This window comes from Pelobates fuscus, chromosome 1 (assembly GCF_036172605.1).
Source record: "Pelobates fuscus isolate aPelFus1 chromosome 1, aPelFus1.pri, whole genome shotgun sequence".
Classification (NCBI taxonomy): Eukaryota; Metazoa; Chordata; class Amphibia; order Anura; family Pelobatidae; genus Pelobates; species Pelobates fuscus.
In genome coordinates this window covers 320638413-320782591 of record NC_086317.1, presented here as the reverse complement: position 1 = coordinate 320782591, position 144179 = coordinate 320638413, and the positions used below count along the sequence as shown (strand labels likewise).

At 39.5% G+C, this 144179-nt stretch overlaps 1 protein-coding gene across 2 annotated transcripts in view; it reads right to left on the bottom strand.

Moving 5' to 3' along the window:
* LOC134615104 (short stature homeobox protein) overlaps positions 1–8362 on the bottom strand; it is a 23416-nt gene extending 15054 nt beyond the window's left edge. For both annotated transcript variants that reach the window (XM_063459519.1, XM_063459527.1), the window contains exons 1-2: positions 7922–8362; positions 4406–4614 (exon numbers count right to left, since the gene is read on the bottom strand). In XM_063459519.1, coding sequence (XP_063315589.1) covers positions 4406–4614; positions 7922–8189 — 477 coding nt within the window. In that variant the 5' untranslated portion in view covers positions 8190–8362. The remainder of the gene's footprint in view (positions 1–4405; positions 4615–7921) is intronic.
* Positions 8363–144179: the final 135817 nt, after the last annotated feature.

The window sequence follows — 144179 nt, the reverse complement described above, 5'->3', positions numbered from 1 at the left end:
CTTGGAGTCCATCTCAGTAAGGCAGTCAGATTTCCATATCCTTTTTATAAGCAGTTAATACAAACAACTCCAGCTCCTCCCATCTTTTATGAATATTTATACATTAATACCAAACCAATAGAGGCTGGCTCCTTAATAGAAGGATCTGCAATTATTCAAAGCTACTGGCTTATTTCATTTACATCTAATACCTGCATATTTCATTTATTTTTAGCACTGGCTTTTGTATACTGTTAGCAATTCAATATTTTAAGGATTTCAATATTTTAATAGCCTCTCTTGTAAATAAAGCCCACAATCAATGAATCGATAATGGTAAATAAGCTTCCCTTGTATTGAAGGTGTCTTGTGCTTGTTAAGTGATCACATGGTTAATTAATGCTGGATGTGCTTTATGCATTGCCTTATTCAATTGCCTTAATGATGGCCATTTACAAGCCAGTAATTAGTGCAAAACAAGTCAGCTCGGGCATTTATAATCCAGCCCAGGACTGCACTGAGCTCACTGCATGTAACATCACGTCCTAAGCTCCGCATCGCACTCTTTGTGAATAGCTTTATACTGATAGGGGCTCAATTAAAGCAATGTGAATGAGGCCAGGGCAGTTTACAGACCCCAAGCACACTTCTAGGTAACCCACATGCTCCCACACGTGACCTACCAGTCACAGGAGATTTGTGATGGGGATGGACAAAAAGATAGAGGACGAATTAAGCTCAGGTGTAGCTAGGGCTTGCACTGCAAACGTGCATGAACTGCACTTCTCACGATGCTCAGCCATAAAAAAAAAAAAATAAGTTTGAAAAGCGTCTGACCTGGTAAAGCTAATCTTACTGGATTAGTATTTGCAAAATTGGATCTGTAGTGGGTAATGAATCTGTGTGCAAGACCTGACCCTGCCTGTCACATTCATACAAAGCTTTGGGGGACCCCATCGCAACATGGCATGATATTGGGGTCTCTGGCACATCCTCAAAATACATTTAACGGCGGTCATTCAATAAACTCAGAATTGAAGCGAATTAAAATGGTAATCTAATTAGTCTACAAATATTCCCCTACTCCGTCATAGCTTGGCTATTCTAACCGAAATTTTTCAATTTTTCAATTCACAAAATTTCTGAGCTGAGTGAATCTTCAACAGTACCAACTGAGCATACTGCCCCTTTAATTAGTGAGGGTTCTATCAGCTTTGGAATGGACACATTTTGGAACCCTGCACAATGTATCTGCAATGTGTATCCCATCACAGCACAGCAGAGCTGTGTACACCAAAAAAAAAAATGTATATATATATTCCTGCGATATAAAGCGGGTTATCTCTCAGTAATGTTTAGTAATTAAGTTATGAGAAATAAAGGTGATGAATTAGCTAGCGAGTTAAGCAATAATAAATCAGGCTTGGGCGATATTCGCGATCAATTCCAATTAGGCAGGGATATGCTAAGTAAAGCACAGTACACTGTTTAAGATAGTTATTTCTTCATTACGGATCACTCAGTGATTTCTTTCACAAATACCCCTAATCTGATTTCCTTTTGATTTCCATTAGAGACAGTGAATAATGACATTTAATTTAGCTCTGCGCCATAAACCAAGAGATATTCCTTGTAATTGAATTACTGCAGGGCTGCTCTTCACTCTGCTCTCATAACTTTCAATTATAACCCTGACAGCTGGCTGGTATGAGGTTCCAGGACACGCTAAAAATAAAAGGTTAATAAGGACCAGGCAGCAAAGAAGCATCAATTTATTTACAGCAAATTTCCACTCTAAATTGAAACTGTATCCTTTAACAACAAGGACAGTGTGTGCTGATAGGAGTTTTGTTAAAGCCACCATCCAAGTAGTACATGTGTCTCTCTCTGGCTTCAACAAGTGTGCCTGTAAATATATATATATATATATATATATATATATATATATATATATATATATATATATTAAAAAAGACAGTTGGGATTTGTATTTATTTTTTACAAAAGAAAAAACAATAATTGGAAAAAAAAAAAAAAAATTTTTTTTTATTTTTTCCCCTTATTTTGTAAAGAAAGAAAAAAAAAATCCAAACTGCTTTTAATACAAACAAATGTTTTTTTTTTAGCTCCCACGACTTTTCTACTTTTCTGCTTTTTTTTTTTTTTTTGCAAGCCCCACCTGAATCAATATAGAGTTTCTTTCTTTCTTTTTTTTTTTTTTTTTGGCTGAGATTTTCATGATCTGAAAGCAGTTTAAGAAGCAATTTTCTGCAACTTCCAACATCCTGTGAAGGTGCTACTCTGCAATAATGAGGGGGATGCAGAATTAAGTTACAAGTAATTTGTTTTTTTATAGAAACACTACATCAATGCACTGGAAGATATTATAGAGCTAGACCATCAAAAATGGAAATGACATAAAAGTTGATGTCCCCTTCAGCAAAAAGTTTATTTATATTTTTCCCCCTCTTTTCGTTAATTTGGGTGGCGCGGTTAGATCAATCTTACTTGTTAACTGTGTTTAGTACATCCAGCCAATACCAACATCTGGACTGTGCAACCTTTCACATAGAGGAAAGATATATATAAATATATATTCACGCCATATTGGGAGTGAGTGAGATCCTTTGACACCCAAAGAGTTAAATATTGTAATCAAATATCAATATTTAATTTATACAGATATACAACTTATAGAAATATGCATATCTCTTAAATAATATTATTCTATAAATATATTAGCACTCGTGCACTTCACCTATATCATTAAAATGAATATAAATATGCACACGTTTATATGTATGCATACATGTATATATAATATATAGACATATAGACATACACACACACACACGATTACGAACTATATTTAAATGGTTATTTTTTTGATTTAGTTAAACACACACACATATCCAAACATTTACACTCGCAAATATATGTGTATATATATACACATATATACACATATATATATATATATATATATATACACACACACACACACAAACATGTATATGCACACACAAATATATATATATATATATACACACACACACACACACACACACACACACAAAAACACATATATATATATATATATATATATAATATATACACACACACACACATATATATATATGCACACACACACATGCAAAAATATATACACACACATATATATATACATACATACAAACACACACAAACATATATATGTGTATATATAAATATTACACAGTTGGTCAGGTTAGTTCAGATAAATGATGTTGTCATACAGGTTTTTGATATATTGTATATGAAATGTTCTTTGATTATTTGATTATTAAATGAATAGAATTTCCCCTCCCATTCGGATACGTTTCTGGTTATTTGCCTTAATTCTGCCATCCTGGAATTGTTGATGTAATCGATTAATATTTAGACAGGAAAAGTTCAGTCTAATAGAGATTTAATTCAATGTGTCCTGTCATAAAGGTTGACCGTTCAGCTAAAAGCTCGTAAATACGTTTTACTGACTAAATAATCATTTTCAGGATTGTGTTTCTAGCACTTTGAGAGCAGTAAGGGAGCAGATGGGGTAGACTTGGATGTCATAAATCCATATGGCTGTCAAGCAGGTCATCTGGGGCACCTTTACCCCCGGCTCATGATAATCCAGCCCCAAAGCAGCCAAATAACCTTTAAAGAGGCCTATTTTATTCTGTGGTGGCAACGACATAAGGTGGGATATTGTGCTGCAAACTAATAGGATAACATGTGCATTTGCTGCCAGAATGTTTTTTGGGGGCTGGTAGCATAATTCTCCCTTTATTATGGATGTATGACTGAAAACATTAATAATTAAGTAGAGAAAAATATGCCATGTATTATGTATTTATGTATATATTTCAGATGTTTTTCTGGTCCTAAATATGTGTTTTTATATCATAAATGGGTGTATTGAGTACATTTTTATATATGAATAATTAATATATTTTTCACATGTATCTATCCATTTACATTTTTATGTATATATATATATATATATATATATATATATATATATATATATATATAAATCTATACATAAAAAATAAAAATAGATACATGTGAAAAAAATTATATACACACACACACACACAAACATATATAAATATATATAATCATTTATTTTTTTTTAAGAACAAAACATATATGTTTCCAAAATAATACTGTGTAGCAGAGATCCCCAAATTCTAGCAAATCTAATTTCTTTGTTTTCTTATAAAGCAGGACATGTGCCATTGATTGTTATTATTACAGACAAAAATATTGCTTTGCCCCCAGGTACCAGCTCTGATTATACCGATTGCTAGTGTGTTCCAAGCCCTAAGTAACCAACCCCCTATCCACATGCTCCAGACCCAGATCGAGATCTAGAGAGTGGCAATCACAGCACTAGTCTTACCTGGACCCTGGCTTCAGACAGCCCAAGCCTCTGACTCAACTCTTCCCTCATAAAGGCGTCAGGATAGTGAGTCTCATCAAACAGTCTTTCAAGCTCGTTTAACTGTTCTAATGTAAAATTAGTTCTGCTTCTCCTCTGCTTTAGCTTGGTTTGTCCGTCTTCATCCTCAGACTTCACATCTTCCCTCTTCTCTTTGCACTCATAGATCCCTGCCAAGGGGGAGAAGACAGGCTCATTAATTCCATGGCTTGGTAGGGACCAGTTATCAAAAGCTCCCGCAATAGTTTTATGAAATAAATCCCCCATTGCTTCAAACTGGGGTATTTCTTTGATAAATGTGGCTTTTTTATTCCCTCTTCGTGCAATAAGTGTAGAAACCCTTTGATAAATGACCCAACATATGAACTTCAATTAACAAGGTGTATTTGCCATATATTTCCCTGTGACTCTAGAGAAATGATCGATGTCACTTGATTCTGCTTCAGTGGGAAGATGCCAGTGATCTTAATAACTACTTTTTATCCTCCATGTATTTCATGAACTAACAGATATGTAATAATGTATTCCCAATCGATTTCTGGGACTCCAGCAGCGTTCTATAGAAGCCAGGATACAGTGATCAATGGCACAGCCACTGAATGCAGATATACAGAGCTTCTCCTGTGTGAATCTGCTTTAATAACATTTAATAAAGATAATCAGCTCAGTCAATGGAGCAGCAAACTCCCCTACAATGCTTTATCGTGCAAGATAAATGGATTAGCAGCAAAATAATACCGCACTCGTTCACTTAACTTGTGATTGTGGCTTTTTCCAATATATTAAAAACGGTACATTTACATTCATCAGCTTATTGCCTAGTCACAGTGCATCCAGTGTACAGCGCTGTGTACCATGCTGGCGCGTTATTAGAATTGAAATAACAATGCTCTTTATATAACGTGTGAGATAAAACATGCTACACACATATATATTAAGCAAATAAAGGAAATGGAAATTAAGCAACTGTTTACATGCAGAACAATTAAATGCATAGTAATACTTGTTCTTAGAGGAGTGTGAACCTATGTAAATCATAATTGTGTGTGTGTATGTATATATTATATAGATATACATATAATTATAAGGGAGATTTATATAAATGTACACAAACATTAAATACAAATGTATATGTATATATATATATATATGTATATATATATATATACACACACAAACACACACATTTACATATATATATATACACACATGCATTTACATACACTCACACACACACACTATTTTATTTACCTTATCAAAACAATAGCCATACAAAACAGATATAGATTTTGTTTTTCAATAGAGCTTTAGTAAAATTAATTAAAGAGTATCGTGGTATGAAAAATTATTTTAAATAAATAAATAAATAAATGCCCAACACGCCTATTAAAAGCACAATTAATTTTAACACTTTTTCATAAATAGTCAGCTAATCTGTGAATGTGATATATTGATCTGCAGCCACAATTACGTTTAAAAATGACAATTACCATGCGTGTTGTTGTTTTCTTTTTATTATTATTAGAAACGCAGGGAGGGAGGGAGGGGGAGCACTCACGTTGGTGTAATCCATTATATAAAATTAACTTTGCAAAGGTTGTAAAGAGAATGGATGTATAATCGTTTCCATGTGTTTATAGAGGACTTCTATGAAGTTTTAATCATGAAATAATCCTTTTGTTCCTCTAGTACACTTAAACTTTATTACATTTGCAGTTAGGCTGAAAAGTATGCATGCAAGTGGCTACACTAACAAAGATGAGAAAATCCTAGAAGAATTGGACTTGGGAGACAAATCTTGACAATTCATTATTCAATGAGGCTGCAATGCACAGTTTTATTTGTTTAGAGCATTCACATGTTGAAAATAAAGCCTCGTGGTATTTGTAGACTGAGAAAAACAAAATACAATGTTGCATACTGTAACAATTATTTTGTAACATTATATTTATTAAAAACACGTGTGTTCAGTTTGTTTTATTCCATTGCACTGTCCCAATGAAAATATGCAGATTTCTTTTTTTTTTTATTCCTACTTTGAAAATTGACCCTTCATCGTGCATTTAATCTCTGCTTAATATGATAGGGCAGCAAGATGTTATGACTTGATTCCTACAGTATGTTCTAGTAAATAAATGGAAACTTTGTGATTTCTAGGGATGGGATTATTTTACATGTGTAATATAATCCGGAATATGTCAAATATTACTCTGAACTCAGAGCTATGCCCTTCATTATAACATAGGGATGTAAAAATCAGAAATGAAATATTCAAATAAATGAATCGATATAGATAGATAGATAGAAGTGGTTCCAAACATTCAGTGTTCTCACAATAATTAACATTCCATTTCCAGCTCATTCGTGGACAATCCATTCATCTCTCAAACGTTTTGTTTTTAATTTAGTTTCACCTTGAGTCACACCAGATGAAAACGTTTTGTGCCCCCCCTTCCTCAGCCATATGTTATTCAGAGTGCTCGCTGTATGTTTCCCTGATAGAAAGCAATAGTCAGAACTGCAATTTGAAAAATCAGACACCTGTTTGGCCTGCTCAAAAAAAAAAAAATACTTTCTGGGCCTTTCCCATTTATCTGCCCCCCTCCCCTTCCATGCAGACACACAGACACACAGACTGTAGCAGTTACATGGGGCTGTGTCACCCTGCTTGACTGGGGCTGGGTAACATTGGGCCCTGCAATACCCTCTGACATTCACACACATTGCTTGTTCTACATTCACCTCCTATTAATGCCAGCCTTACAGCACGTTGAGTTTGGTTATTTATTTATCAATCACTGTTTAAAACAAAAGAGAAACACACATTGTCTCAAACACATTCCCTGACTACTCCTGCATTTGAGAACCCAAGTAAAGAGGGAAAGAATGGTACAGTTTATCTAATGTATCTCCCCTATTTTAAAAAACAATATTTTTAATCTACATTCTGACCGTTTCCTGTTTTCAATTCACAAATTAATGCGATGAAATCGTCCACAGTGTGTGCATGCATCAGGGCCACGATATCTCACATAAGATTAACCCTTTTAGCACATAGTTAATAAAAAATATATATAGAGAAATGGACGCCCAAGTTTCGCTTTCTAATTTTTCTGCAATTAATAAAACATCTGAACAACAATCTTCCAAGATTACTATTAAAATAAAAAAAACATGCATGTTTCCCTAAACCATCTGTGTGTGTGTGTGTGTGTGTGTGTGTGTGTGTGTGTGTGTCTGCGTGTCTGTCTGTGTGTATCCATCGAAAGAGCTACAAAGCATCAGGATAAATGTGTTTTCCTAGGTGGAATAAAAAGTCAGCGAAACACTGCTTTAATCGCTGGATAGCCCTAGAATTATGCTTGCTTTGCTCGCCTGGTCTGAGGACCTACACTGTGAATGCAAAACAATAAAGCGACATTGTGAAAAAGGCATGCTAGTGGTCATCCATGTGATGGGGATCTACTGTTTATTTACCTTCGGAGACCCTTCCAGTGCTGTAATCTTTCAGTTTGTCCTTGTCACTGTCCCCATGCTCTTTGAACAGATGAAGAGGGCAGTGGTTGCTGTTCTCTGTAATGTCCTGGAGGTTAGAATCAGAGTTCCCCAGCTCCCTTGCCCTAGCCAAGCCAGTCTCCAAAACTTCCCTGTACGTGATTGACTCCTTTTTGTTGCTACCACTGCCACAGCTCTCCTTGCTTTTTTGATCAAACGATTTGGATACAAAAGCTGTAAGTTCTTCCATGGTTGCCTGGTGATCTTACAGTATCTATCCACAGAGAGATCCACTTGGTGTTCACTAGGAGATCTACACTTCCCCCCTGGAAGCGTTTTTGTTTTTTTTCTTTCTCTCTCTCCTTTTTTTTTTTCCTCTCTCTCTCTCTTTTTTTACGTTGAGGATAAACTGCATAGGGTTAGATCACTCCTGCTGTTATTTATGCCTTTCAATTTGAGATCACACTATTTATACAAGGATACCTCAGCCCAACCCCCAGCTCTCCCTGTCTCTAGCAATTACTGAGTGCTCCACAGTTGCAGGCGGATTCATAGCAGCTATCCCCCACCTCAGCCCAGCAATTGGCTTTCTTCTTATTTCATCACTATTTGGCATCCTTGTACCTTGATTTAGGGAAATAAGCTAGCAAAAAATAGCATTAACAAAGCAAATAAAGCTATGATAGAAAAGGGGGGTGGGAGGGGGGGGAAAGGGGACAACAATGGCCAGGTATCTGCATTCTTTAACTCTACACTGCAGTAAACAAATAAACCTAACAAAGTCAAGGAATGCTGGTCTCATTGTCCAGAGAGTCTTAGGAGCAATGTGAGTAACACATACCAGAGCTAATAGCGATTGTCTTGTGTCATTTGTTTTGTAATGGCTCTAGTGAAGTGGCTATCAGGGGGAGGCAATCGAAACAGATAATTGATCATAATATTTATTTACTATGTCTGATTTGCATGTTGACCTATTGTGGGTAAAATGTTAAAAAAAAAAAAAAAAGACAAAAAGGAGTTTAGCTGATTAGTCCCCACTGATGTATGTTTATCTGAGACATATTTTTTTACACAGTGACTGTGGTCTGCTGAGATTTTTTACAATTATGCTTTAATGGTTTTTACATGTAATTGAAATTCTTTGCAAAAATCATCTGCTTTTGTGCTGGAACTTATAAGGGGACACTTGGAGTGTGAAATGTTTATACATTTAAAATAAATACTTGTATCAATAAATCATGACTCAATGGTCATCATATCTTAAATTGATTTATTATTGTTTAATTATTTTCTACTTCACCTGCAGGTTATTGGGAAAGTTGTGTTTGAATCAATATTGTTTTTGTGTGGTTTTATTTTTAGATGTTATAATAAGCGTACAAACGTCTTTGGAGGAAGTTGAGATATAATGTACACATTGTTTTTTTTATTATTATTTTGGGGGTGGAAAAAAAAATCCCTGATTTCTTTATCATAGTTTCATGGTAGAGTGCATTCCCATATTGCTGCACGATTTCATCCTTACCATGATTATTTAATCAAATCCCTTAATTAAGTCCACCCTATGCTTTATGAATTCAGTCCAAAATGGATGCCTGTGCGGGAACAAGATGCAATTGTTTAATTTCCTGGGAAGTGTACAACTGGCTGAAAAATGAACAAAATTACACACAAAGTGCAGACAAAACAATTAAATAATAAAAAAGAGGAGTTAAATAAAAAAATCCCCAAAACACGTTACACACAATTAACAGGAACACCAAGTACATGTAATTGAATAATTTTAAATAGCCATTTTCCCACTGTTCACAACTATGTGGAAAGTCAGCAGTATATAATTATATATCGCTTCTATATTATACAAGTCTTAATGAAGCTACAATTATTCAAATTATTATATTACTATTATCATAGCATAGCAGTGAGCGTTTTGATAAGTGCTATGGTGATCTTCGTAGATTAATAACTATAGTTATTATATTCACTAATTGATTCTTTATATAGGAATCCCACGGTCAGCATAAGATTTTCTTGTAATTAAATCTTATAAGATGCAAGCCATAAAAACATCCCACCCTCCCTTTTCCTATTTTCATTAGCAGTAAATATTAAAGTCCATTAGAATTCCTTCACACACTCAGAAAAAGAAAGAATTAGAGGGACACATTAACTCTATAAATAGGCTGTGCTTTAACATTGTGTTGATGGATACCTGAAATGGCATCTAATGAGCCTGGGGGGTGTTCCATATCATACTTTAAATGTTACAATGAGTTAAATGCATTGTCAAGGACACAACAGGTCCCTTGTATATTTACACACAATAAGAAGATTTGGGAATAGGCAATTGAACTGCTAGTCTTATCATTGATCTGCTGTGTTCAGTCAATTTCTCCATTCCATCAAGCAGTGGTTACATTTTATGTTCGCTAGAATATGTAATGGTGAAGTTCATGTGTCAAAGTCATGTGTCAAGGTCATCCCTGAGCAAAAGGTACAACCCCCCTAAGCTTGGGATGCGCTGGTCTACTGGATACAGTACAGTGTGTACACACTTTCCCTTTATGGCAATGGTAGCTCTCTGTGTACACTCATCAAAGAAGGAGACTCTTAGAACAAATCATCATCTAAACACAACAGCAGCTTCTGTTTCCAGTCTGTAAACTTTAGATGTACTGCAGATTTTCAAGGCAATACTAGAATTAACTACAATGCAGCTTTCACACCAGCAAACACGTTGATTGTCCCCTACATGATAAAATCATTATTATAGTCAGAATTGAGAATAGAATGATGTATCGTTTAATTTGCATGTATATAATGTATATGGTTATTTTAATTTACATATATATAAATAATCCTATACATTGCAAATAATCGACGTCTGTATATATTCTGCAGATAGTTAAAATTAAAAATAAATATAATAGTACCTTTTTGCATAGGTTAGCAGTTTGACACTGTATTCTTTAAGGTGACTCATTTTTAGACACCCTTGTGGGGCATAAATTGCACATGGCTACATTAAACATGACTGCCCTGCAAGATGCATTTGTTATACACGTGTAATTAAAGGGATAGCCACCTCTGTGTCTTTCTGAATAAATACTATCCTATGAATAAATACTAGTCGTCTATGGATATTTGGGCATTTTGACTGTGTTACAAATACAATAAATACTCAATTACAATTTTGAAGCTAATATTTAAACAAGAACACTTTCGACTCTTTATTTAGAAATTGCCCTATATTTGTTTACATTTCTTACCTTTATTTTCACAACATATTCAGAATCTGATTTTTTTTAAAACCATACGAAATAGCTAACCGTTTCATATGCGAGTTTTTTTTTTTTTTTTTTGTTGAAACAAAAATACAATATCATTATTAATTATTGGGGATATTCTACGTGGCTATCTGAAATGTATGGCTCTACTGCACTACTGAAATTTAAGGTTTTAAAAAAAATAATTTGCATAAATAAAAGAGGTGTTTATTGTCCAAACACATCCATCATGATTAGCAGCACCTAAATAAAAAAAATAATTAACTTAAAATTAAAGTGATTCTTCAGCAGCAAAGCTGAGGTCGGTTTCTGTTGATAAATATGGTCGTAATGTAACAAAACCAGTAACTGGGGATAACTCTATAAATATTCATTGACTGGTCATGGTTGCCAAGCGGTTTCTGTACTATTGTTGTGGGGATGGGACTAGACATGCAAGCAGATTACTATACTAATTGTCATAGAACAAGCTAAAATCAGACTCAATGCACACACACCCAATGTTCTCTAGTTTATCATATCATTAGTACTTACCACCTCCTGCTACTTCAGCCCTACTCATGCTCTGATCACCATAAATAAACCACATGTTGTCATGCTGGGATAACCTCAGCACCTAAATTAATGATATAATACATTATATACTAATGTCTAATGGATTGATAGCAGTGTTTGTCTCTAAAGCAATGTAGGGTTGTTTGCTTCACAGAAATTAAAGAAAAAATAATAATTTGGAGAAATGATCAGGTTTGGCTATTTTTGGCCAAAGTGTTACATTTCACTTTACATTCCCTGCAACTCACACTTCAGTGACTAACTCTGACAAAACCCATTTATGTTAAATTATAGGGTATTATTTTATTTGTACAACTGTGCCAATTTGGGGTTGCTGACTCATCACAGATCACTGTTTATTAAACAGTTACCTTAGGAAAAAAAAATTTTGGGGGGGTTTAATTCTACAGAAATGATCACGTTCGGTTTGTACATGAGTTTATGTATTTACATTTCTAGCAATAATTAAGTCTCAGAGGAATTTTATAAGCTGAGCTCTAGAGAATTAAGCTGAATAAAAATGACCGATTTTGCAATAGCAAGGGTTAATGGAAACCCCACTAAAATAGTTGATTTGGAAAAAAAAAAAAAATTAGCTGAAAGGCAGTCACAGCTTGGCTCATTGAGCCTCAATTCCCCCAGTTTGAATACTATTGATGGCACATGTCCTATGTTAGACTATATGCATTGCTTCCTAAACTAATGTTCTTGTTCTGTGTCCTAGCTATAGCTACATGACATCTGCATTAGGTTACATATAGGTGATATCACCTACTTACAACATACAGGATGCATACTATATATACTTACAATGATATGGATATCTCCATGGTAACCAATCACTTAGAATAAACTACCTCATTTACCTAATCCATGAGATGCCTGTATCCAGCCTCACTCCATCATAATATTGTTTTTCCAAGGCCATTTGTTTGTAAAGTTATAAGCAAGTTGACAAAACTAATTAACATATTTCAAAAGCAGCACATCTGTCAGGAGTGGGTAATAAAAGGGATACAACCTGAAACTGATGAGCATTAAGACATATTACTTGCAGATGATCCATCACCTGACCATTCTGGAACTCAAAGGATATAACATGACACAGTGAACCTAAAATGGTTTATTGCTGTACCTAGGTAATGGGACACACCTCCCATGCCTTGTTTATCTGATTAAGGCAGCGTGTGATGTGTTGAGACTATATGGGGGCATTTGTAAAAAGTGATACTGGGGCAAAGACGCTGTAAAGGTAGTGCAGTCAGGAAAACAATTCAGTGGTTTCCATGGTAATTGCTCCACTTAAAAGATTTCACACAGAATCGCTCCTTACTCATAGATTTCTTTGTAAATCCTGCTACACAATGATGCAGTCAATGAATAGAAATGACGTTGGCTTTTTTTGAATACCAGCATCCTCTGTGACGCCAGATTCATTCATTTAAAAATTAAAGACTTACCTAAAATTCCTACTTTATAATTAACCATTATTCATAGCTTTAATTTGTACAGCGAATAAAAGGAATACATCATCCGTGTAAGCATCTATAGTGTAAGCTTAATAAATAGGCATTTTCATTTTTATTGGATTCATTGGTAGTTCAAACTGCCAGGCGCCCCCTGTATAAATATATACAATCCCTGGCACTCAGACTGCGGCGCACTGACACTCACATCGTGCTCATCCAGGCGAGAATTCCAAAGGAGCCAGTCTCTACTAAAGGTTATCTATGCCTTCCTAGAATGGCTGGGATAGATGGACATGAGAGGCCTCAGCCAGAACACAACTCCCAGTATGCTCAGTCCAGGCCAGTTCCAGAGATTGTAAGAGGTCCTGTATTTAGTAAGAAAGCAATGCATATGGAAGCCAATTATTTTATTACTCTGAATGATATAAAGGCAGAAAATGAATCGATAGAAGATATCTGATGGCAATCATTTGTACAAAAAAAAGGAAGAAGGCACTCTTCTGCGGTTGTCGAAACATTAACCACTGCCATACCTTCAATGGCTTACACAGGCCATTTTGAAATAGAACACTGTGATCTAGCAGGGAATATACCAGGAGGTAGGCGACCGTCAGCACTCCAGAAGTTATGGACTACATCTCCCATCATGCTCAGCTATAATGCTACCAAAGCAGCAGGGTAGATGTAGTCCTCAACATCTGTAGTGCCGAAGGCTGTCTACCCTTGTACAGAATTAGACAGATTTCAAGCTCACAGCCCATATTATCAGTAATTCCTTATAAAATACAGTCTTTATAGTTTTATTGCGATTAATGTTTATTTTTTTTTCTGCAGACCTCCCACCGAGGCCCCATACCCCTCTCATAACTTATAAAAGTTATTCAAGAAGCACCATTCGTAAAAATCTAATCTTCTCTGTGGGTGGGTGCAATGAGAGGCCGAATGGGGATTTGCAAACTTACTAGTTCAAGTCAAAATAATTTTACAAACAACGTTCTTCCGTGAAATACAATGTATCTTTCACTGGTAAATCATTTAAGGAATTTGCACCAAATTACATCAGGAAACCTATTTAATTTATCATTCTATACTAAACTTGAAATCCTTCGATGTCTTCGCTACAAATTCTATACCTTGGTATTTAAATCATTCTTATTGGACCGAAAATGGGTAGAAAACTGTTTTAGAAGATAATTAACTACAACCCTTTGTGGGTCAATAATATATGCTAACATAATTCGATTAAAGACTATAATGGATTTGTTTAAATGGACAGGAGTTTATAAATATTAATTTGGACACTGAGAGTTCACATTCTTTAAACATTCAGGCAGACCTATGTGTATACTATGCCTGGCTGACATTTCTGTATCAATAGGCTACTGTATTATTTAGGACAAAATATTACAGTGTAAAAAAAAAAACACAAATAAATACATATATGCTGGCATATACACATAGGCACCACACGTTCTCACAAGCATGTACACCCACAAACATTTCACACATGCATACATGTATAGAAACAAATGCACACACACACAAGAATACTTATACATGAACACACACAACTTAGATATTTGAACAGGACCACATAGACTCATTTTAGCATTAATTAGCAGTCAATGATTTTTTTGTAAGTTAAAATATTACATTGCACTTGACCTTTTTTTCACAGTTATTCACCTCCACTAACCAAAGTTTATTTTGTTAATATTTTTATTTTATTTTTTTTAAACTTTGAAGTCACAAAAAAATACACTGAATTCCAAATGCACAAGCTGGTTTTTAATACTATATCAGGATTTGTTGTGTATAAGGTCTCGTCAGTATTTTACCTGTGTATGGGGCAATTCTCCCTCCCCTCCATCATCACGTAGCCCAGACAGGAGGGCGTGTAATGGGTCAATGTTGGACACACATTATCTATGTAATCCCAGCAAAATACACTTCTTGTTCCACTCTCTCTCCACAGAAAGTAATTCGGAGAACATTTAATATTAATAATAAGAAAGGATGTGGTGTTAATGCTTTTCAATTTGTTTCTTTTTTAATCATTAAATATTTATAAGTATTGATCGAAGGCTGAGGATTTTACAGACATCTTTCTCTAAAGTTAACACATCTAATAGATGGAAAGATTTTTATTTTTATTTATTTTGCATCCCATGTTCCTCCACAGCGAGCCCTTTAATGCGGCTTATTGATTTATGGACAGAATCCGTGCCTGGAATGAGACGCTAATAGATTTCACTGAATGGACTGTGTTTAATCCTAATTGGGGCGGTGATTGATCTATCCTGAAATAAATCACATTTTCATAATTAGACCGGATCCTTTTAATAAGACAGTTTAATTTCGTGTTTCTACCCCTTGTTCTTCCTCTTACTGAAAGGTGCTTTTTGTTCTGTAGAAATCTGGGGGAAAATGCATGTGTGGGTAGTCTGTTATATCAGTATGCACGTGTGTCTTTAAATATATATATATATATATATATTAATAAATGCAAATATATGTGTGTGTGTACAAACCTATATAAGGATATACAAATGTGTGTGTGTTTGTAACGTGTGTGTATATATATATATATATATATACACACACACATGTTACAAACACACACACATTTGTATATCCTTATATAGGTTTGTACACACACAGTATTCATATTTATAGTGTATATTTATATATATATATATATATATATATATATATATATACACTATAAATATGAATACTGTGTACATACAATATGTATACACACATGTAACTGTTTAACATAACAGTTGACAAGAGGTGATAGAATTACTTATTCAATTGAAAAATTAAATAGATTTAGCAGCAAGTTAAAGTAAATATTATTGTTGGGATTTGAAAAGTGTATACATTCGCTATACTATAATGTGCTTATTTTATCACACTTAGAATAGAACACAGGGACATGAAACTAATTCCACTAGCACAGAGATGGGGCTAATAGCCGCAACACGTGTACTTATTATAGACAGAGCTTTCAATTAGCACAAGTCATACTTTGGACCAATGGGAAAATCCTTCTGGTAGTTTTAACTGTGAGCTTTTTTTTTTTTTTTTTTTTTTTTTTTTTTTTTAAAGCTAACGAAGACTTGTAATTGATTCAATTGGTAACCAGGGAGATGAATATTGTGACACAGTACAGGTTATTAGATTTAATTGGGCTACACGAATTAAACATTTTTGAAACATCATTTAATCCGACTTCATACTTTGCATGTGTAAAAAGGAACCAATAAGGAAATTTATTAGAATGTTTCATTTGTCCCTGAGCCATCTACTTCCTAAGGAATGTGCAACGCAGGGGAATAGTATGCCCAAATTGTAAAAAAATAAGTTTACACATATGCATAGAATTAGCAACAGGCAATTAAAAAAAATAATGGCAAAACTATCGAAATGAACTGTTATATTCTGAGATTGATTGTCAGCTGAGACCAGCGATGGAATGCTACAGTTTCTAAATGTTTGCAAAGTATTGTATTTTTTTTTTTTAACAGAAATATTATCCTGTGTAAGTAATTGAATTCTCAGACTCCTGCATTAGATTTTAGATGGTTATTTTGTTTTATTTATAGACACAATAACTGCCCCCTTTCTTTTCGTTCGTACGCACATACTTTTAGACTTTTATGAGCTTGTTTTTAACGCGGTGTAAACTGAAAAATTATTGCTAAAAGAAAAAAAAAAAGTGTATATTTTTTTTACATCTGCTAATATTTCCATCGAATTTGTATATATATATATATATATATATATATATATATATATTTATATATATATATATATATATATATATATATATATATATATATATATATATATTTATATTTATATTTTAAAACCGTACGGTTTATTCTCTATTAGGGAAAAAAAAAAGTATTTAAACAAAAAAAACAAACAAAGTTAAACAGACGCACAGGAGATATTGCTTTCATATATATATATATATATATATATTTTTTTTAATTAATATCTGTAAATTTAATGATTGTCCACAAGATTTAATATATCACCCTCTTTGGTCTGTAACTGCCATAGAAAACGAACGAATTTAATAATAATAAATGTAGATTAAAGTTTTCTCGCCCTTCACATGAAAAACAGATAAGTAGAATAAAAACATAGTACAAATCGCGCAAATTAATTATTTTATGTTCTACAGAATTATACATTAATTTAGAGAGGGTTTCCCTTCATTTATTGCCTTCACAAAACCCTGTACACTCTCCTTACACCACTAATGCAAACAAAAAAAAATAGAGAAACAGCCTCATCGTCTGTATTTAAACAGGACATTATATGGAAAATGAATTAAATACACATAAACATTTGCAAAATAAAGTTTGGGCTAACCCTTAAAATACTGGAATCGTTTCTAGGCCTATTCAAGAAATTAATCGAAAATGTATCTGTTTTGATATAATAAGAAAAAAGTCAGATAATGGGAGGTTAAACTGAGTTATGGAGCAATCATTTGCTTTACCTGCTCAGTAGACATTGGGTGATGGAGATTGGTAAAGAGTGGGAATAGTGATTTTTGCCCATTTTTACCCAGAGCTTAGCTTTGTAGCCCCAGGCAAGGCTCAGAGCTATCAACCACTTGGACATGAATGGGCAGAAGCCAGACTCCCACCTAGCTTCCCAGGACTGCCCCTCAAGCACAATTTGCCATCCATATCAGAAATGGGCACTGATACTAATTAGTAAGAGGGTTTATTTAAGCGGGAGTGAGACTCTGTATAGAAATGCCTTACTCAGTACTTACTGTACAGGACAACTTAACGCCTTCAGCTACAAACACACAAACATTAAATTCCACACTTTCAGTTTTCACGATAATATTACAGCCTTACGTTAATGCCTAAATCATATCATAATACAGTCAAAGAAAATACATTATAAACACTAATGTTGGTACTGGGATTTAATGATATATTCATCAATGCCACATCTGGTCTTAGAATATGTAATACTACAGAAGTGTACAAACACTATACAAAAAAATAATAATAAAAAATGTATATATATATATATATATTTAAACCTTGTATTATTTTTAGATAAGTAATGCTAAAGTGTATATGTATATATTTTTTTAAATACAATAAGTGTGTGCATTTCTGAAAACCTGTAAATATATATATATATATTTTTAATATTTAATGCAAATGTTTATTTTGTAATAGATGAATGTATTGGAGGAAACATAATTCTTAAATATATATATTTTTCTATTATTGTAATGTTCAAGCTAAGTCCATTAGTTTAAATTGGGAATATTTTTAATAGATACAGGACACCAACTCTTTCATAAATTTCTTCCAGATAAAATAGATGTCCCTTTCTAAGCCCATTATGTATAGCTGGTGCTTTGTAAATTAATTAAAATAACAGCCTTAGAAGACACATTTCTCAACATAAGCCCACACACATTAAGGCCACAATCTATACATTCCATATTTAAAGAAATAACAATTCCCCTCTTTTCCCCTAAAGAAAAGCATGATTTAGACTTCGGTGTAGACACCCAGTTCCAACCCCTGACCATTGCTAGTAATAAACACACATGGTAAAATTATTGTGACCTGTCAGTATTAGCCTCACTTTGTAGTGTTTTGTTCTTGTCATTGTTGGCTTTGACCTTCTTATGAAGGTGCTGCAGACCTCAAAGGATTGTGATGACAGCATATCCTTTCACTATTGGGCTTGTACTGTCTCCTGTCACTGTGGAATTGAATATTGCTTATGAATAGCCCATCAGATGCCACATATTTTAAACATGGGCTCTGATCAACATTTCAAATGAAACAAAAAGAGATTCCCTTCTCCCTTCCATTGAAGAACTGGCTTCTGAACAAGCCATACACCAGTAATTGGCCAGAAATAAAACTGCACACATACTGTAGATTCAAGTCAATAAATCACAACTTGGATCTGTGATATGTGTCAGTGAATTTGCCAATTCTTCAGTGCACATAGTTGTTAAGCAATAAAATATAAGTGAATTGCATGAAGCATGCAGATTAGCCTCTTTCATATACTTTTTGTGTTTACACTGCGATGTTTTCATCGCTTCGCATTGTAAAAAGTGTGGGCCCTAACTGCACATTGTCACATATAATAAAAGCATGCTTTGGCAAATGGCTACAACAATACACAGGAAACCCACTCAGAAAGAGTTTTGATGTCCCAGCTAGGCTGCCTTAAATAATCTATTTTTCTTGGAGTTTGAAATAGATCTGATCGTTCTGCAACTGTTGCCAAATCCTTAGGAAGGACCAAATTACAATCACTAAAGCCTATCTACAGCCACAGTCCTCTGGATTGCTTGACATCTGCACTCCCCAGCTAACAAGTATGTTCATTATTACACTCTGAAAAGGGCCTAGAGATTAAATAACCATTATTGAAAGCAGTAAAAAATTGGGTTTACTGCTTGGAAACTAGTTAAAACAGAAGGGTGCAGTCGTGTATTCACAGAGGGGGTAATTCTCCAAATAGACTTTCACAGCTAAGGACAAAAAAAATATATCTTTATACAAAGGAGCCAGCTATTCAGTTTGGCCTCATTATCACCCAGAGCAGTGAACTGGGTAATGCTGGCGTTCTGCAGAGGTGCTGTTATATTGGGGTGATAATAGTGAGGGATTAGGCTCCACTGAATTTGGGATTGTCTATCTGTACAATGAGTTGGAACCTGTTTAAACAATTTAATGCCATTAAATTGTCCAGGAAAACATTTGCTTACATTGTAATTGTAACATAAGAACAAGATCCACTGGGTTCCACTGCTCATTGCATTTGCAAATATGGATAAGGACTCTAGGACGTGTAGAATTCGATATCATTTTATTAATCTTAATGAATGAAAGAAAGAAAGAATGAAAGCGAAAAAGAAAGAAAGGTAGAGAAAAAGAGAGAGCGAGAAAGAAAAAATAAAAAAATCTGGCATTTAAAATGTGAGTCACATAGAGTTAAAAAACAAGTTGGATGATTTTTTCTTGCATGGCTGTTTTATCCTATGTTTGATATCCCACAGCAACTCACTGTTTAATGTGCATCACTCATCTATTTAGTCTTCTGAGCTTAATAAAATGAGCACCATTGAGATAGGCAGTGGTAATATTTAATAGCCAGCTCCTGATGAACGACAGTCTGCTTTTATTCCAGTCTCATTTTATTGGTTAGCAACTGTATAATTTTAATAAGCCATTACATATTAGATAGCATGCTAAATTTATTGTGCAGAAAAAGTTGTAATCTTCTGAACAGTTTCAAATGGAGTTTATAGTTTATTTTTTTTTTATATATCATAATTTAACAAATTAATTATTTAAAGGTGTTTTAGGTAGCTTCATTCTGTTTAGCCAGGTATTTATCAATCCAGATTTACTAACATGAGTTAAAAAACACTATTAATTCTATTGCAGTTTGTGCAAATTCCAAATTGCATTATGATGAAAAAGCTTTTCAGGAGTTATTTTATCAAGTTCTTACACATATTTAATCAAACTCTGTCAGAATTAAATGATACAATGAGTGATAGAATTTACAAAGGAGTTCAGAATCAGAAGTTACCTCCGTTAGGTATCTTTGGACAATTAAATGAAATACACCCCCAACGTTGAGAGTATGGTAAAGGATGCACTGTGCACTGTTTAGTATCCCCTCAAAGATGGTCCCACTGGCTCTGTGGTGGCAATGCTTTAGTGCTACCCCCCCTCCTCTCTCATTTCCGCTCTTACTCTGCCTGGCAACGTCTTTGCATTTATTTAGCAATTTTGACTTGTTTAGTGTTTCTAGAGGAGACCACTAGTTCATCTTGACAAGGTGAATATTTGACTGCGGAATTCATGAATGTGCAAATATTTCAAATCTTTCCCAGCCATAGAAATGAAGTAAATCTTTCACAATTCATCTTCTCTCTACATGCTCATTAAGTACTTTTGAAACTTGTTTCGTACTACATACCACATATTGTGCATTAGATACAGCCTTATTTATGTAAGATTTGTATTCACCATATCTAGAGTGCTTTACATATTTTAGCACTAGAGCAGTCCGTTGTAGAATATTTGTCCATTTTTATTCATAGTATTATTTCTCTAATAAAGATATATCAGCCATAAGGAGTGTAATACGGGAATTGTTTATTTAACTGATTGGAAATATATTGATTCTTCAAATGGTCACTGGTCAAAGTGAACTGTGTCTCTCTGTCTATCTACAGCTGTAATAAAAATGTTCAACCCTATTGAAACCCAACAGGTTTATTGTTAAAATTTACAGACTTTCAGCTGTTTGCACTGAAGAAATAAATAAAAACAATTGAAATAGCTCAACACAACAAATGATTCAAGTAGTTTGCCCAAATTCAACTGAAAATGCAACTTATAAGGACTTCTCCAGTCTCAAAATTATTTAACTCCCTGAATAGAAGCCTCCAAAAAAGCACAAATATGCAAAAGAGGTGTTGTCTCACACCTGATGTGACTAATCAAGTGCTTCATTAATTTCACCAGGTGTACTTGAGCTGGAACACTTGAAATACCTGATTGGCTAGGTATTTGTTGAGTGACACATTTGCCTGCATGTTATAAATATGGCTATAAGTCAAAAGAATGGTCCACAAAGTCAAGAGAAGAGATCATCGCCCTTCACAAACAAGGAACAGTATACAAAAAGATAGTGAAGGCTCTGAATATTCATAGAGACACCGTTGGAAGCATAGTTGTAATAACTTGACTTGTGTTTTCTCAGATGAATAAGTATTTTATATATGTCTTCCTTGGTTAAAGGCCCGCAAGGTTAATATACTTCTTTATTAACCAAAAAGTACTAATACGCAATCTGATGTTCATTTTTAAATAATATGCATTTATTCTACTTCAAAAGCAAACGATAATATACTTAACAGATGATATTTCTTAACGACATTACAGAGAGTGAGAGATATTTTTAAGTAGTCGTCTTTGTATCAGCAAGTAAGGAACACACCAGGAAAGGAGAGTGGAACATAGGATAAAGAGAGAACATGGTCCTTTGTCTTCAGCTCTTTATAGGCAAAATTACGTAATAACTTTTAATTTAGACTCTGGCCATATAAGAAAACTCTACCCCCAATAAGGACCCAACCCCCAATCCCCAATCTCCCTATACAGCACATTTCAGAGTCCTCATGGTACAGAATAGCCATTTGACATCCACACCTTAATATGTATTTGAATAGGAACATATAGAAAATGTAATATTCTACAATAGTTCACAAGATCAAAGTTAAAGTAACAGTGGTTACACTGAAGAAAAAGGAAGCTATCAATGACTGCAACCAGATTTCTGTGAAAAAAACCTTGGGTAATTGCAAAAGACCAGAGGTTTCAGTGAGCACTGCAAGGTGCTTACTAATCGCAGAAGGTTTCCATGTCAGAACTCTAAGAAGTACACCACTACTGACTTAAAAGCACAAGAAAATTTGGCTCCAAGATGCTCAAAATCATATAAATAAGCAACAGATTTTTTGAGATTCTGTTTTGTGGAGCGATGAAACAAAACTGGAAATTGTCGGCTCAGTGGATGAGCGGTATGTCTGGAGGAAAAACAATGAAGCGTATGCTGAAAAGAACACTCTACTTAGAGTTAAGCATGGTGGTGGCTTGGTGATGCTCTGGAGATATTTTGCATCCTTTGGCACTGGAAACCTGCAGGATTTGGAAAACAAGATGGATTCATAAAAGTATTAGGAAATCCTAGGAGGAAATGTCATGCCGTCTATGAGGAAGCTGAAGCTCGGGGCGTCATTGGACCTTCCAACAAGACATCGATCCCAAGCAAACCTATAATTTCCACCAAGGCTTGGTTGCAGAAGAAGTACTGGAAAAATCTGCAATGACCATCACAGTCACCTGACTTGAACTCTGTAGAAAATCTCTTGTGCGATTTGAAGAAGGCAGTTGCAGCACACAAACCTAAGAATAATAATTTGATTTGTTCATTGCAAACAGTTGAAAGTCTGTACATTTTCACACAAAGCCTGAATTTCACTGGGCGGTTGAACATTTTTGATTACAACTGTCTATCTATCTATCTATCTATCTATCTATCTATCTATCTATCTATCTATCTATCTATCTATCTATCTATCTATCTATCCATTTAAATGGAAGAGCTGAATCCAGCACAGTAACTTTTTTACCCTCTCTTGGGCTTGTTTTTCTTCTAGGGTCCCATTTTCTGAGCAGCACTTCCTCTTTAATACTGTAGGACTGCCCAGAGAAACAGAGAGAGCTTTTCCAGGTATCTGTTCCAGCTATGCAGACCAGCTCTGAAACTTAGGAACTATGATGGGGCAGGGTTATGAAGTTGCAAATCTGCACCTATCATTCTGGGCTTCAGGAGGCAGGGAGTACATGTAGAAAAAAATGCATGGGGGGTGGGGGGGGGGGATGCACATGAAGGGGATGTGGGGTTTATATTTTAATGGAGCTGAGGACTCTTATTTGGGTATGGTTTAAGTGGGGTGTTTGTGAGTCGGTGCAGTCTTTGGATCGTGTACAATGACTTCAGTTGGCCCTGCACAGGATCCTTGGTTACTGGAACTAGAACATAGAAAATGCCAGCAAACAATGTCTGCTTTGGACTTCTAAATCATCTGAGGCTCAGATTCCTGCTACTTTATATGTCATCAGCCATGCCAGGAGTGTTTGAGGAAAGCATGTGGAGATGATTACTAACCCATAACCTCAGATAACTCAGATACTATGAATAGAGTAGATGATAATGGTAGAAAACTAAGAGAAACAACAATGTTCAAACTGCATTGGTATATAGAAGGTGACAAGAGAAAAGGCACAGTACACTTACTGCGCTTTACAGCGCACAATGCGGTTTTTCAATTACCTATAGGCTAAAATAATTTACTTATAGGAAGTTATGTTTACAGACTAATTGTGGAGTAAAATTCAAAAAATGAAACCATGAGGTGTCCATGAATAAGTTGCTCCAGAATCCCAGTAGCCAGTATTCGGACAGACAAGATATTTATATTTCTACATCATCAGTAACTGTGCATTAATTATATTTCATAATTCCAACTAGAATTGGGTGGTGGATTCTTTTCTTGATGCACCATCTCTCGGGTAATGCATCCACATCTGATTTTTATTTATTTGTTCACTGTGCTGCAAAAGCTCCTGCTGCTGAAGCCAGGCATGTTTCTGTGTTTAATGACAAAACCAGCACCAGTGAAGGGACACGAGAAGAGATAGCAGGCCAATGCACAGGGTAAATTTATTTAAATTTATCTTGCACCTAGCAGGACCATACACCTATATGACCTAATGAAGGAAATATCTATAGAAATGCCTTCACTTCCAACGCAATTAAAAGGTCCATATAAGAGGAGAACTTTGCAGGATTCAGATTGTTCCAGCCAACTACATGATTCTTCTTTGGAATATCATAATTGACAATATTAAGAATCCTGACTGGGGTTCTGGAAGCATGGAGAAGATACACCCCCAGATTTATACATTACCCCACACACCATAGGAGTGGTGATTTAACACTGATGTCTATGCCAAGGGAGGTATTACCAATATGATAATGAAAATAAACCCATATAACTATTGTTGCCATAAACCCACATACAGACATTATTCCTTCACTGTCTGATGTAAGGTTCTTTAGGAAGAGTAAATCCTACCATTCCATCAACTGCCAAGTGGTCTGTGATATGAAAATACTCTTAATTTTCAAGGAGAACATTCTGATTAGAAGCTTACCATAGTAATATACTGATGGTGCTCTCTTACAGTGTATTATGATGGAAAATGGTCTTAATGATGCCTCTTTGATTTATAGCCACCATCTTTATATTCTACAGATGAAGCAAGCTATGGATGGAGAAACTTGGATGCTGACTAGAGTGTGCAATTCTCTGATCCCCCGCTAAACTGCAATGTTTTTATGTTTTACTCCTCCAAAGCGCCTGTTATCTGTAAGGCCTGCAATAGATTATTTATACACACACACATTCACAGACACACATATATATATATATACACACACTCACTTTCTTGTTCACAACCAGGCTCACATATATTTACACTGGTATAAATACATCAGCATTGCACTCATATACACACACATTCTCACACATACACACATGAGAGAGGACAGCAGTGGAGCCTTATCCTTGGGTTCCACTGGGGAGCTGCTGGGTTCTCTTTATGCACTGACTACAAATCACTCAGTGCACCCTGCAACCCTGTACTGATGCCCGGGCTTGAGCGATGTCACATGCAAGTTCCTGGCATCAGTACAGGGTGCACAGTTACATTGGCAGAGCAGGCGCCTGACAAACAATACACTGATCATTCACGGGTTCATTCACAAATACAAACTTAACAAATGCCTAAAATTAGACATTTACAATTAACAATTTTTGGGCACCCTGTTTAGCATATTTTAGAATGAAATTGCTAAATTTCACTATGAATATATTTTATTGAAGAAATCAAGGATTAACAATATTGCATCTGCATCCAGGTGATTTAATGCAAGAGATTGGCATTTCATCCTGATTATGAATTTTTTCCTCCTTAGAACTTACCTTAATTGTGAACGAAAGGAAAATTGACTGTTGACACTGCCAAGAAAAATGAAGGGCTATATTTCACTCCAATCCCCCCTCAACATCACCTGTAAATATTAATAAAAACACTCATTTATCAAATAAAAATGATGACAAATTGTTTCCTCGTATTACTGTCAAAATCCCGTGCTATATCCAATAATGATATAGCACAATTATTAGCATGCACATGATAGTCTAAGCTAAATCATATAGTACACTCTAAGGAAAGAAATAGTTATTACCTAAAAATAGAAAGATAACACACATGCAGCTTTGTTATGTAGAGGTTTTTATTGAAACTCAAGTAATTGAGGGGACAGATTGGCTCTTTTTTTTTTTTGCTTTTTGAAGACGTAGTAGAAACTCTCTTTATTGCTATCGTAGCTCTGTTTTTCAAGATGCTCCAAAAATATTGTTAAGCATGAAAAAGAGCACTTTGGGGACTTTACAGTGAAAACTGGTATTATTTTATTTAGTCAACATCTCTGTTCCATAGGGTAGTATTTATTTTTAACAGTGTTCCCAAAAGTGCATCAAATAATAGGAATAAATTGTGTCTTTACATTTTTTTTGGTTAATATGCTTTAAAAACACACTACATTAAGAAAACGAACAGACAGACAAACAAACAAACAAACAAACAAACAAAAGAAATGAGTAGAAATACCATACAAGAAAATATGTTTGTAATCTGGTTTGTATGTTTCCTTGAGGGCATATAATATATTGACTTGAAACAGCTACTACAAATCCTCCCCTTGATCCCCAGCACAGACTTTCTGTGGCTGTCCAATGACATACTTATCAATAAGCTGTAATACAATTCATTGAAAAGTCATTGCAAGGTAGGTGGCCTGGGATATTACCTGCTTCTTAAGTTTAGCTTCACTTAGCTGAAACTACCTGGAAGTTACTGGATTGGCTGTTTGGTTAACACCCTGGAAGTTGCAAAAAGTTCCATTTATAAAAGTGTAGATTTCTACTGGCATCACTATTTTTATAAAATTAAAATAAGAGGACACACTCTATACATGTAAAGTGCTTCAGCAAGCTAAATGCGACATAGTTAAAGTGCCACTCACCTCCTTTGGTGTGGTGGTCTATAGGGCTGGACTGGAAATAAAAAGCAGCCCTGGAAAATTTTAATACCAGCCCTAACAGATATATAGGTAGAAAAAAAACAAAAGATTGAAAATTAAAACAAACAAAAGAGCTGCTTTATTCTAATCAGATGTGCAACATCTTACATCAACGTTTCATCCCCATAACCTTGCATAGTCCAGTAATGGGAATGAAACAATGACTGGATGCTGCTGCATGTCTGATTTAAATAAATATTATTTTGTTTTGTCCTCAATTCTGTGAGTGCACTCTTTGTTGGATATAGTTTTACACCAGGGCACGAAAGACTGTGAAAATGGCAGGGTTATCACCTAAACTAATATTTTTTGTCAATGAAAATCTAAATTCCAAAAATTAGGTTGCAATAGTCAAGCTGTCACTATAGCTTATTTTTCAAATGTGCTATTGAGGTCTAAATTACGCAATTTAGTTTTTCACTTCCTAAAATTAAAAAGTTAGTGAATAACCCTTTGACAAATGTGAAATCCTTGTTACATTTTATATACGTGTGTGTAATCTCCAAATGTGTATTATATATGCATATATGTCTATTAACATATGTGTATCATACTGATGTTTATATATATATATATATATATATATATATATATATGTGTGTGTATATATCACAAACATAATTTTATATATTATTATGTTTATAATACGCACATATTTATATACAGTGATAAATTACACATACATTAATATACATTTGTGCAAATATATAGATGCATAATACTCCCACAAATCACATAGATAAAGCACAACTGTATTTCATTTGTTTAATTCAATCTGTCATTTTAAATTAAAAAAACAAAACAGATCGACAAGCACATAGATTTTTAATCAACGGATACTCACTGGAGCACATACTGGCATGTAGTCACTGCTGTCGACACATACACACACAGACATACTCTCATTAACAGACACTGACATACAAACAAACTAATGCTGTATCCCATACAAACACTGACACACATTCACTAATGCATACATACTCACTGACATACACACAGATATACACACTGTGACCCATACAAACACACTGGCACATACACACACACATTGATCCATACTGACACACACACACACACACACACACGCACATCTATACTGACACACGCAGTGATCCATACTGACACACACACAGGGATACACACACACACACACACACACACCTGCAGGCTGCTTGCTCTTTATGTCTCACTCGCTAGCAGCATGGAAAGTTCACTTTCCAGCACTGGCTGCTCGTGAGTGGATAAAGTAAAATGCCGATCTTGAGCTCCTCAGGCCCCCAATGTGAGTGTGTGTCCTCGGTGGGAGGAGGAGGGGCTGCTGCACTGTGCAGCCCCAAGTGCCACCGCCCACTGGGAAATTTCCTGATATCCCAGTGGGCCAGTCCAAACCTGGTGGTCTAACTAAATTGAATACTGTCTAGGTTGACCTCTTGCCCCATAGCCCCTTTTACCCAATGAGATGTATCATTGGCAGGGGCGTATTAGCCGCGAGGCAAACAAGGCATTTGCCTTGGGCGGCATTTTCCAGGGGGCGGCACAAAAAGCCACCCCCCAAATGCCCAAGGCAAATGTCTTGTTAGCCTTGTGGCTAACAGACATGCCGTCGGGCTCCTGGGCGGTCGGGCGGCGCTGGTGGGCGGCCGGCGAGGGAGCACTTCCCCTGAGCTGTCTGCTCAGCTCCCTCACCAGCCGCAGAGTGAGGCTGGGAGGCGGAGCTGGAATATGACGTCATATTCCGGCTCCCAGCCTCACTCTGAGGCTGGCGAGGGAGCTGAGCAGACAGCTCAGGGGAAGTGCTCCCTCGCCGGCCGGCCGCCCGCCAGGCAGTACCGCCCGATCGCCCAGCAGCCACTGGACCACCAGGGAGGAAGAGACACCTCCCCCAGCATTCCCAAAGGTAAGGAGGCTGGGGGGGGGTTAAATAAAAAAAATGTGTTAAAAAAAAATAAAAAAAAATGTGTTAAAAATAAATTAAACATTTTTTTGTTAAAAATAAATTTTAAAAAAATGTGTTAAAAATAAATTTTAAAAAATTTGTTAATGTGGGTGGGTGAGTGTGTGTCTGTGTCTGTTAGTGTCTGTGTCTGTTAGTGTCTGTGTCTGTTAGTGTGTGTCTGTGTCTGTTAGTGTGTGTGTGTGTGTCTGTTAGTGTGTCTGTGTCTGTTAGTGTGTCTGTGTCTGTTAGTGTGTGTGTGTGTGTGTGTCTGTTAGTGTGTGTTTGTCTGTCTGACTGTGTGTGTCTGTTAGTGTGTGTTTGCCTGTGAGTGTGTGTGTATGTTAGTGTGTGTTTGCCTGTGAGTGTGTGTGTATGTTAGTGAGTGTGTGTGTCTGCGAGTTTGTGTCTGCTAGTGAGTGTGAGTGTGTCTGTTAGTGAGTGTGAGTGTGTCTGTTAGCGAGTGTGTGTTTCTGTTAGCTAGTGTATGCGTATCTGTCAGTGAATGTGTGTGTGTGTATTTAGAATGCGGGGCGGGGGGAAAGGTTGGGTGGGGGTGGCGTGGGGGGGGGGGAAGGGGGTGGCACCTGAGTTTTGTCCTGCCTAGGGCAGCACAAAACCAGGATACACCACTGACCATTGGATCCTGGTTCTTTTACGTATTGCTTAGTTGATTAATCCCTTCACTACGAGCACTTTTTGATTGATAAATTATCAGTGTTTATTTGAGGCATGTGTCACAATTCCTGGTAGTTATGGTGTAATATTACGCAGTAATTAGAGGACAAGGTTTAAACACTAAATTAAATTACTTAACTTCATCAGTCTTGGCAAAGACTGTAACACTTAAATCCATATACAATTGAGTTATCTTGGTTAGCAATAACTTGGTAAAGGGTTAATAGGAATATAGGCAATATAAACATACACAATATATACAGTATGCAGTATATGACCTCCGGATATAGGTGGCTGTAAAGAATTGCAAAATTTCCGAATAATATGTTGAATTGGCTTGGTAGACAAATAACTATTTAGTTATGAGGTAATACTCTGTATAGGAGGTCAAGTGAAAGCAGACTAGGCCAACGTGGAAGATCTGGGAAGGAATAGCAGGAATGGGAGCCTTTAATAGGAGGAATACTTATGAGACTTAACAAGGAATGAGCATTTGAGATAAAGTGCATGACGCTTTAGAATGAGTGATTATAGAGAAATTATAATTATGGCGTTAACCGTCAGAAAATACGACAATGTTTGAAAGGATGATCTGAGAGCATGGTTGTTACTTGTGATCTGGGGTCTGAAACGGATGTTGTATTAAGACACAAGCACAATTTGTAAGAGTTGTCAGGTAGAGAGTAGTAAAGAACCAGAGCCAGGATCAGTAGCCAACAGTGGAGGACAAGGACAGTTCGCAAGAGTCCTCAGGGATGTGAACCAAACTCTGAGGCCAATAATGAGAGATGTTAACAAGTTATTTTGGGCCAATAGGCCCAAAATGTTTTATTTATAGTTAATGCAATTATCTAATTGACAAAAAATATTTTTAATCTCTGATATATTGCTGATGGACAAAATGCCTTCTCCCATCAAACTCTCCCTTAGTTTTCAGTCCCTAAACCCACCTCTTCAGAATAGCTTATGACCTTCCAGGCTGTCATATTACAAACTATGTTTTACTCTCTCATAATAATAAGTGGATCTATTACTGAATTTGCTCTGTTAGTAAAATCAGAAAAAGGTCCATGGAAACAATGTATAAATAATAAAAATAAATCTGCTCTCCTGTCACTATACATTTTCTGCAGCCTTAGGCAATTCGGTTTCTTGGTTCATGTTGACGGACTCTTGTTCTTGAAAATGCACCTAGTCCCTCGAGATTGGCTTTAACTCCTCTCCTTTCTTTGTCTCATATTGGGTATAGCATTTATAATGACTTCACCTGTTAGCACGCTATTGGATGATTTGGATATCTTGCACTGATCTTTGTACTTGTATTTATGTACTACTCTCTTTCAATGAAGTCTGAATTCTAAAAACAAACAAACAAAAATAAACTATAAAACCAAAATAAAAACAAATTGATTAGTGGTCCGGAGAATAGAGATTGCCTTTTAGGTTGAAGATTTCTACATACGATCTTCTTTGACGATAATCAAGTTTTAACTTTTGCTTTCCAAAGTGCTATTTAGTTCATAAAATCTTGTTTAACTTAATTTATACTCAAGAAGTGCATCAGCTTGTAGAGCAAGCGCTTCTCTGACAGGTACCCATTCCACAAATTTTATGTTTATCCTTCCATACAGTAAATGAAGCTTCAGAAGATCATATCATTCCTACAGGCACGGAGGGTGCAGGAGTAAATTATATCTTTCATATTCGTATTGACATTACAGAGATTGTGGCTGATTGCTATAATAGTTTTAAAATACATTAAAAAAAGTTTGTTTATTTTTTTAAAATCTTTTTTAGAAATGTATGCTTGGACTGTACTTACTGCATGGCTTAAAACTTTAAAGCGGCACTGTCATGGTCGAATCCCATTTTTTTTTAACCCCCCCCCCCCCCGACTCCACTACATTGTATTATCACCCTATTTACCCCCAAATGCCCCTAAGCCCCCCATATTACCTATTTTTTTAATCTTTATTTTCTGCCCGAACCTAGGTCTGCCCACACTAGATAGTGCTATGAAAGTCCTGCGCATGCCCAGTTAAACACTTGGGCATGCGAACAGGAATTTCATCTATTCATTCATTAGTCAGAAAGATGAATAAATGAATAGCAATTTCAAACTAATGAATGAAGACGTCTTTGTTCGTTAATTTGGTTTATTACAAGGAGGAAGCTACTGGCGCGCAGCTCCCTTCTTGTTATATGTAAAAATAGAAGCGGCAGGGAGCTGTGCTCCCCGCTACTTCCTAAGCCCACCATGTCCTCCCTCACTCTATGGAGGCCAATATGACCCCCATAATAGCATAAAGGAGATTAAAATCTCCCGAATGCCCCTACTCGCTATGTCGCTAATAGGGACATGTCTACTAAACAGTGAGCAGCCAGTGGCTAATTTGGCTGAAAGACCAATTTAGGTCTTTCAGCCTTTTGGTAGATAGCTAGATAGCTAATGCCATGGGAATTAGGGAGTTATCTACTAAGTGGCTGCAAGATGTGGCTGCAAGATGCAGCCGCGGCACAAATCGGATCGGAATTGAATTAATTAGAATGAAATTCGGTTCCGAACAAAGTCCCGAATTGCATCCTAACATAAATGGAGAAACTGTTCTTATTCTGTTAGGAGGAAATTTGGTAGTTTCGCCGGTGTTCTAAGTGACAGGACGTTCGGGAATACTGACAGGAAGCATCACAAGATCATGGAGGAAAGGTAAGAATTGTGGGAAAATGTCTCCTTCGCTGGTCAGAGATGGTCAGGCGTAGGAAACCTCCATATGACAAAGTAGTCCCTACTTTGTCTTATGTCTTAAAGAAAACTAGAGAAGACAGGAAGAAATAAGGAACAGATACTGACAGAGGGAGAGAAGAGGAATCAATTGGGGAAAGGTAGGTTCGGCATGACAGTGCCGCTTTAAGTCCCACACTACTAGCCAGAACTTAAACATGACTAACGACTGCAAGCCTGGATGGTCCATGGTACACTCACTAGGGGTGAATTGCTACTTGTCAGGGCTACATTTTTACTCACCAGTAGCTAGTAGATTACTGACTGTGGGTAATATGTTCAAGTGCATGTATTATCTTTACATTCTGTCGCCATTTTCAGTAAGCTATACTGATAATAATGTCCTCAGGTCTGTCCAAACAACTATAAGTAGGGTATTTAACTTTTTTAAAATTATTATTTATTTGAATTGATATTTGATTATTTTTCTTTATCAATTTTTACACCTACTGTAAAGTAATGATAAAAATGTATTTTCTTTTTTACTAATATTTCAGACCCTGTGTGAAATATTGCAAGATCATGCATACAAAATTTCTATAAAGAATGAATAAATGTAAAATAATAATATGTACATTTTCATAATCACATTTTTAAGGTTTTTCTAAAAAGCAGTCTATACACAAAATGTTAAGTTTTTTTATATATATATATATATATGTATTTGCTAGCTATGCATCCCATGTTTTGCATAACTGTTATCCTAACATTTTTGAAACATGAAGGGGTTAAAGGAAAAACGTGGGTATGCAATAAAAAAATTGGTCATGCCCACAACAATTTTTGTGAATGAAGTAAATAAAAATGCCCAAGGGTTAACAACTAATACAATATTTTTTATAATAAACCATCCAGCTTCATTGTACAGCATAGTGCAACATATGAATAGGCGTGTAAACAAATTAAGGATATCACATTGACAGCTGCACACTGCTTAATGACTCTCTGTAATATGGTTACTGTGACTGACCATGAAGAGGATGTTCATCTGTTCATCACATTGGCGAAAACCAAAATATACCCTTAAACAAAAGCTAGATTAAATTATATAATAAATCAATACCAATTATACTTAATTTTACAAAGATAAGAGTATTGCAGTTCTCACCAAGTTCCTAACATGATTATACCAAATCTACCCTGAAAACAATAAAAGTTTGCTGACTGGACTCGGTATGATTTATGTGATAAATAACGTAAGTAAAATGATAACAGATTTTAAAAAAAGGCAATCAAAAAAGAAAATATTATTTTTTGCTGGTGAGTGACTCAAAACTATGGGGTAAATTATTTAATGAAAATCTGAGAAAAAAAAAGAACATTCTCAATGTAGTTAAACTGTAGATTTACAGGCAGTTATACTTACTCCATTATTTTAACATCCTCCTGGCAATTTTTAAAGTCATTTTCCCAAAATGTCATCACGTTTTGCACAAATCCTACTAAAATGTATTTCTGTTTCTGTGTTAATATTTCAGACATTATATGAAATGACTGATATATAAGGGACATTTATTATCTTTAAAAGTTTTCTTTCCCACTAACAAATACATTTTAAATTAAAAAGAGTGCAAAATAACATTGATGTTTTGTTGTTCGTTAATATAGTAGCTATTCGTCCCAGAAACTTCAAATTAAATTTATTCTATTCTATTTTTAATACACACATATATATATATATATATATATATATATATATATATGTATGTATAATATATCAGTAGTGAAGGAGTTATGCAGTTAATTCGTGTAACCGATTTCACATAAAGTACTGTGTACATAATAGTGAAAGTAAAAAAAAAATATGCAAAAAAAGTTAACATTGATCTACTTCACACTTTTCAGGAATGTGAGAAAAAAAAATTGAGCATGTGAAAAGATAAAACATATGTTTTATAGAGAAGTTTTATGAAATTTAGAGCACTTGCCATTTCTTTGCACTTCGTTTCTGTAGTTGAGTTAAACAGAAAAAAAAAATCAATCTTTGAGTTTATATCCTTTCACCTATTTTATGGATAGTATATTGGGCTTGCTTGCAGTGTAAGCCTATGGTTATAATCAGCAACCGTTCATTTTTTGGGGACACAATTTGCCCAGCTGACACAAATTTCATATGACAGACATGATAGTGATTCTGTAGGGACACTCCTTTTCCATCTCGTTTTTTTTTAAGGTATTTGTGGACATACCTGGATCTAGGCCACAAGGTCTATTTTACATTCAAATCCGGCTCAATATATTTCCAGTCTGGATTATGATGGTGGCTCCCAGTTTAGCCCTGCTCTCTACTTGAGAGGTAGTATCACAGAGCAACTTTGCCACTGTCTTCTATAAAATGCTTCCATTTTCTCATAACTACTAGACATACTTCTTTGCAACACAGACCATCTGCTGTGTTAAGGTCAGAAACGTACGGTAAATGCCTGCCCCGCAGAGAAATTATCTACCCAGCACTTTAAAACACCATAACATGCAGCGAACACGAATTCTTATGTATTGATTGTCAATTTTCATCTAGCATGTGAGATTACAGCAACATAACTAGATTTACATCTTGCTGCACAGTACAGAAAGAAAGACACCTGAAACAAACTGATTACAATATCTAAATACAAACAAACTGCTGACTCAGACATTACCCCATTGCCCCAATAATGACAAGACACTTGGATATAGGATAAGGGCAACAACAACAGCTTTACTTAAATCAAATAATGAGCCGGCATTCCTTCCACCTGTCAGCTGTTAGGGTTATTGCCCAACAGACCGATAATCTATATGTTCTCCAGAGTCCTAGACAGCCTGCCTTTTGCCATCAGCTATAGAAGGCAGTGACTCCCAAAGCCGACTTGGCACCTCCATCACTTGCGCTGGCCAGGAAAACCACATACTGTGACAAAAAGAAGAACAGAAACAACACCACAACGACCACCAAAACTAAGGGTGGGAGGGTGGGAAAAACTTCCTAATACTTACGCTCCTTCTTTCAAGTGGTAAGTACCCTCCCATCTGACCCCCTTTTTATTCAGTCCCCTTTTGCAACGTTGTATCCCTATTTTACCCACCCCTTACTATGGGCAGCAATCATGTCTTCCCTTCCTTGTCAGTCAAGGGGAATCCTCTCTCACTCAACAAATAAATTGATAATGAGTCTGATAGCTGGAATAGATTGTTTGCGTCTGAAGAAAAAAAAACAAGAGAGATGAGAGTCGTCACTTAGTGAAGCTGAAGGAAAATGTACTCCTCAATCTATGAACATCTATTCAAGTGGATATCTAAACAGGTCTTGCTGACCTTCAAATACCTATATCCAAAATTAGAGATACACCAGCCCAAGTAGAACAGACCAGGGATGAATATACAGATGCCCTCAGTAATCTTGCGGACATAGTACAAGAATTAGCAAACAGAATCTTCATGACAGCATATAATATAGTTGGCTTAGAACAGGGATCTTCAAACCCTGGCCCTCTAAATATTGCTGAACTACAATAAAAACATGGTTAACAACATGTCATAAATAGGTGCAGCTTTTTTGTATTTTTGTATTATTGCATTTTTTGTATTTTTCAAACTTGGATTCCCCTGAGGGAGAACGAGTCTGCATTAATTGACATGTGCTTGAAGATTTTGGATTTCCTGTCACTTATGAGGTCTACACATATTTTTATGACATGTTGTTAACCATATTTCTATAATAAAGTATGCACTTTCCATGTTCTACCCGATGGGTTATTCTGAGTTCCTGATGAGTGCAGACTAGCTGTTTTTGGTGATTTCTGCATATGGAATTAATCCAGCATCAATATTAGAATCTGGGATGCATTTAATCATGTAAGTGTCCACATTGTCTTACACATTTTTTTGTTCCCCTGTGGAACTGGACTTGCGGCAACAAGTAACTGAAGAAAGGTTTTTCCTGTAATTCAGATGGTTTTATTACTCCACTGCAATGAATATCCTGTTTTCAAAAGGAATGATTGTATGCTTATTGAAATTGATCACCCTGGGGGGAGATAGATTTAAAATGTTGGCACAAATAGAAACCTACTGAATCCATAAGCTGAATATGGAGCCGAATGGGCTAAACATAGGTATTGATTTAGTATGTTTTATGGAATAAATGTAATGGGACACCATGTGATACATCTGATCGGAGGCATGGGAGCCATTACATTAAGAGGCAAAATGATTGGTCCATATCCTTGATGAGAGATGATATACCTACATAAGAGCCGGTAGGAATAAGGAACAGAGCTATTTAAGGGTCCCCGAGGTAGCCCTATAGTGTTATGTTGGTCCCTGAGGAAGTCCTATAAAATGCCTTACATTTATACCTTACAGGAGTCCCTGTTTTGACACCAATCACCATGTACCATATGTTATAATATATTGTTAATTGTATTATTGTGCATCACTTGTGTAATAAAATTAAATATTGTAAGTATTCTCTCTCTCTTTCCCTCTCATTGTCTCCCTCCCCCTGCTATATAATGGGAGAGAAGCAACACAACAAAGGGAGGGCAATTCAGGGGCTGGTTTCTAACTCAGGCATGGTTCAGGGTTCCCCTCTTGTGTAGCTATGCTACTCGATTTTCATTGTACCTATATGGCTTTCAATGACTACAATAGCATTAGGTTTTTACCTAAACGGTTGAATGTAGATGGGGGGCTTATTCAGTGCCCTCCATCTGATGGTATACATGTTGGGTGTCGTATTTCCTTTTTTTATTTTAATGATAGTGTGACAAGTTATTTTTGGTTTTGTTTTTTTCAGGAAGTCAAAAAATATTGTCTATATGTATTTCTATGTTGAACTTTTTATCCCTGAATGTCCAGGGGCTTAATACAAATAAGAAAAGGCACAGACTGTATGATTCGTTGATGAAACTAAACATACAGGTAGCGTTTCTACAAGAAACGCACTGGCTTAAAGACACTAAACAAACTTGGGGTGGAGAAAATTTTGCAACGGTGATTCAGGCCTCACTAACAGAAAAAAAAAAAAGAGGTGTGGCAATTATATTCAGAAAAGATATTAACTTGGATATTCTCCATATTGAATTGGATTTAGAAGCGAGGTTCATTATTCTATTATGTAAGATTGAAGATAGAGTTTTTACTCTGGTTAATGTCTATTTACCTAATGTCGACCCAATGACCAAATTTTCCCTGATAATGGACAAAGTTGATAAAATCTGCAGGGGACATTTGATCATTGCCGGGGACTTTAACTGTGTTAGTGATCCAGCTATGGATAGAACTTTTTTATCTCCCTTATCAAACAACAAAGGAGCTATCAAACAAGCAAAAAAATTGAATAATATTTGTAAACAATATAATCTATACGATATGTGGAGACTATTACACCCTTCTGAAAAAGATTTTTCCCATCTATCCGGGGTGTATGGTACTTACTCCCGGATAGATTTTTGCTTAACAAATGCCAACACCATCCCGCTCTTTAACCATATTAATCTAAGGGAAAACACTTGGTCAGATCATAGTTTCGTCCTATTTGATCTCGGGGATTCTCCCCCTCTACATCGTAATACTTGGAGACTAAATGATAACATTTTAAAAGACCCTAGTAATAGGGAGGACCTCACCAAATTATTGAAATATTTTTGGGCAGAAAACGACCCGGGAGATACCTCTCCGTTAATAAATTGGTGCACGCATAAATCGGTAATGAGGGGCTATCTAATTAAAATAGACCACTTCCTTAAGAAAAAGCACGGCACAATACTGCCTGACTTATATATTGAATTCTACTCATGCTCTAAAAAGAATAAATTAAAATCTTCTCCGGAGTTGAGAACCCAATTAAAAGTTTTACAAACTCAAATTAACTTAAAAGAAGAGGAAAAAATTAAGCAAAATATATATAAACTAAAATTAAATCATTACGTCTCGGGTAACAGAGCGAGTAAAGGTCTAACTAGGAGATTACGCAACCAACAAGCAAAAAACAGGGTAGAAAAGCTGGTGGTTGACCACATTGTATACTCCACTCCATCTGAGATTGGACAAAAGTTTAACCAGTTTTACCAAGACCTTTACAATCTAAGGCTATCCCCAGAAACCAAAGACATCAAGGAATATTTATTAAATTCCCAATTGCCGAGAATTTCTTCCCAGGATTTGACCAATTTAAATAGAAAGATTTCAACCGAAGAAGTACAATTTCAAATTGAGAGATTAGCTACAAATAAAACCCCTGGCCCTGATGGTTTTTCAAACTTATATTACAAATATATGAAATCCTATCTTTTAAAACCTCTTATGGAAATGTTTAATCAACTTGCAGAAAATGAGGCCATACCTAAGGAATTATTACAATCAAATATCGTCCCAATTTTAAAATCTGGAAAAGATAGTAGGGACCCAAGAAACTACAGACCGATCGCATTAATCAATGTAGATATGAAAATATATTCCGCCATTATTGCTGAGAGATTGAAAACGGTCATTACAAAACTGATCCACCCAGATCAAATAGGGTTTATCCCCGGAAGATGGGCATCAAATAATACTCGAAAGCTTATAGATGTTATCGGTTCAGCAAAAGACCATAAGGAGCCCCTCCTGGCCCTGTCCCTGGATGCAGAAAAAGCGTTTGACAGGGTCGGGTGGGACTACCTTAGAGAACTCCTTAAGGCATACGGCTTTAAAGGCTGGATATATACTGCAATTATGGTACTGTACTCTTCCCCCTCGGCCAGAACTGTAGGTCCCAATATTACTTCGTCCTGGTTCGATCTTAAAAACGGAACAAGACAGGGGTGTCCCCTGTCACCGATTTTATATATTCTTTCTCTCGAACCTTTTGCGGTTAACATTAGAAACAACCATTTAATCAAGGGGGTCCCCACTAAAACTCAGGAGATAAAGATTGCACTATACGCGGACGATGCCCTGGTTATTCTTATATCTCCGGAGGAATCATTAGCCGCACTCATGAAAGAAATAGATACATTTTCTAATATTTCTAATTTCAAGTTAAATGTATCTAAATCCACAGCTTTAACCATTAATTTATCTTCGACACAGGTTGAAACACTATCCCAAAAATACCAGTTTATTTGGACTGACACAGAAATTAATTATCTGGGTCTTAGTTTTCCAGCAAATGCCTCGCACATAATGGAGAGGAATGTAATGTACTTAATGAAAGATATGAATCAAAATTTAAAAAAATGGAAAAACCTCGAGACCTTATGGACAGGTAGAATCAATATTATTAATTCCTATATTTTACCGAAATGGCTGTATCTGTTTTCAATGGTCCCCCTCAAAATCCCTAAAAGTTGGCTTTTAATGATCCAATCGGCTATCAATAAATTCATCTGGAACAATAAAAAGCCTAGAATAAGTCAAAAAAATATCTCAAGAAAACTGTCCCAGGGAGGGCTAAACTTCCCAAATATCATAAATCTTTATCATGCGAACATTATACGACACATTTACATTCTACAAGAACCACAATTTTTTACTGAACCCTGGTATAAAATGGAATCCGAAGCTATACACGCTTCTAGTCTTTATTCCTATATCTGGTCAGATACTGGTAAGCTCTCGAGAGTGCTACCGTACTCCCCAATATCGCTGGCCCACACTCTGGAAATATGGACAGAAATTAAGAAAATCTTGGGTTTAACCAATCGAATCCTTAGAACCTGCAAACTAAATATATTAGAAGCTAATGTAGAAGATTTATCATTGAGACACTGGCCTAATAAGGACACTTTAACCATAGCGGATATTATGCAGGGTGATAATATTTTACCCTTTCAACAGTTAGTAGATAATCTGCATATTCCACCTAAAGAAATATTTACTTACTTTCGTATCAAACACTATATTCAGAAACATGTTGTTCAATCTACATTCCCATGTGTTAAAGAGCTGCAAACTCTATTCTCTTTTCAAACTGTACCCAAGATTATCTCGGTTGCCAACTCGCTACTCAAAGGCTTAGATCCCTTCCCGCATAGACTGGTTAAAATATGGGAAAAGGAACTTAATCTAGCGATCTCCCCAAACGACTGGTTTTCCTCCTTAATTTGGGTAAACAAATTTGTTCATGGATTGAACCTGATTGAGTGCCACTTTAAGCTTTTATATAGGTGGTATTATACTCCAACAAGGTTGGCTAAAATGTACACTTCTCAAGACTCAACTTGCTGGAGATGTGGCACCTATTCAGGCACATATATTCATATTTGGTGGTATTGCCCAGCACTTAAGCCATTATGGGCCTGGACCTTCAATATCTTTTCGGAAATATCAATGAATGAGGCTTCGTTTAATGATATAAACAAAAATCCAGCCTCGGCCCTCCTGCATTTGAATTGGCCTTTCAAATCAAGTAAATACAGATGTTTAGCTACTCACTGCTTTATTGCAGCCAAAGTTACCATTGCAAGACAATGGAAATCTTCCGAGCCTTTTCAGAAGGCCTCTCTAATTAAACAAGTTAAACTTCAATTAACAATGGAAAATGATATTCTTAATACCTGGTCACTGGCCTCAAAAAAAAGAGACTGGTATTCACTTTGGTTAAACACCTGTTCCCTACTATATGGCAACTTATAAATTTTTCATGTGCCGGGGGAGGGGACGGGGGTCTGAAGGAGTTGCCCAAATCATTCAGTAGATATACCTGTATGGACAATAGCTTTTTTAGTCTGTGGTTATCTTCTAGGGATATACTCCCTATCATATTTCCACAGACTTTGGGTATATAACATAATAACGACTTCCTCAGTTAATTTTTTTTTTTTTTTTTCCTTTATTGGTTTTTTTTTTTTTTTTTTTGTGTCTATGTGGGGGATGGCTTGTTGCACCTTAATGAATGCATTCTTTTTATATAGTAGGATGTATTTACAGCATTTGGGGCAATATGCAATATGTATGTGTATACTGTATGTTTCGAATTGTATTGTAATATAAAATGTGAAAACTTTTTTGAATAAAGAAATATTGAAAAAAAAAAAATATTGTAAGTGCAATTTGGACAAATTTAGGCTAATTGGGGGATCATCCAATATTCCGATTTCCTAGCGGCAATATTGCAGACTATCAGGGGAACTGACTCGTGCAGCCCGAACATACTTGTTTTCATTCGTGATTCGGAGTGCTGCATCAAAAAAAAGGGAGATTGAGTGAAGAAGGAGCTGTTTTTTTTTGGGTGGGGGCTTAATTCCCCATGGTGAACAAGAGTACAATGTACAGTTTGTCAGTAGTTGTTTTTTTTAAATTGTTTTAAGGAAAGAAATATCCTTCTTTTGGGGAGAAATTGACTAACCTGCATTATTGATTTCAGTGTGAGACAATAGCAGTTTTGGCTGTGTCTAGCTAGCAGTTACTGACAAAGGCACTTAAACAAAATGGAGATAGGCATTTTGTAGAGCAAGACTAGCTTACCAATATATAGTTGCTAAAACATTGGATAATAAATAAAATCCCATTTTGTTTTCTGACTGTGTACAGTCCAGTGTGTGCTGCGCAAGTGTGCAGTTTTTCTTAATGTCTCCTCCCCTGGCCCCCACCCATGAGTGACAGGTATGGGCCCTCACATTTATAATAAGGGGGTACCTATTGTCCCCTACCTTCTCCCCTGGCTCCACTCATTGGTGACAGGTTGGGGCTCTAATAATAATAATAATAAATTGTGGACCGATTTCCGCCCCCGAGTACAGTGGTTGGGGTCCCCAATCAGTGGCATCATGCTGTGCCCCTAGCCCCTGCACCCTCCCCAAATTCAGGCCCTGTATCAAGGGCAACGTGTTTGTATTTTTTTTATCTTTTAGAAATTCTTTATTTATAAAGATTTAACTTTTGGGGGTAGGGGTACAGAAGAGAAAAAGGGGTTAGACAATTACTGTTTGGTTCATACAGCATTTGCATTGGTTTTTCTTGTCGTTCTAAATTCAATACATCTGGTTACATCGTTCTCTTTGGGCGTTTGCGTTATGTGTTTATTTGCCCATTGCTTCATTTGTGTTCTGTATCGTATTTCCGTTGTCTACTGGTTGGGGTGGGGTACAGAAAGAAAAAGGGGGGGGGGATGGGATACCCTGATGTTTTGCCCTTTTGTCGTTGCTCTGGTGTCGTATCCTCTTACTGGATTTTGAGAACGTGTTTGTATTTTAATAATCCCTGGTGGAGAATAGCGAATCCTCCACCTGGAATTAGTAAAAAAAACAAATACATTGTGGCGGGGCGGGGCTTGCCGTGCGGCGGGGATGGGGCCAAATGATGGCGGGGCTGGGCTAAATGTGCTCAGAAGACATCGGTCGGGGTAACTGCTGCACAAGAAGGGGGAAGCAGGAAGGAGTCCCTGCTTCCCCAACATCCAGACTCCAGGAGCTGCACTGCCTCCACTTTAACCCATAATGGACAGAGGTAAGTGTGTGTGTCTGTGTCTGCCTCTGTGTGTGTGACTGTCTGACCTCTGTATTTAACTGTCTGCCTCTATGTGACTGTAACTGTGTGTGTGTGGCTGTGTGCCTGTGTGTGACTGTAACTGTGGGTGTGGCTGTGTGTGCGTGACTGTCTGCCTCTGTGTGTGTTGACTGTCTGCCTGTATGTGACTGTAACTGTGTGTGTGGCTGTGTGTGCGTGACTGTCTGCCTCTGTGTGTGTGTATCTGTTTGACTGTAAATGTGTGTGTGTGTGTGTATGACTGTCAGCCTCTGTGTGTGTGTGTGTGTGTCTGTGTGCCTATCTGTGACTGTAACTGTGTGTGTGTGCGTGTGACTGTCTGCCTCTGTGTGTGTATGTTTGTGTGCCTGTGCGTGACTGTAACTGTGTGTGTGTAACTGTCTGCCTCTATGTGTGTGGCTTTCTGCCTCTGTGTGACTGTAACTGTGTGTGGCTGTGTTTTGTGACTGTATGTGTGTATGTGTGCTTATGAGTGTGTGACTGTGTGCCTCTGTGTCACTATAACTGTGTGTGCATCACACTCTGCCTGTGTGTGACTGTAAGCCTGTGTGTGTGATTTTTCACACTGGGCGCCTAAAGGACAGGGCTGGCCCTGGCTCTACCTATCCCAAAGTGCCCGCATGGACTTCCCCAGTGCTTCCTCCTGTTTTAGAGGAAGCAGTTTATGGACTGTAGTGGGCTGGGGGTAACCCGACTGGTTACCTCAGCTAATACAGAATGAAGAGATCCATTTTTCCCCCAGTAACTGGACAACACACAGTTCCAGGGGTACAACATCACTTTATTGGCCACGCAAGGGGTGGAACATTGAAGACCATGTCCCCTCCCAGGATCCCCCTCCCCGGGGGTTGTATAACAGAACTGGAACCCCAGTCCCTCTGTCCCCTGTTCCCGACACTCAGTTTCCCCTCCCAGGGCCCTCACAGTCCCAGGGGTCCCCTGCCAGAAATGGAACTGCAATCCCTTTGTCCCTTGTTCCCGCTACTTACCCTCATCCCATGAGCCTCTGTACCTAGGGGTCCCAGCTCGGAAATAATTCCCACCTCTGTGACTCCCAGCCACAGAAAGCCAGCCAAACCGCCATTGTCCCCAAGAGAGTGTCCCCACCAATCTCAGGGGCCCCCAGAACGGTAACCGCCTCCATTCGTGGGGTCCCTCCATGAAGCCAGGCAAGGGAAGCGTCTCCGTTCGGGACACAAATGCCCTATACGAACGACGGCACCCAGAGAGGCAGTCATTAATTACTTCCCTTGCGGTTTCACACTTATGTTGCAAGTTGTCAACGTTCCAATTGATTGGTGTGAACACTCCAAGGGGCACTTGGGAGGTGACAGTTCGGAAGCAATCCACGAATGCTCCTCCTAGATGGCGCTTGTCTAACGAGTGGGCCGCCACCCAGGGTCTATACGTGCTGAGGCTTCCCTTGCGGTTTGTGGTTTTCACACCTCGTTGCGAGGTGTGAACATTCTAAGACAACATTCTAAATGAGGTTTATTGGTGGTCCCCGTTCGGGAGGTGCACAGAACCCATTCGCATTGAAGCCCTCCCGAATGGGGAACAGGTAAAACACACAAATACAACATAATACAGGGGAAAACAATTCACGAATAGGCAGCAGTCCCGCCACATGGACCCCCAAGGTGGTCGACTGTGAGCAAATCAGAGGCAGCGAGGGAGCTGTAATGCTCCTGCTTTGCTCCTTTGCGAGCCATCTACTGATGCCAGGAGCCGGAATAAAATGTAATTCTGGCTCCCTGCATCGGTAGAGGGAGCAGAGCAGGAGAATTACAGCGCCCTTGCTGCTTCTGATGTGCTCACAGCTGCCCGCCTCACAGCAGCCCCACTGGACCCCAGGTACAGATCCACTCCAGCTCTCCCAAAGGTAGGGAGGCTAGGTGGACATATTAAAATAATAATATTTGTGTGAGAGAATGTGTGTCTGTCTGCCAGTGAATGTGTGAGTGTATGTGTGTGTCTGTCAGTGAATTTGTATGTGTCTGTCTGTTAATGTGTGTATGTCAAATCAATGAGAATCTGTGTCTGTCAGTGACATCTGTGTGTTTGTTAAATGTATGTGTGACTGTATGTGCGTATCTGCCAGTAGGTGTGTGTCTGTCAGTGAGTGTGTCAGTGAATGTGTGTGTGTCTGTTAGTGAGTGTGTGTATATCAGTGAGTGCATGAGTCTCTGAGAGTGTGTTTGTGTCAGTGTGTATCTGTCAGTGAACATGTGTGTTAGTTAAACAGTGTGTGAGACAATGACTGTCAGTGAGTGTGAATCAGTGAGGGCATGTTGTCTGTTAGTCTGCCTATCCACACTGTCATCCCCACACCCTGCTCCCCCACTGTCACCTTCCTACACCCTGCCCCGCACAATGTCACCTTCCAACACACTGCCCACCACACTGTCACCTTCCTACACACTGCACCCCATACTGTCACCTTCCTACACACTGCCCTGTTATACTGTTACCTTCCTACACACTGCCCCTCTGTGATTTGACCTTCCTACACACTGTCCCTCCCCTTCCAGCCCACAGGTAAGAGGCAGGGAGGGGGGTTAAGCACCCAGCACTTATCCAACACTACATGCACACACAGACACTACTATGTGCACATCCACTACATCCACTACACAGACACTGCATCCACTAGACACACTGCATCCACCACACAAACACTAGTTACACTACACAAACACAGAAACTGCACCCACTACACACACACACACACAATGTATTCAATACACAAACTGCATTCAATACAAAGGACATCCACGACATGGAATAAGGGGGGAGAAAAGACATGAAATAAAGTCCCTACATACCCCATCCCCCTAATAATAGTGATCAGACCTTTTCTAGAGATGGGGCAGAATGTTTTTTTAATGTTTAGGAGATGTGCCCAGCAGGTGGAGGAATATGAAGGCTTACAATCTCCATTATAGTATTATAAGGGTCTTATTGACCCCCAATAGGATTTTTATTTATTTATATTATTATTTAAGTGGCAGCTTGCTAGCAATCCCTGGCTTGCGCTGCCAAGATTTTTTTTTTAACTATTTGCAGCTAGTGCTGCAGGAAAATTGTACTTCAAAAACCATGTGAACGATAATTTGCGAAAGTGTATCCTGTGGGATGCATTTGGTTTATCTTTAGCCACCATCCAGTCATTAAAAAAATGTCTGATTCCTGTGCTGTAAGTTGGTTTGGATGCGGATATTAGTGATTTTCTGAACGAATTTAAATACATTTTACAGAATCGGTCAAACTAATCACAGGATTGGCTTTATAAATCTGCAAATTGCCAACGAGGTCGGAATGTGTCCATTTGGACAAGATTCAGTGTTTAGTGGATAGCCATGACATACCTTAACTAATTTCTTGTAATTCGTCAATGTCACATACTACTCCCAAGCTAAAATTGAGGGAAGCGGTCCTGTTCTCCAATCCACAATCAGCAGTAGTGCCATGGTTTATGTGAGCTGGAATACCTCTTACTTATCCATAAGGATTTGTTGTAAGGCACGTGCACACAGGATTTTTTTGAACATGACAAAAAATAGTTGTATGTCAGAAAAAAGACAATGAAAACAAAAAAGGCCAAATGTGAAAATGTAAAACCATTACTTTGCAATATACTATATTCTATGCAATGAAATGCCTATTCAGGTTACATTATACTTTTATAAAAACACACCAAAATCTCTAGATTTCTAAGGAAATGGCTTGCAAATTACGATTTGCTTAGCACGTTCATAAATTCTAGATTCTTTCTTCATATACTTAGGAGCAAATTAACAAGGAAAAATGTCAAAACAGAAATTTTCTAGGGATACTTTGACAGGAAAACATGTTTTTGAGAGCTGAAATGGCAATCACACGTTCACATGAAGCTATTAGTAAGTGTACTACAGAATTCAGCTCAGGCTGCAGTCTATTCCATTACAATCATAATTGCCCTTTCAACACATTTAAACTTCTGAATTGACTTTTGCTTTTCAGCGACCTAGGTTAATTTAAAAAATCTTAAATGTAATTCTCAGGGTGGGAATTCGGCACACACTGTAATCTAATACGGACAGTCACACCCAAATAAAGTCTGACATATGTTAATAAGTGTTAGGCCTGTCATGGTCATCACCAATTAATGACAATGTACATCAACCTGCTTTAAATTTTTTTCGCAATGATTTAGATTCCTTTTTACGTGACTGTGTCATTAAACTGTATCATCATATAGTATAAAGCTTACATTTGAATAGAAGGACTTTGTAATAAAATTGCATGTCCTTCATTGGCTGGTCCTACCATACAATTTAGAAATGGATGTTATGTAATGATTGTTAAATAAAACTTATTATTCTCAACCTTGTTTGCATGGAAATATCACACATTCTACAACCTTAGCCTCAAGCATGATCTCATGGGTCAACAACCCAAAGTTTCCACCTCTTATTAGACCAGCTGGATCTACAGCTTGTAGTTATTCTTACTATAATTCATCTTCCAAAATGTGTACCTTCATCAATGATGGGAAACTTACTAAACTCTAAAAATATTTACTCCAGCCGAATGGAATTAGGACATGGAAATTTCACTTTTTGAAAACTGTATGAATCATTTACTTCACAGACTCACGTAATTTTCTTATTTTGTAGCCTGCTAAACACACCAGGAAATGTCATTTGCACACAAACAGTGTATTAGAAATCCACCCTCTCCACTAAGCATCCCACAGTAGTCCCAGATTTCAAACTATACTACATTGTTCTCTAAACAATCACATTTAAAAACAATTTTACAAAATAGTTGTTTAAAACAGTTTTTTGTTTTCAGATTTATCCAGGCAAAAATGGTGCCATACTGGGACAAAGAATATGACGTAATGACCATAGCGACCAACAGAACATCTCTCAACATTTAGCACTTTGTATTACTTCTTGGAGTCAGACAACCGATGTCGAAATACCACTTGCTCGACTGATGAAAGGTAAGTAACCATTTTATACAAAGAAAGAATCAACAAGACAATGGAAAATACAGATTGGCATACAATATAGCTTACAAAATATACACAAGGTGTATAGTTGTGTAGGCGCTTCCAACTTAAAATAGACAATAAAAGTAAGTGTGACAGAAAGGTGTAATCCCTTAACACCTAAAGGTAAAGTGAAACAATTAAAATAATTCACACCCACTTAGAAAAATATACAGAGTAAAAAGGATATACCACCTATTGCAGATATAGATATGGTGGTTACATCTGTAAAACAAATGAGACATACATAGTGTTTTCCATATAGGTAAAAACAAACAATTGTATCATATGAGGATTGAACTCACAAGGATGGAGCCTCTTAGGCTCTATGTACTTCGCTCTCGGGTGCCTATTCAGGCTTTCGATAATTTTCAGTTGAAGACCCAGACTCCACAAATTCAAGAGTAAATAAGGGTTTATTAATTGATGAAATATTATATTAAAATATTAATAATATAGGACAAAAATAGGCAGATATATGTATAAAATACAGCGTGGTATGGTACTGCAATAATGGCCAAAATTAAAAGCAGCAAAGCACCACAGCATATACACAAAATAACAATACCGCCAAATGAAAGTCCCAGTAAAAAGTCCAGTAAAGTGCAAACGCGTTTCAGCCCTAGATAGAGCCTTCCTCAGTGCTAAATTCCTGGAGAACCTTCAGGGCTTAAGTAGCCCCCTTGATAAGTCCAACTGCATCCAGCTGTGCTTCAGAAATGCCGCCGGCCATATCACTTCCGGTTTCGAAAAAAAACAAAAAAAACATGTGACTTCCGGTTGGATGCGGTCACGTGATGTATTTGCGTTCCACCATGCGTTCCACACTCGGGCATGGTGGAATTGACTACAGAAAGTGTTCATATTGAAAGAGGGCATTAGTTACATTGACACAACCAGTTGCCATTATGCCCCTTGGATCAACAACATGCCAAAAGGACAATATATAAGAATGCTGAGGAACTGTACAGATCCCCATCAATTTGATAACCAAGCAAACATATTGACGTCATTTTTTAAAGAGAAACATTATGATCCTACAGTCCTGAAAGAACAGATTCAACAGGTGAAGAATATGGACAGAGTTGAGGTATTAAAACCTAAACCAAAGAAAGATACAATAAGTAGGGATAAAGAGCATGTACCTTTAATTTTAGATTATAATACCAACTCTAAACAAATTAAACATAGTGAATAAACACTGGCATATTTTAAAAACGGATGGGGATCTTAAAGATATCATAGGTGAGAAACCGAAGGTTATTTTTAAAGGGGCTAAAAATATTAAAGATCACTTGGTTAAAAGCTTTATTAATTGCAAACAGGGAGACAAGAATGTTTTTAACCAAAGACCAGGTTTTTATCCATGTAAAATGTGCTTACCGTGCAAGAATACTACTTTTAAGAAAGATACACAGAGCACGTTTAAATCCAATGTTACAGGAACTAGTTTTAAAATACGTGATGTTGTCACATGCCACTCCACTAATGTGGTGTATCTCCTCTGGTGTCCCTGTGGGCTCCAGTATGTCGGCATGACCACTAGAAGCCTAAAAACTCGCATTATGGAGCACATGGGGAACATACGGAGGGGATACACTAAACATAGTGTGTCAGCACATTTTATTGAATTTCATAATGGTGACACTTCTCTCTTAAGTTTTATGGTTATTGGGAAGAAGCGGATGAATTGGAGAGGAGAGGATAATGTCCGAGAACTTAGTAAGTTAGAGGGTAAATGGATTTTCACTTTGGACACTATGTGCCCTAAAGGTCTCAACTTAGATTTTGAGTTAGTCCATTTTTTATAATATTTTATATATTTTTTGAAATATTATATTTACATTTTTATATTAATATCTTTTCTTCTAGGACATTTCCTCTCCCTTCCACATCCCCCTGAGTTACATTTCTTCTATTTTATATATGATGTTTTATATGTACCTATATTAACAAATATTTTGTATTTTATATTTCTATTCCGATTTATTTATTCACAGCTTACTCAATTTGTTTATTTATTCTACTATATTATTGTATTATTTGTTTGGGCAAATGCCCTCTTTCAATATGAACACTTTCTGTAGTCAATTCCACCATGCCCGAGTGTGGAACGCATGGTGGAACGCAAATACATCACGTGACCGCATCCAACCGGAAGTCGCATGTTTTTTTTTATTTTTATTTTTTATTTTTTATTTATTTATTTATTTTTGTCAATTCCACCATGCCCGAGTGTGGAACGCATGGTGGAATGCAAATACATCACGTGACCGCATCCAACCGGAAGTCACATGTTTTTTTTGTTTTTTTTCGAAACCGGAAGTGATATGGCCGGCGGCATTTCTGAAGCACAGCTGGATGCAGTTGGACTTATCAAGGGGGCTACTTAAGCCCTGAAGGTTCTCCAGGAATTTAGCACTGAAGAAGGCCCTATCTAGGGCTGAAACGCGTTTGCACTTTACTGGACTTTTTACTGGGACTTTCATTTGGCGGTATTGTTATTTTGTGTATATGCTGTGGTGCTTTGCTGCTTTTAATTTTGGCCATTATTGCAGTACCATACCACGCTGTATTTTATACATATATCTGCCTATTTTTGTCCTATATTATTAATATTTTAATATAATATTTCATCAATTAATAAACCCTTATTTACTCTTGAATTTGTGGAGTCTGGGTCTTCAACTGAAAATTATCGAAAGCCTGAATAGGCACCCGAGAGCGAAGTACATAGAGCCTAAGAGGCTCCATCCTTGTGAGTTCAATCCTCATATGATACAATTGTTTGTTTTTACCTATATGGAAAACACTATGTATGTCTCATTTGTTTTACAGATGTAACCACCATATCTATATCTGCAATAGGTGGTATATCCTTTTTACTCTGTATACAATATAGCTTGGCAGAATACCACAGCAGGATTGTGTAAGGAGTTAGACATACCATATGGCTCTTTATTATCTTCATCCTTGGAGCAATGGTCATCGTTTTAGACTTTGCTGCCAGCTGATTTCACTGCAGAAAACAAGAACATATCAGACAATCTAGTTGTGTAAAAGAGAATGAAAATCTGGAAAATGTTTAGGTCTGGTACACAAGGAGGTAATCAGGAACCCAAAATAGGAAAGAGATATAGTATACCGGCGCTAATTTCAATATACTAACAATGAAAGTGCTTAAAACAAATTCTTATAATAAAGCTGCTAAAACACCAAGTGTGATCCAAATAAACAAAACAAATATACAAATAGCCAGTATTGTGTAGCGCTATATGTGAACAAGAGTGGAGAAATACACCTTAAAACAATGTTAAGTAGTAGTAGTGGTATCTGACCGTAATGAAATACCTAAAAAATATATAGGATCCAATAGTGTAAAACTTTAGGAGTAAAAATAAAGTGCAGAATAAATATGGAACCATTCACATTCTATTTTGTCCTATATATAGGCTCAGAAAAGAATATATAGTGCAATATTGTAATATAAATACAAAAAAAGAGAGGATAAACAGGTGAAATGGTACTCACAAGGATGGAGCCATCATGTTTAGGCTCAAGTACAGCACAGTGTGTAGTTAAGCACTACACGCCTAAATAAGCAGGAACTGTATGCCAGAGGTGTATATGAAAATACTATTTATTATAGGGTCATTCCCAGCAGAAAATAAAATAAAAAATAAAGGGACACTATAGTCACCAGAACAGCTACAGCTTATTGAATTTGTTCTGGTGAGTAGAATCATTACCTTAAGGCTTTTTGCTGTAAACACTGTCTTTTCAGAGAAAATGCAGTGTTCACATTACAGCCTAGTGATGACTTCACTGGCCACTCCTCAGATGGCTGCTAGAGATCCTTCCTGGGTCATGGCTGCCTAAAATTCATCCAAACATTCAGTGTCTCCTCCCTCTGCATGCAGACACTGAACTTTCCTCATACAGATTCATTGATTCAATTCATCTCTATGAGGAGATGCTGATTGGCCAGGGCTGTGTTTGAATCCTGCTGGCTCTGCCCCTAAACTGCTTCCTTGTCAGTCTCGGCCAAGCCTATGGGGAAACATTGTGATTGGATCAGGCCACCACTTCTGATGATGTCAGCAGACTGCTTTTTTTTTTTTGAGGCAAACAGTACACAGAGTTACAGCTTTCTGGCTTGAATACAGTACGATTTTGCTATATTTATGGAGGCATGTGGGGCCCAGGGGGGGCTAGATGGTGTTAACACTATAGGGTCAGGAATACATGTTTGTGTTCCTGACCCTATAGTAATCCTTTAATATAACTACAAATAAATAAAAACACTTCATTGGCAAAGTCCACAATTCTTAACTGTCCCCAGGACGCGTTTCGCCAAGTTCCTCCTGGGCAATAGGTAAGTAGATAATCTCCTGTAGATAAAGATTCCTGCTTTATATACCATCATCTATGAGGGATAATGATGTTCAGGTTTGTAAATGCGCGCTAAACCTCACTTTTTATGGGGTGGTGCATGCGTTTCAAACCTCCTTCTGAATGCGCTGTATTCACTTCCACGTGTGGAGTTGACTTCCGGAATTGTGTTCCAAGCCTCATTTTCATTTCAAACTTGCCGATTCTTACGTAATTAGCATAAATGTGCGCTATTAAATGTTCTTATTTGGAGTCCCTCCATCCTTGAGTGAGAAAGGGTCCACAAATTATTTTTACTCTACCAATGTTCTAAAAAGAGAGAAATAAGTGGAAACAAAAATGCATAATCAGTCCTACATATGGTCATATTTATAGACAATCTATATATACATAAACTTCTGGAGAAAGGTAGGGAAGGTTCAACTTCGATCTATAGAATTGTAATCTTAAAAAGTATACTTACATTTTTTTCAAAAAAAATATTCAAAATTAAAAATATAGATATTAAAATAGAAAGATATATAAAATATATATATAAAAAAAGTATAAAAATATAATATATATACGTGGGAAAAAGCAAAAAAGTAAAACATATAAAATAAAATGACAATTGTAGTATCTGCATAAAATGCATAATGGAGTAACGAGGAAGAGAATTAAAAATTATTACTTTAAAAAATGACACATCTCGAAGTCTGAATTAAGATCATATAGGATGAGAGTTGAGTTTAAAAAGTAATTGCATTTCTTCTTTACTTAATTTAAGATCGAAATTGCCCCCTTTCCAATCTTTCACAACTTTTTTCAATCCAATAAAAATAGTGCCAACAGGTGATTTATTATGACATTGTTTGTAGTGTAGTGGCACACTATGGTTATCAGATCCTTTAAGTATGTTCTTTAATCCTGATAAGTAAGGCCCTTGTGGTCTTACCAATATAGTTAAGACCACAAGGGCATTGAATAACATATATTACATTCTTTGAATGGCACGTGATAAGATCTTTTATCGGATAGTCATCTCCTTCTTTGGTCAAAAAATTATTATATCTTCTTTTCCGGTTACTTTTTTAAACACACTGCGGTGTACTTGAGCCTAAACATAATGGCTCCATCCTTGTGAGTACCATTTCACCTGCTTATCCTCTCTTTTTTATATTTATTTTACAATATTGCACTATATATATTCTTGTCTGAGCCTATATATAGGACAAAAGAGAACATCTTACATAAAGAATGGGAAGGTCGTCTATACGGACCTACCTGTTGACCATACTTGAGCTAGGTTTATAGCTCATGAGAATGTGAGTGGTTCCATATTTATTCTCCTCTTTATTTTTTACTCTTAAAGTTTTACACTATAGGATCCTATATATTTTTTAGGAACCCAAAATAGTCTGAAGAGCAGTTCAAATGTAGGAAGGTGTGGCAGGTGCAGGAGATCTATGATATTACCAACGGCCTATACCAACAGCTATGGTTTGATCACTTATGTTTGGAGGTGCTTAGGTTCTAATCTATTTTACTTTCACGTAACCTTCATATCAGTTTCTGAATTTAAATATGTTATGACATACTTATTAAATTACTGAAATACTCCACTGTCCAAACCAAAAAAAATTAAAAACGTAAAGTAAAAATCACTATTTAATAGATATACCACCAGTGAAAACATACATGCATTTAAAGAGCAACTGTTATGGCTTACTTGGCCCTCCACTCTCCTCCCACAATCTCATTAACGAGGTGGTTGTTACACTTTTGTAACAGCCAACCCCGGTCTGCCACGCTCCTCCTCTATTATTTGCTGATTTGCCCTGCTTGGGATTTTTTCTCCCTCTCTTTTATAATGTTCATATAACATTTTAGAATTTTCATATAAGCACAGATAGCACACATTCTTTCTAGATTTCAAACTCTACTCATATACACTCTATACACTATATATGAAGTCTTGTTGAGGTTTGTTCTTTAAATAAATTTGTATCCAGAAGGATTTTTTCTATTTGTTTTATCAGTAATTATACAGCTTCTAAAATTGTCCACCATATTATTCACATGCTCAGAAATATAGCTTTGAAGCATCTTACTCTACATCTAGGTCATTCTTATTGTATATGTTGCTTGCAGTCATTTTCTAAATATATAGACATTTTCCATTCATAAGTTGAAAATAATTTGGTATTTTTGTGTACTGTTCATCAATGTGCAAATAGTAATTTTTCAGTACATATTACATTATTTGTTAAAGTAAAAATCACAAAATTCAGGTTAAAAGGTATTAAACAGTGTGGATGTAATTTATTGTAGTACATACATAATACGTTTGAAACAAAGTATACTTATATTTTTTATGATTATATTGGCATATGTTTTCAAAATGCAAATTCATGTCAAATATGCTGTAAAAATATTCTGGAAAAACATTTGTTTTCAAAGAATCAAACAAAAAAATTGATTTCTAGATGTAGTTTGGTATCTGCTTACTGTGCTCATGTTGAAAAGGCTGTATAGAAAAGTACTTAAATAAAAAATGTCTTTCAATGGTGATACACTTGTGTTTATTAAAGTTTCAATCAGTATGTAGTTTTTTTAGGTGTGTTTTATGTCCTTCTGGTTTTTGTATACCCAAAACTTCTAGGTTTATTTAAATTATATTATTTATTTAATTTACATTTTTATTGAGTATTGTCAAAATAAATATAAAAAAAGCAAAACAACCAGTATAAAACCATAAATGAAGGCATTCTATATGGAGATACGTAACTAATTTAGCAGATATACTGAGATAAAAACTTTACTGGAAAGGCGCAACAAGGAAAAGAGATAATTGGAACATTTGGGTTTTACCTTAATGGAGTAGAGGATTTGCATTTTTGGAAGGCTGGTGCCAGGTCTCTTCTTCCAAAATAGTAGATAAAAAAGTATAGGAGCCACATATAATGCATTGGGCAAATTGTAAGAAAAATCTCAACCAAAGCAAATAATAAAAACCCAAGGGCAGAGTATGGAATATTTGATGGAGTTCTAACCTCAACATCTGAGGAAAGGGATTTAGGGGTGATTATTTCTGATGACTTAAAGGTAGGCAGACAGTGTAATAAAGCAGCAGGAAATGCTAGCAGAATGCTTGGTTGTATAGGGAGAGGTATTAGCAGTAGAAAGAGGGAAGTGCTCATGCCATTGTACAGAACACTGGTGAGACCTCACTTGGACCTCACTCCAGAAGGATATTGATACTTTGGAGAGAGTTCAGAGAAGGGCTACTAAACTGTTTCATGGATTGCAGGAAAAAACTTATAAGGAAAGGTTAAAGGAACTTAACATGTATAGCTTGGAGGAAAGACGAGACGGGGGATATGATAGAAACATTTAAATACATAAAGGGAATCAATACCGTAAAGGAGACTATATTTAAATAAGAAAAACTACCACAACAAGAGGACATAGTCCTAAATTAGAGGGGCAAAGGTTAAAAAATAATTCTAGGAAGTATTACTTTACTGAGAGGGTAGTGGACAAAAAGAATAGCCTCCTAGCTGAAGTGGTAGAGGTTAACACAGTGAAGGAGTGTAAGCATGTGTGGGATAAACAATAAACTATCCTAGACTTAAGATAAGGCCAGGGACTATTGAAAGTATTTTAAAAAATTGGGCAGACTAGATGGGCCGAATGGTTCTCATCTTATGTTTCCATGTTGTTCTCTTCTGCTATTTTCTTCATTAAAATTTAGCATCCCACAGTCACCCCCTTCTTAAATAAATCCCTATCCTACTTAAAAATCATTCAATGCATATTCTACATTATACTTCCCGCCAGCTGACAATCTTAGCCAATGAGTAACAGAAGTTTCAGCGTATGAACGTTCAGCTTTACACCATTAGTAGTGGTGGTGGGAGTAACGCTTGCTGGAGCCCTTGTAAGAAGTCAAACCATTACTTACAATGCATCAGGACACTCCTGGCACCATTACCACTAAATGGTTATGGTGCTTGTTGTGTGACTTTACTAGATAAGCACAATTAAACTAAACATGATCAAAATGTTACACAGAAAATCCTACAGTTAGACTCATGGCTTGTCTTCATGATGCTACTATATTACTACTAGACTTTCATTCCTCCTTCCAAACTTATTAATCCCTGTCTTCTTTTCATTGCTAATTTTCTCTTCCTTTAAAATTATCTTTTGGATGTCTCTTATTGGCTCTCTTTTGTTAAGGGATTTATGGCTCTTTTTCCACTGATAGCCACATTGCATAATTTTGCAGCAGTCTCCAAGCTATGTTCTGGCCCTTCTATTTGCCTACTCCAACCTTGTACTTAAAGCTCACAGGTCCAATTTTATTTTAATTATATAACTGCCCTTATTTACATCATTGTTTTATACATCTATCTTCCCTTGTTCTGTTTAAATTTTTTGGTATTGTCTGTATGACTATTACAATAAACTATTCAATAAACAGATATTTAAAAAAAAGAAATAGCCTACAGTTGGCTTCTTTAACTTTTCTTAATTGGATAGAGTGTAAACCTTTCACGCTGTGAATTTATAAACTAAATTTACAAGATGTTATATAATTTTTTGCATATCCCCATGGAAGAGTTATTCAGATCTGTTGGTCATTTTACAGTCATTTTTGTAGATAAAATGAATTGCTCCATCCTTTGCACTTCTTCTAACAAAGAACAATAATTTGCCAGAAAGTTTCATTTTTTTGCATTAAAGTTTTAACATTTGTTTTGGACACAGTACACAAGACCCCGATCCCACCCCAACAATAAATTATTGGCCAGCTCTTATCCATTTTTGCAGCTGGACCTAATACATATCTAGTTTACCTTAGTCTGCAAGTAAGCTTAACAGCTTAAATTTCTACAACTTGAGAGTTAATGGGAATAGCAGCTCAATGCAATCATAGCAACCATCCTCAAATGGTCTTGTATTGGAGTCTCATATGAACTTCCCTACAGCAGACAAACTAACCACTGAGAGCTGATAATCTTCTAATTAATATAATGGAGTTAGTGAATAACTCATGCTTTGCAAATAAGTCAGCACGTGGAAGTTTCAAGACCCATGAGATTCTAAAACAAGCCCATGAGACACTAATTGACATCTGTGGGGGCTGAAAAATCTGTTGGCTAGCCTTGCATCTTTCCACAGCTGCTCATGCATACCCAGAGGAACTCGGAGGATGAAGAAAGCCAATTTTTAAACAAAAACAGCGATTTTTGAAGGTATTGGATTTGGGTGTATATTTGCATGGGCTTAATGTTAGCCTTAAACCATAAAGCATGTACTTCTTATTCAATAAAATCCAGACAGGCATACAAAGTTTAATAAAAAAAAAAGGTCTTTGATGAGAAATTGATAAGATGATTATTTGCAAATGTTTTTGGTAAATTTAAAAGGTTATGCTTTGATTGAAAACATTTATTAAAAAATATAATGAAAGAACAAAAACAAAGTATACAAACCTGTTTGCGTTTTACAATTTTTTTTTTTTTACAATTTGCATGGCTCAATATGTTATTATATTGCACTATTTTAATAAATGCACTGTTACAAAAATTTATTGATTGCTAAAAATAAATGCATATGGTTCCTCCATGGGAACACATTCTCAGAAATAATTAGGTGGAATTGTACATTTACAATCTTAATATGTGCAATACCCAGTGTATTTTCACTGAAATCTCTCTCTCTCTCTCTCTCTCTCTCTCTCTCTCTCTCTCTCTCTCTCTCTCTCTCTCTCTCTCTCTCTCTCTCTCTCTCTCTCTCTCTCTCTCTCTCTCTCTCTCTCTCTCTCTCTCTCTCTCTCTCTCTCTCTCTCTCTCTCTCTCCTATCTATCTATTCTCTCTGTCTGTCTGTCTATCTATCTATCTATCTCTCTCTCAGGCGAGTTTGCTGGCCAATCAATCACAGTAATCCCACGTTCATTGAACCAGGCTTTGGTGCTTTTGGCCGCGGCAACGCTCATATCTCACGAGAGGAACCCGGCGGAGCTGCCGGCAATAGCTCCGCTGGGTCCTCTCCTGCCTCCCTCCCTGCATGTGGGTCAGTGTGTGTGTGTGCGCTTGTGAGGGTGCTGTTAATGTACTGTGTGTGAGGGTACTGGTAGTGTGCTGTGTGTGTGTTTGTTAGGGTCCTGTTTGTGTTTGTGAGGGTACTGTTAGTGTGCTGTGTGTGTGTGAGGGTGCTGTTAGTGTGCTGTGTGTGAGGGTGCTGTGTGTGAGGGTGCTGTATGTGTGTTGCAGCTGTGTATGTCTGTGGGTGCTGTATGTGTGTTGGTTCTGTGTATGTGTGTGGGTGCTGTATGTGTGTGGGTTCTGTGTATGTGTGTGGGTGCTGTGTATGTCTGTGGGTGCTGTGTATGTCTGTGGGTGCTGTGTATGTGTGTGGGTGCTGTATGTCTGTGGGTGCTGTGTGTGTCTGTGGGTGCTGTATGTCTGTGGGTGCTGTATGTATGTGGGTGCTGTATGCGTGTGGGTGCTGTATGTGTGTAGGTGCTGTATGTGTGTAGGTGCTGTATGTGTGTAGGTGCTGTGTATGTCTGTAGGTGCTGTGTATGTCTGTGGGTGCTGTGTATGTGTGTGGGTGCTGTGTATGTGTGTGGGTGCTGTATATCTGTGGGTGCTGTGTGTGTCTGTGGGTGCTGTGTATGTATGTGGGTGCTGTGTATGTCTGTGGGTGCTGTGTATGTCTGTGGGTGCTGTATGTGTGTGGGTGCTGTGTGTCTGTGGGTGCTGTATGTCTGTGGGTGCTGTATGTCTGTGGGTGCTGTATGTCTGTGGGTGCTGTATGTGTGTGGGTGCTGTATGTGTGTGGGTGCTGTATGTGTGTGGGTGCTGTATGTCTGTGGGTGCTGTATGTCTGTGGGTTCTGTATGTGTGTAGGTGCTGTGTATGTGTGTGTGTGCTGTATGTGTGTGGGTGCTGTATGTCTGTGGGTGCTGTATGTGTGTGGGTGCTGTATGTCTGTGGGTGCTGTATGTGTGTAGGTGCTGTGTATGTCTGTGGGTGCTGTATGTGTGTGGGTGCTGTATGTGTGTGGGTGCTGTATGTGTGTGGGTGCTGTATGTGTGTGGGTGCTGTATGTGTGTGGGTGATGTATGTGTGTGGGTGCTGTGTATGTCTGTGGGTGCTGTATGTGTGTGGGTGCTGTATGTGTGTGGGTGCTGTATGTGTGTGGGTGCTGTGTATGTCTGTGGGTCTTGTATGTGTGTGTGTGCTGTATGTGTGTGGGTGATTGTGGGGGTGGAGGAGGGGGTACATTACTTGCTATCCCCCCTCCCTTCTTACCTTTTGTAGGGAGGGGGGATCCTGTTGCTGCTGATTCCTTCCCTGGTGGTCCAGTGGAGAGTGAACTCTAGCCACTCTGGGGCAACGCTCATATCTCGCGAGAGGAACCCGGCGGAGCTGCCGGCAATAGCTCCGCCGGGTCCTCTCCTGCCTCCCTCCCTGCATGTGGGTCAGTGGGGAGGAAGGCTGAGAGCAGAGCCGGCGCTCGGATAGCGCCGGCTGTGCATGAGCCGACAGGGGGGATCCTGAGATCTCCCCTGTCGGTCTCAATATACATAGGCGTGCCGCGGGATTACCCGGGACACCCGGCACACCCCGTGCGCACGCCTATGGTTATGGTGCCAAGAGTACCCTGGTGCTCACCCATTGTAAGTAGTCAAACCATTTTATAATGGACACTGCTCTAGCCCTCCACTAAACCTACAGGACAGGTCCTGCTCAGGAGCTTCTATTAGCTCTCGTAACCTAAGCCTTGCAGTGAAGCAGCAGCTTATTGCCTGAGAGCATTAGCCGATGCTCTCAACCAATGAGGTAAGTCTTGTACTGCCAAGCTTACTTCAGATAGAGAACTTCCAACTCTCCTGTAGATGTAGTGGAGGCAAGGTGCGGCACTTGCTGGACCTCAGGACCTCAAGTAAGAAGTGAAATCATTCTAAAATGGTTGGAGAACTTATAATGGGAGGGAGGGATGGTGCCATGTCACTTCTGGCACCTTAACCATTACAACATGATGTAGGGGTTATGGTGTCTGGAGTGTTCCTTTTACAAATGTCCATGTGAACAACCAAAAATGCTTCTCTTCTTCAGTTTTAGCTAAGGTTTTCTAAGACTCAGGACTGGGCTATTAAAAAAAATGTCAATCTGGATATTCTCTCAACCAATATGTCAAACTATTATTCTTTCCCTTAAAATATATATTGTTTTTTAAAGATATGGATTGCTATTATTTATTAGGTTAAATAATACATGATGGGATAATATAGTGATAAAGGTGTACTTAGTTTAAAATTTGTTCACATTTTCCTTCTATTGCCTTACTTAGATTTGTTTTTTCTTTACAAAATAGTGTTGAAACAAAAGCTTTAACTGTTATAATCTGATCTCCAATATAAAAAACAAATCCAGTATCACACGCGCATCTTTTATGATATCTAGAAATCCATAGCTATTGGATCTAAACTTTCTACTGGACTGAGTTACCAACACCATACTGGATAAGTGAGCTTTGGTCCAAGTGATAACTTATTTAATACTATTTTTAAACTGTGCTATGTGTTTTGGATTCCAGATTTATCAACTTGGTGTAGAACCAGTTTGTGAATGCATATTAAGGATATTAGTATGGAATCATAAAACATAAGGTATGAACCATGAATGGAAATTCTACAATGAGATCAGGGCTAGATAAGGAAACAAGGTATCAGAAAAGTATTTTGGCCACATTTGCGGTGGGCCAGTAGACAAAGTTGTTTAGGTGTTACATCAGATTAGTGATGTCCCGAACGGTTCGCAGGCGAATAGTTCCTGGCGAACATAGCATGTTCGCGTTCACCACGGATGGCGAACATATGTGATGTTCGGTCCGCCCCCTATTTTTTTTTTGTTTGTGGCCAAATTTACTAATACTAAGTAAAAAATACTTTGTATTAGTAAATTGTGCCCCTACTCACAATACCACGAGTAGGGGCATGTCTATTAAACAGTGAGCAGCCTGTGGCTGCTCACTGTTAAAAAAAAAAAAAAAAAGGTCCCCGCTCCCAGAGCGGGTGGGGGCCCTAAAGTAAAAAAAGGGGTGAGAACCTATTGTTCTCCCCCCTGTCCCCCACCCCTGAGCGGTGGGTGGGGGCCCTAAATACCAATAGGGGGGACAGTAAAATTCCAAAGAAAATGACACAGAGTAGGGGGGGAAGGGTGACTAGGGTCTCCCCCTTTGTATTTAGGGCACCCACCCACCGCTCAGGGGTGGGGGCCGGGGGGGACAGTAGGTCCCCCCCTTATTGTTAATTTTAGGGCCCCCACCCACCGCTCAGGGGTGGGGGCCGCGGAGGGACAGTAGGTCCCCCCCTTATTGTTAATTTTAGTGTCCCCACACACCGCTCAGGGGTGGGGGCCGCGGAGGGACAGTAGGTCCCCCCTTATTGTTAATTTTAGGGCCCCCACCCACTGCTCAGGGGTGGGGGCCGCGGAGGGACAGTAGGTCCCCCCCTTATTGTTAATTTTAGTGTCCCCACACACCGCTCAGGGGTGGGGGCCGGGGGGGGGACAGTAGGTCCCCCCCTTATTGTTAATTTTAGGGCCCCCACCCACCGCTCAGGGGTGGGGGCCGCGGAGGGACAGTAGGTCCCCCCCTTATTGTTAATTTTAGTGTCCCCACACACCGCTCAGGGGTGGGGGCCGGGAGGGGACAGTAGGTCCCCCCCTTATTGTTATTTTTAGGGCCCCCACCCACCGCTCAGGGGTGGGGGTCGGGGGGGACAGTAGGTCCCCCTTATTGTTAATTTTAGGGCCCCCACACACTGCTCAAGGGTGGGGGCCGGGGGGACAGTAGGTCCCCCCTTATTGTTATTTTTAGGGCCCCCACCCACCGCTCAGGGGTGGGGGCTGGGGGGACAGTAGGTCCCCCCTTATTGTTATTTTTAGGGCCCCCACCCACCGCTCAGGGGTGGGGGTCGGGGGGGACAGTAGGTACCCCTTATTGTTAATTTTATGGCCCCCACCCACCGCTCAGGGGTGGGGGCCGGGGGGGACAATAGGTCCCCCTTATTCTTAATTTTAGGGCCCCCACACACTGCTCAAGGGTGGGGGCCGGGGGGGACAGTAGGTCCCCCTATTGTTATTTTTAGGGCCCCCACCCACCGCTTAGGGGTGGGGGCCAGGGGGGGACAGTAGGTCCCCCTTATTGTTATTTTTAGGGCCCCCACCCATCGCACAGGGGTGGGGGCCGGAGAGGGGGAGGACAGTAGGTCCCCCCCTCATTATCTTTATGGCCCCCACCCGCCGCCCAGGGGTGGGGGCCGGGGGGAGGACAGTAGGTCCCCCCCCTCATTACCATTATGGCCCCCACCCGCTGCCCAGGGGTGGGGGCCGGAGAGGGAAGGACAGTAGGTCCCCCCTCATTATCATTATGGCCCCCACCCGCCGCCCAGGGGTGGGGGCCGGAGAGGGGGAAGGAGAGTAGGTCTCCTCCCCCCCCCCTTCAACCACTATTGTGGGCAGAAAGAGTTCCTGTGGGTTTTAAAATTCGCCTGCCTATTGAAGTCTATGGTGGTTCGCCCGGTTCGCGAACATTTGCGGAAGTTCGCGTTCGCGGTTCGCGAACCGAAAATTTTATGTTCGCGTCATCAGTACATCAGATTATTTCTGCCTTTTGTAAATATATATATATATATATTTTTTTTTTCTTAATTTTAAGAAACATAAAGTGAATTAGTTACATTTGACAATACATCATACCTATTCAGACTTCGTTTTATATTTGAATATCATGAAATGTTGAAATAAATAAGTGCAAATTTAAATAATATAATTTGACACCTTAATATTACAGACATTTCAGACCAGGAGCGTCTTGTTTAATATGAATTTATTTTATTCTATTTAACAGGTATTAAGAATTGTATATACATTGTATAAATATAGAATTTGTAATAATTCTTACTTTAAAAAAAAAAAACTTGTACCCAGTAAGTAACAGCCCTTTCTCTATATGAAGCTTTGAAACAAAGGTATTGTTCCATATCTTGTTCAAAATATGATATTTTAAGCATGTTTAAATTATTTGTGGTACACATAACTTCATTAAGCTTCAAGGATTAAACAGTGCTAAATATAAATGATAAGCGCCAAGCAGACATTTATTAAATAACTATAATATATTTTCATCCATACTTCTAATTAATCATTAGCTATCCTATCTGGCAGAATCCACTTATCAAAACTGCTTTTGAATTAACAAATTACTGAAATACATAGCCATGTGAACAGTTTTTAACTTGATAAAGTAAATCTATGCATGTTTTTGCATAAGACATAAATTAAGAAACACTTTTGGCAATATATTCTGCTGTTATTGAAGTTTCTGACTTATATTAACCTTTTCACTACCTAAATCGAATACAATTTTTTCATTTTCATGTAATTCTCAAAATTTAGTCCAGAAATCCTCACTCTCCCTGATTTATACTGTACTTATGATTACCAACCTGTATAGGAATGAATTTATCTGCCAGAAGCCACTAATATAATGCCTATAAATATGCTGATAAGCTCACTCCCTGCTTTCAAACAGTGTAGGATGTTTCAAAGGGTCATATTATTCCTACAGTTAGGAATGGGAAGGAGTGAATGGACTCTACCATTTCACTGTCATTAGCAGTTCACAGATTGACAAAAGGTTTGCAAAATATATGACTTTACTGTATTTACTGTATATGGGCATTATGCTCCAATGCAGACATTTTTATATTATGTTGCCATTTTTAGTAAGATGTTCTACTAGTAAAGCCATCATGGTTTTAAGGCTGGACAAAAGTGGTAAGTGGTGTCCCTCAGGGTTCTGTTTTTGGACCGCTTCTATTTCACATATTTATAAATTATCTTGAAATAGGCATTAAAAGCCATGTCTCAGTGTTTGCGGATGACACAAAACTTTGTAAAGTCATAAAATGTGAGCAGGATATTGCTTTGCTGCAGAGGGATTTAGATAGATTGGGGGATTGGGCACCCAAACGGCAGATGAAATTTAATGTAGAGAAATGCAAAGCTATGCACTTCGGGTCAAGAATGCACAAGCAACTTACACCCTAAATGATAGTGAATTAGGGATAACCACACACAAGAAGGATTTGGGAATTGTTATAGACAACAAATTAGGCAGCAATATGCAATGTCAATCTGCAGTTGCTAAGACCAGTAAGGTTTTGTCATGTATAAAGGGGCATTAAATATCGGGATGAAAATATAATTTTGCCTCTTTATAAATTGCTGGTAAGACCACACCTTGAATGTGCTGTGCAATTTTGGGCACCTATTCTAAAGAAGGATATCATGGCACTAGAAAAAGTGCAGAGACGAGCAACAAAATTGATAAAAGTAATGGCGCATTTTAGTTATGAAGAAAGGTTAAAACATTTAAATCTATTTAGTTTGGAAAAAACAGTGCCTCATAGGGGATATGATAATATTATACAAATATATTATCTGTAAATATATTAATAAACAGAGCTATACATAGGACACAAGGTCACGCATTTAGGCTGGAAGAAAGGAGATTTCATCTAAGGCAAAGAAAAGGTTTTTTACAGTAAGAGCAAATAGGATATGGAATTCTCTGCCTGAAGAGGTGGTTTTATCAGAGTCCATACAGTCCATAGTTCAGCTATGTAACTATGGTTCTTACAAATATCTATAAGCAAGGAATTTGATCCTTTTTATTTATCTATTATTGTACCACCTACTATATTTGATTTTTTTTCATTTTTATACTAACATTTCAGACAATGTGTGAAATATTGTAATAACAAGGACACTGTATATCGTGTAAAGCTTTCCAATACCCAAATAGTTTTTTAATTTTGAAAGTGAAGAAGTGAAACATAAACATTGTGAATGTGTACATAATTTTATTTTTACAGTTGTCTGCAAAGCAATATATACACACAATTGCTGTGTTGTGATGGTTTATAAGGCAGCTTTGCATCCCTAGCTTCAAATACACGTTATCCTCATATATTTTTCAATCAGAAAGTGCTTGTAATGAAGGGGCTAATTATTAATTTTACTTTATTAGCTGTATTATGTATCACTGTAAGCAAATACATACTTTGACACAGAAAGATCAAATGCTAATTTTAAAATGTATTGTTTTTCTTTGCTTGTAATTTCTTGCCCAGAGCAATTCATTTTTACATATTTCTGTATGATGTGTTTACAAAACATGAGAGAGGAACAACATTTACCACTGTTCTTTTTTTCTTGGTTTACCTGTAGTTTGCAAGAATTTTTTTTAAACAATTACATTTATATCTAATGAACTGGGACCAGTCTTTCTAATGACCACTCTTCTTCATGGAAGTAGGTCCTAGGATCCTTTTGATAACTCTCGTAGCTTGCCCTGCTATGATTAAGAGTCCCCAAGGGTGAAATCTGTCTACATTGTCTTCTTTAAAAGTGTACTGATATAGTAATATTTGGTCTTTTACAATTTCAGCTTTTCACCAATTCTGAAGAGAAAATCTCCCCACCTCGATCAGGTGCATTAACACCGTGAAACATCCTTCCTAGAGTAAAATGCAATTTGTAATTTTGTAAGTATCTTCATAATCCCCCTCTTTCTGTTTTTTTTTCCAGAAATTCCAAAAAAACTATTGCTTAATTTACTTGGAATAAAAAAAAAGTTATGGCAACCGACCACCCAGACCCACGGGAACCCACAACCAAGCAACGACAAAACAAACTAGCCAGAAAAGAGGGTAACCCACCCTACTAAACTAACCATTACTGAGTAACATCGCTCACCTCAAACAGCCACCAATACAGGTACGGGCAGACGAACCGCATGAAAAAAGAGAGACCAAAATGAGGTCACTGTAATCCACACAACCGCACAGCAAACTCTAAGCTATCAGACCACGCTAGGTACTCATAGCGCTCTCGCAAAACCCATCAAAATTGAGTTTTGAATGTGAAACTACCGCATACCTGTACCATTGTGGCTGTACCACCCCTACCCTATTTCTTTTCTGTACCCCAACGTTTCTTTTCTCAATGAAAACCAACAAATAAAGAATGTTAAAAAAAAAAAAAAGTTATGTACAGGACTATGAAACAAAAATCTTATATAGAATGAATATAAATTTCCCTCACTCAAGTGTAAAATAATGCTTTTAATATGCATCATTGAATGGAATGTTAACCTACCACAAAAAATATGGGTATTTTTGGGAAAAAGAAATGATAAGAAACCCCCACCATCTCTTCCTGTCCTTTCTTTTTTATTACAGCAGGTCCACTACATAGCAAAGGTAATTTGACCCTTTTTGTGGCATCAAACCTCGTAAATTGGCTTATCAAGCAAGTAGCAAGTGTATTACTAACTTGGTGTCTAGTTATTCTTCTTATTACTATTCTTGAAAAGGTTATGAAAATGTTACTCCAAACATCATACATCAATGTTTGTTATTTGTTATTTTATATCAATGAGAGGTCTAATTTTAGAGGTTAGAAAATGAAAAACAAGACAACTAAGTGCTTTTCTTAATAATTCTTTAATTATATGCATAAAATAGACATTTTCTAACCTAGAATTTATTTTTAGTAATATAGATTTGACATTCTTTTTTTTTTTTTCAATTCTTTATTTTTGTGGATAAAGCATGATGTTTACAATAATACATGTTTGGCAATATAATGAACAGACAATGCAGTAGTTTCAACATGTTGCGGGGACTATCCAGTTTTATAATTGTAATATCTTTTACAGCCCTCTCTTGCCTGTTCTCCTGCGGGTGTTTGGTGATGTGCTGGGGGGCTCTTTTCCTATGGCTGGGGAGTGCCCTTATGCTCTGTAATGTGAATGTACGTGTGGCAATAACGGATGGCACATCTGGGAGGGTGATCTGCTGGTGAAGCTCAGTTAGTGCTGTGGGTGCCCATATGCTTAGTAGTGGCACGGTATAAGTGGCGTGGGCCTGAGGCACGCTTAAAAATATGGGTACCTGGCATGGGTCCTGACGGACTTGGGCAAAGGGCTTGGGGCTTTAATTGGGGTTAAGAAAAAGAATAACAAAACAAACTGCGTTCGCTTGCCGAGTGCAAGGGACGCGGGCAGTATTAACTCTGCTTTGTGCACTCAAAATAAGGGGGGGGATTAACTTGGTTGTGTAATCTGGGCCGTAGCTTGCGGAGCCAGTGGTAGGAAATTTTCTAAGAAGGGGGATTAACAGTCCAGGGAACTGCTAGTGCTCCTGCTGTCTACAACATGAAGAGAGATATGGAACTTGCGTGTCTGTAACTGGGTCAGGTAGGTAGGGCAGCGACTTGCTGACCCTCTCCTCTGGGCACGAAGGGGGTGATATCTGCCACAGTCCAAGGTGGTCGAGCTGTTTCTTGTGTTGCTGCTGGCGTCGGTATGCCCAATGATCTGAGGAATGCCGGTATTTCAGAAGTGTGTAGTAGCTTGTATGTCACGCCTGCCTTTTCCGCTTGTAGTCTGCGTGGGCCCCATTTGTAGGGGATAGCTTGATCCCGTAGTAGTTGTGTGACCTGCCGAAATGATTTCCTCCACTGAATAGTGTGTCTGGAATAGTCTCTGTAAAATGCTAGTTGTGCCCCTTCAAACGGCACTGTGGGAGAGTCTCTCGTAGCCCCCATAAGTATTCCTCGGTCAGAGTCCCTTACAAATTTTATCAGGACATCGCTAGCTCCTACTTGTGGCGTAGAGGTCGCCCTGGAGAGCCTAAAGCAGGAGTCAATCATTACCTGCTTCGCTTGGCGTGGTGTCAGCAGTGTGGCTATGAGCCGCCGGCAGAAATGTGGCAGTTCGTTTCCGGTAATCGTCTCTGGCACTCCCCGGACCCTCAGGTTCCGTGCCTTGTGCCTGTCATCCATGTCCGCCAGTTGTGCTTGCTGGTCGGCACACTGCTTGCGCAGGGCGTTCAGTGCGGCATCTGTGGCATTTTGCGCCAGCGTTGCACCTTTCGCGCCCTCCTCCACTGCAGCCACCCTGTTGGTTAGCGTAGCCATATCCTCTCTCACCAGTGCCATATCGGCCTGAAACATGATCTTGATTTCTTTTACCAGGGCTTTGATATCCGCTTTGGTGGCGGGTGCTGAGTCTCCCTGATCCAGGGGTGCCTGGGGTGTTTGGCGCTCTCGGCTCAGTGAGGAGGGTTCAGTGTAGTGGCTATCCTCGTCTGAGGATTGGGAGGTGTAAGCCTCCGGCGCCATCTTGGGATTTGCCGGCCGCGTGGCTGCGCGGAGGAAAGCCCCGATATCTCCCGATCCTATGCTCGGATCTGCCCGCTGTTTCTTATTTTTCTTCCCCATAACTCAGGGAATCCGTGCCCCGTCTTTGGTGAGCCGGGGAGCCGGTATTTAACGACTCTGGACAGCGTTTGTCGGCACGGTACACGGAGCAGCAGTGCTGTGCGACTATCCTGCTCGGGTGCTGGCTCCGCCCCCAGATTTGACATTCTTAATGTAGAAATGTTGTTTAATTAAATTTGGTAGATATCTTCAAAAACAATGCATGCAGTACAATGTTTGGGAGTAAAAACCACTGTCAACCTACAGAGTGGAGCACAGATAGAGGTTATTTTAGAACACCTACCCCTATTTGAGAAACAGCAAGTTTCCACGTGCTCTAAAAGAAAAAAGTTCTCTATATTGTAGAACAGGCTTCACCAAGCTCCGGCCCTCCAGATGTTGCTGAACTACAAGTCTGGTGTAGAACCTTTTATCAAAAATATATTTTTATAAAACAGTACTGGTTCAACTCACATGAAACTGAGCCTAGTGTGATAGGCTCAGATCATACTAGTGGTAGTGTACTCTGGTGACACAACCCCCTTTCCATATTCTCGATGTATAAGCTCAAAAGAGACAAAGGAAGAATAGGAAGCAATGCTCTTAGTGTAATATAGCCAAAACTCAGGTGATTTACATATATATCAAGTGCCTACTAACCTTTGCTAGAGCTCAAGGCACTTGGCTCTAGGTATAAACGCCTCCTAACTCTTCTCTATGGAAGCAGACAGTGGAGGAGCTTTCAGGATTTCAGCAACAATTTATTTCAATTTAAACATAAAAACACATTTAAAATAATAAAAGTTTTGGAAAAGCCAGTAAAGTGTTTTAGTGTCCTCAGGCTCTCCTCCTCCAAGATGTGTTCCGCCCACCCTCTCTTTATTGATTGGTTCCATGTAAGTTGAACAAGTACTGTTTTATAAAAAAAAAATGTTGATAAAAGATTTTACACTATAGAGTACTTTTCTCTTTTAGAGCATCTGGAAACTGGCTGTTGCCCAATTAGGGGTAGGTGTTCTAAAATATATATACCGCTATCTGTATTCCACTCTGTAGGTTGGCAGTGTATTTTTTCTCCTAAACATTTTTCTCTATGCATGTTTATAGGTGCGCGAGATAGATACCCAAGAGAGTGTAGAAGCATAAGTCAATTGAATATTTTGGATTAAGCGCCTTTCTTACACACAGAGCACTTGTTTGAATTCTACCTTTCCAAAACAATGTCTAGAAGTTTGCTTTCTTTACAAATAAAATATGCAGGGCATATGAACATATTTTCAAAGTTTGATGACACAATAATACATTTAATTTCCACTTTAGATTAAAAATGTTTTTCTCCTTTTGAAATACATAAAGAAATAGCTCTTTTTTTTTTTTTTGCTTTTTTTTACTTTAATCAAAACAGGGATTTGTGAATGTTTGGTGAACTTGCCATTATTTCAACCTGCACTAATTCGTTACTATGCATGAGAAAATAATATAATATTTCAATTATTATCAGGACAAATATATGAAGGTCTACTGGAGAAAGAAAACCAGAATGGAAGGAAAAGTAATTTCAGAGGTTTAATGGGTAACTCGCTAATCATTCATCCAGTGGTGACATTTGGTGATGTTGCTACAGTGTCATCTTTTGTCATGTGAGATATTTGTAGGTGTCCTGGTGCACTAGCATTAACTAAAGGAAAACCAGATAAAGTTATAGACTTTACTAATCGTCTTTGTAAATTTAAAGGGTTTTCCCTGGAAATTGACTTATCTTAACAAAATGCTTTTTTGAGAATAAAGTTATCTCAGGTGGTGCTGTGTAATATTAAAAGGGCTACATGTAGCTCGGGTTCTAGTCATTGGTAATCCGCTGAGCTTGATGAGGTGCAAGAACATACAGGGTTAAAAAGATGCCTTTTGGAAAAATATATTTGAAAATTGAAAAGTATTTGGGATTTGTACACTAGGCGCCAGTGAATATTTTAAATGATGCCATCTGTTTTAGAGTGTGAAATAATATGTGGCATCTGCTGTTTATTTGTACCACTTTTATTGTGTTCAAAATTATTTTGTGAGTAAAGGAAAAAACATAATTAGATAAACGTACATATTTAATTATCACCACGCTTATTAGGCTTTTGTTTAATTACTAAAACATATTCAGCAAAGCATCAGCTGAACACACATTTGATTAAGGCATTGCTGGAATCATCTGATTGGAAGACTGCCAGATATAAATAAAATAAAGTAAAAGTATTAAACACAACTTTACATTCATAGTTTATCATTTATCATTTCCTTTTTAACCATTTACTTTGTAAGCTTCTAAGCTCAACATTGAAATATAGAGAGAAATGTGTAAACAAAGAGTGGAAACAATCTCCTTATGAGATTAAAAATTACACATGCACTAGTAGCGCTTACTACTACAGTCATTAAGAGGAAAGTACAATGAAGAATGTCCACTCACATTGTGCACAGGGACAGTGATTGAGTGAGAAGCACTACCAAGGATGTTATTTCTTTACTCCCCCAGACACCTATGTGTTATAGTTATAGTTTATTATTTGTTATAATAAATCAAGGCAATTTTAATAAAGAAATGCTCACATAAGCAAGTGTCTACAATGCCTACTTGCAAATCCAGCACTAGAAAGAGACACATTAAAGGACCACTCTAGTGCTAGGAAAACATACTCGTTTTCCTGGCACTACAGTGCCCTGAGGGTGCCCCCGCCCTCACGGTCCCCCTCCAGCCCGGCTCTGGAAAGGGGAAAAGGGGTAAAACTTACCTTTTTCCAGCGCTGGGCGGGGAGCTCTCCGCTTCCTCTCCGCCCCGTCGGCTGAATGTGCACGCGTGGCCAGAGCTGCGCGCACATTCAGCCGGTCGCATAGGAAAGCATTTACAATGCTTTCCTATGGATGGTTGCGTGCTCTCATTGTGATTTTCACAGTGAGAATCACGCAAGCGCCTCTAGCGGCTGTCAATGAGACAGCCACTAGAGGATTAGGGGGAAGGCTTAACCAATTTATAAACATAGCAGTTTCTCTGAAACTGCTATGTTTATAAAAAATGGGTTAACCCTAGCTGGACTTGGCACCCAGACCACTTCATTAAGCTGAAGTGGTCTGGGTGCCTAGAGTGGTCCTTTAAATGAACAGAGGGCATGAGTTGAATAACTGAGGAGGGCAAAAATGAGATGAATGTCAATGGCTTGAGAAGAATGCTGCTTTTGGAACAGGTAAGAAGTTGGATAGATGGTTGAGTAGTGTGGTTAGGGGACTTAATACATCTATAGTTCAAGATGTACTTTGTATGTATTCAGTCTTTTATTAAGTTAATCATAAAGTTTCTATGGCATCTATTAATATTTTTGGATAAGCTTTTTTTAAAAAAAATATTTAATATTTATGGATACAATTTTAAAATGTATAAAAAAAAATAAATAAAAAATTGACAGGACGTGGCTAGACTCCAAGCTATATGGATGAAACTTAACTGAGTTCCACACCAAGCAAGACCAATCCCTATCTAATGGGCAAACCTCATTAATAATGGGGAACCAAAATAAATCCCACACATCCCTGACACAGTCTGGTAAGACATTGGAGGTAAAATCAAGATCCTCTGGGTCACAAAACCCAGACCTTCAGAAAACTAATTAAAGGAACACTATAGTCACCTAAATAACTTTAGCTAAATAAAGCAGTTTTAGTGTATAGATAATTCCCCTGCAATTTCACTGCTCAATTCACTGTCATTTATGAGTTAAATAACTTTGTTTCTGTTTATGCAGCCCTAGCCACACCTCCCCTGGCTATGATTGACAGAGCCTGCATGAAAAAAAAATTGGTTTCACTTTCAAACAGATGTAATTTACCTTAAATAATTGTATCTCAATCTCTAAATGTAACTTTAATCACATACAGGAGGCTCTTGCAGGGTCTAGCAAGCTATTAACATAGCAGGGGATAAGAAAATCTCAATTAAACAGAACTTGCAATAAAGAAAGCCTAAAAAGGGCTCTCTTTACAGGAAGTGTTTATGGAAGGCTGTGCAAGTCACATGCAGGGAGGTGTGACTAGGGTTCATAAACAAAGGGATTTAACTCCTAAATGGCAGAGGATTGAGCAGTGAGGCTGCAGGGGTATGTTCTATACACCAAAACTGCTTCATTAAGCTAAAGTTGTTCAGGTGACTATAGTGTCCCTTTAAGAATTTCCCCTGTAAGGGGAATGTTAGGCAAGCTGGACACCATATTTCAGCAGAAGCTGGAAGTGATCAGCACAGACATCCGCCATATTGGTGACAGGATGGGAGAACTGGAGGACGACAAGGACCTGCTAACCTCCAAGTTGTAAAGCCTTGCAGACACCCTTAATGCCCAATCCTCGTACCTGTCCACGATTCAAAGATCTACCGACGAAAGCGTAACAATTTTGGAATCCGGAGCATACCAGAAAAAGATGATGAAGAATTACCTTCAATATTTGCAGAAGCAGGCCTGGACTGGCCATCGGGCACACCGGGCAAATGGCGGTGGGCCGCGATGGCCATGGGCCGAGGCCGGCAGGGGAGATCACAGGATCTCCCCGGCCGGTCCATGCAGGGCCCGCGCTATCCGAGTGCTGGCCCTGCAGTATTCCATGATGGGCCGGTGGGGAGTTCAAAGATCTCCCTCATCGGTCCACTTACACAGACATGCGGCTGAGGAGGGAGGGAGAGGAGGACCCGGCGGAGCTCTATCTTGAAGCTCTGCCAGGTTTCTCTCGCGAGATCTGGAGAGCTGCCATGGCTAGAGTTTACTAACCACTAGCACCACCAGGGATGGCAGCATGGTCACCCCCTTCTAGGCTAAAGGTAAGATGGGGGGCTATAATGCCTCACACACAACACTCTCACACACAACTCTCACACACAGCACTCTCACACACATCACCCTCACACACAACACTCTCTCACACACATTACCCTCACACACACACAGCACTGTCACACACACATTACACTCACACACATCACCCTCAGGGTTGAGGGCCCTGCTAAATGAGCTTACATGCTAGAGACACAAAGGGTATAAGTAGGGATTATGAAATAGGTTCCTAGAAAAGTAATCACTGAGAACTTAGTAGGTTATTTTTTACACTTGCAGTAGAGGAGTCATGGGGAAAGGGGGCCCTATATCTACCTGGAAGCCAATGTAGGGACCGACAGAGGAAGGAGGTGTGGGAAGTGCGGGGGACAGGAAAATGAGCTTTATAGATTGCAGCGGTGCAGTCTGGGAACACATAAGATCACTGAGAAGGGGATTGCAGTAGTCACGGCGAGAAATAACAATGGCATGGACCAGCACCAGCTGCATGTGGTGTTAAATAAGGGCGGATGCAAGCTATGTTTTTGAGATGGAAGCGGCAGGATTTGGCGATCGACTGGACAAGAGGGGTAAAGGAAAGGTCGGAGTCAAAGAGAACACCTAGGCAGCGAGCCTGCGAGGTATAGGTGATGGTGACGCTGTTGACTTGGAGACAGACATGGGAGTAGCAACACTTGAGGGAGGAAAGACCAGAAGTTCTGTTTTGGACAGGTTGAGTTTAAGGAAGTGAGCAGACATTCAGTTGGAAATCTCACAGAGGCAATCAGAGACACGAGTCAAGATGGGTGGAGAGAGATCAGGAGAGGACAGGTAGATTTGCGTGTCATCTGCATATAAATGATAATGGAAGCCAAAGGAGCTGATGAGTTTACCAAGGGAGGCAGTATAGATGTACAACAGTAGGGGACCAAGGACAGAATCTTGGGGAACGCCAACAGTGTCAAAGGCAGCAGAAAGATCAAGGAGAATTAGGATAGAGTAATGGCCGTGAGCTTTAGCAGCAATTAAATCATTGGATACTTTGGTCACAGGTGTTTCCACAGAGTGACGAGTGTGGAAGCCAGACTGAAAAAGGATATGATATGTTTCTTGCGGTCCTTTTCAATTGCATTTTTTTGTTTGTTTATTGCAAACAGATGAAAGTCTGTAAATTTTGACAATAAACCTGATTTTCAATGGGGGTTGAATTATTTTGATTGCAACTGTATATGAGAGTTTTTTTTGTTATTTGAAAAGTGCATCCTCTGGTATTAAATGTTTACTTATTGTGGGGTTATTACAAAATGTACAAATGAACTACTAAAATTCCAATGGCCTTTTTTTTTGCTTTTGATTTTTCTGTTTGAATCAAACTTCATAAACAGATGAGACATAATAAAAGGATAAACTTTTTCTATAAAACTGCCAACAATATTTAGCATTACACTACAGGTCTACAAAAATACTCAAACTGTTGCTCACTTGCCTCATTTGGTTTTCATCTTGCATCTTAGAATGTTTTAACTTGGTTCTTTCCTTGTTGCTGTCAGGATTATGGATGACCCTGACAGAACCTAGGTCAATCTACCTATCTAGTAGGTAGAAAAGGAACTACAGGATTGAGAATATTACTGGACCTTAGAGGGGTCAGGCTTCATGCAGAGCCTGTAGGAAGATGAAACACAAAAGCAAACAGGTAGACAGAATCAAGTACAAACCATGGTCTAGGACCAGAGGGATCAATGCAATGATCAGAATCAATAAGGATCAAGGGTAACAGAATTCAGGAGATTCCGAATACAAAGCAAAGTCATATGCAGAATCACTCTCAGATTGCAAACTCTTTCTTTGTTTGAGAGACAGAGCAGGTCTCAGTAGTGCTTCCACAAACCAAACCAAATATTGTCCTGCATCTATTAAGAAGAAGTATGATGCCTTAGTCAGCATGTAAAAACACGTGCTTAATTATTTTCATTTTTTTGGCATTTCATCAAAGACAGTGCTCCCTCTCTGTTGGATTATGCAACATTTTAAATTAGATATTAAAGTACATATTTTAAAATGTATACACTGATTGAGACATCATCATTCTTCTTAAGAGAAGCTGGTTGCTATTTGGTTTTGTTTATAATCACTCATTGGCCAGTGTCAGAAAAGCCAGAATGTCCATATTGCAAAACTGATGCACTGATCAACGTCTCGGTAATAAGACATGTACCACTCTGACTTGAAATGTGGTCTGAATAGAGTGGTTCCGGTTAGAAACAGTGCCATGGCTTCACGTCATGTGACATGGCAGCGCCGAACTAGAGCAAGACGAGGAGGTATAGTCACTACTACTTTAATTGAATAATGTCTCAAACCAGAGACTGCTCTGGTTATTCCTTTCTTATTTGCACTATGTTGGAGAGTGTTTTCCCTTGTATATTTGTGTGTATATTATTCGGGGCCTAGCTAGGCTTAGCACCCCAGCCCACTGAGTTTTGTATAGCTGTTATTAGAACGCGTAAAAAACAAACACGAGGAGTTGCTTGTTACACGAGGAAGCCGTGTTCCACTATTTGACTGATGTTAGTTATTAAAACCTTTAGTAATTTTCATTAAAATGTTTTACTGCTTTAAAAACACACAAAGAACATTACACTGGTCCGTCTCAAGGCTAGGCTGACAATTTTGTTTTCTGCATTCCCTGAAGCAGGAGAAGAATTAAAATGCATTTAGAGTCAGTAGTGATTTTCCAGAACAATTCTGAAAAGGCGCCTCTTATATAAATGAGTTGGATTCAAATTTAATCCAATCAATATTCTACAAGTATGTCTTTCATCATTTAACAAACATTTATTTTAAACTTAATTCTGTTGGAGGACCATATGAATGTGAAATATACTAAGACATAAACCATTCCAGATTTTACTAAATTTTAAAACTTACATCTGTGCCTAATTAAGATGCCCAGTCAAGTCATTAAATAGAAGTAATCTGTGGCTGGTTTGTCAGTCATTCGAGTGAGGCAGAGCCGCAAATCAAGTCAAGGTAGACTGGGGAGAGAGCTCCTGGTACATGTTATTGTGTGGTTGGTCAAATTAAAATCAGCAAAAACATCTTTTTTTATGATATACAATTAGACATGCCTGATCATTGCACGAAACAGCACACAAAAAAACAAAAAAACAAATACAAATTCTACTTTTATTTTTCATATTTTCTGTATTTTTACAAACAAAACTATGTTGCACACAAAACTATAGTGGAATTATGAATCGCTCTAAACAATAGCCAGTTTTTTTAATGCGGTAACAAGAGAAAAAGGAGAACATCAATCATTGTCATGATGTAAATATAGATGCTTATGCTGTGCTGTATTCCACTGCTCTGACAGTAATTCAAAAAAGGTTATTTATCACAAAGCAAGTATATGGCAAATCTGAGACGCATTAAGCAATTTCTTCATGTAAATTATTTGACAATTTTTTTCTTGTCAGTTTTTTACTTCCAAGTTGTCTAAATGTAACTGATGCATATATTACCAATGTTAAAGGGACATGCTAAGCACCATAACCACTATTGCCTATTGGTATGATGCCAGCAAGCTGTTGGTATTGACCAGTGGTTCTGTCTCAAACAGTTTGCTTGGTTTGACATAAGCCAAGAGTTCCTCATTTTGGAGTTAAATAACTTTGCTTATGCAGCCCTATTCACACCTCCCTTGCATGTGACCTACTCAGTCTCCCTGCACATTTCCTAAATAGAGATATCTAACTTTCTTTATTGCACAGTCTGTTTAATTTAGAATGTCTTATCTCTTACTCTGTTAATAGCCTGGTAGAGCCTCGGGAGGCTCCTGTGTGTGATAAAAGTTCAATTAAAGGGACACTCCAGGCACCCAGACCACTTCTGACCATTGGAGTAGTCTGGGTGACATCTCCCACCACCCTTAACCCTGCAAGTTAATTATTTCAGTTTTTATAAACTGCAATAATTACCTTGCAGGGTTAAGTCCTTCTCTAGTGGCTGTCTATCAGTCAGCCACTAGAGGGACTTCTGTGTTCTTAAAACCCGAAAAGTGTTTTAAACTACACTGGACATCCTCACGCTATGCATGAGGACCTCCAGTGCCGCTGGAATCCCCATAGGAAAGCATTGAATAATGCTTTCCTATGGGGCGGTCCAATGAGCGTGCGCAGGCAGAGTCGCGCATGCGCAGGCAGAGTCGCGCATGCGCATTAGGTCTCCCCACGCCGCCGTCAGAGGAGCGTGGGCAGAGCCTGACCCAGGCCGAGGGACTCAGGTAAGTAACTGAAGGGGTTTTAACCCCTTCAGCAACATGAGATGGGGGATGGGAGGGAGGGAGGGAGGGGGGCACTGCAGGGTCCTGCAGTGCCAGGAAAACAGATATGTTTTACTGGCACTGGAGAGTCCTTTTAACAGAGCAGTGGATAAAAACATCGAAAGAAAACACACTTTGCTGATTGAAAATTAAAACATTTTATCATACAGGCTGTGTGAGACACAGGCAGGGGAGCTGTGACTATGGCTGTTGGACAGAAACAAAAAGTTATTCAACTAATAAATGGCAAAAAAATGAGCAGTAAGACAGTAGGGGCATGATCTATACATCAAAACTGTTTAATTAAACTAGCACTGGTTTGGTGCTTAGAGCATTCATTTAAAATAATAACATAATGTAACATGCAAATAGATGTATTTACACACTTGTGTCCCAATATTATTTTAAGGTCCATATACTGTAGGGTGCCAGCATGTAATCTACAGCTGAATAGACTGGGCATGTGTCCATACTCATTCATTTTTCCAGGATACAAGGGATGCAACTGGATTTTGTAATAGTGAAGAGTGATTTGTGAGTCTAGCATAGTAATCTTATTTTCATTATTATTTTTTTCAGGATTTATATTTCTAAAATCCGTATTGCGCACTTAATAAATTCTCTTAACACTGATAACCCATTGTGATCACACAGTACATATCCAGGAGCCAATTGGCTGCAGATGTACATAACTATATAGTGGCAGTTACAGTAGAAAGATAAAGTCTGGACAAGGAGATAATATGTGTGATGCCACTATGTAACGGGAGTATGCTGTCTGTGTGATAAGAGTAAGTTGTCTATAAGTGGGTCTGTATTAGTCTTGTGCATGTTGAGAAATTTAAGTTATGCACAATGTTGTTTTCCGAAGATAAGATTTTTTTGGGACACCCAACATACAGTTGGATGTAGATTTGGTACCCAAATCCTGTAAAATCAAAAAGGTGCAAAAATGTATATCTTTTTCAGTATAATGATAGGAGCATTTCCCCACCGTTTAATGAGGGGAAAAAAGTAACCAATAGATGGAAAAACAGGAAGAGCAGTCAGTAAAAATAAATAAATCCATATTTATATATCAATATAGATTTTTTTTTTTTACTTTTCCAGCTGTTTTTCTCTCTATTAATCTCACTTGATCATTGGATAAAATCAACATTTAGTATTTAATGACTGTCCCCTAGTTAATCTATATATACCTTTAAATACCCCAAGATAGAACGAGATTTAGGCCACCCTCTGACAACAGAACAATGGACCAACGCCTTTACGCTGACGCATAAGTCGTCAATCAGCACAAGATACCAGGAATCCGGATACAAACTAATCTCTCACTGGTACAAAACCCCAGAGAAACTCGCTTCTATTAGCAACACATGCGCACTGGAATGCTGGAGATGTGGCAAGGAGCTGGGCACGCTATTCCACATATGGTGGTCGTGCACCCAGATCCAACCATATTGGCAAGAGATGCACCGGATCATCTAGGCACTCACAGACGACTCCATAGAATACACCCCAGAAACCTATCTGCCCCACATGACCCCCATACCGCTGAAGACCTACAAGAAAACCGTCATTTCATATTTGATAAACGCGCAGCCTCGTCCCGACCTTCTGGAGGCGGAAATCAGCCCCCTCCACCAAAGACTGGATCACGAGAGTGGAAGACATCAGGAACATAGAGGAAATCATCCTGATGGCAAAGGGAAAAAGCCAGACCTACCAGAAAATCTGGTACCACTGGACACATTGGCTAACAACAATCTACCCAACCCGGAACGGAAATACACAACTTTCAACGGCCATAGAACAGTACGCCCTCCGTTTTTTTTTTACTTACCGGTCGCCAGCGATCCCATGCCGATGATCGCGGTTGGGGGGACTCCCAGGGTGCCCCAGCGGCTCATCCGTCCTCTTCCGACCCCCCCCCAGCCATGTGTGAGTGAGGTCCTTGCGAGGACCTCACAATCACATGGCCGGGATAGCTGGCTCAGGCATTGCCAGCAGGGGGACTAACTGTAATGACAGTCCCCCTGCTGGCTGGAAATAAAATAAAAAAAATGTTAAAACAGTGTAAAAAAAATATATACTTAGATCATATATATATTATATATATATGATCTAAATATATATATACAGATATACATACACACACATACACTGTCTAGGTGTATTTTACTATTAATATATATATAATTATATATATATATATATATATTAATATCAAATTACAGGTGGACTGACACTGATTAAATATATATATAATTATTGTTATATATATATTTATATATAATATAAAAAAAATATGTAAATACGTTAAAAAATAAAATTAAAAAAATTATTAAAAATAAATAATTAAAAAATATATAGATGTGTGTTATTTCGTTCTAACTGTATTTTAAAATTAATATATATATATTGATATCAAAATACATGTAGAACTAAATAATATATATATCTATATACATAAATATATACGTATATATCACTATATATATACCTATATATAAATAAAAATATTTAAAAAAAATTATATATATATATATACATATATATACACATACGTGTATATATATACATATATTAATTCTACACATATATTTATGTAATATTTTTACATAATTAGGTATCTTAATTAATTACAATTAGCGGGATTTGCCTGACAACCCATGCCGAAAGTAAAGGGAATTTAATTTGCTAGCACTATATTTAACCCTATAACTTCCCAAGACACCATAAAACATGTACATGTGGGGTACTGTTCTACTCAGGAGACTTCGTTGAACACAAATATTAGTGTTTCAAAACAGTAAAATGTATTACAACGATGATATCGCCAGTAAAGGTGACGTTTTTTGCATTTTTCACGCACAAACAGTACTTACACGGACGATATTATTGCTGCGATACTTTTTACTGTTTTGAAACACAAATATTTGTGTTCAGCGAAGTCTCCCGAGTACAACAGTACCCCTCATGTACAGGTTTTATGGTGTTTTCAAAACTTACAGCGTCAAATATAAGGCTTGTGTTTAATTTTTTTCACATTAAAATTCGCCAGATTGGTTACGTTGCCTTTGAGACCCTATGGTAGCCCAAGAATGAAAATTACCCCTATGATGGCATACCATTTTTAATAGTAGACAACCCAAGGTATTGCAAACGGGGTATGTCCAGTCTTTTTTAGTAGCCACTTAGTCACAAACACTTGCCAAAATTTGCGTTTTTTGCATTTTTCACACACAAACAAATACTAACGCTAACTTTGGCCAGTGTTTGTGACCAAATGGCTACTAAACAAGACTGGACATACCCCATTTGCAATATCTTGGGTTGTCTACTATTGCAAATGGTATGCCATTATGGGTGTAAATGTTATTCCTGGGCTACTATACAGTCCCAAAGGCAACGTAACCAATCTGGCGAATTTCTATTTCAAATGTAACATGCTATATTTGACCCTGTAACTTCCCAAAACACCAGAAAACCTGTACATAGGGGGTACTGTTTTACACGTGAGACTTTGCTGAATACAAATATGTGTATTTTATTGCAGTAAAAGCAAACAGTATTATGACATTGACAGTTAAAATGTCATGTAGAACTAAAAAAATAAACAAAAATCTTATTATCTCCCATTTTTTTCATATTAAATTATGTTTCATAGCTAAATATTTGATATTAAATGAAAGCCCTGTTTCCCCTGAATAAAATGATATATAATAAGGGGGGGTGCATTTAATATGAAAGAGGTGAATTAGGGTTGGACAGACATATAGCGCAAATGCCAGGTTTTGTTTACGTTTTGTTTTGTTCACAATGTGTACATTTGGCTCAGTCCTTAAGGGGTTAAACATATATATTTTTCTTTGTCTTGCCCTGCATGCTAAAGCTAGTTGTTCCCAGCCCCACTCAACATTGTTGGTGCGTTAAATTAAATGTTATTCACCTATCTGCTTATCTCTAAAGACTTTCTCTGTTATTTCTGCATCCCCCCTTATTTTACTGATACCCACCCGAATGGTCTTGCTTGACCAATCCTCACCTCCTCTGTGCATCTCCACTCCATAGCTTTATTGCAGGCCTTTTTGACCTTATCATCTCTGTCTTCCACAGTCTGAGTTAAAAAGATCCCTGTTGGACACCAGAACAGTTCTCAGTTGCCTGCCCACCCAACCCCTCCCCACCCCACCCCACCCCAAGCTCTTTATTCCATTTATAGATAGAATCTCACATACAATTTTAGATAATTAGTAATGACAGCTTCAAACACTCCTACACTCCAGTAAACCCCTAACTAGTTCTCATTCTCCTTACTTCTGCACATTCTGCTTCAAGTACTTACTCACCTGAGCAAGGCTCTATCTTCTCCTCTTTCCTTTTCTCTCCTCTCCTTAGCATTAAAATATCTCCTTACACCCACTTCCCTCAACAACACAATCACATTCACATTAATCAATCCCCCCCTTCTCTCATCTCATGCCCTGCACTAATATCTCTATTCTTTCTCTTCTGCTCCCACCCAATCTCATCCTAGACCCCGCCCATATAAAACCCATTCACACCTGCTCTTACTATCTCTTCTCTTACTTCTAGCAGCTGGTGACATCTCTCCCAACCGAGGGCATTTCACCTCGTCTCCTCCCCAGCCAGCATTCAGTGTGCACTCTGGAATTCCCGTTTCATCTGTAGCAATATTAAATCAACAGCCATACATGACCTCTTCATCTCTAATTCACTTTCTACTAGCACTCACTGAGACCTGGCTTTTCCCCTCTGATACCGCTACTCCAGCTTCTTTATGTTTTGGTGGACTACAATTCTCCCACACTCCCAGACTCAACTTTAAAGGTGGCAGTGTAGGCATCCTTCTCTTTCCTCAATGTACCTTTCAACCTATCCTCCCTGCCCCTGCCCTATCCTTTACTTACTTTGAAGTTCATACTGTCTGCATATTTAAGCCCACCCATGTAAGAATAGCCATCATCTATCGCCCCTCCTCCCCCCGGTCATGCGAGCTATTCATTGAGCACTTTTCTTCCTGGCTACCCCACTTTCTCTCCTCTAGAACTCCTTCCCTCCTACTTGGGGACTTTAACATCCCAATCAACAACCTCAACTGCCCTGATGCCCCCTGTCTGCTCTCTGTAACCTCCTCCTTCAGCCGTTCACAGTGGTCTACTTCAGCAACTCAAACAGCAGGAAACACTCTTGACCTTATCTTCACCAATCTCTGTACCAGCTCTAATCTCTCCTGTGTTCCATTTCCTATATCTGCCCACCATCTGCTGACCTTTGACATCGGCATACCCGAAACCCAAATTTCACCACCCTCAACTCGCATTTCCAATTACAACCCTGGCATGCCAAGCTGACCCGATATCTCAAAAAATGTTCCAGAACTGCTGAACGCTGTTGGAGAAAGTCTCACCTGCACTCGACTTCCTCCACTATAAATTTATGCTGCTTTCCTACACTCTGGCTCTTTCCTCTGCAAAAGTAAATTACTTCAACACCCTCATAAGCACACAGTCCAGCCAACCCAAATGCCTATTTTACACTTTGAATGCTCTCCTTTGCCCTGTTACTCCCCCTGCTCCTACCACCCTGTCCTCCTCAAACTTTGCAACTCACTTCACTGAGAAGATTTCTACAATCAGGGAAGAGATCTCTAGCCTCTCTCCCTCCCCTTCAAATACATCTTCCAATACATCACCCAACCCCACTGTTCTATGCTTATTCTCACCTACTACAACAGAAGAGGTCTCTGCTCTGCTCCGGTCCTCCCACCCCACCACCTGTTCCTTCGATCCTATTTCCTCATATCTCATCTGCACTCTGTCTCCCTCTCTTGCTCTTCCTCTCACTAAAATTTTCAATCTCTTCCTTTCCCCTGCACATTTCCTTTACCATTAAAGCATGCAACCATAACGCTGATTCGGAAAAAGCCTAACCTTGACCCTAACTCTCCCTCCAACTACCGCCTCATATTGCTAGTGCCGTTTGCCTCCAAGATCCTTGAGCAAGTTGTGTATGCGAGATTGACAGACTTTCTCAAATCCAATTCTCTGCTTGACCCGCTTCAGTCTGGATTCCGCGCTCGTCATTCTGTTGAAACAGCTGTGACCAAAGTGTCCAATGATTTAATAGCTGCTAAATCTCGCGGCCATTACTATCCTAACTCTCCTTGATCTTTCTGTTGCATTTGGCACTGTTGATCATCAACAGCTTTTTCTTATTCTCTATAATCTCAGTCTATGAGATAGTGCTCTCTCCTGGTGGAGATCACCTAGTGGAATACAGTATATTTAGTTCACATTGAATATGCAACCCCACCTATTGTCCGAACTCTCCGAAGTCGTAAATAGGCTCTGTACTATTTGCTTTATGGTGCCCTCTGCTCAAGCTGGGGTTACATTCTCTTGTGTTATAGCCAAAAAACAAAAAATTAAAACAACTTCCTTTTGTTTTCATACACATGCCTTTCATATTTTGAAAACGAAACCAAGATTCTGTTTGATGGTATAATTTGGAACTATATTGATTCCTGCTCTTTTTCCTACTTCATTAACCTGTATGTGTGATAACAGATGAAAAAACATATCCTTTTACTCTTAATATTAATTAATTTACACATTTTAATAATGTTATGGTGGTTGTGGTGCTTTAAAGGAACAGACACATGCATGTGGCTGGCTGCACTGACTACTTTATACAATCCCCATTAAGAACCCTAAATGCACTTGATACTAAGTTTATTTTAGTCCTAAAAGATAGTAAATGTAATTTCTCTGAATGGGTGTCTGACACTCTCAGCCCATCATTGAATGGCCAACTAAATGTTCCTCATACCATGGAGATAGACAGGATGGAAGCTGTAGGGACAGCTGTGTCAAGCACTGGTGCCCCAATGTCAACCCCTTAAGGACACAACTTCTGGAATAAAAGGGAATCATGACGGAATATTTCCAGCATGTGTCCTTAAGGGGTTAATAGTGAATTGCACTCAAAATAATTATAAAAGTGTTATTTTGTCAAGGTATTTTTATAGCTCAACTGATGCAGAGACACCTTGATAAATGAACTCTGCAATGACAAAAGTTCAGCTGAGATCTGCAGAACTTTCAATTCGTGATAAAAAATTATCTATTTTATCTGAAACAATATTTAGATAATTGTATTATATATCCAAATATTCCTTTATTTGATTTAATCCATATTAATATCTACTTAAAGGTCACCACATTATTAATTTCTTCACAAAACCACAAGGTTATTTTTAATATGTAAGATATTTAACATTTAAACACGCTCGCCTTGTTTCCATTTGGAAATCTAGACCTAAAGGCTTATTTCCTAAAGGTAAAATTCAAGGTGAATTAAGGCCAGAGTAGCCAACCTGAAAGCATAGCTGACTTACAGAATATTTTCCAATTTGGCTATTTTGACCTTAAATTTGAGATTCGCTTTAAACTCACTTTGAATGATCACTTTAGGAAATAACCCTGTGTGAATAAGTGCTAAATTATCTAAAATAATTTCCCAGCAATAAGCATCATCACTCCAGGGTTTTGAGATAGTTGAAGCATCTTGCTTATTGGTTGCAAATACACTGTAGTCATCTATTTTGTTAGTCGAGCTTCCCACACATGCCAGTAGTAATTTTAATTTTGATATTTCAGATTTTGTGAAACCAGATGTTTTAATTTATAGAACTGTAATTCTAGCAACAGTGACACTCCTTTTTCTCAAAGACAAGCCTGCTTATTGAGTGATGCTTCCCACCCTGCACTTCCATCAGCAACCTCTTCGTACAAACCTTTCTTCTTTACCAGTACACCTCACTCATATTATTAAATGCTGTTGTCAATAGAAAAGCAATTTAAGTAAACTAAATAAAATCATTTTCAAAAAAACATTCTTCATATTTCACTGCACAATGCTTTTATTTTTCAATCTTGGTCTTGTGAAGCACTTGGAGCTAAATAAATGTACCTTCTTGGTCCTTACACTAAGTTATTATTATTATTATTATTATTATTATTATTATTGGTATTTATATAGTACCAACTTATTTACAAGGGGGAAATTTAATAATTTAACAATACAAAGGACAAAATGAAAATAAAAAATGAAAATGAAAAAACAGGAACAATGGGTAGTTGAGGACCTTGCTCATACAAGCTTACAGTCTAAAGGAGAGGAGTATAAGGATACAATAGGAAGGGCATCAAGGGGGACAATAATCAAACAAGGTGTGAAAGTAACAGAACTGGAGGTGAGAGTGGAGTGTGGCTCTTTAGGCGAGAGCCTGAGACAGATTTGTGACATATATGTCACTCTGTGAGGCCATAAACATTTCTAAACAGATGGAATTTGAGTAACTTCTTAAATGATTAAAGACTTTGGCTGTTCCAAAGGAAAGGAGCTGCCCGTGAAAAGTCCTACAAGCATGAGTTTGCAGTAAGGGTGCGAGGAGAGACAAAGAGGCATACCTACAAATCTGTGAATAAATGTAACAGGGGCTAGAGTTGTTTAGAACTTTATAGGTAAGAGTTAGTATTTTGAATTGATACCTATAGGATGATACAGGAAGTGTAAGGAACGACAGAGGGGCAAGGTTTGAGAGGAGCAACAGGAGAGAAAGATCAACCTGACGGCAGCATTCATTACATATTGTAGTTGGGCAGCTTCTGGGGAGACCAACTAGCAACCTTTTCTCCTCAAATATGTTCATGGTTATTACAAATACACACTAAGATTGCCGAGAGCTGGTCAGCTAACAGATAATTAACCCTCGCACTGCTGAAGGTTTTCTAACTACTTGCCCACTGGCTGAGAGCACTGCTAGCATAAAATAGTACTTAATTATCATTCAAAAAAGCAAGCAAACAATAATTCAGTCCCACATTTTAGTTTAACTGGAGCTTTGTGAATATTTCTAATTCTCTACTTTGTACAGGATTCGAATGCAAAAGCACTGATTTAATTTCCGGACACCGAATGCATCTGTGAAATCGCTGCAGATTCTTTTGGGCTGAAGGAATTCTAACCGTACTTGGCATTAGTAAATATGAGCATTGCCATTGCAGTAAGTATTTTACCATTTTCACCAGATTTTGTCCATCCAGACAAAATCTGGTGTTTAGTGAATAACCCTGACAGGTTTTTCAAATCATGTATCAAATACACTCAATAGTCTAGAAAGTATGCAATGCTTTGTAAAGGAGAGTTAAAAAAAAAAACAGTACTATAGTTAATTTAGTAAAACTTGCTTGGGAAGTAATGGTCCGCTGGGAAAAGGGGGCTAGAGATTACAAGCTGGAAAGCAGAATTAGAGGAAATATGAGTGAGAGAAACAAGAAAGAATATGGACAACAGATTTCCATTTCATTCTAAATGCTTGATCCATTGCAATAGGTTTGTAGGTCAGATAGTCTGAACAGTTGTAAAAGTATATACATTTTGCACAATTCACGACGTTATTCTACTACATTCTTAAAGCTATACATACTGGTATAACAAAAAAAATATATATTTTTTAAAAGAGGTTAATCACATGCATGGCTTAGTGGGCTAAACACACCGTCATGGAAAATTAACTGGATTTTATGCACTTGAGATTATACCTCTAAACTGTATAATATACATTTTGACAATATCCGTATTACTTATATAAATATGCAAATAAATTGAGATGCTGATTAAAAAGAGATGGATTTTAATCCAAGATCACTAATACTGAATATAGGTGATATTTTAGAAAATTAATCTCCTCCCCAACTCGCATAAACATTAAAAGCCATAACCATACCCTGCTCGATTGGATTCTCTCCACTTCTCCTGATAGAATCCAGGAGGCCGGTGTTCTCCCAAACAGTTTCAGTGATCACTGTTTAGTGTACTGCATGCGCAAAATAAAGGCTACTAAATCCTCTCCCAAGATTAAAATCACCAGGTCCTTCAAAAAATGTAATCTTGAATTCTTTCTTAATGACATCAAGAACCTCCCATGGCACAGATTAAACATTATCCCAGATCTAGACTTTGCTGTTGAATTTGCATGCCTCGCTGCGTAAGGTGAGAGTAAAAGGAGCACATATGAACTTGATCACAGCTGACCTCATCCAAATGTACCAGTTTCGGGATTCTCTGTGGTCAAAGTTCAAGCGTTCTGGCTCTATGAATGATCACTGTGCATGTAGACAATAACCTATCAAACCCTAGAAACGTTTGGAAAGTCATAAATAAATTACAAACTCCCCAAACCACTTCCAACCCTCCACTATCAAAGTGGATAACCAAACCCTGCAACTTCCCTTAGATGTAGCAAATGCCTTTAACAATTTGTCGGATGCTCCACTGCCCTGATTGCCAAGCTAATAAATGACATGCTTTCTGAAACTACAAATGTGGATCAGGCCCCACTAAATTTGCAAAGACCCAATATAGAAAAGTTCATTTTTAGACCTGTACCTATTAGTGTCATTAAAAAAGACCTTAATAATCTAAAAAGGAAAAACCAGTCTGGACCTGATCAAATCCCAGCAATGCTGTTGAAGCTCAGTGCCCCGGCAATTGCTAAACCCGTTGCAACCCTAAGTAACGAATCTTTGGTGTCTGGAAATATACCCAAACTTTGGAAGATAGCAAGACTAGTGCCTATCTGTAAAAGTGGTGACACTACTTTGGTTTCTAACTATCTCCCAATATCATTGCTCCCAATATTGTCAAAAATCTTAGAAAAATGTGTCCATACACAACTATGTGAGTATTACCAACAATCAGACTATCTGACCCCTGATCAATCGGGTTTTCGTCAGAATCACTCCACTACAACTGCCCTATTAAAGGTTTGCTAGGACATCCAGTAGACACAGTGACACATTAGACCATGGCATTCTACTGCACAAACTCAAAAACTCAGGTATTGGTGATTGTTCGCTAATCTGGTTTTGATCGTATGTATCGGATCGCTCTCAATATGTGTCCATTTCTGACAGCGACTCCTTCCCTCTCCCAATCACGTGTGGTGTTCCCCAAGGTTCCATTCTTGGCCCCCTACTATTTACATTATTTATAAATGATCTGCCTAATGTCTGCATATCCTCAAATGTACACATGTACGTAGACAACACAGTAATCTATGCGAGCAAATCCGATCTACCACAGCTTGAGGCTGTGCTCCAAGAGCAGTTTACAGAGGTAGAAAAGTGGATTGCAGAAAACAAACTCTTCCTAAACACTGACAAAACTGTCACAATGATCTTTGGAACAGTACCTAAATTACACAAACTACACAATTCCCACCTATCCATGAAAACAAATTCAAATAGCACACTGACTGCAGTACACTCTTTCAAATACTTGGGTTCGCAGTTAAACTCCAATCTATCTTTTGGCTGCAACATAGAAAAACTTGCATCTAAACTTTATCCAAAACTAGGTGCCTTGTACAGAAACAAATCCTGCCTAAGCACTACAGTAAAGGAAAAGATTGTACAGCAAATGCTGATGCAAATCATTGATTATGGTAATGTAGTATATGCACCTGCACCGCAATCCCACATTAATAAACTCAATACAATGTATAACTCGTTCTGCTGATTTATGCTACAATATAATTACAGGACCCACCATTGTGACATCCTAAAATAACTAAACTGGCTGTCGCTGGAATCCAGACGCACCCTTTAAATTTCCTGCCTTGTAGTTAAGAGCTTTTCTGGGAAACTACCGCCGTACCTGAGCAGAATGCTCTCCTCGGCTATTCCCACCTCGTATAACCTCCAATCCAGTACCAGCACTTTATTTAGTCTACCTCAATACAAAAAGAAAGCAGCCTGATCCTCCTTCTCCAACAGAGCGCCGCAATTGTGGAACGATCTCCCGCACACTTTAAAATCTTCCCCAAGCCTAAAGTCCTTTAAGAGACCCCTCTCTACATACCTCAAAAGAGAATGCATGTGTCATGGTTGAGTATACACTGCTCAAAAAAATAAAGGGAACACTTAAACAACACAATGTAACTAGTGATGTCCCGAACTGTTCGCCGGCGAATAGTTCCTGGCGAACATAGTTTGTTCGCGTTCGCCACGGACGGCAAACAGATGCGCTGTTTGGTCCGCCCCCTATTCGTCATCATTGAGTAAACTTTGTACCTCACAGTCAGCAGACACATTCCAGTCAATCAGCAGCAGACCCTCCCACCTCATGTACAGCATCCATTTTACATTCATTGTGAAGCTGCATTCTTAGTGAGAGTAGGGACAGTGTAGCTGCTGCTGATTTGATAGGGAAATTAATAGCTAGGCTAGGTAAGGACAGCACCCCAAAAAGCCCTTTTTAGGGCTAGAACATCAGTCTGCTTTTTTTTTCTGTGTAATGTAATTGCAGTTGCCTGTCTGCCTGCAAGCCAGCCTGTGTGTCAGGCTCACAGCATATACTGTGCCCACTTGCCCAGTGCCACCACTCACTCCCTGGTGTCACAATAGCTTGCATTTAAACAAAAAAAACTTTTTTGACTGTAATATAATAGCAGTCAGTTTCCTTCACGAGTGTGCATTTCAGGGCCTGCCAGGGCACAGTGTCACACCAGTGCAACTCATATCTGGTGTAACAGTAGTGTACATTTAAAAAAAAAAAAAATATATCGACTTTAATAGTTTGAATAGCAGTTAGTTGTCTGCCAGCGTGTGTGTCAGGCTCACAGCGTATACTGTGCCCACTTGCTCAGTGCCACCAGTCACTCACTGGTGTCCCAATAGCTTGCATTTAAAAAAACTAAACTTTTTGGACTGTAATATAATAGCAGTCAGTTTCCTTCACAAGTGTGCGTTTCAGGGCCAGCCAGGGCACAGTGTCACACCAGTGCAACTCATATCTGGTGTAACAGTAGTGTACATTTAAAAAAAAAAAAATACAATTTTGACTGTAATAGATTGAATAGCAGTTAGTTGTCTGCCAGCCTGTGTGTCAGGCTCACAGCATATACTGTGCCCACTTGCCCAGTGCCACCACTCATATCTAGTGTCGCAATAGCTTGCATTTAAAAAAAAACTAAACTTTTTGGTCTGTAATATAATAGCAGTCAGTTTCCTCCACGAGTGTGCATTTCAGGGCCTGTCCAGTGCCACCACTCACTCACTGGTGTCCCAATAGCTTGCATTTAAAAAAACTAAACTTTTTTGACTGTAATATAATAGCAGTCAGTTTCCTTCACAAGTGTGCGTTTCAGGGCCTGCCAGGGCACAGTGTCACACCAGTGCAACTCATATCTGGTGTAATAGTAGTGTACATTTAAAAAAAAATATTTTTTTTTGACTGTAATAGATTGAATAGCAGTTAGTTGTCTGCCAGCGTGTGTGTCAGGCTCACAGCATACACTGTGCCCACTTGCCCAGTGCCACCACTCATATCTAGTGTCACAATAGCTTGCATTTAAAAAAAAACTAAACTTTTTGGTCTGTAATATAATAGCAGTCAGTTTCCTTCACGAGTGTGTGTTTCAGGGCCTGCCCAGTGCCACCACTCACTCACTGGTGTCCCAATAGCTTGCATTTAAAAAAAAAACTAAACTTTATATAATAGCAGTCAGTTTCCTTCACTAGTGTGCGTTTCAGGGCCTGCCCAGTGCCACCACTCACTCACTGGTGTCCCAATAGTTTGCATTTAAAAAAAACAAAAACTTTTTGGACTGTAATATAATAGCAGTCAGTTTCCTTCACGAGTGTGCGTTTCAGGGCCTGTCAGGGCACAGTGTCACACCAGTGTTCAGAGGCCACGTACCCTGAACTTGAACAGTTGTGAGGTCATAGTTGACTGGCTAACACAGGACACCCAATCTTCTACAGCTTCCGCTCGGAACCTTGACGCAGCATCCTCCTCCAGCTTAGCTTTGGGCACCTCTCAAGTTACCACTCGCCCGCCTGCCGCCACCACCAACACTAGCACCAAAGCCGCTTCACTTGATCTGTCAGAGGAGTTATTTACACATCAGTTGGAAGAAATGAGTGATGCACAACCATTTTTGCCAGAGGATGTAGATAGCAGGGATATGTCTCAGTCAGGCAACATTACATACGTACGGTGTGATGATGATGATGTTGTACCCGCTGCTGCTTCCTTTGCTGAGTTGTCAGATACAAGTGAAGCGGTTGATGATGACGATGCGTCCGTGGATGTCACGTGGGTGCCTGCTAGAAGAGAAGAAGAACAGGGGGAAAGTTCAGATGGGGAGACAGAGAGGAGGAGGAGGAGACGAGTTGGAAGCAGGGGGAGGTCGTCGCAAGGAGCTAGTGGCACAGTCAGACAGCATGCATCGGCACCCGGGGTCAGCCAGACAGCACGCCAATCAACGCATGCTGTTGCCACCACCAGAATGCCGTTATTGCAGAGCTCAGCAGTGTGGCATTCTTTTTGTGTGTCTGCCTCTGACAACAGCGATGCCATTTGCAACCTGTGCCAAAAGAAACTGAGTCGTGGGAAGTCCAACACCCACCTAGGTATAACTGCTTTGCGAAGGTACATGATTGCACATCACAAACACCTATGGGATCAACACATGAGTACAAGCAGCACACAAACTCAAAGCCGCGATCCACCTCCTGGTCCAGCATTTTCAGCCATGTTAACCACTGCTGTCCTCCTTGCCCCCTCTCAACCATCCGCCCCTCCGTCTCTCACCTTGAGCAGTTCCTGCTCATCTGCCCACAGTCAGGTGTCTGTCAAGGACATGTTTGAGCGTAAGAAGCCAATGTCACAAAGTCACCCCCTTGCCCGGCATTTGACAGCTGGCTTGACTGAACTCTTAGCCCGCCAGCTTTTACCATACAAGCTGGTGGAGTTTGAGGCGTTCAAAAAATGTGTAGCTATTGGGACACCGCAGTGGAAGATACCCGGACGAAATTTCTTTGCACAAAAGGCAATCCCCAACCTGTACTCGATTGTGCAAAAGGAAGTAATGGCATGTCTGGCACACAGTGTTGGGGCAAGGGTCCATCTGACCACTGATACCTGGTCTGCAATGCATGGTCAGGGCAGGTATATCACCTACACTGCGCATTGGGTAAACCTGCTGACGGCTGCCAAGCATGGAATGCGTGGCTCTGCAGAGGAGTTGGTGACACCGCTACGACTTGCAGGCAGGCCTGCTGCCACCTCCTCTACTCCTCCTACTCCATCCTGTTCCATAACCTCCTCGGCTGAGTCCTCTTCTGCTGCTGAGTCTTGCTCCACATCAACGGCACCCCCCCAGCTCCCCAGGTACTGTTCCACATCCCGGATATGGAAGTGTCACGCCGTCTTGGGGTTGACTTTCCTGAAAGCAGAGAGTCACACCGGACCAGCACTCCTGTCCGCCCTGAACGCACAGGTGGATCAGTGGCTGACTCCGCACCAACTGGAGATCAGCAAAGTGGTTTGTGACAACGGAACAAATTTGTTGGCGGCATTGCATTTGGGCAAGTTGACACATGTGCCGTGCATGGCACATGTGTGTAATCTGATCGTGCAACGCTTTGTGCATAAGTACCCAGGCTTACAGGACGTCCTTAAGCAGGCCAGGAAGGCACTTGATTTGCGAGAGGCCGACACGTTGGAATTCAACACTCCTAATGTTCGACCGCCTGCTCCAACAAGAAAAATCTGTTTTTTTGTATGACCGGGGTGCTAGGACAGCCTCTGCGGAGCTGGGAATTTTTTCGCCACGTTACCGGACGCTCATGCGCAATGCCTGTAGGCTCATGCGTCCTTTTGAGGAGGTGACAAACCTAGTCAGTCGCACCGAAGGCACCATCAGCGACATCATACCATTTGTTTTTTCCTGGAGCATGCCCTGCGAAGAGTGCTGGATCAGGCCGTAGATGAGCGTGAAGAGGAAGAGTTGTGGTCACCATCACCACCACCAACAGCCTTATCAGCATCGCTTGCTGGACCTGCGGCAATGTTGGAAGAGGATTGTGAGGAAGAGGAGTCAGAGGAGGAATGTGGCTTTGAGGAGGAGGAGGAAGACCAACCACAACAGGCATCCCAGGGTGCTTGTTGTCACCTATCTGGTACCCATGATGTTGTACGTGGCTGGGGGGAAGAACATACCTTCAGAGAGATCACTGAGGACGAGGAACAGGACATAAGTAGCTCGGCATCCAACCTTGTGCAAATGGGGTCTTTGATGCTGTCGTGCCTGTTGAGGGACCCTCGTATAAAAAGGCTGAAGGAGAACTACCTGTACTGGGTGTCCACGCTACTAGACCCCCGGTATAAGCAGAAAGTGCCTGAAATGTTACCGAATTACAGCAAGTCGGAAAGGATGCAGCAGTTCCAAAATCAATTAAAAAGTATGCTATACACAGCGTATAAGGGTGATGTCACAGCACAACGGGAATCTAACAGGGGAAGAGGTGAAAGTAATCCTCCTCCTCCCACGACCACGCTGGCAAGGACAGGACGCTTTACAGACGTGTTGTTGATGGAGGACATGCGGAGCTTTTTAAGTCCTACGCATCGCCACAGCCCTTTGGGGTCCACCCTCAGAGAACGACTCGACCGACAGGTAGCAGACTACCTCGCCTTAACTGCAGATATCGACACTCTGAGGAGCGATGAACCCCTTGACTACTGGGTGTGCAGGCTTGACCTGTGGCCTGAGCTATCCCAATTTGCGATTGAACTTCTGGCCTGCCCCGCTTCAAGTGTCCTGTCAGAAAGGTCCTTCAGTGCAGCAGGAGGTATTGTCACTGAGAAGAGAAGTCGCCTAGGTCAAAAAAGTCTAGATTATCTCACCTTTATTAAGATGAATGAGGGATGGATCCCAAAGGGACTGACAGTGGGCGATACATTCGACTAAAAAAGGCCTAATGAGGGGGACTACTTAACACACCACTCCTATCTGGTGGCACATTAGATTGCATGCGCAGTGCCCCAAATTTGAAGTAGGAGGACCGACCAAGCATGTTTTTCCATCTCCCGCTTCCTAAAATCGATGCCTTATATACACGTCCCCTGATAGGGGACGTAACAGGGATTAAACTGATTAGAATAGTACTACTTAACACACCACTCCTATCTGGTGGCACATTAGATTGCACGCGCAGTGCCCCAAATTTGAAGTAGGAGGACCGACCAAGCATATTTTTCCATCTCCCGCTTCCTAAAATCGATGCCTTATATACACGTCCCCTTATAGGGGACGTAACAGGGATTAAACTGATAAGAATAGTACTACTTAACACACCACTCCTATCTGGTGGCACATTAGATTGCCCGCGCAGTTCCCCAAATTTGAAGTAGGAGGACCTACCAAGCATGTTTTTCTATCTCCTGCTTCCTAAAATCGATGCCTTATATACACGTCCCCTGATAGGGGACGTAACAGGGATTAAACTGATTAGAATAGTACTACTTAACACACCACTCCTATATGGTGGCACATTAGATTGCACGCGCAGTGCCCCAAATTTGAAGTAGGAGGACCGACCAAGCATGTTTTTCCATCTCCCGCTTCCTAAAATCGATGCCTTATATACACGTCCCCTGATAGGGGACGTAACAGGGATTAAACTGATAGGAATAGTACTACTTAACACACCACTCCTATCTGGTGGCACATTAGATTGCATGCGCAGTGCCCCAAATTTGAAGTAGGAGGACCGACCAAGCATCTTTTTCCATCTCCCGCTTCCTAAAATCGATGCCTTATATGCACGTCCCCTGATAGGGGACGTAACAGGGATTAAACTTATAGGAATAGTACTACTTAACACACCACTCCTATCTGGTGGCACATTAGATTGCACGCGCAGTGCCCCAAATTTGAAGTAGGAGGACCGACCAAGCATGTTTTTCCATCTCCCGCTTCCTAAACTCGATGCCTTATATACACGTCCCCTGATAGGGGACGTAAAAGGGATTAAACTTATAAGAATAGTACTACTTAACACACCACTCCTATCTGGTGGCACATAAGATTGCATGCGCAGTGCCCCAAATTTGAAGTAGGAGGACCGACCAAGCATGTTTTTCCATCTCCCGCTTCCTAAAATCGATGTCTTATATACACGTCCCCTGATAGGGGATGTAACAGGGATTAAACTGATAGGAATAGTACTATTTAACACACCTTATAATAATGCAGAGAGAGGCAACGCAGAGAGAGGAGTCTGAAGAAGAGGAGTCAGAGGAGGAAGGTGGCTTTGAGGAGGTGGAAGACCAAACACAGCAGGCATCCCAGGGGGATTGTTGTCACCTTTCGGGGACCCTTGGTGTTGTACGTGGCTGGGTGGAGGAAGAGACCTTCAATGACATCAGTGAGGACAAGGAACGGGACATGGCTAGCTTGGTATCCAACCTTGTGCAAATGGGGAGTTTGCGGCTATGCAAATGGACTGTTTGCGCTTGTTTGCGGTGCGTTAAACGGGGAGTTTGGTCTGTCACTGTGAAGCGGGCGTAACCATTACACTACCTGATCGATACAACAACATACCTGATGTTTTAAAGCACGTTATTCCAAACAATTTAAGAATGTTAGGTGATTTATGCCCTTTATGGATTAAAACCAGACTCTGCATCAACTATGTAATTTTCCATGGGAGTTTTTTTTTTTTTTAATTCTTTATTTTTGTTGTGCATGGTTTGACAAAATGATATATGCTGCCACAACAGCAAACATAATCACAGTAATATCACAGATTCATACATATGTGGCATTGAGGTGAAAGCACATTTTTTAAACATTTTTAAACGTGGTAAGACTATCTAGCGATATATGACATGCAAGTATCAGCGTTAGTAGGTATACGAATAGAAAAATTATAATGTTTATAAACGTCAGAACACAAAAAATAATAACATGCTACTAGGCCGGTTATGGTAGTTATGCTAACCCAGTTGTGCACACTTTTAAGCTACTTATAGAGAGGTTGATCATGGTGAAAACATGCAGTTTGCATATGTCTGATATCTCTAAGAAAATGTGTCGTCTGGGTAAGTTAAGTAATCAGCGTTTACCTATGCGTAGTTAACTGCGCTGGTGCACAGCTTAGGCAGACATTATGAACAGTTTTAATTAACAGCATGTAGGAATAACTTCAATAGGCTACATTAGTTGACTTTTAAATATGATTAATTCCCTATTTTTCGCGACTCACATGGGATAACAACATTTGTTCAGGAAGCGTACATTTTGAAAAGGTATCATTTAATCAGAGCTTTGAGGCGTGAGAGTATATATCATAAGCGGGTTGCGTCTGTATTAGTGTTGCCTGCTAGAGTGTCAGTGAGTAGAGGTATTTTCATTATATTTGAACATTTAAGGTCGCATTAGGTGGACGACATATTTTAACATGAAAGTATATGGTATGCGATTACTATTTAAGCTAGTTTGCGTATTAAAAACATATTATAACATCAACATCAGTTGTCTGTCTCAGGGTGGTCAGGCTTGAAAACTTTGCAGGACATCGTGCATATTAATAGCTGTCTCATGGGACCTAACTGGTATGGTTGTCCCTGTTACGCTGACTGTCGGTGTTGTCCCTATGAGGCAGCCGCCCGCGCGGAATAAGGTCCAGAAAAGAAAAACATTAAAAGCTTAACACAACATAAACAACCAAACTAGTAACATTACTTGAGTCTCTTGCTACCTCCTCATCATATCTGGGTGGTCGCCAACATTGTAAGCTCAGTGCGGGTCGGAGAGGGCCCTGTATTACATGGTATATTTGTTCCCGTTAGGGTATCCCGCCCCCCGCCATTGGTTAAACAGAGTAAAACCTGACACGTCCCGACATACTAGGTGCTACTTTCATGTAGCGGTTTCAGCCAAGGATAGGCCGTATTAGTCCCGGTGTCCCTATGTCGTAATCGCAGCGTACGTCTCCGGCGTGGAACTCAGGGGGACGAATGGGACGCTCTTGTCCGGGTCCCATACATGAGGGCGGTTGGGAGAGCTGCTAGTGTCCGTGGTAGCTGGTTCCGCCGAGGTCAGCAGCTCTTGAGGTAAGTCCAGGAGCTGGAGGAATGCCGGGGAGTCTTGGGCGTCCTGTATGGTGTGAAAGTCCTTTTCCCGTGTGACTGATAGTGTCCTATGGGGTCGCCAACGGTATTCTACCTTGTGGGCACGAAGGATCGTATTAAGTGGCTTCAGCGTTCTTCGCCAGGCTAGCGTGCTGTTAGATAGATCCGAGTAGAGCGATATGTCCATGTTTTCAAATCGGAAGGGGGATTTGGTTCGAAAAGCTGACAAAATCGCCGTTCTGTGCCCACTGCTGCGGAGGCTCAGAATAACATCCCGTGTGGCGTTGGTCGGTGCGTTCGGTGGTTTAGGGATTCGGAAGATCCCTTCTGGTGTGATCTTTGCACGATTTCCCTGTGGTAGGATAGCGAGGAGCAGCCGATCAATTAAAAGAGGTAGGTCGGCCTCGGCAATGTCCTCACGTACTCCCCTTCCATGGGAGTTTTGCCATGGATCCCCCTCCGGCATGCCACAGTCCAGGTGTTAGTCCCCTTGAAACAACTTTTCCATCACTATTGTGGCCAGAAAGAGTCCCTGTGGGTTTTAAAATTCGCCTGCCCATTGAAGTCTATGGCGGTTCGCCCGTTCGCGAACATTTCCGGAAGTTTGCGTTCGCCGCTCGCGAACTGAAAATGTTATGTTCGCGACATCTCTAAATGTAACTCCAAGTCAATCACACTTCTGTGAAATCAAACTATCCACTTAGGAAGCAAAACTGAGTGACAATCAATTTCACATGCTGTTGTGCAAATGGGATAGACAACAGGTGGAAATTATAAGCAATTAGCAGGATACCCCCAATAAAGGAGTGGTTCTGCAGGTGGTGACCACAGACCACTTCTCAGTTCCTTTGCCTTCTGGCTGATGTTTTGGTCACTTTTGAATGCTGGCAGTGATTTCACTCTAGTGGTATCATGAGATGGAGTCTACAACCCACACAAGTGGCTCAGGTAGTGTAGCTCATCCAGGATGGCACATCAATGTGAGCTGTGGCAAGAAGGTTTGCTGTGTCTGTCAGCATAGTGTCCAGAGCATGGAGGCCCTACCAGGAGACAGGCCAGTACATCAGGAGACATGGAGGAGGCCGAAGGAGGGCAACAACCCAGCAGCAGGACCGCTACCTCCGCCTTTGTGCAAGGAGGAACAGGAGGAGCACTGCCAGAGCCCTGCAAAATGACCTCCAGCATGCCACAAATCTGCATGTGTCTGCTCAAACAGTCAGAAACAGACTCCATTAGGGTGGTATGAGGGCCCAACGTCCACAGGTGGGGGTTGTGCTTACAGCCCAACACCGTGCAGGATGTTTGGCATTTGCCAGAGAACAACAAGATTGGAAAATTTGCCACTGGCGCCCTGTGCTCTTCACAGATGAAAGCAGGTTCCCACTGAGCACATGTGACAGACGTGACAGAGTCTGGAGACGCCGTGGATAATGTTCTGCTACCTGCAACATCCTCCAGCATGACTGGTTTGGCAGTGGGTCAGTAATGGTGTGGGGTGGCATTTCTTTGGGGGCCGCACAGCCCTCCATGTGCTCACCAGAGGTATGCAAAAAAGGGATGAGTTGGGCGCTTGCTATGTGGAAAATAGGCTGCAGTGACCAATACAAGGAACCCCAACCTTGTAAGAGAGTGACGTGAAAAAAAAGGAGAAAGGAAACCGCGCCTTAAATATAGAGAAATATATAAATATACAAAATGTATACGTACACAATGGTAGGAGTTATGGTCTCTAATACAGTTTGACCTCGAAAAGAAAAAAGCATACAAAATAATAGTGCAGTATGTCAAATATATTAAATATGTGGATGATTAATCGAGATAATTTTCACTCGTTGTAATTCTCGTTGTAAAATAGGCCGACCGCACAGCCCAAATCCATGGAACTGTTTTGGGCATTAAAATGTGCCTGCGGTTGGTCACAAAGGACTTCCGACTAACTTTTGAACTAATGGAAGGATTTGCATGATTTTTGAGTATGTTCATATTTCAAGTATGCTGATTATTAATATGTGTTTTATGAAGATTGGATGTACAGTTTTGGAGTTATAAAAATGTATAAGTTTTAGCTTGGAGATAATTGAGTAGATACAGTAAGAAACTCAATTATCTCCCAAGCAGAGGGGAGGGAATATGTGGGATGTAACCATTATCTTATTGGTTAATGCCTAATTGCCTGTGGGCGGCTCCCTTGCAGGGGAGCACTGCATCAAGCAGAGTACCTGCCATTAAACATCAGAGTTCTTCTTCACCCTCAATCTAGAGTCCTGTCTCTTATTGGGGGAATCTCTACATCACTACAAGGGATTGCTATGCTCTGCCTATTCTCTTAGCTAATCACTTATAAGCTCTTGTAAGAGCTTGTTCCTGCTTCACTCTCTTGGAGGAGAGGTTCACACACTGGAACCTGGAGCCTGGTCGGAGGTCCAGGGTGGGTGGGAGACGGCGAGACCCTAACCAAGCTGCGGCGGTTCGTGGGGTCTACAGTGGTTGTGGTGTCTGGCGGAGCGCTTGGAGCCCTCTGTAAGCGCTAGGAGCATCCTTCAACGGAGGTACCCAGTCGGGGTGCCAGTTGATCCGTTACAGAGATCCCTTAGGAGACCATCTGCCACCTTATCAGGAGCATGCACAGGCGTTGTAGGGAGGACACACACTACTGAGCCTCATTTTGACTTGTTTTAAGGACATTACATCAAAGTTGGATCAGCCTGTAGTGTGTTTTTCCACTTTAATTTTGAGTGTGACTCCAAATCCAGACCTTCATGGGTTGAAAAATTTGATTTCCAATGTTTTGTTTTTGTGTGATATTGTTGTCATCACATTCAACTATGTAATGAACAAAGTATTTCAGAAGAATATTTCATTCATTCAGATCTGGGATGTGTTATTTTTGTGTTCCCTTTATTTTTTTTGAGCAGTGTATATTTCCTACCTGTTATATGTTAAATTTTGTATATATTGTGTATTAATATTGTTTTTGTATTTTTATTGTACCCTAATGTAACAATGCAATGTTTTGTGGACCCAGGACATACTTGAAAATGAGAGAAATCTCAATGTATCTTTCCTGGTAAAATATTTTATAAATAATACATTTATCATGCATACATTTTAAGTTTTTTTTTTCAAAATGCATTTGTTTTAATACATTTGCATTTATACTTGCAAAAACATATTATACAAGAATATCATTTTTAATTAGTGGGTAATAGCTTATTGACCCAAGGAGAGATCTGATTGCCCCTTTGGGGTCAAGAAGGAATTTTTTCCTAGTTTGTTGCAAAATTGCAAGTGCTTCAGACTGAGATTTTTTGCCTTCTTTTGGGTCAACGGCAAAAACAGATGTGAGAAAGACTAAACTTGATGGTCACATGTTTCTTTTGAGCTATGTAACTATATATATGTAACTATGTAAAAAGGAATGAAACATTAGAAACACTTGTGTTGGACTGCCTGGCACCCCGACTGGGTAACTCTGTCAAGCTCGCTTCCGAGCTCTCCTACGGGAACCAGGAGTCGCCGCAGCTTGGCTCGGGTCTCTCTGTTGCTTACCGCCCTGAAACAGGGTCCTGGATACAGCTTCAAGTGATTAAGCTCTCCTGCAGAGAGTATAGCTGATGCACCCAAACATCAGCCCAGACTAAGTGAAGGGTGAAAAGGAACTGCTTTGTTATGGTCAAGTTGCCTGCTTATATACACAGCCCCCAGCTGTCTCCACACAATACAACGCAAGCCAAAGATCTCTGTGCCTGAGAGATAATTGACTTAAGGACTGGTAAGCTAATTTTCTCCCAGGAACAGAGAAGCAAACACAAAAACAAAACATAAAAATACCCCAAAACATCATAAAAATATACATTAACCCCACATATCATACATCCCCAAATAGCGCTTAGATCCGTGCAGTGTAGGGTAAACGCCACTGTGTTAAAGTTCTGACTGGCCGCATACGTGGTCTGATGCCCAAAATAGTTCCAGGGTGTTTGGTGCTTTTGCCAGTCAACGTTTTGTAGCTCCTGCCGCCGCAATACCGGGTGCTCCAGCTGGCTTTCATTTAGCATTTGTTCCCCTTAGTCTCAGGTACATTCCCTCCAAAAAGCGCTCTCCTGGGGGATTTCAGCTGTTTAAAACCACGGACCAAGTTGTCCGGGAGCCGTACGGTCTCCTCAAGTCAAAAACAGTTCCATAGCGGCCGTGGCTAAGTACTGCTGAGGACCATTTGTTTGTTTGGTTTATGCGAACGGACGCCAAGGAGCTAATGTTCAGTTCAATTTGAATGAAGGGAAAGTGCCAAACCAGGGGCACCCAGGGAAAGCTGCTAATGGTGGCTGGGCAGGATAACTCCCGAACGGTGTCTTAGACCTGGATCATAGTCGGTGGGCAGGAGGCCGGCTTCCACACTCCTCCAGGAGTCCATGGCAAATGTTCGTGGGAAGGAGCGTTTGTCACATACACCCACCTAAAAAATGATCCCCCAAATTATGATAGAACATTAAAATGAAAATAAGGAACAATGGGGTGGGATGAGTTTGGGTCAAGTGATAGGGAAGACAGAGAGGAAAAGGGAATAAAAAGAAAACATCAGAGGGGATTTTTTAAATAAATAAATAAATAATTCACATTTTTTTCTCCACACGTGTCCTAAAATAACAAAGACTATAGATGACCTGTGTCTCTTTTTACAACATTCCAACAGTTTTTCCTGATGATATAGCATAAGGGTGAAATGAGAACATTTGTTTGTTTGCATCACAGCGCCCATGAGTCGTTAGGGAAATTCTAGTGTAAGTTCACTTATCACGCATCTACAACATGATGTGACGTGTTAGAAGTACCAAGATTTAGGGTCTGGGTGCTCTCATGGGCAGTGCCTTATTATAAACTCCTTAAAAAGGTAATTTGTTATTTTGTTTTACAAATAGCTTAGAAGGGAAGTAGAGAGGGGTTGGAACTGTCTCGTTAAGGAGATAGTTGCAGTGTACCTACCTACGCTAAGAGAGTGAGCTGAAGGACAGTACTGTGTGTTCAAGTGTGTTGGAAATCGGAATCTAGCACTCAGGTCTATGGCTTTCCTATTAAACCTATATGTGCCTTCCATCTAATGCTACAGAATGCTTATATCAACGACAGGTGAAGAGGGAAGAATAAAAAAAAAAATAATAATTAAATGAAAAAATATGTTGTTGTGTCTAGAAATGGGAAATACTAGTTCTAAACTACAACTTGTGTTGTAATTGTTTTGCTTACAAGTATTTCCATATAGTATAGCCAGTAATGTTTATGTGGCTGGAAGATTTTTTGCTTGTATAATGTGGCAGTAAATACATCTTGGTCAATTCAGAAGCACATATGTTGATAGTATTGATTTCCTTCTAGTATTTGGTCTAAAGCCTCAAATGTATGCAAAGTATTGGTGTGTTAAAAAGGCATGCAGGGAAATGACAACATGGCACATCTCTTAAACTCTCATTCTAAATCATGATCCTTTATTAGAGCCAACGAAAATGAAATGATGTTTCAGCTAACCTAGGAGGATAACAAGCAGAAGTGAGAAGTGCTGTTTTGTGCTTTAGTTTTGTCTGTTTGTGGAACTAGGAGCCTCCATTAATAATACATCTTTTTTTTTTCTTCTCAGCTGCTCACCCAAAAGAGTTGCCTTTGGGCAGGTCAAGCAGGGCTCACAGTTTCAAAGGCCCCATTGTGATTGTCTGTCTCCAAAACAATGATATCACGGTGCTAGTAGTGCACTCAGGATACTTTGTGAGAGCTCCCATCACCCTGAGAAACCAAAAAACACTATTCAAATATGTTAGGGGAGTGTTAATTTGTAAGTGTTAGAGTTGTTGTCTGTGTATTAGTGTTAGAGTGTGTCTGTAAGTATGTGTCAGTATAAGTCAGTGTATGACTGTTAGTAATGTATTAGTGTTAGTATTAGTCTGAGTTAGAGTGTTCTTGTGTATGAGTGTTAGAGTGAGTTTTTGTACAAGTGCCAGTGTCAATCTCTGCATGAGTGTTTGTGTGAGTCTGTTTATGAGTTTCAGTGTTTCTGTGTATTTGTGTTGCATCTTTGATTGTGTGTAATATGTCTGTGTTTGTGTACATATACCGTATATACTCGAGTATAAGACGAGTTTTTCAGCACATTTTCTGTGCTGAAAAACTCCCACTCGTCTTATACTCAAGTCAATGTCTGTATTATGGCAATTTACATTGCCATAATACAGACAAGGATCTGTGTAGGAGGGGGGCAGGCAGAGAGCATTTACTTACCTTTCCTGCAGCTCCTGTCAGCTCCCTTCTCTCTCCTGCGTTCCGGTCAGCTCCCTCTGCAAGTCTCGCGAGAGCCGCGGGGTCAGTGCCACGCGGAGCTCTGACCCCGCGTCGCTCGCGAGATTTGCAGAGGGAGCTGACCGGAACGCAGGAGAGAGAAGGGAACTGACAGGAGCTGCAGGAAAGGTAAGTAAATGCTCTCTGCCAGCCCCCCTCCACTGAACTGCCAATGCCACTGGACCACCAGGGAGTGAGAGCCCCCCTCCCTGGCCAGCTAACAAGCAGGGAGGGGGGACGAAAAGAAATAAATAAAAATTTAAATAATATATATAAAAATATATATTAATAATAATAATATAAAAAAATATTAAAATAATAATATAAAAAAATATAATAATAATAATATAAAAAATAATAATAAAAATTCCCGCCCCCCACCAAGGCTCTGCATCACATACTCATACACACACACTGCACTCATACACACACTGCATTCATGCACACACTGCACTCATACACACACTGCATTCATACACACACTGCACTCATACACACACTGCACTCATACACACACTGCATTCATACACACATTGCACTCATACACACACTGCACTCACACACACACACTGCACTCATTACACACACTGCACTCATACACACACTGCACTAATTACACACAATGCATTAATTACATACACACACTGCATTCATTACATACACACTGTAAATAAATATTCAATTAATATATATTTTTTGGGATCTAATGTTATTTAGAAATTTACCAGTAGCTGCTGCATTTCCCACCCTAGTCTTATACTCGAGTCAATAATAATCCCATTTTTGGGGGGTAAAATTAGGGGTCTCGACTTATATTCGGGTCGACTTATGCTCGAGTATATACGGTATTAGTGTGTATTCATGGATGCATGTTAATGTGTGACTATATATGTACACTTGTGTGTGTCTATGTGTGAGTGAGCAAATTGCTAATTAGGAAAGGGTAAGTGGCAATTTATATAACATTTGGTTCATTTAAATCCATTCGGCCATGGGAATTTTTTGTTTAGGTCAATTCGAGATTCATCTTGTAATGCTTCAGAACTGAATAAGGAACTGCAGATTTTGAAGTGGATAATCTTTTCCTTTAATTTGTAAAGAAATCTTACTTAAATAGAAAAAGTCCAGTTAGCAAAAAGAAATACTGTAACTTTAAATACACTCTCCTGCAGGGATATAGTTGGCTGTTGGCTAGCACAGGAGTAATGCAGTTAGCAGCATCAAGAGTAGCAGGTATTAGACAAATAAAGCAGGAAATTCAAACCCAAAGTAAGCACTGCAAGATGTGTTTTAGAATACTTATGTTTAGATAAGAAGGGTCCTTTAACAAGCCGGGTCACTTGGGGTTGGAGAAGGCAGCTTGATCAGTAAACAGTCCGGGTACTTAGGGTTGGAGAGTGAGGCATAAACATTTGAGCGGTCTGAGATCAGGAGAAGGCAGAAGAATCCATTTGACAGTCCAGAGATTCAGTACACAATTAGCAATAACAAAGAAGAGCTTTGCTGGCACATAAAACACGGAGGTAACTTACAAATTAACAAAGCACTTCCAATCTGGCGTGGCTTCCCTATAAGGTGTGGGAAGATTGCGTCACAGAGGTGGGCAGAGACACTGCCCATCTATTCCCGGAAGTGCACCGAGGATCGAGGTTACAGTAAGATCTGACACGTCCATGCAGCATTTAGGTTTTGGATGTTTTTCATCCTTGTGATCACTTCACAGGAAAAATACTGACAAATCAAAGAGTGCGAAAGCTATGTACATATTGTGCAGTACACTGATAGGTGACTTTTTGCTTGATTTGGTTCACATATGAAGTGAAAAGAAGTAAACAATACAGTGATAATGAGCAGTAAAAGAACATTTTTTTTTCTATATTGGACACATATAGAGGCCCCTAACCATCCTTTGCTTTAAACTAAATCTCTTTTATTTCTGTCTAAATGGGTGACCTTGTACCCTATGTATAGTCCGGTCTATGAATAGGCAATGGTTTCTCTTTGTCCCAAATATATTTGTATAATGCCATCATATCCCACAGCTTTCCAAACTATACAGATTTAAAAGTGTTAAACGTTCTTCATAACTAAAATGTTTCATTCCTTTTATTAATTTTGTAGTCCTCCTCTGCAGTTTTTCTACTGCTATAATATCTTTATTTACAACAGGTGCAAAAAGTTGCACAGCATATTCAAGGTGTGGTCTTACCATTGATTTAAAAAGAGGTAACATTATATTTTTATACTGAGCAGTAATGTCCCTTTTTATACATGGCAATACCTTACTGGCCTTAACTGATGATTGACAGTTGACATTGTTGCCTAGTACAAAAAAAACATACAACCAGCTACTTATCTCTTGCATGTTCTCCCCAAGGATTTATCTACAACTATGTCCGTTTTAATAATTCACATATTGATAGCAGCCAAAGTAAGCATAGCAAGCTTGTGGAAAAGTAAAAACATTCTGGAAATTGCGCAAATTGTAGAAAAAGTATCCCGAACACGAGAGTACGAAGCTATATCATACATATTGGCCAGCTTGCCTGAGAAATTTACGCAAAGGTGGTCTAACTGGCAGGAAAGCGGGCAGTAAAATTAACCCAAAACCCATAGTACACATGTATCCGGGTTGCAGAGCTGTGTCTTGAAGGTTCAATTTGCAGGTGCCACTGCATACTTCATGCACACATATGTTATATCATGTTTGGTTATTTTGTGTTCTTTGTTCAATCAAAAGTGGCGAAAAATGTTATAATGTTTTTCAATAAAAAATCATGGTTCATTGTACTTTAGCTCCAAACTGGCCATAGGTAGCCACACATGAAATCAGACCACTGAAAGTTACAGTGCAGACGCACGAAACTGCAAAGATGTCTACATTACATCCCTGCTATTTTGCTACATTGACATATTTATTAACACACTGTATACACTCCTTGGTATAGTCGTCAATGTCACTCTGTTATGCATTATTTCTTATAACTCTGTAAAATGTGCAATATGCTGTTGTGGAAACAAAAACGTTAAACCAATAAAAAGGAAAAATGAAAAAACAAAAAACAAAAAAAAAACAGTAACTCCAACCAGTCTTTTGCACACAGGTTGTAAATATGCTATTATATAATTAAATTAAACTGTAGCCCTAATTCTAATAAAGAAAAAAGTAATGACATCAAATAATCATGTAATATAAATACATTTATACCTGAAGTGTGCATTAGAAAAATAAAATGCTATATAATGCCTTCTCATGGTTTTTAGGCACTTAAAGCTATTTATCATTTGGTCCATAAAATACAAGAACAATCACATATAAAGTATTAATTGATTAACACAATTGTTATTTTTATTTAGAATTATGTGTTATTCATAGGTTTGGCATGATATGCTTATGATCATTTAAGTCTCTTTCAATGTCTCTTCCTCTGCATGGCTTACGAAATGTACTTTTGCCTGTTTTGAGCCAAATAGTTCCTGGAGAAAATGCCTACACTAAATTATAGCAAGCAGTTTATATTATTGTATGATGTCCTTCCCTGCAGTGACATGGAATACTCTACCCAAAATGTCTTTCTTCACATCTCCCCTTCACCATACCTCTCTGTATGGATTTAAATGACATAATTTGATATGTGTTTAAAGAAAAAAAACAAATTTCAATGTAAAATCCAATCTGTATCTATCTATTTATCTGTCTGTCTGTCTGTCTGTCTATCATCTATCTATTTGTCTATCTATCCCAAAAAAATGTCATAATCTGGTCTACGATTTAATTTGGAAATTGGATATCTAAAACAAGATGCTGCCAAATTCCAGAGAAATAAATGGAGCTTAAGTGTTCTCCAGTGTACGTTAATATTTTCAAAAGAAAACAAAGATGAACTTGTGTTATATTTTTCCTTGTTTTCGTTTTGGTAATAAATGCACTTATGCAAAACTATGTTAATTAAATGAATTCAGAATACTTTAATCATATCATCTTTAATTTGCTATGTCTAAAATAGAATTATCAGATTATCAAGGTATAAGCCTTTGGAGGGTAATAATAATATTTAATAAAAAATGTATATGCAACTAAAACAAAATATTAAAACCAGCCTAGGATAGGGAAAAGAGAAGACAAGTGTTGGCTGAGAAATATCAGCCAGTTCCTGGCACTAAAGACACAACAGACTTTGAACAAAACAGGAAAATTTAGAGATGAGTATTGCTTTTGTTTTAATTTATTTTTGTCTTTTTTTATTGCATCAATTACTTATTTCTAAAAGGAAACTGCCATCATTTTTTATTACTGTTGTGCTTTATTTTAGAAAGAATATATATGGCAATAATTGCTCCATGGGGGCAGCCATCTTTTTTTCTCCTTGGTTAAAATTTACATGCATAACATGAAGGTCTGACAATGTCACAAGGTGCATTTTTAAAATGCTCGGAGCAAGCACAAGATGTCAGAATTTCTGACTCTACCTATTGATGACTATTGTGTTTTTTGGTCTGATAAAACAGGCTTTAAGCATAATCCAGGAGATGCAGTGAAAAGTGGTATTTATATACTGTAATGTATTACGAAATTATGTATACAGAGGCTATAATTCATGTAATCTTTTATTTAAAATAATCAATAAAAATTACAACAGTTTTCCTTTAACAAAACGGCCAGTTACAATCACCATATTTAAATAATAACGCAATTTCCTGTCCCTACCATCCTTCTCTTTGTCTAAAAAATATAGCATTTTTAAGCTCATCTTCCAGTTTATAGAATAGCAAACTAAACATAAGCTTTCTGAATAGTTTAAATCACGTCCTTGAATTACTGAAACTGCTGGTAACTGGCCACACTGCTCAAATACCTCATCCCAGGCAAAACACTGCAATGTAAGAGTACGCTACAACATCAAGACTCCAACACATCTATATATGCAACCAATATCCTGTAAGGTCACTTCCCAATTTTGGTGTTGGTTTGGCACTAACTCCAGTTTTGACACAGCTGAGTCAATCCAGCAACCTAACTCTAAGTTTGATGCAATTGTGTAATTTTAGGTACAATGACAGCAGTTGAGAAGCAGTGTTATTTTTTACAAGGTCATGGTCACATCTTTCTGCCTCCAACTAACCTTTCATGATGTGAGCCTCATGATCCTTGTGCCTTTTTTAAATCTTATTGGTGTCTGCATCTTGACTGGTACAATGTGCATACCATAATGATGCTATGCTGATGCAAGGGTACCAGGGCTTATTTAAACTTCTGTGATCTTTGGTGCAGTGCCCTTTTATGGTTTTAGATAGCTTTTAAGCATATTTATTAATTGTTCCCGATTTCCAGTTACTGACCCAGCTTGCCTTGATTCTGACCTTGTTACTTCCTGTGTTCCAGACCTGGCTATGTTCCTGACCTTGAGTTATCCAAGTTCTGGTTTCACATGTACCAGACCTGGCTAGTTCCTGTCTTTGGGTCGGCTGTTGCACTAGTTATCTAGCAATCTAATTTACCATATTAACTTCACTGGCTTATAGTTTAGGTATGTTACGATACTTCATATTACTTCCTGAAGCATTATCTATCACTCCTATTGTGCATTTTTCTCATGATTTGACTAATATCTTGCTAAGGATCTACTCTGTTCCTGACATTATGAAAGGGCCACATGTATCCTGCGAGTAAAGGTCAATAAGAGGAAGGGAAAAGGACACATCTATAAAGAAAATATATAATAATAATTTAAAAATAAAATAATGAAAAAAATAAAAGATAAAACCCTCATCCAGTGTTACTTTCTTAATTCCAAAACACAGTAAATAAATCTAATTAATTATTTTTAAAGCAATTGTTACAATGGACTTAGACAGAGTGCTTTATATCACTTTTTTTAATATTATTTTGATGTTCCATAATTCTAGTTTTAAAATTACATGCCCCAGAAAGACAAGTTATACATGCTTTTCTGATTTTTCTTCTTACAAAAATATGATCAATATTATTCAAGTTATATTGAAAAAAATGCATTAAATAGATTTGGATGAATGGGTAGAACATTATATTTGTGCTTCTCGTGATGTTTACTCCCTACATATAGTCATAAACCATAATTTAGGTTTTAAGCCATTTTACAGTAATTTGAGAGAAGATAAAGATTTGGATACTAATTTTAAATGCGTCATTTTTAATTTTTAATAAAGAATTTTATTGAAGGGATGACCATGGGCACCATGTTTGCACCAAGTTACACAATTATTGTTATGGATTAATGAGAAAGAAACTATGCATGGAACAATAATCCATTTGGGGCAAACTTGGTGCTATGGTAACGGTATATTGATGACATTTTAGTTATATGGAAGGGATCCTCTTTTTCAAAGATTCACTGAATATGTAAATATTTTTGGAAGGAAAGATATAGATTTTTTTAGATCTTTCTATTTATGTTAATAAGGGATGTATCAAAACTAAATGGGAAATTTTGAAAAGCAAAGCAGACATCATCCTAAATAGTTTAAATGAGTTCCTAGGAGCCAATGAAATTGTATGGAAAAGGAACAATACTTTTAGAAGAATTCCTAAACTCAGAAGTTATAGGAATTGGAGATAAATATAGAGGTATCTTTTAATGGATAAAAAAAGGCAAAGTAGAAAATAATAAATGTTTTAATAAGTTTTCTTTTAAATATAACTCAAATAACAAAGCTTTCAGTATTAAAAAGATTTGTTTTTACTTTGGTCTTTATTATTGGATGATAAATATCTGCAGTTGCAGATACCACAGGAACCTATTTTAGTTTATAGAAAAATACGAAATCTTAAAAATAAACTGGCTTCATTTAGAAAAAATGGATTTAAAGTAAAATAAGTTTATTTTTAATAAATGTGGTAGATGCAATGCCTGTTTCTTCCAATTATAATGACCAATTTTAGTAGTTCTCAGACCAGAAAAGTTTCCAACTTAAACTTTGTTCATTTTTTTATCTATTCATGTTGTATATTTATTAACATTTTCTTGTGGAACACAATATGCAGAGAAGACTCATCATCATTTTAGAATTATGGAACATCAAAATAATATTCAAAAACGTGATTTAAAGAAGTTTGTCTCATCCATTGTAACAATAGATCTAAATAAGATTTAAAAAAAATGGAATTGAGAATGTAACATGTAAATCAGAGGGTGTCACGGTAATATACCCCAACACGCAGGAATAGTCGAGGTAGTCAAGAGACAAGAAAACAGGATTCGTCTTACCGGACCTTTGAATGGCCGGACTTTGACGAGTACAAGAAAAGACAGAGTCCAGAACAAGCCGAGGTCAAGGGGACGGAGAGACAGCGTAAAGTAGAACAAGCCGGGGACTGGTACACAGGAGGACAAACCGGCGGATAAACAAGCAAGGATAAAGAGAGAACGGAGTCAGGAACAAAGCCAAGGTCAAGCACCAAAAAAACAACTGAACGCTACAAGCACTAAAGGGAACTGAACAGAAACCACGATAGGGCAAGGTGCAAAGGAAACAGGTGAGTATAAATACCCTAATGTTCACTTTGATTGGCCCCTGTTATAGCCACGCCCCCAAAACATGAGTGACAGGGGCCAATGGGAGACTGATTCTAATTTTGTCTCCCACTGTCCCTTTAAGAGCGCGCCCGAGATGCGTGGTGCGCTCTTAGTGTCAGGCGGGACACGTGAACGCTTCTCGCGGTCACTGCCCGCCTTCCTGATCTCGTCGTTGGATGAGCCGCGCGCGGCTCGTGCAGGAGCAGGACCGCGCGCGTTGAGAAGAGAGGACCCCGGCCGGCCCCTGGAGAGGGTAAGTACTGCTACAGTACCCCCCCCCCTGAAGACACGCCCACCGGGCGGGGAGGAGCAGGCCTGGCAGGAAAGCGAGCGTGGAAAGAACGCACAAGGCGAGGAGCGTGAACAGCGCCAGCGGAAATCCAACTGCGTTCCTCAGGCCCATAGCCCTTCCAATGTACCAGATATTGGAGGCGACCTCGAAGAAAACGAGAGTCGAGTATAGCAGCCACTTCGAATTCCTCATGGCCCTCCACAGAAACTGGAGGGGGAGGAGGAACATACCGAGTATAACGGTTGCACAGGAGGGGTTTTAACAAGGAGGTATGAAACACGTTAGGAATACGTAGATTCCTGGGAAGATCCAAGGCATACGAAACAGGATTAACCACATGCAAGATACAAAAAGGACCAATAAAACGAGGAGCCAACTTCATAGAAGGCACACGAAGACGAATATTGCGAGTAGAAAGCCAAACCCGGTCTCCCACAGCATAGGATGGAGCCACCCTGCGATGCTTGTCAGCCTGAACCTTCTGGCGAGCAGCGGAATCCACCAAAGAACACTGAACCTGCTCCCAAGTATTACGTAAACCAGCCAAATGTTCATCCAGAGCTGGCATGCCCTGTAAGGAGAATGCAGCTGGAAGAACCACGGGATGCCGGCCATAAACAACGTAAAAAGGGCTGTTACCGGAGGATTCATGAGCAGCGTTATTACGAGCAAACTCAGCCCAAGGAAGAAGGTCAGCCCAATTGTTCTGATGGTGGGACACGAAACAACGAATATACTGCTCTAGAGATTGGTTGGCACGTTCAGCAGCTCCATTAGACTGGGGGTGGTAAGCGGAAGAAAACGAGAGAGAAATACGCATCTCTGAACAAAATGCTTTCCAGAATCTGGAGATAAACTGGCTACCCCTATCGGACACGATCGAAGTAGGAATACCATGCAACCGAAACACCTCCTTGGCGAAGATAGAGGCAAGTTCCTTGGATGAGGGCAATTTGACAAGAGACACAAAATGAGCCATCTTAGAAAAACGGTCCACTATCATCAGGATGACAGTTTTACCATTCGAAGGGGGTAATTCAACAATAAAATCCATGGATAGATTGGACCAAGGCCTCTCGGGTATGGGCAACGGATGCAACAACCCACAAGGAACTCTGTGGGAGGACTTCATACTGGCACAAGTAGTACAGGCATTAACGTAATCGGTGACGTCCTTGCGTAAGGAAGCCCACCAGAAATATCTAGAAACTGCTGATAACGTTTTAGAAATACCAGGGTGTCCAGCAGTTCTTGTGTCATGATACAATGACATAATATCCGTCTCGGGGATATCAACGAACAGTTTATCAGCAGGCCTCTCTCCAGGAGCCATGTTTTGTGTAGCCTGTATAGCTTGTAAGAGGGAAGAATAAATAGAAAGAACAGTAGTAGCTATTATTCTGTCGGGAGGAATGACAGGGGTAACATCAATTTCTAGTTTGTCAGTAGTTTCGAATTGTCTGGACAGAGCGTCAGCTTTAGTATTACGATCACCTGGTCTGTATGTGATTATGTAATTAAAATGAGACAAAAACAGAGACCACCTGGCCTGCCTAGAAGACAATCTTTTTGCTTCACTAAGGTAGGAGAGGTTTTTGTGATCCGTTAAAATGAGGATGGGATCCCTAGTACCTTCTAGTAGATGTCTCCATTCCTTGAGCGCCAAAATGATAGCAAGGAGTTCGCGATTGCCTACATCATAATTCTTTTCTGCTTTGGACATCTGTCTGGAAAAGAAGCCACAAGGGTGTAACGGCTTTTCAGGTGAATCTCTTTGAGACAAGACAGCACCTACCCCAATCTCAGAAGCATCAACTTCAAGAATAAAGGGTAGGGAAGGGACAGGATGCTGTAAAATAGGGGCAGAAGCGAATGAAGCCTTCAGGAATTCAAAAGCCTCAAGAGCTTCTGGTTTCCAGACATGAGTATTACCATCCTTTTTGGTCATTCTGGTTATAGGTGCTACAATGGCAGAAAACCCTTTAATAAAACGCCTATAATAATTTGAAAAACCCAGAAAACGCTGAATGGCTTTCAAACCCTGAGGTAGAGGCCATTCCATGATGGCAGAAAGTTTCTTGGGATCCATACGAAAACCCTTAGCAGAGATTATATAACCCAAGAATTGGACTTCTGATTGATCAAATGAACATTTTTCGAGTTTGCAATAGAGACCGTTAACAAGAAGAGTTCTCAACACTAATTTAACATGCATGTGATGAGTCTGTAAATCAGTAGAATAAATTAATATGTCGTCCAAGTATACTATTACGAATGTGTGTATGTACTGACGTAAGACATCATTAATAAATTCTTGAAAAACTGCTGGGGCGTTACAAAGGCCAAAGGGCATCACAGTATATTCGTAGTGACCACTCCTGGTATTGAATGCGGTCTTCCATTCGTGATCCTTTTTGATACGTATGAGATTGTAAGCACCCCTAAGGTCCAATTTAGTAAAAACCGTGGCATGTTTAAGCCTATCAAATAGTTCCGTGATCAAAGGTATGGGGTACGCATTTTTGACGGTGATTTTATTAAGGCCCCTATAGTCAATACAAGGCCTTAATTCGCCATCTTTCTTGGATACAAAGAAGAAACCAGCCCCTGCCGGGGAAGAGGATCTTCTTATAAATCCCTTTTGTAAAGATTCCTTAATATATTCCTCCATAACAAGATTCTCCTGAGGAGACAAAGGATATATTCTCCCTTTGGGAAGCATAGTACCAGGTAGTAAATTAATAGCGCAGTCGTAAGGCCTGTGAGGTGGCAACTTTTCAGCCTCCCTTTTATCAAAAACAGATTTAAGAGACAAGTACTGAGGGGTTATAACAGTAGGCACGGGAGGAATATTCATAGAATTCAAAGGGGTGATTTTAACAATACAAGACTCTTGGCAAGCATCACTCCAAGATACTATTTGTCCTGACTCCCAGTCAATAGTGGGATTATGAGTACGCAACCAAGGATACCCTAACACGAGGAGAGAGGAAGGAGAAGTAATGATCTGAAACCGAATGGTTTCAGAGTGTAACACCCCTGTAGACATATGTAGTGGTACAGTTTCATGTGTGATAACTGGAGAGCATAATGGTCTACCATCTATGGCCTCAACGGCCAAGGGTGTCTCCTTCTCTCTAGTGGGTATGTTATTCTCCTTGACAAAACTGGAATCTATAAAGTTTTCGGCCGCTCCGGAATCAACCAGGGCTAGTATATTCCCTGCTATGCAGTTACTACCAAGGTGCAGGGAAACAGGGAGAAGCAATTTATTAAGAGGCAAATGTGAGGACTCTGATGTCACACCCAAGGCCTGTCCTCTATACGGTTCCGGACGCACGGGACATTCTTGTCTCATATGGCCCCTCCTACCACAATAAAGACAAAGTCCCTCATTACTCCTATAAAGTTTTTCAGCGTCAGTAAGTTTAGCAACCCCTAACTGCATAGGTTCCTCCTCTGACCCTTTAGATCCCTCAGGAGTCTCAGCTCTAGGTGAATTAACGGGGACAAAGCGTCTATTTCTGGACTTGGTATATAACCTGTCACGGATCCTGTTATCTATATCGATGAGATAGTCAATAAGGTCCTCTAGGGGTACAGGGAGGTCCTTAGCTGCTACCTCATCCAACATAGTTTCAGACAGGCCTTCCATAAACGCAGTAGTAAGCCCATTGTTAGTCCAATCTACATGTGAGGCAAGGGTACGGAACTGAATAGCATAATCGGCTACAGATTTAGATCCTTGCTTAATTCTCATTAACGCCCTGGCGGCATTCTTTGACCTTTTAGTCGTGTCAAATGTTCTACGAAACGCTGTGAGGAAGCTATTGAAATCGTGTACCATAGGTCCATTAGCCTCCCAAATAGGATTTGCCCATTCAAGTGCCTTATCAGTAATCTGGTGCATAAGAAAACCCACCTTAGATCTATCAGTGGGAAATGAACGTGGGTACATTTCAAAGTGGAATTCTACTTGATTAAGGAATCCCCTACATGTCTTAGCGTCCCCTCCATACCTAGGTGGCGGGGTTAGATGTGCTGAAGCATTAGGCATATTAGCTGTGTCTGGTACAGGGGTTACAGGAGGCACAGGTACAGGTACCGGAGCTGTTCTGGATAACAGTGTCTGGATGGCTTGAGCCATTTGATCCATACGGTGATCCTGTTCTGCGAATCTAGCCTCATGAGTGGCCATCTGTTGTCCTAAACCTGCGGGGTCCATGGCCCTATCGTAATGTCACGGTAATATACCCCAACACGCAGGAATAGTCCAGGTAGTCAATAGACAAGAAAACAGGATTCGTCTTACCGGACCTTAGAATGGCTGGACTTAGACGAGTACAAGAAAAGACAGAGTCCAGAACAAGCCGAGGTCAAGGGGACGGAGAGACAGCGTAAAGTAGAACAAGCCGGGGACTGGTACACAGGAGGACAAACCGGCGGATAAACAAGCAAGGATAAAGAGAGAACGGAGTCAGGAACAAATCCAAGGTCAAGCACCAAAAAACCAACTGAACGCTACAAGCACTAAAGGGAACTGAACAGAAACCACGATAGGGCAAGGTGCAAAGGAAACAGGTGAGTATAAATACCCTAATGTTCACTTTGATTGGCCCCTGTTATATCCACGCCCCCAAAACGTGGATATATGTATGGGGTATGGGGGTGTATGGGGAAGGTGGCACGACAGGGGCCAATGGGAGACTGATTCTAATTTTGTCTCCCACTGTCCCTTTAAGAGCGCGCCCGAGACGCGCGGCGCGCTCTTAGTGTCAGGCGGGACACGTGAACGCTTCTCGTGGTCACTGCCCGCCTTCCTGATCTCGTCGTTGGATGAGCCGTGCGCGGCTCGTGCAGGAGCAGGACCGCGCGCGGCGAGAGGCCCCCCGCCGGCCCCTGGAGAGGGTAAGTACTGCTACAGAGGGTTGGGGGTTAATGTTAAAACTTAGTAGGAGAAAGGGATATTGCATATACTGTTTTGTATCTAAAAGATTTAAAAATGGAATTTGACATGATCTGCTATTTACAATGTTTTTATTCACATATTATTCCCTTTTATTAAATTTTTTAAATTATATTTTATAATTTTTTTTTCATTATAGATTTTTATATTTTTGTCTTTTTATAATTATTTTTCTTTTTTGATATTTATTATTATGGATGAGTTATTTTCCCCTCCTCCTGTTCTATGCCACCCCTTCTTTCTTTTTCTCTTGTTTTAAAATGTGTGTGGATATCTATAGATTTTGTAATATTGACTATTTCCTCAGTTGTAAAGTTCTTTCCATTTTTTCATTTTTACTTTATATGTTCATTTGGTGGAATGCAAACTGAACCAGAAGACTTTCTTTTTCCTGTATGGTGGAACGTAAAAGTCTGATGACACCCTCTAGCGCATGTCTACACAAGAACAAGATTTTGAATACTGGTGGAAAAGCAAGCAGAGCCATATGACACCAAGGCTGTACAACTGGTGGCAGATAGGTTCATTTTAATTGTGAACGCAGGGAATTTGGATTTTAAAGGACGTTGGTTGGTGGGACTAGGTATCAGGCTGCGATTATTTACTGTTGGTGCATTGTATTATTATTTTACCGATGAAGAAATCCATGTAGAGGTGGACGAAACTCTTTCACTTCTCTCCTGTATTTCTGTCCCTTGTGGAGTTTGGGGAACATGAAGAACTAGATTACATTTCATACTGTTATGGTGATATGCCTGATTGATTTTAAATCTTTGTAAGTGCATTTATGTAGTAAAGTGACAGTGTTAAAATATGCTATGCTAAGTTTTGTCTTTCTTTAATGCCTATGAATATGAGACATTTATGAGAAAAATAAAGAACAGAAGAATAGTCATTCAATACCTGTTACTTTGGGAGATAAGCCCACAGGATGAGTCAGTTCTCTCTAGTCTTTCTGGTCCTCTTGGCTCATAGTGCTCCACCTATCAGCAAAATTCCATGTGTGGTTACTCAAGCAGCAAATTCTTCATCCTCTAACCTCCATAAAAGTGGAACTGAATAGCGTCCCTCATTTCTTCCCTATCGATAGAGCTAAAGTGTGTTACATTATTCACCAGTTAACTGGTAAAGCCTTGTTCTGGACTTCAATTATAAGCTCTTTGTTCATTTTTTTTGTGGGAAATCCTGAACCAAACGAATCAAGCAATAGACCAGCATGTTTGTTTTGATTTGTGATTCAGAATTCCATATGTGCCACCAAAAACAAGAGATGATTAATGGGACAACAATGATTGATGGCTAGGGGACAACTGCTAACTGTTAATATTATTCACAGGTCAAGTGACAAGTGATCATTCAAAGGTAAAAAGGAAAAGAAGCCATAAAAAAATACATCTTTATTTATACATTATATATTTAATAAATATATAAACATAGATTTATTTTACTGACACACTTTTTTTTCTCTATTGGTTCCTTTTTTTTTTTTTAACTTGATTTGTTAATTAAATGGAAGGAGAATGTGCCTATGAATGTACTGCAAAATATGTATACATAATGTAAGAACATTATGTATACATTTTGCAGTACATTGATTATCTAATTTTTTACACTCTTTTGGCTTGTCTGATTCATTTCATTAACGAAATTAGAGCGATGCTAAAACCGCTATATGGCCTAAATATGGCCCAATGTTTTTTTTGTTTAGGTGAAGTGATTCAGTCAAAACAAATTTTTACAAATGTTTAGTTCTCATTTGCTGTGGGAGTACACTTTACAATACAGAACATTCACTTCAGAACTAAAATTTAATAACAGCAGACACTTTTCGATAGGGGCTATATGATCCAATGTTGGATGAGATAGCAGCCAGAGACATTCCCACACATTTTGAAGACCTAGTAGTTTATATGAGTCAGATAGAGACATGTATCCACGCTCAACAAGCTATTAAAGAGAAGGAGTCAACTAGGAGATCATTGGTACTCCTAGTTCCTCAATTTTCTTTAGTTGATTGTAGGTCTGCTCCTTCTAATGCACCCCCCTATTAATGCCACTGAGGTAGAACCAATAAAACCATCTATTAAAAAAAAAAAAAAAAAAAAAAAGAGGGATGCAGATAACAGGAAGGTCTCTGCTTGCACTGTGGGCCCAAGGGACATTTAGAGCCAATTGCCCCAATTTGGCAGAAAAGATGTCCACACTAAAGACTGTCTAGTGCATGGGTTGTCAAACTCCAGCCCCCCAGATGTTGCTGGACTACAACTCCCATGATTCTTTGAATTACACAGAAAGCCAGAGAATCATGGGAGTTGTAGTTCAGCAACATCTGGGGGGCTGGAGTTTGAGGCCCATGGTCTAGTGGAAAGTCCTTAGGTCTAATGTCGTGTTTCTTTACAAATCTTGACTACTCATTCCTAGTTTCATTTCTGTTAGAGGGGTCACAGTGCACCCTAGCTTTTATTTTTCCAGTGCATTTTTTCATAATTTTGTTTTTTTAATTCTATTTGTAATAGGGGCATTGGTTTTAATGGTTTTTCATATATGCTTTTGTGTGGATGTAAAAAAGAAGATTTAGGAAAAAACAAGACTTTAATAGTAAGTATATGTTTTAAGAGGTATTGGTGTTATTGCCCCCCTCTCCATAACCCTGTTATTAGGGTGAGAAGGATAGGTAGATTTTTTTAAATTTTGATGGGCAAAGTCTAGAGGCTTGTAGATCAGTGTTCACCAAGGGAGTCAATTATTCTTACCTTTGGTGGGTTGGCAATAGCATGTTCAACCCCCATTGATTATAAAATAGCTGTTATCCATCACCCATGCCTCTGTGCTTTGGGAGGGACATTAATATTAGAGCCACCACCCACATCCCATTGGTGAGTGCTGGGGAGACACTATATCTATCAACCATTTTATTATTTAATTAGAGCCAACTGGGGAGTCATGGCGAGGTGGTCAGTGATCTGTCCAACTCCGTTCTTTAAATTGAAGCCTCTACCCAATGCTATTTTGGGGTAGCAAGAGGGGGGTGCATTACTAGCGATTGGGCAGCAATAGCAGATTCCCATACACACTAATTACATTACACAGCTCCCTCACATCCCATTAACATTAAGCAACTACTCTATAAATGGAAGTCAAGGCTTTTAATCCGACCTTTGAATACTTTTTATATTGTTCACAGTTACCTTGCAGAGACCTATGTTAATTTATAGAATTTTCCTGTGTGTACACATTGTTATAAAAATAAAATGCTTCTCAAATGTTTAACAAAAACAGTTTAGGGAATAGGGACTGTTCCCCCTACATAGGGTCACTTGGCAGATATGGATTGACACCTATCCTAATGATCCCTGATACACACTGACACAGAGCAGAATAGAGACTGTTCCCCCTACATAGGGTCACTTGGCAGATATGGATTGACACCTGTCCTCAAAACCCCTGATACACACTGACGCAGAATAGGGACTGTTCCCCCTACATAGGGTCACTTGGCAGATATGGATTGACACCTGTCCTCAAAACCCCTGATACACACTGACGCAGAATAGGGACTGTTCCCCCTACATAGGGTCACTTGGCAGATATGGATTGACACCTGTCCTCAAAACCCCTGATACACACTGACACAGAGCAGAATAGGGACTGTTCCTCTTACATAGGGTCACTTGGCAGATATGGATTGACACCTGTCCTCAAAACCCCTGATACACACTGACACAGTGCAGAATAGGGACTGTTCCCCCTACATAGGGTCACTTGGCAGATATGGATTGACACCTGTCCTCAAAACCCCTGATACACACTGACACAGAGCAGAATCGAAACTGTTCCCTGTCCACAGAGACCATGATACACACTGACACAGAGCAGAATAGAGACTGTCCCCCCTACATAGGGTCACTTGGCAGGTATGGATTGACACCTGTCCTCAAAGCCCCTGATACACACTGACACAGAGCAGAATAGAGACTGTTCCCTGTCCACAGAGACCATGATACACACTGACACAGAGCAGAATAGAGACTGTTCACCGTCCACAGAGACCATGATACACACTGACACAGAGCAGAATAGAGACTGTCCCCCCTACATAGGGTCACTTGGCAGGTATGGATTGACACCTGTCCTCAAAGCCCCTGATACACACAGACACAGAGCAGAATAGAGACTGTTCCCTGTCCACAGAGACCATGATACACACTGACACAGAGCAGAATAGAGACTGTTCACCGTCCACAGAGACCATGATACACACTGACACACAGCAGAATAGAGACTGTCCCCCCTACATAGGGTCACTTGGCAGGTATGGATTGACACCTGTCCTCAAAGCCCCTGATACACACTGACACAGAGCAGAATAGAGACTGTTCCCTGTCCACAGAGACCATGATACACACTGACACAGAGCAGAATAGAGACTGTTCACCATCCACAGAGACCATGATACACACTGACACAGAGCAGAATAGGGACTGTTACCCCTACATAGGGTCACTTGGCAGGTATGGATTGACACCTGTCCTCAAAGCCCATGATACACACTGGGGGGAGCTACTGTCCTCCCCAACCCCTGCGCGGTGGGTGGGGGCCATAAATCACAATGGGGGACCTACTGTCCTCCCCCCCCCGGCCCCCATCCCTGCGCGGTGGGTGGGGGGCATAAATCACAATGGGACGGACCTACTGATAAGAGTGGAGTATTGTTCATATCAGTTTAATACCTTCCGCGTCTCCTATCAGTGGACGTGTATATGGCAGCCATTTTAGGAACCGCACACCTGGGACCCGAGCAAGGTCACCTCGTTCAAGCTGCTCTGGTTCCTTGATGAGCCAGCTGCCCGTGAGTTAACATGTCCCGTGGAGAAGCACTCTGTCCTGTAAAGCCTCACCACAAAAAAATTAAATAAATAACAGCACTCGGAGTGGTGAGTTTAGTAAATGTTCATATCAGTTTAATACCTTCCGCGTCTCCTATCAGTGGACGTGTATATGGCAGCCATTTTAGGAACCGCACACCTGGGACCCGAGCAAGGTCACCTCTTTCAACAGGCGACATGATTTGGCCCTGTAAAACTATCCTGGATATTCTCTACAATTTCTATGGATATGGCATTGATTTATGTAACAGGGAGATGGAAGAAGATGCTTGGTCGGTCCTCTTACTTGAAATTTGGGGCACTGCGCGGGCAAGCTAATGTGCCACCAGATAGGAGTGGTGAGTTTAGTATTGTTCATATCAGTTTAATACCTTCCGCGTCTCCTATCAGAGGACATATATATGGCAGCCATTTTAGGAACCGCACACCTGGGACCCAAACAAGGTCACCTCTTTCAACAGGCGACATGATTTGGCCCTGTAAAACTATCCTGGATATTCTCTACAATTTCTATGGATATGGCATTGATTTATGTAACAGGGAGATGGAAGAAGATGCTTGGTCGGTCCTCTTACTTGAAATTTGGGGCACTGCGTGGGCAAGCTAATGTGCCACCAGATAGGAGTGGTGAGTTTAGTATTGTTCATATCAGTTTAATACCTTCCGCGTCTCCTATCAGTGGACGTGTAAATGGCAGAGATTTTTAATTGTTGAATCACCTCCCCTTTTTAGGCCAAGGTGGGAAGATGCTTAGACCACTGGTATATTGGTGCCATCTTGGAGGATTTTTTTTTGGTTTGGTTTTTGAAGCCACAGTGCTGCACCAGTGGGCCTAAAAATTAGGCATGTACACATGCCTGAAAAATTTGGTATTGTTGCAGCCGCTGCTGTAGCAGCGGCCAGAAAAATTGATGTTTGTTTCACAGGTAGAAAGTGCCCTAAAACATGGCGGCTTGAACCCTAGTTGGTGGCGGATAAGTCACGCAAGTCAAACGTCATTCAGAGCTAAAATACAGCAGCGTGTGGACCATTTTTAGCCCAAGGCAGCTCATCTCATCAGGCCTTTTTTAATCGAATGTATGGCCCAGTGTCAGTCCCTTTGGGATCCATCCCTCATTCATCTTAATAAAGGTGAGGTAATCTAGACTTTTTTGACCTAGGCGACTTCTCTTCTCAGTGACAATACCTCCTGCTGCACTGAAGGTCCTTTCTGACAGGACACTTGAAGCGGGGCAGGCCAGAAGTTCTATCGCAAATTGGGATAGCTCAGGCCACAGGTCAAGCCTGCACACCCAGTAGTCAAGGGGTTCATCGCTCCTCAGAGTGTCGATATCTGCAGTTAAGGCGAGGTAGTCTGCTACCTGTCGGTCGAGTCGCTCTCTGAGGGTGGATCCCGAAGGGCTGTGGCGATGCATAGGACTTAAAAAGGTCCGCATGTCCTCCATCAACAACACGTCTTTAAAGCGTCCTGTCCTTGCCGGCGTGGTCGTGGGAGGAGGAGGAGGAGGATGACTTCCACCTCTCCCCCTGTTAGATTCCCGTTGTGCTGTGACATCACCCTTATACGCTGTGTAAAGCATACTTTTTAATTTATTTTGCCAATGCTGCATCCTTTCCGACTTGTTGTAATTCGGTAACATTTCCGCCACTTTCTGCTTATACCGGGGGTCTAGTAGCGTGGACACCCAGTACAGGTAGTTCTCCTTCAGCCTTTTTATACGAGGGTCCCTCAACAGGCAGGACAGCATGAAAGACCCCATTTGCACAAGGTTGGATGCCGAGCTACTCAATTCCCGTTCCTCCTCCTCACTGATGTAATTGAAGGTATGTTCTTCCCCCCAGCCACGTACAACACCACGGGTACCAGATAGGTGACAACGAGCACCCTGGGATGCCTGTTGTGTTTGGTCTTGCTCCTCCTCCTCCTCCTCAAAGCTACAATCCTCCTCTGACTCCTCTTCCTCACAATCCTCTTCCAGCGTTGCCGCAGGTCCAGCAAGCGATGCTGATAAGGCTGTTTCTGGTGGTGATGGTGACCACAACTCTTCCTCTTCACGCTCATCTACAGCCTGATCCAGCACTCTTCGCAGGGCACGCTCCAGGAAGAAAACAAATGGTATGATGTCGCTGATGGTGCCTTCGTTGCGAGTGACTTGGTTTGTCACCTCCTCAAAAGGACACATGAGCCTACAGGTATTGCGCATGAGCGTCCAGTAACGTGTCAAAAAAATTCCCAGCTCCCCAGAGGCTGTCCTAGCACCCCGGTCATACAAATATTCATTAACAGCTTTTTCTTGTTGGAGCAGGCGGCCGAACATTAGGAGTGTTGAATTCCAACGTGTAGGGCTGTCGCAAATCAAGTGCCTCACTGGCATGTTGTTTCGCCGCTGGATATCGGCAAAGTGAGCCATGGCCGTGTAGGAATGCCTGAAATGGCCACACACCTTCCTGGCCTGCTTCAGGACGTCCTGTAAGCCTGTGTACTTATGCACAAAGCGTTGTACGATCAGATTACACACATGTGCCATGCACGGCACATGTGTCAACTTGCCCAACTTCAATGCCGCTATCAAATTTTTTCTGTTGTCACACACCACTTTGCCGATATCCAGTTGCTGCGGAGTCAGCCACTTTTCCACCTGTGCGTTCAGGGCGTGACTCTCTGCTTTCAAGCAAGTCAAACCCAAGACGGCGTGACACTGCCGTATCCGGGATGTGGAATAGTACCTGGGGAGCTGGGGGGGTGCCGTTGATGTGGAGCAAGACGCAGCAGCACAAGAGGACTCAGCCGAGGAGGTTATGGAAGAGGATGGAGTAGGAGGAGTAGAGGAGGTGGCAGCAGGACTGCCTGCAATTCGTGGCGGTGTCACCAACTCCTCTGCAATGCCACACATTCCTTGCTTGTCAGCCGTCAGCAGGTTTACCCAATGCGCAGTGTAGGTGATATACCTGCCCTGACCATGCTTTGCAGACCAGGTATCAGTGGTCAGATGGACCCTTGCCCCAACACTGTGTGCCAGACATGCCATGACTTCCTTTTGCACAATCGAGTACAAGTTGGGGATTGCCTTTTGTGAAAAGAAATTCCGGCCGGGTACCTTCCACTGCGGTGTCCCAATAGCTACAAACGCCTCAGACTCAACCAGATTGTATGGTAAAAGCTGGCGGGCTAATAGTTCGGACAAGCCAGCTGTCAGACGTTGGGCAAGGGGGTGACTTGGTGACATTGGCTTCTTACGCTCAAACATGTCCTTGACAGACACATGACTGTGGGCAGATGAGCGGGAACTGCTCAAGGCGGGAGACGGAGTGGCGGATGGTTGAGAGGGGGCAAGAAGGACATCAGTGGTTGACGTGGCTGAAGATGCTAGACCAGGAGGAGGATGGCGACTTAGAGTAGGCGTGCTGCTTGTACTCATGTGTTGATCCCATAGGCGTTTGTGATGTGAGATCATGTGCCTACGCAAAGCAGTTGTACCTAGGTGGGTGTTGGACCTCCCATGACTCAGTTTCCTTTGGCACAGGTTGCAAATGGCATCGCTGTTGTCCGAGGCAGACACACAAAAAAATGCCACACTGCTGAGCTCTGCAATGACGGCATTCTGGTGGTGGACACAGCATGCCTTGATTGGCGTGCAGTCGGGCTGACCCCGTGTGCCAATGCATGCTGTCTGACTGTGCCACTAGCTCCTTGCGACGACCCCCCCTGCTTCCAACTCGTCTCCTCCTCCTCTCTGTCTCCCCATCTGAACTTTCGCCCTGTTCTTCTTCTTGCCGAGCGGGCACCCACGTGACATCCATGGACGCATCGTCATCATCAACCGCTTCGCTTGTATCTGACAACTCCGAAAAAGGAAGCAGCAGCGGGTACAACATCATCATCATCACACCGTACCTCCATGTGTTTAATGCTGCCTGAGACATATCCCTGTTATCTACATCCTCTAGCAATAATGGTTGCGCATCACTCATTTCTTCAAACGGGTGTGTGAATAACTCCTCTGACATACCAAGTAAAGCGGCTGTGGTGCTAGTTTTGGTGGTGGCGGCAGGCGGGTGAGTGGTATCTTGAGAGGTGCCTGAAGCTAAGCTGGAGGAGGATGGTGCGTCAAGGTTCCGAGCGGAGGCTGTACAAGATTGGGTGTCCTGTGTTAGCCAGTCAACTATGTCCTCAGAACTTTTCAAGTTCAGGGTACATGGCTTCTGAAAACTGGGCATTATTCTAGAGCAAAAGGGAATCACAGCACCACGACCACGACGGCCCCTGCGGGGTGGCCTGCCTCTGCCTGTCATTTTTTTGGGATTAGTGGTACTATGCATGCAAGCTACTGTGAGACCAGATATGATTGGCAATGTGAACTGTAACAGTTCTGCAGAGCACACACTGTAGGCCTGACACACCCGCTTGAAGACAAGTAACTGCTATTCAATCTATAACAGTGAAAAAAAAATTTTGGTTTTAAAAGCACGCTATAGAGACACCAGATATGAGTGGCAACTGTCAAAGTACGCTGGCAGGGTTGTGCAGGGCACACGCTGAAGGAAGGCCTGGCAGAGCCGCTTGAAGGACACTGACTGGCTGCTATTAGCTTACACTAGAAACCTTTTTTCTTTGTAAAAGCACGCTATAGAGACACCAGATATGATTGGCAATGTGCACTGGAACAGTTCTGTAGAGCACACACTGTAGGCCTGACACACCCGCTTGAAGACAAGTAACTGCTATTCAATCTATAACAGTGAAAAAAAAAATGTGGTTTTAAAAGCACGCTATAGAGACACCAGATATGATTGGCAATGTGCACTGGAACAGTTCTGGAGAGCACACGCTGAAGGAAGGACTGACAGAGCCACTTGAAGGACACTGACTGGCTGCTATTAGCTTAAACTAGAAACCTTTTTTCTTTGTAAAAGCACGCTATAGAGACACCAGATATGATTGGCAATGTGCACTGGAACAGTTCTGCAGAGCACACACTGTAGGCCTGACACACCCGCTTGAAGACAAGTAACTGCTATTCAATCTATAACAGTGAAAAAAAAATTTTGGTTTTAAAAGCACGCTATAGAGACAGCAGATATGAGTGGCAAGTGTCAAAGTACGCTGGCAGGGTTGTGCAGGGCACACGCTGAAGGAAGGCCTGACAGAGCCGCTTGAAGGACACTGACTGGCTGCTATTAGCTTAAACTAGAAACCTTTTTTCTTTGTAAAAGCACGCTATAGAGACACCAGATATGATTGGCAATGTGCACTGGAACAGTTCTGCAGAGCACACACTGTAGGCCTGACACACCCGCTTGAAGACAAGTAACTGCTATTCAATCTATAACAGTGAAAAAAATATTTTGGTTTTAAAAGCACGCTATAGAGACACCAGATATGATTGGCAATGTGCACTGGAACAGTTCTGCAGAGCACACACTGTAGGCCTGACACACCCGCTTGAAGACAAGTAACTGCTATTCAATCTATAACAGTGAAAAAAAAAATGTGGTTTTAAAAGCACGCTATAGAGACACCAGATATGATTGGCAATGTAAAATGGAACAGTTCTGGAGAGCACACGCTGAAGGAAGGACTGACAGAGCCGCTTGAAGGACACTGTCTGGCTGCTATTAGCTTACACTAGAAACCTTTTTTCTTTGTAAATGCACGCTATAGAGACACCAGATATGATTGGCAACTGTCAAAGCACGCTGGCACAGGTCTGCAGAGCACACGCTGAAGGAAGGCCTGACAGAGCCGCTTGAAGGACACTGACTGGCTGCTATTAGCTTACACTAGAAACCTTTTTTCTTTGTAAAAGCACGCTATAGAGACACCAGATATGATTGGCAATGTGCACTGGAACAGTTCTGCAGAGCACACACTGTAGGCCTGACACACCCGCTTGAAGACAAGTAACTGCTATTCAATCTATAACAGTGAAAAAAAAAATGTGGTTTTAAAAGCACGCTATAGAGACACCAGATATGATTGGCAATGTGCACTGGAACAGTTCTGGAGAGCACACGCTGAAGGAAGGACTGACAGAGCCACTTGAAGGACACTGACTGGCTGCTATTAGCTTACACTAGAAACCTTTGTTCTTTGTAAAAGCACGCTATAGAGACACCAGATATGATTGGCAATATGCACTGGAACAGTTCTGCAGAGCACACACTGTAGGCCTGACACACCCGCTTGAAGACAAGTAACTGCTATTCAATCTATAACAGTGAAAAAAAAATTTTGCTTTTAAAAGCACGCTATAGAGACACCAGATATGATTGGCAACTGTCAAAGCACGCTGGCACAGGTCTGCAGAGCACACGCTGAAGGAAGGCCTGACAGAGCCGCTTGAAGGACACTGACTGGCTGCTATTAGCTTACACTAGAAACCTTTTTTCGTTGTAAAAGCACGCTATAGAGACACCAGATATGATTGGCAATGTGCACTGGAACAGTTCTGCAGAGCACACACTGTAGGCCTGACACACCCGCTTGAAGACAAGTAACTGCTATTCAATCTATAACAGTGAAAAAAAAAATGTGGTTTTAAAAGCACGCTATAGAGACACCAGATATGATTGGCAATGTGCACTGGAACAGTTCTGGAGAGCACACGCTGAAGGAAGGACTGACAGAGCCACTTGAAGGACACTGACTGGCTGCTATTAGCTTACACTAGAAACCTTTTTTCTTTGTAAAAGCACGCTATAGAGACACCAGATATGATTGGCAATATGCACTGGAACAGTTCTGCAGAGCACACACTGTAGGCCTGACACACCCGCTTGAAGACAAGTAACTGCTATTCAATCTATAACAGTGAAAAAAATTTTTTGCTTTTAAAAGCACGCTATAGAGACAGCAGATATGAGTGGCAACTGTCAAAGTACGCTGGCAGGGTTGTGCAGGGCACACGCTGAAGGAAGGCCTGACAGAGCCGCTTGAAGGACACTGACTGGCTGCTATTAGCTTAAACTAGAAACCTTTTTTCTTTGTAAAAGCACGCTATAGAGACACCAGATATGATTGGCAATGTGCACTGGAACAGTTCTGCAGAGCACACACTGTAGGCCTGACACACCCGCTTGAAGACAAGTAACTGCTATTCAATCTATAACAGTGAAAAAAAAAATTTGGTTTTAAAAGCACGCTATAGAGACACCAGATATGATTGGCAATGTAAAATGGAACAGTTCTGGAGAGCACACGCTGAAGGAAGGACTGACAGAGCCGCTTGAAGGACACTGTCTGGCTGCTATTAGCTTACACTAGAAACCTTTTTTCTTTGTAAATGCACGCTATAGAGACACCAGATATGATTGGCAACTGTCAAAGCACGCTGGCACAGGTCTGCAGAGCACACGCTGAAGGAAGGCCTGACAGAGCCGCTTGAAGGACACTGACTGGCTGCTATTAGCTTACACTAGAAACCTTTTTTCTTTGTAAAAGCACGCTATAGAGACACCAGATATGATTGGCAATGTGCACTGGAACAGTTCTGCAGAGCACACACTGTAGGCCTGACACACCCGCTTGAAGACAAGTAACTGCTATTCAATCTATAACAGTGAAAAAAAAAATTTGGTTTTAAAAGCACGCTATAGAGATAGCAGATATGAGTGGCAACTGTCAAAGTACGCTGGCAGGGTTGTGCAGGGCACACGCTGAAGGAAGGCCTGACAGAGCCGCTTGAAGGACACTGACTGGCTGCTATTAGCTTAAACTAGAAACCTTTTTTCTTTGTAAAAGCACGCTATAGAGACACCAGATATGATTGGCAATGTGCACTGGAACAGTTCTGCAGAGCACACACTGTAGGCCTGACACACCCGCTTGAAGACAAGTAACTGCTATTCAATCTATAACAGTGAAAAAAAAATTTTGGTTTTAAAAGCACGCTATAGAGACACCAGATATGATTGGCAATGTGCACTGGAACAGTTCTGGAGAGCACACGCTGAAGGAAGGACTGACAGAGCCGCTTGAAGGACACTGACTGGCTGCTATTAGCTTACACTAGAAACCTTTTTTCTATGTAAATGCATGCTATAGAGACACCAGATATGATTGGCAACTGTCAAAGCACGCTGGCACAGGTCTGCAGAGCACACGCTGAAGGAAGGCCTGACAGAGCCGCTTGAAGGACACTGACTGGCTGCTATTAGCTTACACTAGAAACCTTTTTTCTTTGTAAAAGCACACTATAGAGACACCAGATATGATTGGCAATGTGCACTGGAACAGTTCGGCAGAGCACACACTGTAGGCCTGACACACCCGCTTGAAGACAAGTAACTGCTATTCAATCTATAACAGTGAAAAAAAAAATTTGGTTTTAAAAGCACGCTATAGAGACACCAGATATGATTGGCAATGTGCACTGGAACAGTTCTGGAGAGCATACGCTGAAGGAAGGACTGACAGAGCCGCTTGAAGGACACTGTCTGGCTGCTATTAGCTTACACTAGAAACCTTTTTTCTTTGTAAATGCACGCTATAGAGACACCAGATATGATTGGCAACTGTCAAAGCACGCTGGCACAGGTCTGCAGAGCACACGCTGAAGAAAGGCCTGACAGAGCCGCTTGAAGGACACTGACTGGCTGCTATTAGCTTACACTAGAAACCTTTTTTCTTTGTAAAAGCACGCTATAGAGACACCAGATATGATTGGCAATGTGCACTGGAACAGTTCTTCAGAGCACACACTGTAGGCCTGACACACCCGCTTGAAGACAAGTAACTGCTATTCAATCTATAACAGTGAAAAAAAAAATGTGGTTTTAAAAGCACGCTATAGAGACACCAGATATGATTGGCAATGTGCACTGGAAGAGTTCTGGAGAGCACACGCTGAAGGAAGGACTGACAGAGCCGCTTGAAGGACACTGACTGGCTGCTATTAGCTTACACTAGAAACCTTTTTTCTTTGTAAAAGCACGCTATAGAGACACCAGATATGATTGGCAACTGTCAAAGCACGCTGGCACAGGTCTGCAGAGCACACGCTGAAGGAAGGCCTGACAGAGCCGCTTGAAGGACACTGACTGGCTGCTATTAGCTTACACTAGAAACCTTTTTTCTTTGTAAAAGCACGCTATAGAGACACCAGATATGATTGGCAATGTGCACTGGAACAGTTCTGCAGAGCACACACTGTAGGCCTGACACACCCGCTTGAAGACAAGTAACTGCTATTCAATCTATAACAGTGAAAAAAAAAATTTGGTTTTAAAAGCACGCTATAGAGACACCAGATATGATTGGCAATGTGCACTGGAACAGTTCTGGAGAGCATACGCTGAAGGAAGGACTGACAGAGCCGCTTGAAGGACACTGTCTGGCTGCTATTAGCTTACACTAGAAACCTTTTTTCTTTGTAAATGCACGCTATAGAGACACCAGATATGATTGGCAACTGTCAAAGCACGCTGGCACAGGTCTGCAGAGCACACGCTGAAGAAAGGCCTGACAGAGCCGCTTGAAGGACACTGACTGGCTGCTATTAGCTTACACTAGAAACCTTTTTTCTTTGTAAAAGCACGCTATAGAGACACCAGATATGATTGGCAATGTGCACTGGAACAGTTCTGCAGAGCACACACTGTAGGCCTGACACACCCGCTTGAAGACAAGTAACTGCTATTCAATCTATAACAGTGAAAAAAAAATGTGGTTTTAAAAGCACGCTATAGAGACACCAGATATGATTGGCAATGTGCACTGGAAGAGTTCTGGAGAGCACACGCTGAAGGAAGGCCTGACAGAGCCGCTTGAAGGACACTGACTGGCTGCTATTAGCTTACACTAGAAACCTTTTTTCTTTGTAAAAGCACGCTATAGAGACACCAGATATGATTGGCAATGTGCACTGGAACAGTTCTGCAGAGCACACACTGTAGGCCTGACACACCCGCTTGAAGACAAGTAACTGCTATTCAATCTATAACAGTGAAAAAAAAATTTTGGTTTTAAAGACAAGTAACTGCTATTCAATCTATAACAGTGAAAAAAAATTTTGGTTTTAAAAGCACGCTATAGAGACACCAGATATGATTGGCAATGTGCACTGGAACAGTTCTGGAGAGCACACGCTGAAGGAAGGACTGAAAGAGCCGCTTGAAGGACACTGACTGGCTGCTATTAGCTTACACTAGAAATCTTTTTTCTTTGTAAATGCACGCTATAGAGACACCAGATATGATTGGCAACTGTCAAAGCACGCTGGCACAGGTCTGCAGAGCACACGCTGAAGGAAGGCCTGACAGAGCCGCTTGAAGGACACTGACTGGCTGCTATTAGCTTACACTAGAAACCTTTTTCTTTGTAAAAGCACGCTATAGAGACACCAGATATGATTGGCAACTGTCAAAGCACGCTGGCACAGGTCTGCAGAGCACACGCTGAAGGAAGGACTGACAGAGCCGCTTAAAGGACACTGACTGGCTGCTATTACACACTGTAGGCCTGACACACCCGCTTGAAGACAAGTAACTGCTATTCAATCTATAACAGTGAAAAAAAAAATTTGGTTTTAAAAGCACGCTATAGAGACACCAGATATGATTGGCAATGTGCACTTAAACAGTTCTGGAGAGCACACGCTGAAGGAAGGACTGACAGAGCCGCTTGAAGGACACTGACTGGCTGCTATTAGCTTACACTAGAAACCTTTTTTCTTTGTAAAAGCACGCTATAGAGACACCAGATATGATTGGCAACTGTCAAAGCACGCTGGCACAGGTCTGCAGAGCACACGCTGAAGGAAGGACTGACAGAGCCGCTTAAAGGACACTGACTGGCTGCTATTAGCTTACACTAGAAACCTTTTTTCTTTGTAAAAGCACGCTATAGAGACACCAGATATGATTGGCAACTGTCAAAGCACGCTGGCACAGGTCTGCAGAGCACACGCTGAAGGAAGGACTGACAGAGCCGCTTGAAGGACACTGACTGGCTGCTATTAGCTTACACTAGAAACCTTTTTTCTTTGTAAAAGCACGCTATAGAGACACCAGATATGATTGTCAATGTGCACTTGAACATTTCTGCAGAGCACACACTGTAGGCCTGACACACCCGCTTGAAGACAAGTAACTGCTATTCAATCTATAACAGTGAAAAAAAAATTTTGGTTTTAAAAGCACGCTATAGAGACACCAGATATGATTGGCAATGTGCACTGGAACAGTTCTGGAGAGCACACGCTGAAGGAAGGACTGACAGCCGCTTGAAGGACACTGACTGGCTGCTATTAGCTTACACTAGAAATCTTTTTTCTTTGTAAATGCACGCTATAGAGACACCAGATATGATTGGCAACTGTCAAAGCACGCTGGCACAGGTCTGCAGAGCACACGCTGAAGGAAGGCCTGACAGAGCCGCTTGAAGGACACTGACTGGCTGCTATTAGCTTACACTAGAAACCTTTTTCTTTGTAAAAGCACGCTATAGAGACACCAGATATGATTGGCAATGTGCACTTGAACAGTTCTGCAGAGCACACACTGTAGGCCTGACACACCCGCTTGAAGACAAGTAACTGCTATTCAATCTATAACAGTGAAAAAAAAAATTTGGTTTTAAAAGCACGCTATAGAGACACCAGATATGATTGGCAATGTGCACTTAAACAGTTCTGGAGAGCACACGCTGAAGGAAGGACTGACAGAGCCGCTTGAAGGACACTGACTGGCTGCTATTAGCTTACACTAGAAACCTTTTTTCTTTGTAAAAGCACGCTATAGAGACACCAGATATGATTGGCAACTGTCAAAGCACGCTGGCACAGGTCTGCAGAGCACACGCTGAAGGAAGGACTGACAGAGCCGCTTAAAGGACACTGACTGGCTGCTATTAGCTTACACTAGAAACCTTTTTTCTTTGTAAAAGCACGCTATAGAGACACCAGATATGATTGGCAACTGTCAAAGCACGCTGGCACAGGTCTGCAGAGCACACGCTGAAGGAAGGACTGACAGAGCCGCTTAAAGGACACTGACTGGCTGCTATTAGCTTACACTAGAAACCTTTTTTCTTTGTAAAAGCACGCTATAGAGACACCAGATATGATTGGCAACTGTCAAAGCACGCTGGCACAGGTCTGCAGAGCACACGCTGAAGGAAGGACTGACAGAGCCGCTTGAAGGACACTGACTGGCTGCTATTAGCTTACACTAGAAACCTTTTTTCTTTGTAAAAGCACGCTATAGAGACACCAGATATGATTGTCAATGTGCACTTGAACAGTTCTGCAGAGCACACACTGTAGGCCTGACACACCCGCTTGAAGACAAGTAACTGCTATTCAATCTATAACAGTGAAAAAAAAATTTTGGTTTTAAAAGCACGCTATAGAGACACCAGATATGATTGGCAATGTGCACTGGAACAGTTCTGGAGAGCACACGCTGAAGGAAGGACTGACAGAGTCGCTTGAAGGACACTGACTGGCTGCTATTAGCTTACACTATAAACCTTTTTTCTTTGTAAAAGCACGCTATAGAGACACCAGATATGATTGGCAACTGTCAAAGCACGCTGGCACAGGTCTGCAGAGCACACGCTGAAGGAAGGACTGACAGAGCCGCTTGAAGGACACTGACTGGCTGCTATTAGCTTACACTGGAAACCTTTTTTCTTTGTAAAAGCACGCTAAAGAGACACCAGATATGATTGGCAACTGTCAAAGCACGCTGGCACAGGTCTGCAGAGCACACGCTGAAGTAGGCCTGACACCCAGACGGTTGCAGACAACTAACTGCTCTTCTATTACAGTGAAAAAAAATTATTTCTATTAAATCTAAAGCTTAACCTAAAAACAGATATGAGTGGTGGCACTGACTGTGCAAATGGGCAAGGCATCCAACCTGACACAGAAGCTGGCAGGCAGGCAACTGCCCTTCTATTACAGTGAAAAAAAATTATTTATTTTAAATGTAAAGCTTAACCTATTGTTAAAACAGATATGAGTGGTGGCACTGACTGTGCAAATGGGCAAGGCATCCAACCTGACACAGAAGCTGGCAGGCAGGCGACTGCTCTTCTATTACAGTGAAAAAAAAAATTATTTTAAATGTAAAGCTTAACCTATTGTTAAAACAGATATGAGTGGTGGCACTGACTGTGCAAATGGGCAAGGCATCCAACCTGACACAGAAGCTGGCAGGCAGGCAACTGCTCTTCTATTACAGTGAAAAAAATGATGTCTTTTAAATATAAAGCTTAACCTATTGTTAAAACAGATATGAGTGGTGGCACTGACTGTGCAAATGGGCAAGGCATCCAACCTGACACAGAAGCTGGCAACTGCTCTTCTATTACAGTGAAAAAAAAAATATTTCTTTTAAATGTAAAGCTTAACCTATTGTTAAAACAGATATGAGTGGTGGCACTGACTGTGCAAATGGGCAAGGCATCCAACCTAACACAGAAGCTGGCAGACAGATACAACAATATATGTGAACACAACCCAGTGAAAAAAATTATATATATGTGATTCAAAGCAAACCAGGACTTCCCTTAATGTTTCAGGTGAAGTATCCCGATAACTCCCCGAAGACTTCCTCTTGTCTTCAATAGATATATGCACATAGATTAGGGGAAAATCTGCTAAATGTAAATACAATAAAGAAACATAGCGTTTAACTGTGTGGGGACTGGCACTGATTTATAGTTACAATTGGTCACTCACAGATTTGCAGAATTAAAAAAGCCTTGAGTGGTATCTTTCAGTGTCCAATATGTTGTCCCTCCTCACATGTTCCTCTCAGAGCAGAATGTATGTATCTCCAAAGAAAAAGATATATACACGAATGTAGTACACTTCCAGAGTTGAATAAAAAAGTATTTAATGACTTACATATAAGTAAAAAACAAACGGCTTGTCACCATGCACGTCCTACGCGTTTCGTCCTGGATATGGACTTCCTCAGGGACTTGGTGCAGTAAAGTGCAAAAATGCTGCTATTACGTTTTTGCACTTTACTGCACCAAGTCCCTGAGGAAGTCCATATCCAGGACGAAACGCGTAGGACGTGCATGGTGACAAGCCGTTTGTTTTTTACTTATATGTAAGTCATTAAATACTTTTTTATTCAACTCTGGAAGTGTACTACATTCGTGTATATATCTTTTTCTTTTGAGATACATACATTCTGCTCTGAGAGGAACATGTGAGGAGGGACAACATATTGGACACTGAAAGATACCACTCAAGGCTTTTTTAATTCTGCAAATCTGTGAGTGACCAATTGTAACTATAAATCAGTGCCAGTCCCCACACAGTTAAACGCTATGTTTCTTTATTGTATTTACATTTAGCAGATTTTCCCCTAATCTATGTGCACAGAAGCTGGCAGGCAGGCAACTGCTCTTCTATTACAGTGAAAAAAAAATATTTCTTTTAACCCCTTAAGGACCAAACTTCTGGAATAAAAGGGAATCATGACATGTCAGACATGTCATGTGTCCTTAAGGGGTTAAATGTAAAGCTTAACCTATTGTTAAAACAGATATGAGTGGTGGCACTGACTGTGCAAATGGGCAAGGCATCCAACCTGACACAGAAGCTGGCAGGCAGGCAACTGCTCTTCTATTACAGTGAAAAAAATTATTTCTTTTAAATGTAAAGCTTAACCTATTGTAAAAACAGATATGAGTGGTGGCACTGGGCAAGTAGGCACAGTATCCAATGTGAACCTCACACAGAAGCTGGCAGGCAGGCACCTGCAATTAGATTACACAGGAAAAAAAAAAAAGCAGCCTGATGTTCTAGCCCTAAAAAGGGCTTTTTGGGGTGCTGTCCTTACAGCAGAGATGAGATTAGTCCTTCAGTATTGTAGTGGACACTGAATACCCTAGCCTAGCTATCAATTTCCCTATCTAATCAGCAGCAGCTAAACTTTCCCTCCTCTCACTAAGCATGCAGCTTCAGAATGAATCGAAAATGGATGCTGGGAGGGAGGTTGGAGGGTGTGGAAGGGAGGGAGTGCTGTTGATTGGCTGGAATTTGTCTGCTGACCGAGAGGCACAGGGTCAAAGTTTGCCCAATGTTGACGAATAGGGGGCGGATCGAACTGCGCATGTGTCCGCCCGCCGCGGCGAACGCAAACACGCTAAGTTCGCCGGGAACTGTTTGCCGGCGGACAGTTCGGTACATCACTAGTCACATATTTAAAAATTCATACATCTGAATCTGCAGTAAGATGCATAAGATTTGTTCATTACTAATTTCTGGAATGATTTCCTGATCAGATAAATAAATAAATAGTGTTTCTGACTGCACATGCAGGCAGTGCAAAGAAATAACTAAATACAAACACAAATACGCTCACACATATATAACACTATAAGCACCAAAACATCTTTAGCTTAGTGGAGTAGTTTGGGGATTTGTTGTATAGATCATGCTCCTGCAGTCAGTGCTCAATTCTCTGCCATTTACTAGATAATTTTGTTTATGCAGCCCTAGTCACACCTCACTGCATGTGACTTCCTAAACACTTCCTGCAAAGGGAGATCTAATGTTTAAACTTCATTCATTGCACAATCTGTTTAATTTAGAATTTTTATCTCCTGCTCTGTTAATAGCAAGCCTCCTGTGTGTGATTAACAGAGCAGAAGATGAAAACTTCTAATGTGCTGTGAGATTTGATTGAAAATGAATCAATTTCTTCATGCTGGCAGTGCGAGTCAAAGCAAGAGGAGGTGTGGTTAGGGTTGCATAAACTGAAACATGATTTATTTAACTGCTAAATGGGCAAAACTGAACAGTGAAAATGCACGAGTATGATCTACAAACCGAAACCCTTTTATTAAGCTAAAGTTGTTGGTGCTTAGAGCATCCCTTTTAAGTTTTATTAAAAACTTCCTTCCTTTCATTTATTCCCATTACTGCACAGCACAGGAGGCAATGGAAGTGTTAATAAATGAAAGGAACATACACTGGATTAATGTGGCGCAGCTGATTCACACCCTTCTTGTAGATCTTTAACCCTAACGATGCCAATGGTTCCTTTAAGGAAATTTTGAGAACCCCTTTCTGAATATTTTGCCTTTCTTAATCAGGTGTGCACTGGGAGGCGAGAGTGCATCAACATTCCTGCTGATGCATGAGGTTCTGAAATCTATTCTAAATCTAAGCTCTCATCTTCAGTACATAAGCAGGGTTCTTCACTAAAGTGAGAGCAGTTGGGAATTCAAATTTAATTTAAAGAGAATTTCAAATTCAAGTCCAAAATAGCTGAACTGGAAACCTTCTCCAGAATAGATATGCTTTAATTTAGGATACCTTGGCCTGAAATTAAAAGTTTACTTTGAATTTACTTTGAATTTCTTATGGAATGCTGACATTTTGTGACTGATTTACTTTGACCAGACAACAAATTGTACTGCTTTGAATATGTGCATCTCCAGATATGCACTTCTGTAATTATCTGAATTCAAGAATTTAAATGATGAAGTAAAAGTAAGCAATATACTCTGTTTTATAAGCAATCCATGGTGTTCAGTGTGTTATATACAGTTTTTGAGTTAATCATCCTCACTAGGAAGACCTATTATCTACCTGTCTGTCTGTCTGTCCATCATCTATCATTCTAATAATGAGTCTGACCTGTCAGAAAAATGGGACATGATAAATGACTTAAAGACCATTTTAATTGACTAAATCGCAGCACTGTATAATTTCAACACTATGAAAAATAAATATATTTAATGTTATTTGTGGTAGCTGAGAAATTTGAACACAGTAGATGAAACAATACATAATATGTGCAGATACCAGGTGGAGCATTTATCGAGTGAATATAAAATTGACTAAATTCTTTAAATATGCACATATATTGGCAGGTTCAACGCTGAGCAGGAGTTCTAGAAAATATGATCTTGCAATGATTTACTATCACATAATGAATGTGTCAATTTTTGGGAGAGGATGCATATGTCCAATAAAGACAAAATGCAGCACCCATTTATCAATAAAGCTTTGTGCATACAAACCACCAACATTTTCCTCAGGTCGATTCTGTGGAAAACAGCTGCTATGTATGCTGAAAAATGCCTTGAATTTTAGAAAATAAATAACTCAAAATGAGGCAAAATATTTTCATGAAATCAAATGACAGACTTTCTTTATGTGTGTTTAATGTTGCGGCTAAATATGTGGCTGCCCCAAGGGATGATTTTTTTCATTTGAAGGTTAAGCCAATATTAGCAGGAGAAAAAAATTAAATTAATCGAATGGCCTAGAGCATCCGCGCCACAGTTGATTCCAAGAAAGGATACAGAATGAGCAACTTACTAATTGTGTAAATGTTGTTAATTAGCTGTGTAAAGCCCCTAACCAGACTCTTCCTTGTAACTAATAAGAAATCAATTAGCTAATGAAGTGCCCATTAAGTAGAATGCTAATCTTAGCCTGGATATTTTTTTTTAATGTTTCGTCTTCTTTCTTTTTTTTTTTTTTTTTTTTTCTTTATGATCCTTCCTAATTGCCACTGCTATACAGAGCTCACAGCTTTCAGCATGCTTAATGAAACATCATTATATCATAACGGGCATTCTTGGAAGAGTTAGTGGCAAACCTGCTTCCCAATTATTTTTAATTGCCATACATACTCATAACTGGGCCTTTTACCAAGTAGTTCAGAGAGCTCGACTGTCATGTATTATATCCAATGATTCTATTTTGTTTTCTCAACATATGAACTTTGGCTTTGGTGTTACTCACTGTGAAGGCTTTACCCTAAACACAAATTAATGTAATTGCATTTTTGATTTGCAAGATTGGAGTCCACAGAGATCCAACATTGCTTTGTTAAGAATCATCCCCAATACAGCAAGTACTATACATCAGTATTTAATATAAAATGCACATACTTACCGTCCATTTCTAAGTTGGCATTTATAAAGCTATTTGTTGGTTTCTTTTGGTAGCTGGAAAAGTGGAACTTATGTGATTTATTAAGGTTTATCTAAAATGGAGTTTGCAAGAAACCTATCCAAAGGATATTTGTATTTTGTCTAAACACTTATCCATCTATAAAAGTGCTTAAAGTCATGAACCATTATATAACAAACAACTTCTCTTGGTTGTCTGCATTCTCAAATTGTCTGGATAGAGCGACTGCATCATAATTGTTTACATTCATTAAAAATGGATCTCCTTTTTTGCTTGCATAGTTCTATCATTTGATTTGATTTCGGCTGCTTAATGTGTATTGTCTATATATTATCTTTTTTTTTTCTAGACTTTTATAATAGTTATCAAGGATATCCTGCAAGTAAGGTTTGATTAATATGCTTATTGAAATAACATCTGTATTGGAAAAATTCTAGAGATTGCCCATTGGTGAGCATTCAATGCATGGGTAAGAAGCTCTATTCTAGTATTGCGTGCACAATATATTTTACAGATTACTCTTCTTTTATTATTTCTCAAGTGTAAACATGGGTTGTACATAGTTTGGGGAAATGACAAAATAGATGTTGCAAAGAAAGTATCCAAAACAACAGCTATTTTGTGAGTGTCTATTGTATGCAATATAGCTGTATGATTCTACTTGACCGTCACCTGATCATTTCTTAGTGCTTATTTAGCAATCAGGACAACTCCTAGCAATTTTGATGGTTTATTTAATAGAATACAAGGGTTCAAGAGAGTCACATCAAGGAACTGCAAAAGAGGAAACACAATTTAACTTGTGAAAATTATACTTGACGGGCTCTCTGTGGTTGATCACTAAAAGGTACCTGTGGAGGCAGGAAAGGTCCAGGGCAACCAAAACACAAGGAGAAGCAACATAGCGTTCGGACAGTTTAAGTGTCTGTGAATTGTTCATACATAAAGAATAATTGTTTTAACTTACGTTTGGCCTTTTTGTTTTACTTCATTTTTTTTAATATGATTTAATGCAGTTTGATATGTTGCTTTAGGGTTTAAATATTAAAAATAAAATAAAAATTCAACCTATAATAATTGCCATATAGCTAACAATACAAACAACTTAATTTGGGTTTAAAACATACTTTTTCACTAGGATTAATTGGGGTCTTTGGCGTTGTTAACATGATTGTGCATGTTCCCACCAAGATGAGTGAGATTGTAAGTTCTCAGAGATATTGGTAGATGGTAAAGAGGCTTGAACAATGGTCATTAAGAAGAGGCTAACAGCTCATATTTTACTCAATAGGAGCCATTAACAATAATGACAGTAAGTAATCCATAGTTGCTAATGATGAGATTTTGCTGTTAGGAAACAACAGCTACTCACTAAGTTTAGCAACAGCAACTTTAGTAGTCCAATAAAACGTATTGACAACATGAGAAAGGAGCCTTAAATATGTACCTCTCCACAGTCTAAAATCCTAGATTTTGATGCCTGAAAGTCTGAAGCACTGAGCGTGCCATATTCTGCAAAAGCAGAAACATTGACTCAAAATGTATTTATTTTTTCAACTCTGGAATACCCAAAGAAGAAAATCTAAATTTCTCTGCCCTCTTTCTTACAACCACTATTCTGTACAATTTACACAACAGACCACATGGGATGCAAGAGGGCATCTTATGCCTCACATTCATCCTGTACTGTAGACAACCATAGCTGATCATCAGCCTCTTTTAATTCCTCAAAGGACTATCTTCCATTAGAAGAGGTGAAGTTACTAATATATGAAATGTATGAATAGACTGAGTAAAACATTAGGACTATGATATATCATATTGATCTAGCTAAAGACAGGAATATGGAGATAGCACTGGGAGGTATGAAAAATCTGCAAATACACTTAATGCACATAATTCATTGACAGGCAATTTAACATTAATCAGAATAGTGATTAACTACTTTAAAGAGAACATTATGGACCATGAAGATTGATCATATCATAATATTATTAGATTTGAAAGGCAGACCTAAGAGTGTCACTAAGGATGAAATGTCAGCCCTTTTGTGCAGATTATTTTCCACACATATTTTGCACTGGATATACCACTGGTAAAGTTACTGTTACATGTTACAAAGTTCTACAATGCACGAGAAGGTGTTTCCCAGGATGTAACTAACTCCATCCACTTTTTAATAGATGATATATCACTGGGTTAGGCAAATCTTCTCTAAGTCTGCTTACATTAAGATCTCTAATCTTTCCACTTTTACATTTCAGAGACACAGAGAAATCCTGCTTACTACTGCTATTAAATGACTAAAAAGGGGGCTTGCCGTCATCTGTGGTCAAAAGGAATTCTACAACATGTCCTTCAAAGCTTAAGTGACAGTGGTCCATTAGCAGAAAACTAACCAAATGATTTCTTTTGCCAACAAGTTTTCTTCCATGAAGCCTTTGGGCATCTCATCACACTTGATTATAGCAGATCCGTCACTTGTCTGAATTTCTGAAGTTTTTTAAATCACTCTTATACTTCTCAGGCCTTCAGTTAATAACCATTGTAAACCATTCCTACTGAAATGTATATACTTTGTTGAATGTCCCCTTTTTTAGTTCTCTGCTGTTTTTCATGATGGACGTTAGTGCACCCGTATTAATCTATATTTTTGTCAAATAGTGTATAAGCAGGTACCAAGTAATGACCAACTCTAACAGTCAGCTTTTCTGCCTTTGTTGACCGCTCCATATTAAAGTCCTATTTGTAACTCTGGGACTTTTTCCCTGATCCGACTTTTGTGATACTATTGTACTTTAGATTTTGTTTGCATTTGGTATATCCAGCTTTTTGGTAATTCCACTGAGAATATCAGCAGTTCTTATAGTTTATGTATGTACTGTAGTTTCCTTTTTTATTGGTTAATTTAATTTTTCATTTTCATTTTATATGCTTTACTGCTTCCCAATATTTCTTAATTAAACTGTATCTCCTGGGAGAACCTCAGGTAATTGATTTATTTATTTATTTATCATGTTCGACTGATTATCATTTGTTATTATATTCTCAGCCTCCATTATGAGTTTCAAAATTCTAACAAGTATTACAAAGGTTTAAAAGGATCCCATAAGCAAAATACAGGTGTCAAGAAAAGAAAAAGTAGAATGCTCATGATTTTCATTCACGAATCAAACTTTGTAAAGGGTAAGAACCCAAATTGGTGTGATTTAGATTTATTTTTCCCTCTTCCCTCCTCTGCTAAGACCAGGCACGGCTTGTTATGTGTTACCAAACATCTGATAAAACCCATAAATTCAGAAATATATATACTATATGTCTCCATTCCATGTCTTCTAATCACTTTTAATGTGATGAGGAAAGTCTCTTTAAAAAAAAATAAAAAATTTTTTATCTTGATTAAAAATTCCACCAATGTTTATTGTCACCATTATAGCATTATATTCCTCCCATTCTACCAAGGTGGCCCAAGCCAGTTCTATTTACATCCAGATTTTAATATTTCCTTACAATATGTTTGCAGATGGTATTCTGTTAACACTCACTGATCCTGCTCTCTCCCCTGTCAGCTTTGTAGTGCTGTTTAAATTAATATTGGTTTAGTTTTATGTCATATTGTGAATCTTACAAAATCACTTTTTTCATATTTGATTACCCAAACTACCTTACTGAGATAATTAAAATTTATTTGACAGGAGGTAGCATTATGAGCTTGATTTTTTTTTTTTTTTTAAATCCTCAGTTCTTGTAAATAAAAATACTTACTTAGAGGGAAACTATAGTCACCCAGACAACTTCATCTCAATATCCCTGTCATTTTAGCCCTGCAATGTAAAACAAGATAGCCTGTCATGGTCTCAATCAAGTCATAGAAGAGACTTTGGCCAGAGTTAACATTAGGTTCTTTATTGGTGAGTTTGGACATCGTAAAGTAGAAGGAAAACCTATAAATGAGATTATAGGCTGAAGGAATAAAGGAGAACCTATAAATGGAATTATAGGCAAAGGTAGATAGAACATATAAACGAAATTATAGGTAGAAGGTAAAATAATAGAAATAGAGATTTAGGCAATATGCCCCAGATAGGTTGCTACCAAGATATAATTAGATAGTAACAAATACCTAGTTGAAAGTATAGGGTATATAGAAAAACAAGTAAAATAGAATAGAACAGTAAGGTTTCAGAATTTCAAGTAAACTAGACATTTAGGGAATCAGCCCCCTGTTTGGGAGGAAGTACTGATAATACAGGTAAATAACACCTTGCAATATTAGTTAGTAGCGAAGTCCAGGTTGGTATAGAGCAGGTTGGTTGTGTAAATCAGGTAGGTATAAAGCAGGTTGGTAAGATAAAGCAGGTTAGTAGCGTAGTTCAGGTTGTTATGGAGCAGGTTGGTAATAAAGCTGGAGTGTAGA